General features: G+C 38.2%; 1 protein-coding gene across 4 annotated transcripts; it reads right to left on the reverse strand.

The window, feature by feature from the left end:
- Nucleotides 1–23,944: 23,944 nt before the first annotated feature.
- runx1t1 (RUNX1 partner transcriptional co-repressor 1) lies at nucleotides 23,945–101,291 on the reverse strand. Of its 4 annotated transcripts, none has more exons than XM_073821793.1 (11): nucleotides 100,858–101,291; nucleotides 55,451–55,588; nucleotides 51,647–51,888; nucleotides 48,158–48,247; nucleotides 44,164–44,345; nucleotides 38,501–38,751; nucleotides 36,529–36,617; nucleotides 35,551–35,752; nucleotides 34,476–34,544; nucleotides 28,741–28,931; nucleotides 23,945–27,748 (listed from the first exon to the last, which is right to left on the reverse strand). In XM_073821793.1, exons 1-11 carry the CDS (start codon nucleotides 100,883–100,885, stop codon nucleotides 27,470–27,472), a joined length of 1,761 nt encoding a protein of 586 aa, XP_073677894.1. In that variant the 5' UTR covers nucleotides 100,886–101,291; the 3' UTR covers nucleotides 23,945–27,469. The 4 variants fall into 4 exon arrangements, with proteins under 4 accessions (XP_073677894.1, XP_073677893.1, XP_073677892.1 ...); XM_073821792.1 differs by having other exon boundaries at nucleotides 28,741–28,928; nucleotides 36,520–36,617; XM_073821791.1 differs by having other exon boundaries at nucleotides 36,520–36,617.
- Nucleotides 101,292–144,179: the final 42,888 nt, after the last annotated feature.

The raw sequence follows: 144,179 nt of genomic DNA on the forward strand, positions 1-144,179 counted from the left end.
TGATTATGCAAATTTTCAGTAATTTAGTACGTTTAATGTTTTAGTATGTGGGTTAAAATTCTGTAATGTGATGTGGTTGCGACCAAAACATTTCTGTCACTACCGAAAATGTGCAGTCCCAACCGAAACATGGGATGTTTTGTCAAAAATCAAGAATACTGAATTAGCAACTAAAATGTTATGATAGTGTTTGTTTCAGTGTATATTCAAAATAATGAATACTTAACTTTAAAATCAGTATGATCAACTTTTTGCCTTTTATAAAGAAGAACATGATTCAAAATACAACAAATCTCAAATGACACTCGAAATATTGTTAAAATTGTAATTGTTATTGATTTACCTCTGAAATAAATGTAGTACAATAGAAAAAATATATATTTACAAGGAAGATTAAGCAAAATCTTAATAGGTTAACATAACCCTTCTTATTAAATTATATATTACTGTGTTTCGTAGTGACAAATTTGAGGACAGGACAAATATTCCAAAACTTTCTAAAAATACAATATGAGAAAGTAACTGCACAATTACTAGAAATGTATACCTTGGAATATTATACAACTTGCATACATGCAAAATTTGTGGAAAAAGCTTTTTTTCCCCCCAGAGTTTCAAACTCTGATTTTGAGCCAATTCTATAGAATGGCCCATATACATATAGTATATCCATACATATATTTCATAATATTTGTTGTGTGTTGTCTGCTTAATGACATTGGGCAGTTAAGATGATTGTTAAGAAAATTCCCAAATCTCTATCTCCATTTACAGTACATGTTGTAAGCTTAAAATTCATACAGGCTAGAGGGCTTTTGTTAATTAATTTGTATACATTTACATTTGTGTGTGCATTAGGAAGCACACCAGCCCGAGTATTTCTTTGTGCGTCTAGTGTGAAACTGCCTGCCTTTGTGACCGAGCCCAGTGGCAGCCATTACTCAGTGCACTGGAAACAAATGGCGCACCAGTCTCCTCCATCTCTGTAGCTGGATTTTGAGCGCCCGAGGACAGCTTTGAGGCTACCAGAGCAGAGTTTACTACGTGATCTGTGGCCTTCGCATTACAGGCAGATCACCGCTCCATTTTAGAGAGAGAGGGAGCATCTGAAATGAAACATGCATTATTCCAGAGAGCAGATGTTGGGGTCCTGGAGCAGCAGGACCGCCTCGGGCCCTGTCTGGTGTCAGCGTGTGTGTGTGTGTGTGTGTGTGTGTGTGTGTTTGCGGATGTGTATATGTGCGTGAGCAGCTCTCCTCTGTCAGACCACTTTGTTAAAACAGAGCCCAGCCTTTCCTCTTGTTTTGCTAAACTCGTTTCACACAAACACTCCACTGTTGTTTTCATACATCAACGATGCGGGAATGTCACGACACAAACCCAAGCCTCTGTTTGTGGGCATTTGTGCCGCCTGAATAGAGAGAATGTGTTTGATTGACGTTAATAGCAATGCAGAATATCTGTCAGTGTTGAAAATATCACACAGTGGGAGACGCAGTGGAGAACTGAGAGCATTATTCCTGTACACTCTGAACATGTATGCCATATGTTAATTAGGAAGTCTACACTGATATAATTACTGAAAGCGAATATTGCCTATGGTGAGAATATCTCCTCGCCACCTCATGGGGAACGTAAAGGAAGATAAAGTAGGTGTGCATAAATTTTAATTTACTAGCCTTGAAACGGGAAGAGTAATGTTGGCAAATTCACTCAGGATGATCTATTGGAAAGCCGGAGCTTTATTACATTTCTTCTTTGTCAGACTATTTAAGCTCCTATCAAGCCCTCACACACAAACATGCACACATTAAGAACGCTTCAGTAGCTCCGTTACAGATTAGATCTATTTAATTGGGTTTCATTTGACCCGTTTCATAGATTTCACCGTAATGCATCACGGCATTGCTTATCATAAAACGCAGAATTTTTCCTGCCTGAATATTAGCATAGGTTGCACAATGTATTTGCCTTATTTACCTGCAGTCTATTACTTCACTATATCTATCATATAAGCAATATGAATTGTTTATAAGATAGCACTGACAGGGCTTTATTGTCACCGTGGACTTTGACAGATCAGCCAAACAAGGTTTCATCTCACCATATTGCTGTCATAATCTCTAACACGCATGTAACCGGAATGAGATTGCTTTGATTGTGCTTTGCCCGAGGCATGCCTGCTCATCTCTCCTAGCTGTGCCCAGTCTCCCGGGTCCATCTTTATACCCCTGAATGTCCTTGAGCGCTGGTGAGAGAATTTGACCCTTTTTAATTGTAAGAATATGCACTAAACACTATTATGTATTTGTTCATCTGTTCTTACTCTTTTTTTTTTGTCCAATATGTGCAAGTAATTTATATCCTGCTTTAAATAGTGCAAAAAAAGGTTTTTATGGCACATAGTACAATTATATACTTAATGCGAACTGAATGTAATGTTCTCAAAACTTGCATGTTAATTGCAATTAAATTGAAATGTACTGCAGTATATTTCGCTTTATTTGTTGTGATTATTATTTTAAATTTTTATGATTTTTATGCTATTGTGATTTTAATTCCTTTTTATGTACAGCACTTTGAATTACCATTGTGTATGAAATGTGCTATATAAATAAACTTGCCTTACCTTGCCTTGCCTTTATATTAGGTACAATTATAGCTGAACTTTAGAGTACTTTTTTGACCCATTAAGTAAGACTTAAATACATCTTTATGTGTAATTTCATACATCTGTTGTCTTTGAAATATAGTTAAAGTGTACTACCAAATGGGTCCCACTTTACATTAGGTGGCCTTAACATAGTATGTACTTACATTAAAATCAATCACTCTACTTATATTTTTAAAAATACCAGCATGTAATTACAATTACATTGTATTTGTTTTGCAATTCAATATGAACACAATAAGTACATTGTACTTTTTTGATGTAATATAAAATGACAATATTTGTAATTACACATTTGTAATAATGAAATTGTAATTTTGTACATTAAAAATATATTAACTTATCAAATAGCACACAACAGTTAAAATTGTAAAATATTTAAAGTACTTCAGTAGGCTGTAAACAAGTGTTTTTTAAAGCACATCAAAAGCTTATTAATATAAAATGTAAAGTAAAACTTTTAATTTGATATTAATTCAAAGTGCACCATATACAGTTGAAGTCAAATGTTTGCATACATCTTGCAGAATCTGCAAAATGTTAATTATTTTACTAAAATTAGAGGGATCATGCAAAATGACCATGCATATCTTATTCAGGTACTGATATTTCACATAAAAGACGTTTACAAAGAGTCCACAAGAGAAAAGGATAGTTGAATTTATAAAAATGACCCCGTTCAAAAGTTTACATACACTTGATTCTTAATACTGTATTGTTACCTGAATGATCCACAGCTGGGTTTTTTCTTTTTCTTGTTCTTTTTGTTTAGTGATAGCTGTTTATAAGTCCCTTGCTTTTCCTGAACCGTTAAACTACCCACTGTTCTTTGGAAAAATCCTTCAGGTCCCACAGGTCTTCAGGTCTTTTTTTGTGTATTTGAACCCTTTCTAACAATGACTGTATGGTTTTGAGATTCATCTTTTCACACTGAGGACAACTGAGAGACACATATGCAACTATTACAGAAGGTATAAACGCTCACTGATGTTTCCGAAGAAAAAAACGACACATTAACAGCCGGGGGTGTTTCTTCTGAAGTGCAGTACAAAATGAAAAAATATAATATTTAAGCAAAATAAGAAAAATGTACACATCTTCATTCTGTTCAAAAGTTTACACCCCTGGCTCTTAATGCATCGTTTTTCCTTCTGGAGCATCAGTGAGCGTTTGAACCTTCTGTAATAGTTGCATACGAGTCCCTCGGTTGTGAAAAGGTGGATCTCAAAATCATACAGTCATTGGTGGAAAGGGTTCAAATACATAAAAATGCTGAAAAACCAAAGAATCTGTGGGACCTGAAGGATTTTTCTGAAGAACAGTGGGCAGTTTAACTGTTCAGGACAAACAAGGGACTCATGAACAACTATCACTAAACAAAAAACACAGCTGTGGATCATTCAGGTAACAACACATTATTAAGAATCAAGTGTATGTAAACTTTTGAACGGGGTCATTTTTATAAATTCAACTATTATTTTCTCTATAAATTCAACTAACATTTTGCAGAGACTTCAACTGTAGTGTCTTAAAAACAATATTATTTTATTAATATCTGCAAGTACATTTTTTAAAGCAGTGGCTTTTTAGTGACAGATGCTATTTACACTAAGTGCAAATATTGATATATTCTATTCACACTATGTAAAAATAGTATTTTCTTTGCAATAATATTAGTTAGATGGTATTTATACTACTTAACGCAAGTGGCAGAAATTTGCACCTCAGTATTGTAGTACATTATAAAACAGCATACAATAATAACGTATTGAGTGTACAGCATATTTTTTTGTTAAAATTATTAAACGGATGCCACCTTATTGTAACAATAAAGCCCTTCCTATGCCTACCCGTAATCCTAAGCAGTAAACACCCATGAGCCACTTTATTTTCCACTTTTCGATTATTTCCTTCATTTTATGTGAAACGGGAGAAGAATGACTTGGGCAAAACGCAGATTTTCTGAAAAAGTCACTGCTACACCCTTTACCAGAGTTAATACACTATATATTTAGTGTAAATAGACATTGTGTTTTTTAAATATATATTTAAAGATATATTAAAGATTAGATTTAGATTTAGATTTCAAGTACACTAAAAAGTGCACATTCAGTACAATTAAATGCACTTTCGTTGTCACAAGAGAACCTTGTCTTTGGTTTTGTCTTTACTAAAGCATTGGTCTTGATGTGATGGCTTTTTGTATTTTATTTCTTGGTAAATCTGATTCTTTAACACAACTGCATTCTGATCACACCACTACCTTTATACATCGATGCTTGTCTTTCATTTCTCGGATATGTCAAATCTCTAGGGAGAACAGGCCTACCTCTCTGAATATGACTGGTGTGGGTCGATTTTTAGTCCTACAACCAGACCTGTTATCTTCTGAGTTCAAGTATTAAAATTAGCATCATTGATTGGTGTATTGGCCTGCTTCTGAGAAGGGGAAAAACAGCTACTCAATACCACGCAGTGAACCACTGTCAAGCTAAGAAGAGCACTCTCCAATCAGGGAAATCTATTGTCTGGCATCTTATGCTGAATGAGGGCTCTCCTATTGAGCTGCTGGCATGGCACCAAGGCGTTGTCAACATGACGGTTGCACAATCAATCTGTCACACTCCTTCTAGGCACCGCTAGGGGGCACTGTGTCTCTCTGGTAAACGTCCCGACAGCAAGCAGGATTGAAAAGCACTGAAGCAGAGCCTGTGAAAGCATCTAAGAGGATGAGAATACCATACACTAAACAAAATGGCTGAGGAGGACTGGAGATGTGCCAAACTGTAACCAGAAAAATATGATTAATCAGGAAGAGTGAAAATAGGATTTAAGGCAGTGCTTCAGCCAAAAAAGACTTGAAGGTTTTGACTGAGCATCAAGCGTTGTAGATTGTCATTTTATTTTATATATACATGTGCCCAAAATCAAAGCCAGAGCTCAGTGTTTAAAAAAATGTGGTGTTCATTTGGTATACTGATATATTTTTTTCTATTAAAAAAATGAAAAGGCACTTTCAGAAGCGTCCCAGCCATGTAAGGCTTTTTGTTTTTCTGCCTCGGCTCAGAACAAATGAGAGTAAGTGTTAGACAGAGTGAAGCGCGGAGGCTTTGAGGTGAAGATGAGGCTATACCATCATTGGCCCTCTCCTCATTAGCTGGAGCGCCACAGAAAGGCCCTTTCACAGTGGCAGTTTTGGGTCATTCGCCCCTTTTTTTTCCAAGTGTAAAAACACCTTGTGTTGTTAAGAGCAAGAAAACACAGAAGAAGCAAAAAACTTCAAAGAGCAAATAAGCTTTAATCTTGTTTCGTGCTCTTTGAGAGTTTCAGTAGTCACAATAATGACTGTAGACTATCCATAGGGAATTATAAACCTGGGCCTCTTTCGTACTTTCGAGAGGCTTTGTTTTTCTCGGAAAGTTGGTTTTCAAGTTTTGTAATTTGAAACAAACTACAGCGGATGCGCTGAACCAAACAAATCCTTTGATGCGCCTTGGTTGAAAGAAAAACAAATAGGAAAAAAGGTCAGCAAATTGTGTGCACAGACGCTGGGGATGATATGAGCAGGGCGATGATTCTCTTCTATAAGTCCATCATGCTATTTAAAGTAGACATCAAATTAAAACAGAATTGTTGAGAACATGGTGCCTCATTTATCAGTGCAAATTATTCAAAACTGAACCATTTCTGGATCCGCAAAGGCCTTCACAGTGAACATTTCTTGAAAGAACAATTTGTTTTCTCAGTACTAAAATTCCCATGAAGACATTTTTTGGCTTTCAGTATGAATATGTTAGCCTTAAGGTTATCTTTAAGCTAGTGTGTTCCAATACAATGACAAAATTTGCAGTTAGAAGATATAAGCATTCAAAACTTATAGTCTCTTCCGCCAATCACCATGCACTTCAACTTCTCATCAAACTTTCTGTCCAATCAAATGCTCTCTAAAAATCCAAAGCGACTCGCCCTATCTTTCTGTTACAGTTGAAATTATGTCAATATAGAATAACACTATATTTTCATATCGAAATAACTTATTTTCACTAGAACCTTTTGTAGAATAGAAATGTTCCATGGATGTTAAACCATCGATGCCAACAAGGATCATTTATTTTTCAAGAGTGTAAGCCCAAAACATAATGTTTAACTAATAGCCACATAGCTATTTAGATTTTAGGCTGTTTAGTTAGCTATTTTTCTAGCTATTTTTTTATTACTTTTCTTTACCACTGCTTGCGAATAGTAATGTAATGCTTATTCTTGTTAATGTAATATAATATACAGCGGTAACAGCAAATAATAATAGATAAAAAAAAAAAGTTTTACCACTGGGAACGTCAAGATGTTCTTGAAGGTGAACTTGACCTCCTCAAAGGTGGATGTCAGTGGTGTTTCAAGATGAAGTCCCCCAAGTCCTGTTTTTTTCTCTCTCTCTCTCTCTCCTTGAATATCCTGTTTCACCCAGAAATATGTCATGTTAAAGTCAAAGCCAACAAAAAGTTCCACGGCAATATGGGTATAATTATTGGCTACATTTATCCTCATTACAAATCAGATTGAATTAAAAAAAAGGCATGAAGTCTAAAAAGAGTCACTGACAGGAACATTTTACTGAAGAGTAATATCAAATAAGAAAATACACAACAAAATGGCAAATATGTGAACACATACACACAAAGAACAAAAAGAAAAGAAAATAACAGCGTTTTTAATGAAGTAGTTTGCTTTTCAACATGTTTATTTTATATTATTCTTCATATAAATAATCATTGTCAGTGGACCTTCAAGTCTCATGAAGCTTCAAAGCCTTTTTCTATCAAAAAAAAATAAATACACAAAATAAAGTGGGCTGCAAATGTTGTAGACTTTAACACTTATATAAACGAAATGTCTTTTTTAATGATTATATGTGATTAAAATTGGTGTTTTTAGGGCTGCTACATAACGAATTTGGTTGCTTATTCTGACAATTCATATTTGGTACATTATGCATTATATAACAAATTACTACAGAGGGCACCAATGGATTGACGATTGTTTTTACATTTTACTACACAAATCCTTCTTTAATACTGACTAAACAACATTTAATTCAAATGTCCCCTTAATCTTTAATATTTGGCCATTTCTTTACAACAGAAATGCTACAGCCACTGTAATTTATTGGATATCAAAACGTGTAAACTCGCGTGAGGTTTTCAGCTTTTATTTTGAAATCGTGATGAACAGTTAGCATACTGAGAAACATAATCCTGTATTCTTCTGTGTTTGCGTAAGATTAAAAAAGATTTACCTTACAAATTTGATGAAATGGCATATGTTACGTTTCTAGATGAACGTTATAATAACCCCGAACTCGCAGCAATATGCAGAGATGGAGTTTGAGTATGGGATTATTTTTGTGCCAATATTTTTGATCGTTTCTTGGAAAGTTACGTTCAGTCTTATTGGCACAAAAATAATCCCATATTTGAGACGCTCCACACATGTGAATGATAACTGTTTGTGTTGAGCAGTGTGAACGCAGCTGCAGTGAGACGTTACCAACACGAATTAAAAAAATAAAAGCGGATATATTAAACCCGCGTCGCATATATGTGACCCTGGACCACAAAACCAGTCATAAAGTGTTAAAAACATTTTAAGAGTTACAATCTGAAAGATGAATAAATACGCTTTCCATTGATGTAAGTTTTGTTATTATGATAGGACAACATTTGGCCCAGATCCAAAAATCTGGAATCCGAGAGTCCAAAAAAAAATTTAAATATTGAGAAAATCACCTTTCACCTTAATGGTATCATACTTAATATTTTTATATTAATAAATTCATATAAATATAATAATAATTAATATATTTATATTTTTATATAATAATTAATATTTTTATATGTATTGTTTTTTATTCACTTCATTAAGAGGACCTAAGTATCTTGAATTTAGTCTTTATTGCCCAATTTTAAGATTTTGTAAATATTTTATAAATAATTTCATGCTTAAAATTTGAAAAAAAAAAAAAAAAACTATTTGCCAGTGAGGTGGTAAAATAATTTTCTTAGATGATTTTTCATGCAAGTACATTTGTATTATTATTAATAAAAAATTTTTTGATTCCCTAAAGATTCTCTTTTAGACTCTTCTTCTGAAGACATAATACTACAAAAAATATTTAAATGTGACCCTGGACCACAAAACCAGTCATAAGGATAAACGTTTTGAAAATGGATTTATTGGGATTTTGTTAGGATAGGACAATATTTGGTCAAGAAATTCTGGAATCTGAGGGTGCAAAAAACTATATTGAGAAAATCACCTTTAAAGTTGTCCAAATTAAGTTCTTAGAAATGCATATTACTAATCAAAAATTAAGTTTTGATATATTTATAGGCTAGTCGGAAATTTACAAAACATCTTAATGGAACATGCTCCTTACTTAATACTTAAAATGATTTTTTTAAAAGAAATTAATAATAAATAATTATGCCCCATTCAATGTATTTTTGGCTATTGCTACAAATATACCCGTGCTACTTAAGAGGTTTTGTGGTCACATATTTATTTAATTGGATCGTAGTGTTTGTGAATTCACAATTTATTGTGATTTTTAAAAAAATTTTTATTAAATCAAGCAATCGTGACACCTCTGTTTCTTTCTCCAAAATTCTGTTAAGCAGGATTGGATAAAAAAATAGCGCTACATTTGCCATAAATGTTACTTTGTTTGTGGAAATCAAGTGTTGCATGTCATTTTCGCCAGTTAGCATAATGTCTTGACCATGCCAGTGTAGAAGCATGTGTCTACTGTCTGCATCTCAGTAATACAGGTCTGTTTTTCCCATCATTCCCTGATGGCTCACATGGCCCGAGGATCATGCTCAATGTGAGAGGCAGCTGACACCAGCACGACCCAGGTAGAAGCATCTGTACGCTGGATTTTTCTGGAACATGCCGCGCCTGTGGCATTCTACCTCCACCGGCTCAACATCTGTTTCATATGGAGGGACAGGAGCAACGTCCTTGAGGAATATGTCCGCCGTATTCATTAATCTCTCTCTCCCGCTCTCTATTTCAGTAACGCTCCATCACAGCATCAGTCATTGCCCCGTCATATGTTACATTTACCCTATCACATTGCCATATGTCTGGCTCATATGTGCACACATGATTAGACTTAAGATGAAAACAGGATTTCGACATTATACACGCAGCCCACAATCATAACAGATTTATTAAAGGACACATTATTCACCAGTTTCTCTCACTGTATAGGAGGTCACGCAAGGTCACAGATTTTCAACCACAACAGTTTTTGTTTTCAGTAAATCTGAATATGGAATGTTCATGCTTATGAATCTAGTGCAGCATATGGGAGGCTGAGTTTGCTCCAGCAGGTGTGTTTGTGGAAGGGAAAGCGCTCCGATCGCTGGTGACGGGCGGCACTGCAGCCGTATGTGCTGGAAAACAGCCAGCCTAATTGGAGCACCTGGCTTAAGTCAACCCCCTCAACTCACCCATTAATGCTAGTGCTCTGGTAATGCAAGGAACGTTTCAAAAATTAGATGATCAAGACTGTGACCCATTGAGACTGATATTCAGACTAGTTAGGAACTAGTTGCAAACAGAAACTCTTGTGAGATGAGCTGGCATGCTCAAACATTTTGTTTTAGCTAATTATTTTTGAGGCACTGATATTCAAGAGAGCTGATGATTGCATATCTCTTATGACTACACCACACTAAATTAGAGTGAACTTTTTTTAATACTTTTTGTCACTTTAAATTATTATTTAAAAACATATGCAGAACCAACTGTGTCAAACCCACATTCCTGTCATGGTTATACTCCAACAGTGCATAGACTAATTAAACATTTTGGCTAGAGAAACATTTGTGACCCTGGACCACAAAACCAGTCTGAAGTAGCACAGGTATATTAGTAGCAATTGCCAAAAGTACATTGTATGCGTCAAAATTATGCATAAAATCTTGTTTCATGTTCCATGAAGATATTTTGTACATTTCCATAAATATATCAAAACTTAATTTTTGGTTAGTAATATGCATTGCTAAGAACTTTAAAGGCAATTTTTTTGCACTCTCAGATTTCAGATTTTCTCAACCAAATATTGTCCTATCCTAACAAAATCCCAATTAATCTAATTTTCAAAAAAGTTACCCTATGACTGGTTTTGTGGTCTAGCGTCACATTATTATTATTATTATTATTATTTTTTTTTTTGTAGTATATGTCTTCAGAAATGCAGGGTTGGGGTTTATTTAAGTGGTTTTGTTATTCAATAAACCAGTAAAACCATAATAACCTTAACATAATTGGCATTATAATAAGCTAATAAACATAATACAAATAAATGCATCCTTTTGATGTACAGTAATAGTATACTATATAAGAGTTACATTAGTTATATGAGATTTGATAAATTTGTGTCTTCATGTTTGCTCTATGATTAAAGCAGGTTATTATTTCAGATATTTTAGAGAATCTGATTTTTTTTTAATAATAATACAAATGTATTTGCATGAAAAATCATCTAAAAAATTATTTTATTACCCCACTGGCAAATATATATATATTTTTTTTCAAGCATAAAATTATTAATAAAATATTTACAAAATCTTAAAATTGGGCAATAAAGACTACATTCCAGATACATTAGGTCTCCTAATGGAGAGAAAAAAAAAGATTTAAAAATATAAAAAATATCAGATATTAAGTATAACTGTTTATTAATGCTTATTTTATTTAAATTTTATTTAATTGTATTTTACTTTATTATTATTTTGTTTTATTTTTCACAATGTTTGTACAAACTACTCCACATAAAGACTTGGACTGGCAATAATTAATGGAATATGTCCAAAAACCTGTGCTAAAAGTGTTATTTTAGTATAACTGAGATACTATTACAGTGTGTATCAAAATTCTAATAAATATTTTTTTAAGTAATGTAATTCTCAGATGCTGCAGGGATAATAAAGTCAAGTTGCAGTGTGCAGACACGACTGATTAAAAAAAAACATTGTTATTCTAATCATCTTCAAGTGTCCATATGTTCACAAGAATACCTTCAGATAATCCTCCTTCCTTGTGTATTCACAGGTTTCGCTTAACAGACTGGCTTGGTATGACAGCTCCATACAGCTGTCTAGAAGTGGCAGCTTGATGTGTGTCACACAAATGATCAGCGGAAAGGAAAAATCAGCGCGAGAAAATTCCAGCATGTTCCATCCTTGATGCATTCAAGCCAGTCAAAGAGGCAGAAACCTCCTCGGCACATCTGAATAAATCACTCTCACTGAGACAGACAAAAGACCATCTGTAAATATTTATCTGGAATCTATATAATTAAACGGGCAAATGCGTTATGTCAAACGTGTCAGGTCCTTCGCACAGCTGAATAATACAGTGGAACAGCTTGGTCAAACATTTGTTTTAGATCTGGGCGGCATCAGTCATTGTAGATGGATGGCTGGGACAGAGGGTGAGGAAATCACGCTGCTGAGCCTAGCGACTCACTGCTGGAGGGAAGCGCAGGCTATGAAAAACAAAGATGTATAATACTGAAGAAATTATGGAGGGCAGTAAATCTCTGCATGATTAAAGCGAGCATGACATTGAATGTGAGGGTGTAGCTACGAGCCGCCCGAGGGAAGAGAACGGAACATGGTTTAGTTGGCACATAGAGTCTCATTTACATGGGCTACTGTCACACATTTATCTTGTATCCGCAGGGCAAACGCTGAATACAGCTGCAGACCTGCACTGCCTACAGGTACTGTGTGCTAAGTATGCCACAGTACGCTGTTCTGCATTTGTTTGTGAATGCAGAACAACATAACATATCTCAAACATGCTAATGAGAAATGATTACATTTTTACAATTCCTGACCTCAAATTCGCAATGAAATGAAAGTAGAGAGAGATATTTAATTCCATGTTGGGAAAGGTTACTTTTGAGAGTAATGCATTACAATATTGCGCTGCTCCATGATAAAGTAACTAATTGTGTCTTTTTATGGAAAGTAATGCATTGAGTTACTTTTTGTCATCTGGGCTGGGCTTGCTTATTTGTTTATTAATAGCAAAAAACACCAAAGTTATATTTCTGGCAACTGTAAGAGCCTTTTCACACATAAAGTAAAATTATTTAGGCTCAGACTGAAAGAAGTGCCTCACTTACTCCCAGTTTCTATCAACACAGAACAGAAGGGAAACAAAGGGAAAATAATGTAACTTGCGTTACTTATTTGAAAAGATTTCAAATGTAAATGTAAAAGTAATGCATAACTTGAAAAAAAGAAACTGGTTACGTAACTTGCATTACTTGTAATGCGTTATGATATTTTGATTAAAAATTATGATGCAAAAAAGTCTTCGTTTTTTTTTTTTTTTTTTTTTTTTTTTTTTACTAAAGCCTGGAATACACTGCCTGATTTTTGACCTGATTTTCCACCGATTTACAGTCAGGAGATGTTGAGGCTAGTTGCTGAAAGTCAGAGCGAGTCTGCAGATTTGACAAATTCCATAGAAAATCGCGTAGTGTATGATGGTCACAGACTATTTTCAGCCATAATCCCACAGCAGAGAGGAACGGGGCGAGCAAAGGTCAATTGCATTTAAAAAATTAGCTGATTTTTGAAGAGCTGATTTTGACAAGGTAAAATGGTGTTATTTTATACTACTATTGAGAATTTTTAACCAAAGTATATTATAGACTTTTTATTAAGACCCTAAAGAATCATATGAACTTGTGGAAAATGGGCATCCAATGACCCCTTTAAAGGGATAGTTCATCCAAAAATGAAAATTTGATGTTTATTTGATTACCCCCATGGGCATCCAAGATGTAGATGACTTTGTTTCTTCAGCAGAACACAAACGAAGATTTTTAACGATACAGACGATACATTGATGTCCTAAGACATGAAACAAACGTTTTTTTGCGAAAAACTGAACAAGATTTATATCATTTTTTACCTTTGATACACAGCCATGTCCAACTGTCATGAGCACGAGTTTAGCATCAGGCACATTACATGTGTACACGCTCTGGCGTAGTATACAAAAATAAAAATATATATAAAAAAACGATCGTTTCGTGTCTTTGGACATCAATGAATCGTCACGAGCCGCAGGGTGTAATTTGGATTTGTCTGTGCATGTTTTTTCTTTTTTTTACTTTTAAAGGTCTGGTGCCCATCCATTATTTGGCTGACAGACTGCAGCGGTTTGAGTTAAAAATCTTAGTTTGTGTTCTGCTGAAGAAACAAAGTCATCTACATCTTGGATGCCCTGGGGGTAAGCAGATAAACATCAAACTTTCATTTTTAGGTGAACTATCCCTTTAAGTCCAATTCCGTGCCGGCTGAGCTACCAAGCATGCTTGTTACATTTGGAAAGTGAAACATACTGAGCTGTAATCGTAACTGTGCATGAAAACTATTACAAGTGCTCACTGTTTTATCACCTCTAGTGTTCATTTCTGTTGTAAACTGCAGTGATTGGTATGTAGTTCGCTTTGTTTCCACAGGTACGTTTTTGTCATGAGATAAGGTATACTGTTCCAGTTTTAGGTCTGCACCAGTAATGCTCACATTTCCATTAGAAAATGTAAAAATTTTTGCTCCTCTGAGGGGTTAGAGGATGAGCTCATCCATCAATGCATGTGAAGGTGAAGATGAAAGAGCTGTGGCATGTGAGACAGGATCTGTCTCACGAGGGGTTAGAGGTGTCATCTCTGCCACTGGATTGATCAGAATGAGTGCGAATAGGGTGACACTGTGCCAATCATCTGCTTTCCATGATCTTGCAGCTGGAATTAATTATTTTTTCCCCTCTTTTTTTTAGCAAGCCCAGAGCTCAGATGCATATTTCAGTGTGATTTCAAATCATCTGAGGGTCTTGGGTGGGATTCCCATGTGAAGATAAGGTGCTTTTTAAGTCTCAAAGCTATAAAAAATTTAATTTACTGAAAAATCAATTCCACATTTTGAGGAATCGTCCATCCATACAGATTCCCATTCCAACAGGGGCCACTTTTATCACATCTCATCAAAGTGTGACCGAGGGAGGCGGTTTATTCGCTTCCCGGGGACTCTGTAGGAATCTGAGCTATGACGCTTGTCAGCATGAAATATGATTTGGGGGCCTGATAAGCAGACTTTCAGAGCTTGCTAATTTTAAATGCGGCAGATGCGTGATTGCTGCATTTCGCGTTGAGACCCGAGATCCATTTACCTGCAATGCTGTATGGCTTTGTGTTTTTAATGCTTTCTCTCCATCCCTAACTCCACGGAGCACCTGCTGGGTGCTCACGCTCCCTCACCCCTCCCTCTGTGGCCTGTGAGAGATGGATGGCTCGTCTCTCTCCCGGGCCCTCGTCCAGGTGTGGAACAGCTGGGGAAGACCGTGGTGGGGGGACGGCAGAGATGAGGATGGGGGGAGAGCGCGGCAGGAGCTATAAATTGCGCAGGAACTCTGGGTACTTAACACCGGCGTGTCTCTCTAGCACTATTAATCATGCGCAGGAGCTCAGGTGTGTCCTGTCACTCCTCTGGCCGTCAGCTGCACTTATTCACCTCCAATCCTTCTCTTGCTTTTTCTCTCTTCTACGTTAGCTGAGCTCTCTTTTGCTCTATATTTCTCTCCTCCTGCCGTTCAGGAGGGAGAAGGATGGGGGTGGGAAGGCCAGACGGAGCCCCACTGATTTATGACCTCTCTCTGGTTGTTTATTTGGTGGAATGAAAGGCACATCACCAGCTTTGCCACACTGAATTTCTCGCATCCTTCATTTCCTAAATGATCAGTGCAGCTGAGTGTGTAAGAAGAAAACTTGAGTATAGGATCCAACGAGAATAAAAGTCCAATTCACATTTTGAAGAGTAGTCCTGTGGTTGACTTGCTCTGAAATTCAACCCAACAATCTGTCCACCTAACAATCTGTCCACCTTATTTTTCAAGAGCATTGCAGGGCTTCTGGTGTCAGCTGCTTTTAGTTATTTTAGCTGTACAAAAACAGCCTGTTATGCTGTTTGATGTTGCAAACTGGTATTTATCATATTATTTAAATTATTATTGTAATCATTTACTGCGCTTTGGTATTCTTCCAGCTCTTTCTACCTGAACTCATGACTAAAACGCACCTGTACACCTGTGAACTTTTTTGCAAGACGTTTTTTCCAACAGTTATGATTACAGCTCCATATGTTTCACTTTCCAGATATAACAATCTTGCTCGGTAGCTCAGCCGACACAGAATCGGACTTAGGATGCAGAATCATTCGGTACAAATCCTGTTGAAAACATGACTCACAATATAAGATCTGAAGGGGAGAGATTGAAAAACAAGCGTTTTTCGAAAGCGTAGCGATTGCAGTTTTTCATCACATTCGCTTTTGTTCATACAATGAGGTAAGTTTAGGTGTAGTGCAGATGGTACTTCATCTTAAAAAGTCATGGAGCATTAGAGTTATAGCGCCACTCAACGGACATTTCAAGCCAGAACTGGTGACACGTAAAAAAAAAAAAACGAACACTCTTTAAGCGCCACTCAGTGGACATTTCACATACAAATATGTCACGAAACATACATGGCGGTAAGTATTTCGCATATTGCGAAAAAGTTCCCACAGGAAAAAGTTCACAGTACAAAGAGATTCACATTGAAAATGAGGTGGATAAAGATGCTCTTTTATGTTTTTATCATTCTTTATATACACAACTAATATCACAACTGCAGGTGTATAGTTGCTTTTAAAACAAAAACACTAATAGTGTGTAACTTACATTTCAAATGCAATATTGCCCAATTACTTTGCCTATTTTTTTAGTAGTGCTTCTCAGAGTAACACACAGCAGTGGTGCTTTGTTGCTGAATAAATCTGTGAATGAATCATTCAATGACTCACTAATAAAGAGTGAATGAATCAGTTTTTTTTTTAAGAAACACATAACGGAATGGTTTTAAGACTTACCCACACTCTTAAAAATAAAGGTGCTTTAAAAGGTTCTTCCACAAAGAACCATTCAGTCAAATATTCTTTAAAGAACCATCTCTTTCCTACCTTTTTATAATCTGAAGAACCTTCTTTCGCCACAAAGAATCTTTAGTGCAACAGAAACGTTCTTCAGATGTTAAAGGTTCTTTTTGGAACCATTTAGACAAAAAAAGGTTCTTCTATGGCATCGTGAAGCACTTTTATTTTTAAGAGTGCATAAAGACTATTTTCTTCCTGAATTAATCATTGTTATTAAAATAATTGTTTTGGTTAATGATTCAATGACTTGTTCATAAAGACATGCACTTGTCTTTAATGGCAAAAAAAAAAAAAGACCTTTCCATTCATTAGTAAAATAAGGCCTGTGTTTAATGTAAATTGATGAACTGAAATGTCCCGTATAAAAACTAGTAGGAAAATCTCAAGAGAACCAGCAAATTATTTTTCTGGGTTTTGACGTCAAGGCTGCAGTACTCAATATAGTTACCATTCTTGGTGTGAGAGGGCCTTAAAGGGGTAACTGGATGCAAAATTGATTTTCTGAGCAGTGTGACATCATACTGCTCAGGCCCCGCCCACGACCACAGACTGCCCTGTATTAGCATATTTCAAACCTCAGCCAATTGTACATTGTCCGCCATTTTCTCCACACTCAAACAGCTGTAGCAACAACAATGATTCGTAAGCAATGCAGGTGTTTTGTAGTTGGATGTAAAAGTAAACATATGAGTTTTAATTTTCTCCCAACATCAGTCACTGAGGATGCAGTGGATTAGTTTTGTCTTTGATGGTCACACGCCACCGAATACACACACACACACACACACACACACACACACACACAAAAAAAAAAAAAAAAAAAAACAGAAGAGAGGGGCGGGGTGAGCAGCATCGAAACAGTTCACTGTGAACAGAGTTGTTTCTAGACAAGGTAAAAAGGGTGTTGTTTTACACAACCATTGAGGAATTTTAACCAAAGTATGTTGCAGATATGTTATAAACACCATAAAGAATCATACCAACTTGTGGAAAATGGGCATTCAATGTCCCCTTTAAAGATATATATAAAATATACAATGATTGTATATATAAAAATCCTCAAAAACATAATTCTAATTAATAAGAGGAATAATGAATGTTTACTACACATCACAATAAATACATTTGTCTCTGAAAGAGGAGGACACATATGTTGGGCAGCACCTGACCCAGCTGCTCCGCTACATTGCCTCGTGCTGGCAAACTGAAAGTCACATTTATTTGCAACCATTTATCAACATAATAAGCACTTGGAGAAACACAGTCTATGGCATCTCTGTTTACTCAGAAACTTGCCCGCTGAGATCTCTTTAGCAGTATTTCTCAAAACAGTTTACAAAACAGATTACAAAAAATGTATCAGCTGGCTGCAATATTCCGACGATGGCAGCCTGGATTGCGCTGGTGTGATATCTCACACGAGAAATCCTTGTGGAAGACTGTATTAGCAGAATGATGGATAGCACACAGTCCCACTCCATGAATTCAGATATTTCCAGTGCCAAAACCCTGGTGGGTTCACGGAAATTTCCCGGAACTATGATGATTCAACGGACCCAGTATTGATTGAAACATTACTAGCAAGGCCTTGACCGTGCATTTCACCATATTACGTTGTCATAAGACGAGCCACGTGCCAGTTTCACAGCTGCATTAGATTCAAGCCTAGCCAACTGACAGTATGCAGAGCACATCCAGTGAGGTCTGAAAGTTGTGGGTTCCATATGCCTCCTAAAGTTTTATTGTGCACTAGGCTGGCTCACGTAAACACAAAGTTTGTATTTAAGTCAGCAAGTGCTGCCCTGTGTGTTTAGAGCAAGCTGTTCCTGTGAAGAGGGGGCTCGGGAGCCATGAAAAGCATCAATCATGCTTTAAACACACAGTGGGTAGCAGTCGGCCTGGTCCTCACTTTGCTCTCATTAGCCATCAGTCATCTCAGCTGGGTAAGACCCATAGCTCTGGGCTTCTGGCGATGCGCACGTCGGCACTTTTCTCGCAAGCCAGCTCCAGTTCGGTTTCAGGGGGCCTGCAGGTGATTCTCCTGTGCTGTCTTCATCTCTGCATTTCCAGAGGTGTGTTTCCACCCCTGACCTGTTCTCATTAATGCACAGCATATAGGTCACTTCTCAACTCCTCAAGTCCTCCCAGAATGTTTTAGATGTCTCACTAATTAAAAAACCTGATTGAACTCATCAGCCAGATGAGTTCAATAGAAGATACATCTAAAACATACTGGGAGGTTTGTCCTAAGGACTAGAGTTGAGTGGATGCTTCAGGTGGTGTTTTCATATAAAACTCCCCCTAGACTGATTTACTGTTACTTTTTTATACATTTCTAGAAAATCTCTCAATATACAGTACACACAGTAAATCTAAATTACCATTAAATAAATTAATTAAACATTTTTCAAACAAAATGATTTCTTTTTTATTTGAACATTATTTTTAGTGATTAGTTTGAACCAATTTTACAAAGAGTTTGTCAGAATCGACAATGAGGACTTTTTGGGAGGAGAGTTTGAAAAATAATTTGAATCATGTTGGAATCCTAACCAACAAACTTGACAGGTATGAACCACAAACAGTGATGTGTATTACTAAATATTCTTTTTCATCTTTTCACACTGAGGGACTCATATGCAACTATTACAAAAGGTTCAAATGCTCACTGATGCTTTAAAAGTAAACACGATGCATTAGGAGCCAGGGGTGTAAACTTTTGAACAGATTGAAGATGTGAACGTTTTTATTTTGCAGAAATATCATATTTTTTAGTACTGCCCTTCAGAAGCTACAAACGATACTTACATGTTTCCCAGAAGACAAAATAAATTCAAATTCAAACAGTTTTTACCCCCTCTTAACACGTTATTTTTCTTTCTGAAGCATCAGTGAGCATTTAAACCTTCTGTAATACTTGCATATGATGGATCTCAAAATCATACAGTCATTGTTGGAAAGGGTTCAAATACACAAAAATGCTGAAAAACCACAGAATTTGTGGGACCTGAATGATTTTTCTCCAGTGGATCATTCAGGGAACAAAAGTGTTAAGAATCAAGCGTATGTAAACTTTTGAACAGGGTCATTTTTATAAATGTAGCTATTATTTTCTCTTGTGGACTATGTGTAAATGTCTTTTATGTGAAATATCTTATTCAGGTCAGTAATAAAATAAAAAAAAATAACATGCATTTAACATTTTGCAGATTCTGCAAGGAGTATATAAACGTTTAAGTTAACCTGTATATACATATAATAAGACATTGTTTGATTTTGCTGTACTAACTTGTGCATGTACCTTCCCATAGCCTAGATTTAAAATCATAGATTTACATTTGATTTACTCAACCTGGATTTCAGATTTACACATTTTTGAAACTATAGATTTTATGTCCACCACGAACTATAATGGATTACACATTTTCTCAATGTAGCAGATTTTAAGACAGTGTGAGAAAGAGCAGCGTTGTTTTATTTTTCACGGGATAAATATAGGCTTGAGCTCTTCAGCCCCTGGAGATAAACGGTAGATATATTTCTGCTCTTTTTTTCCTTCCTTTCTCGCCCCGCTCATCAGCAGGGTGCCGTGGAACCATTAGCTGACATTTAAGCAGTGCTTTTGTCACCGCCAGGCAGCCTCTCTCTCTCCTTCGCTCTCCATCTCGGCCCACATCCTCTGTCTAGGATGATGGAGGGTCGGCTACATGCATCATTCAGGCCTGGGTGGAGATGCAGTACTCCACTTCCTTAATAATGTCATTTTGCTTGAATGGTATTAACAGATTATCCAGGCCCGGGGCAGTGAGGCATGTGCTGGAGAAAGATAACCTTGTGTTCTGTAATTTAATCAAAAATGTTTTCTCCATAGAGTCACTTTGCCCCCACCATAACAGGCCTAATATGCTCTCGTACCCCCTAGTTGTATTCCTCTGTGGCTGCGGAGCAAGAAAACCCCCCTTACAAGAGAGTTTTGCGAAGCCTCCTCAACGAGGTGTTTCGAATCACTCAGCGCCTCATCCGTGGACATGGGACTATAAACAGGCTTAGATGAAATCAGATTTAAAACCTCAAATTTAGCTCGGCTGCATATCAAAGAGACACTCTCGCTCGACTCTCAAAGGCAGAGCGTTATTTTCTCCTCCGTCACTGTAGGCCTACAGTAATATTGCTCGCCGCATATCGGGTTCAAAAAAGCACGGTGAAATTCTGCGACACAGTTTGATTTAGAGGCAAAAAATGTAAACCATTTAGAGGCGAACTCTTTATGGAGTTTAATCCTGCGTTCCATCCCTGGAAGCCGAATTTATATCCCGCATTAGCTATCGTCTCGTCGGAGTATTGCTCTTCTCCTCGCGCGAGCGTTTCGGGGGCAGACGGCGGCCCTATCGCTCAAGAGCACATGCACACACGGGCATTACGGGCTTATCTCATCTCGCGCAGCCCGCGCTAGGCCGCGGCTCGGTCCTCCGGGCTACTTTACTAATAACCTTTTTCTTATCAGGCACTCTGCACCTCTGCCTGTGATCAAAGACCCAATTAATGGAGCGGGGAAAGGTGAAGCATTCAAATAATAGAGACAGCTGTTTTTCTCTGTTTGAAAGAATCCATTTGTATTGTTATCGGCCGAGAACAGTTCACCAGACCTTGCTTAATTGAGGGTCTGTCAATTCTCGCCACTTGATAAAAAACGCGGGTTGAAACGCGCAAGGTGGTAAGTGGCAGGAATATCACAGTGTTTCAACTCATCCTTAGCTTTATGATCTCTTAAACGGTAATAACGCAGATAAGAGGCGTGAGAGCTTGACAAAAGCTTAGACCCCTCGGAAGATTCGTGCAATTCTCTGAAGGTTTTGTCACGGCTGAGCGATCGACGAATCCCTGGGTTCATTTTGGCGTGGGGGGTGGACGCATTTATAAAGGCTTTCGGCCGGGACGAAGGTAATTGCCGGACTAAATGTGTTGCCTTGTCAATGTTGCTGTCACATTTCAGGACAAAGTGGGCTGAATACTGGACATATTAACATTTCTACATTAGGTAAAATGTAAAATGGGGGACATGGGAATTAAGTGACACTTTAAATACAGACCTTCCACGCTAATAGCTTCCCTTCAGAAAGCATTTACTATTCAATTCCCAAGGCCACTTATGTTGGGTGTAGAAGGCATTTCAAACAGCTTTTCAAAGCCTAATATCCCCTCAAGCTTTTCTCGATTCATGTATACATATATACTGAAATATAATTTACTCAACCTTTACCAGTACGCCTCTTACTTGCGGTATAGTTTTAGGCTGGGTCACAGTTGTTGTAAAAAGGCTTTTTAAATTGAGTTTAGAAGTAGTTCTGACATTTTGACCAATTCCATGACATTTCTAGTCATCTGTGGTTTATTTAGGAACTGCATTAAAAAACACACACCTGGAAAATCACAATTATAAGCCAAACAATTATGAAAAAAAGTCAAAATTATGAGATAAAAGTTGGAATAGACAAACAATTATAGGATAGAAAGATATAATTATGGAATATTAAGTCAGAATTCTAAAATAAGCCCAAATTATTACATATAAAATCAGAATTATAAGATAAAAAGTATGAATGTATACCCGAATCTGAATACCATGTTTGGAAAGGAAATGACTGTTTTGTATTGTGGAACCCCTAAATGGAATAAATATGAGATGGGAGGAAAAAAAGTATTTGAATGCTTTCTCTCGCAATTATATGTGACCCTGGACCACAAAACCAGTCACAAGGGTCAATTTTTTTTTATTTAGATTTATAAATTGAGATAAATAAGCTTTCCATTGATGTATGGTTTGTTAGGATAGGACAATATTTGGCTGAGATACAACTATTTTACACACTCCTTAAACACTGAGTCTGAATTTTTCACATGCGTTTTTTGACATTCGTCAAAACTTGTCCCCGCACAGAATGGCATGCTTAAAGGAACTCTCAAAATGCTTGCTACAGATTTAAAAAAATGTAGAAAATTGAAACCGATCCGAATTTTTTTTTTTTTATGATGGATGAATTATTAGATTAAAAGTCAAAATTATATATTCTTTTTATGCCATAGTTATGATTCACCAATGTACAAATTGGCTTTCATACAGGGAGAAAATGTAACGTTAAGTACAAAATTAAAATGCTTTAAAATTTTCCAGACCTGGAATATACAATTATAAAATTCCCTTATATTATCCAGGTTTAGAAAACTGTGGGAACCCTGGAAATATATATATATATATATATATATATATTTAACAGCATTTCTCATGTTACTGCTGCTTTTTTTGTATTTTTAATTTGTAAGTTGCTAAATAAATCAATCTGATGTGCAGTTAATTCTCATATTGTATTTTCAGAAAGTTTTGGAATAACTGTCCTCAATTTTCAAATGTGTCACTACTGAAACACAGTAATAATGATTTAATTAGAATGGTTATACTGACCTATAAAGATTTTGCTAGATCTACATTCTAAATATATATCTCTGCTATTTTATAAAAAAATGTAGAGGTAAATCAATAACAATACAATTATTAACAATATTATAAGTGTAATTTATAATATTTATTGCATTTTGAATTTTTGAGTTTTTCTTTGTAACAGGCAAAAAGTTGATCATACTGTTTGTTTTCAATGTTAAGGATTAATTAGTTTGAATATACATTGAACCAAAAATGATCATAACATCTTAGTTGATAATATTTTTGAAAAAAACATCCCATGTTTCGGTCATGACAGCACATTTTCGGTAGTGACATAAACATTTTGGTAGCGACCACATTACATTACAGAATTTGTCTCGTTCCCTATTCTCAGGGAACTGAGGTTACATACCTAACCTTGAGACGTTCCCTTTCGAAGGGAACTCTCACTGCGTCCTCTAGAGGGCGTTCCCCAAAGTGCCCTCTAGAGGACGCAGTGTCTCGTTCCCTATTCTCAGGGAACTGAGGTTACATACCTAACCTTGAGACGTTCCCTTTCGAAGGGAACTCTCACTGCGTCCTCTAGACTGCGTTCCCCAAAGCGCCCTCTAGAGGACGCAGTGTCTCGTTCCCTATTCTCAGGGAACTGAGGTTACATACGTAACCTTGAGACGATATTTTTTATGCCCAAACATACACTCCACACACTGACTAAAATTCAAAAAGTGAAAAAGCATAATAGGACCCCTTTAAAACAAAGCCAAAAAGAAATGCACAGTCTCCAATGCAGGTATGAACATATTTATTACACAGTAAAGAGTACAACAATACCAGAATCATACTGCAAAGATTCACAGACTGACAGACCATTTACTACAGCCCCCAAAAATGAGAGAATAAAATAAAGAAAACAGATTAAACAAGAAACCACAGTTCTGACATAGTAGACTCAAAAAAAACCCTAGAGTACACTGAAACGGTATGACGAGAGTCCACACCATCCCAGCCCACCTGTAACCTGTGGTTCATGTTTACGTTAAGTATTGCACAACGACTTTCATGAGTTTTTTTTTTCACAATAAAGATTTTCGAAGAATCCTTTGACTGCCCGTCCTGAACCCACCCGACCAATTCATTTCGCTTAATGTTTCCACTGTCCCTTTATTAAACTTTAATTCACTTTACAAACTGGAGAAAATAAAAAAAAAACTTAACACCTGGCAAAAAAGGCATGCGCAAATTCACCAGCCGTTACTTTTCGCTCACGTTTTGGTGCGAATCCCCCATAAACACGAACCTAAACGACATTGACGAGCGGCCAAGCGTGTCTCACAACAGAAGACAGAAATGGGGGGGAAAGGGGGTGCAGGAGAAGAGGAGGGCAATAGGAATATATCACATTTCTCATCTTTGACCATGTATTGAATTATAGTGTATATCAAATGGAGTCAACACTCTGAAATTTTTTTTTTTTTTTTTTTTTTTTTTACTTTGTTACTGAGTTGACTCAAAGCGATTTATACGCATGACAAACTTAAAATGAACATAACATTTTTTTTGTGTTTTTTTATTTTATGTATTCTATTCATTTTTATTTTCTCATGAGGTCTGCATTGTTACCAAGTAGTGATATGGTTTGCAGCTATATGAGCTTTTAACTTTGGATTTAAGTCCTGTTCTCATGTGCCCATTTGGTTTGACTAGACCAGTGTCCGCTCAGCGACTGGTGCTCCTAACGTGCTGTCAGAGGTAGAGTGAGACTTTTTGCCACCGAGGAAAAAAGGTTGTAGCAAAACAGACGTTCTAGATTGGGAAGGAGAAGGAGGAGTTACTTAACGCTTCGTCCGTGCTTGTTTTACTCAGGTCACCCTGATCGAACTACACTAACTATATTCAAAAATAGTACACTAGTGTTTCAAGACAGCTTAGCTGGCAGGTTCTCTGGAGATGCGGACAGGTGTTTTACACCTAGTTTTTGTTTTTGGATTATTTAACCGTAGCATGCTGGGAGTGCGTCCAGAACCACTCCTCCTAAGAGGTCAAATGCACAGCGTTTAGCACCATGGTTTGGGGGATGTGAGCCGTGCAGTTAAGTGCCTGTTTAGACCCCTCTTCCTCTAAGCCATTGACGAGGTTGTTTAGTTTTAGATTCTCACATGGCTTTTAATCTTGAGCTGAAACACACTTGAAGGTTTGGTTATGCGCCGTTCATGATTGGGCCGGCTGGCATTCTTATGACAAATCCGTTTCGTTACGGAAAGAAAAGCGACGACAGTGAAACGGTTGTGAAACCTCGCCCCAGCAGGATCTACAAATGGGATCCACCTTTTCAGTTATTGCTCAATCATCCACACGTGAAACCCTCTTTCCTGCTACATGGTTTTGAGTGGCTCCTCCCCCCCACGGGCTGGTCTTGGCTCTGGACAGGGGAGAGTTAAAGGTTTTCGAATGGAATCATTGCTCAATGTGGCTTCCCCTGATAAACACGTGGAGAAAACAAGAATGCATCGGAGTGAGTCTCTTTTGTCATGTTTAAATCTTGGATAAAATCAGGTTTTGGTCCTTCATGTCTGTCTTTGGCTGTCTTCCATGTTAATTCTTTTGTAATACTGTGTATCCTGGTGCTCTGCAGTGTTAAAGCTGTCTGTTTTTCACCTCTGCATTTGGAAAGTTAGTGTCTTTTTGTACATTTTTTTCTTTTTTGTAGAAAACAAAAACAACATATACCATAGCGTTCAGTATGCATATGCATGCACTGTCCATAACTATTCAAAGCAAAATGTTTAGAAAAAAATGTTAACAAAAGCAGATCGTGATACTTCTGTTTTCTTTTTTTCCGTTTTCTTTTTTCTTTTTTTTTTCATAGATTTTTCTCCGTTTTTTAACAAGAAAAGAAAGTCACAGATATGTAACGAAGCTCCCTATGGAAAAAAAAAACTGCCAAAAGAAGCATGCCGAGAAAAACCGTGACAGTGCAAATACATTTATGTACGTCCCATGTACAAAAACATTTATGTTAGCATTCCATGTAACATGCTAGTTCTCAGAAAAAACATCTGAATGAGACTGAAGTAGCAGCTCTGAGAGATAGCGTTTGTCTTTCGAGGACAATGGGAAAAGTGTTTTTTCTTCTTAGAGAACTACAAGGGGACTAGCACAAACACATACGAATAGAAAAGCAGCTTGCGAGAGAGAAGAGAGCGAGAGAGAAAAAAAGAGAAAATATGTTCTTCCTTTTTGCACCTAGAAAGACTAAAAAGTTGTGACCGTGGTTTAAACTATTAATGCGTCGTCACAATTGTCCAGCACATGTACAATAAATAACCATTGGAGACGGCACAGGACACAAGTGTTTAACACAATGAGATCTAGAAGGGCGAAAAGAAGCAGAACGAGGACGGATGGCGGGTTTTGGAGAGGGCTCTGGGCCAGTGATTTATGGGTAATTTCTCAGCCCTTTGTTTCCCAGCGGCTGTCACAGTGAGGTTCTGACAGTCCTGCTCTGGTGGGCCGATGACTTCACTTCCTGTTTTGGGAGCTGATGGAGTGCATTTGGGATCAGGGCTCAGAGCGCATCCTTCATTACGCCGTGTGGTACTCAACATCCAGCACGGGGCCTCCTCGCGCCCCTACATTCCTCGGTGAAACAGCTTTTTATTTCTCAGACCATTGACCTGGATATTATCTCGCAGAAGAGGGACGAACATCTGCGTTCCTTCACAATCTGCTGCACATCTGCAGAGTTCAGCGCTCCCCAGTCCGCCGTCGACTTCGCCGCAGCAGATGCCCTTCATGGCACGTTTTTTTTTTGTTTTCTCGACAACGTCGTGTTGACTTCTTTACAAGGAACGCTGTCTTTTTGTCTTGATAATGTCTTTGCTTACATCAGCTATGGAGTATTTCCTTGGTTTTTGTCATTTAAAGTGTCTTTTAATGAGGTCAAATAGTTTCATATCCCAGCTACTGGATAAAGAGCTTCGAGAACGGAGGAAAAAAAGGACAAAAAACGGAACGAAGGGGAGGTCAAATATTCTCGTCCATTTGTCTTCTTATTTACAAGAATGTAAGAGAGAGCCACAACAACAATAAACGACATTATCAACAGTAATCGATAATAGCTGTAGTAACAATGAGATTTCAAACAAAGAATATCTTTGCGTTCTCTATCATGGCAAGTCAATATGACCCGAAATGGACCTCCTGTGGGTGATCGCCCTAAGTACAGTCTTCTCTCTTTGTTAGTGCGCTAGATTTAGCATTTTGGAGCAAGTGAGGCAGGTGAGTCAGAAACGGGCCGCTCGGGCTCTAGCGCGGCGTGGTCTCTATGGTGGAGGGCGTGCCGGGCGTAGCCGAGCGAGGAGTGGCGGCGGACGGTGTGTCCGCGGGGCTGCCGGCTCCGCTGCTGGGGGTGGCCGAGGAGCTGACGGTGGCGGGGGTCTCGCCTTGCTGCTGAGCCTGGAGAGTCTGGCCACATACGTGGTGGTGCTTTTCCCAGTCCTTGTGCTGGCAGAAGGAGCCGCAGTAACGCGCCGTGTTGCAGCCGCTGCAGGTCTCACTCGCCTTGCGCCCGCAATTCCAGCAGCTCTGCACGGGAAAGAAGGGGAAGGAGGTTTAAGCTGTGATACATTCAAAAAAACGTGCATTTCTTTCCATGGGTATTATCCCAATTAGGAAATAATAGATGCATGGACCTTTGAGAAAAGCGAGCGAAAATCTCGGCTCATTAGCAGCAAACATTTCCCATTTGAGCTGAAGTCTAAATAGAGAATTCTGCTTTATTTTTCTTTGGATCTCCCTGCTTTGAAAACACGGAAATAATGAGCTAGCTGGGGAAAAACGCAGCCGTTTTACCCAGTTCCACATGGCGCTACGTGAGGACACATTTGTAACAGGTTAACTACAAAACGCTCAAAGATCACACAGAAACTCAGGTTACCACTGTGGCCTCTTTGTGTTTGTCTCCGGGCCAAATAAGAGCAATTATCACAAAGACTCGAATGCGTCCCAGAGACAAGAAGCCAGAGTTATAAACGGCTACCGACGCAATCCTCCGGGGGGACGTGCATAAACATGGCTCGTGCAATTAAACTCAGATGCGTGCCGCCTTTCTCTGCTAACTGATTAAACGAGCCGTACCCCCGCTGTGCGCAGACACTCGACGCTCCCTTCCCAATTTCCCTCATCCAAATCAGTACCACCTTAACTGTCCACATGTTTCATTTAGAGGAGGAAAAGCGGCGCTCTGCCTGAGGTGATAAATGCAATGTTATATTCCTCGGCTCTGCGTGACACCGGGCTGCATGAGGAATTATCTGGGACACACTTTCTCTTCCCCCTGTGCTTTTCATATGATCTTCATGTTTTCCTAAAGATTGAGGGGATCGAATGTAAGCCATGGAAATAAAACAGTCTAGGCATGTACACATTACATAAAATAGAAGAAAATCCCCAAGATAATGTGAAATATAATCAATTATGGAATATATTACCATCCCAATGAATCATTGTGCGGTATGTGAATGCTGCAGCTGTTCGCTAATATAATAACAATGTGCAGTAGGCGTACAAGCTGTTACCTCACTAGAGTCCTCCTGCTGGTTGATGACTGACAGCGCGTCCTCTGCCGCTTGTCTCTTGGCCTCGGCCACCGTGCGCTCCATCTTGGCTCGCTCGGTGCTGATCATCTCGTGGGCCTTGCGCTCGGCCTCTGACACGGCCTTCTGCAACTCGGACATGGCCTGCCTCTTCACCTCATTCACAGCCTCTTCTGAAAGAAAGAGTGCAGTGCTTTTATGTGTTCAGGACACAGAAACAGAAACTTTGCAAATGTTATTGTTACATCAAGTCAGTTTTAAGGGTCAGACCAGGTAGAAACAGTACATTAAGGTAACTTCTGCACATGAGCTTGATATCCCACAACAACAGCCAAAGATGTATGTATATATGCATTAAGGCTGGGTAAAAAAATATTGATTTTTCTATTTTATTTTTTTCTTATTTTTACCATACATTGATTCTTAAATCTCGAGAATCAATTAGTCAAACCTGTTTTCAGTCAATGAAAAGAGCATTGTAGCGTATCTCCCATCCAATAAATCGCAATAAGCTTTGTGCTTTGTTACTTTTGATATGAAACAGTCTCAAATTTCAAATTCTTTTTTTTTTTACAGTATTCAGACAAAAAATGCCATTTAGCATTCCTTCGCTGTAGCACCTCAGATCAAGAGCAGTGGCAGCGCGAAACTGATAATTTCCTCTGCTTTAAGAAATATATTAATATTAATAGAAACATAATTATGTAATTGTAACTTTTTTATTATAGGCACTTCACTAAGTTTAATTTAAGCATTTGTATACAAAACAGTTCATTGTAACCTTCAAAATTATAGTAATATAGTACCAACTTGACTCTCATGTATATTTTACAGCATTAGTTGAGTTTTTTTTACCTTGAGAAAATCTGGCATGTACTTTATCTGATATATATCCAAAATAATCATTAATGAATCGAATCAGAAATAAAATTGAATCACAAGCTTGTGAATTAGAATTGAATCGTGAAATTTGTGTCAAAACCCAGCCCTAATGTGGGTTTTATAACGTGTATGGTAGGCCTACAAAAAAAACAACCGAAAACCACATAAATGCACATATTTCAATAAAAGTGAAAGTGCATATGCCAAAAAACCTTTAAGAATCCCTTTTTCTCTATGTATGCACATAAACAATCACCTAACAATAGTATCTGGCATTTTAATTCATTCCAAGTAACTTAACAGCTAATTATTGTGCATGTTGAAAACTATTTTTATGTTGTTTAATTGATCCTATTGGCTTGTTTTGTTCAAAAGCAGCTGAGAGATTAATCTGGGGATTAATTAGAAACATCAATTTCTATTTGAATGGGCTCAGATGACTCTCTGTGTTTGCCGAGTACAAATAAACAAGAAAAAGTGCTTTTGTTTTGCCGCAAACCAAAGACTTAACTGTAATGCACAAGGCAGATTACAGGTAATCCTTGATATTTTTCTCCCTCTGAAGTATAAATGTATTTCCTTGAACTCGTACTTTATCAGTACTTTTACATTGTTATCCCATTAACCGTAAATACTTCTGGCTGGAAAACTCATCTCAAGAGCAGACTAGGTTTTTTTTTTTGTGTGTGTTTGTTTGTTTTCATTGTTCAAGGCTGCAGCCTGACTAATTGCATATGCAAATCGGCCAATTTATATTTAAATTATGCATTTCAATCGCGCCCCCAAAGGCCCATGCAGATCAGGATATGGCACTGTGCGGGAAAAAGGCTTGAATATTCATCACCTACTGTACACAATCTTTCTAAAAAAAAAAAAAAAGGACATTCAACCCCTTATTACACTGTGGCAACTTGTGAAGACAGCTTTAAGGCAGTTCTGACTCTTAAACACTTTTAGCTTGGGTTGTGCAACCATCACTAGAGGCGTACAATGGTTTTGAAAAAGACATGCTGTTCTTGAGAAGCTTTAATAGAGTAAACTGTCATGGTAGTCTCTTGTTCTGCAGAAATGGATGGTTGCGGTTGCACAGACCCTCCTCCTCAGTCTTAAATATGAAGAATTATAGAGCCAGGGACATTTTCATCAAAACTGGACCGAATTGTGAAACCATGGTGGTTTGGTGCACAGAGTCGTCTTCTTGATGGGCTGAGGTCACGGAAAATGCACCACATTCCCTGATATGTTTTACTGGATTTATATTTGACTATTCAGATGGATTTTCAATCTGTTATGATTTGTTTAGGGTGTCACTACCGCCGTTATAATGTGAAGGCATATGAACGAGCAGTCTTAGACTGTCTTTTGTAACGTCACTTTCATGGAAAGGTTTGTTTGCTTTTATAAAGCCTTTGGTAAGACCACACAGCGAAGACAAACTGCTTTAGCAGATGCGTCTGTCGCGTATTAGCGTGCTGAGGCCAAGGTAAACAATCTGCTATTACAGAATCCATCACTTGTCATATTTCACACAGATCAACTGCTCTTTAAACAAAGCCTTTTAATATCTTTATCCGTCTTTTAACCAGCTCCTCTGCTGTGATAAAACAGAGTGCCGAGGAGAGCTGAGAGCCTGTTGCACAGCTAATGGCAGGAGTGCTGAAGTGCTGTAAAGGCTGGGAGCACTTATGTGTCCTGTTCAGCCAGAGCAATAAAAGAGCTTTATGATCTGACATCACTGTTGGAATGTGTAGAGGTGCTTCCAGTGAAGCCAATCACTATGGAAGCAGATTAGTCTCATTAATAATTCATGCAAAAGACACGATGCACACATGCGTGTCCCAATTCACGTGCAAAAAAAAAAAAAAAAAATAAATTCATAAAATACGTTTCACAAATTGCAAAACACAATTCACAGATTTACAACTGTGTACAACAATTTTGAATGTTTAAAAATCACGAGTGTATCCCGGACTGTGAATGTACGAATAGCCTTTTTTGCGTGTGTATTTTTTAGACTTGCGTGTGTGTTTTTGAGACTTTCCTGGCAGCGAACTCCTCCCACGCGGGTCACTCGTACACTTTAGCCAATCAGATTTGAGCCTGTCGATCGACCAATCATAACCCGCTGTGGGCGTGCCTACCTTACGTTACGTCATCAGCGCGAGTCCATAGTTCCAGAATCCAGATACGATTCAGCTGTTGATCGTCCCATTTAAGGTAACTAGCCTAGTAAAGGTGTATTGTTTTATTTTGCATGCTTAAGAACTAAAGGTAAAGTCGGTCGTTTAGACACACTCGTTAACGTGACCAGTGTAAGCCAGCGGCTGCTATGAAAACAGATAGTGTTGCCAAAGATGCTGTCTTGTGTTAGCCACAATGTCCTGTATATTGGCCAAAATGAAGAAAGAATTCTGTTCATTGCCATGTTTTTGTTTAACAACGCTGGGTGGCCTCTGCCCAGTCTAGCTCCCACTTAGCACGGACCCTGCCTTTATTATTATAGCTTTATGTAATGATGAATAGACCTCACGAGAACTCAGTGCATGAATAACGGTGTGTTTGTACTAACCATTTGTGCAACTGGATGCAGTGTTTAATTAAAACACACTAATCATTTTCCTTGCATCTTTCAGGATTTAACACTTTGGAACAACATCTGGATGACAGATACAGACCTCTTCATTCACATTAATCTTTATCTCTTTTATGTACTTTACCTTTATGCATTATTTTTTTTGAATGTAATCAACATTCATTTACTTTATTTAAATATTATATTATTGTGATTAAACATGTTTAATTTTATGTTGAACAGTGATGTAAAAATCTTTGAGATTACAATACACAAGATGATGTTAGGTTATTGTATTTGCTTCAGTATTACCAGTTGTGGAATTTGCTGGTCAGTCAAACAGACTGATCATATAAAGGAATGCACCAAAGATTATTCAGTATACTTCATTCAAGTTCCGACTTGTTTTGAATGTTTTAATTCTAACATAAAACCAGAACATTTACCAATGCATAACAAAGCTTTATGCCTTAACAAATACAAAGTCATAGGGTACCATTGTAAAAGAAATGTAGTTATAATGCATGACTTAAATCAGTTGAAACTGTCAAAATGGATGGGTTGCAGCATGACTGTTTTGAAAGAGTTACAGTTCCAAATGAATCTTCTAGATTCACATCACCTCATAATTTGTGGCAGAGGTTGAATTAGGAGCAGCTACTTGTACATCATAAGCATCAAAATTCTGAAATAAATAATATCTGCAGGCTGCAGCGTAAACCAACTTAAATGAAATGTACATGGTTTACAATGTGTGTATGTTATTACATCGTCATCAGCTGAATGCGTGACAACGTAGGATTTGAGACACAAGACAAGTTTTGCTCTGACAGCTCTTTCCTGTTTTCAATAAAAAACTAAACCACAAGAGACTGCTTGAAAAATATCCAAATAGATCATTTTCATTTTCTATTTATTTACATGTCCCATCTGTAAAAACCTTATTTTATGCTTTACATTGAGTTTATAATTTTATATAATCTTTTATATAATCTTTATGCGGTATGGTATCCACGTGAATGATTCTTTATTAAATAAACATAACAATCGATAAATATTAAAACATAATACACTCTGAGCAGCTGCTGGCTTACACTGGTCACGTTAACGAGTGTGTCTAAATGACCGATTTTTAAGTAAGCATGCAGTATAAAACAAAATGAGACGATCAACAGCTGAATCGAATCTGGATTCTGGAACTATGGACTCGCGCTGATGACGTAACGTAAGGTAGGCACGCCCACAGCGGGTTATGATTGGTCGATCGACAGGCTCAAATCTGATTGGCTAAAGTGTACGAGTGACCCGCGTGGGAGGAGTTCGCTGCCAGGAAAGTCTCAAAAACACACACGCAAGTCTAAAAAATACACACGCAAAAAAGGCTATTCGTACATTCACAGTCCGGGATACACTCGTGATTTTTAAACATTCAAAATTGTTGTACACAGTTGTAAATCTGTGAATTGTGTTTTGCAATTTGTGAAACGTATTTTATGAATTTATATTCTTATTTTTTGCACGGGAATTGGTTTTTGTGAATATATATATATTTTTCGTGCACGTGAATTGGGACACGCATGTGTGCATCGTGTCTTTTGCGTGAATTATTAATGAGACTAATCTGCTTCCATAAATCACTGAACTGCCCAACACACGACTCCGGGAACATTACCGGAGTCAAACAAAATGCCACAAAAACAGACATTTCAGCTTCTGAAGATTTTTCATAATGTTGGCTTTAAAAAATGTTTTTAAAAAATGCATGATGACTAAACCTTCCAAGTGTCAAAATCTTTATATTTCAACAAAACATTTTCTTTCTATTTCTATTGTCATTTAACACAAATATGCATTAAAGGAAAGCATTACAGGAATTACATTTGTGAAATACGATACTAATATTTGTTCTGCATTTTGTGAATTTCTTTTTTTGCCTGGTGTTACAACATTATATGTGCATCATTTCTTCTGCACTTGATTTTAATTTTTCCCCAATTTTTCACAAGAACAGTTGTGATCCCAGGAAAACAACTGTTATTTCGAGATCACACCAGAGTTTGGTGTGACAACGACCAGGTTCCCACCTGACTCTGCAGTTCTGCATGCAAATAACTAACTGACTGACTGATTGAATTTCAGAGAGCTTTTAAATCACAGACAGGCTTTGAAAGAGCTCTGTCTGAATAATTTAGCTTTGATTTTCCACCTGTGCTCATGAGCATGTGTGCATGTTTTAAAAAAATGCAAAAGACGGCATGCTAACCGGCTTTTTTCCAGATTTCTTCAGGTACGTATCCAGACACTGGCCTGTGAAGGAGCTCCCTATGGACGTCTGGAAGAGAGAGAAAAAAAGGACACTTTATTTACAATAAACTCAATACTTGGTACTAACAGTCAAAATACAATTGATTTTCAATCCATTCTTTTTAAGATCAGACAAATCAAGTTTATTCACAAATACACTACCAGTCAAAATTTTTGGACGGCCTCTTTTGCTCACCAAGCCTGCATTTATTTGAGCCAGACATACAGCAAAAACAGTACAATTTAGAAATATGTGATCCTGGACCACAAAACCAGTCATAAGGTTAAATTTTACAAAACTGAGATATATACATCATATAAAAGCTCAATAAATAAGCTTTCTAATGATGTATAGTTTGTTAGGATAGGACAATATTTGGCCGAGATACATCTATTTGAAAATCTGGAATCTAATGGTGCAAAAAAATCAAAATACTGAGAAAATCACCTTTAAAGTTGTCCAAATTAGGTTCTTAACAATGCATATTACTAATCAAAAATTACATTTTGATAGGTTTACAGTAGGAATTTTACAAAAAATCTTGATGTAACATGATCTTTACTTAACTTCCTAATGATTTTTGACATAAAAGAAAAATCAATAACTTTGACCAATGCAATGTATTTATGGCTATTGCTACAAATATACCCCAGCGACTTAAGACTGGTTTTGTGGTCCAGGGTCACATATTTTTACTATTTAAAAAAGCTGTTTTCTATTTAAATATATTTTAAAATGTAATTTATTCCCGTGATTTCAAAACTGAATTTTTAGCATCTTTACTGATCCTTCAGAAATCATTCCAATATTCTGATTTTCGGCTCGAAAAACATTAATTTTATTATTATGTTGAAAACAGCTGAGTAGAACTTTTTATGATTTCTGAAGGATTGTTGAGCAGAAGAGACTTCTTTAAAAAACATTAAAAAAAATCTTGGTCCAAAAACTTTTGACTGGTAGTGTAGATGCACAAAACAGACCATTAAGCTTTTTCAGGTGATGCAGACCCTTTCTTGTGCTGAATATGTGTTACCTAAAGCATTACTTTCTTGACTGGCCGGGCTTTGCTGTCTTGACTGACTGCTGCTTGAGCTGCTGGTCTTTTTAAGATCTTCAGCATCACTGTAGCGACGAATCCAGTAGTTGAGTTCCTCCCGGTCGGCCTCCTGGCACCTCCGCAATACCGTCAATGAGCGACGTGTCTTCTCCACCATATCCATAATGCAGTTCAGGAGCTGCAGGGGAAACGGAGGCAGAGTGTTACCAACACAACATTTGCTCTTAATAGAAATGACAAATTTAGATATAAAAACAGGATGTTAAAAGGCTTGCACTGATTGATGACTCGCACCTCTATATGTTTACAGTCACTAAAGCGCTAATGCTAAACCCTGACAAAAAGTTAACGCTCTGAGGTTGCTCCTTTACAGCTCAGACTTTACATCTTAAATAACATTCTAAAACTGTACACAAGTTAAAGTTGAGGTCAAAAGTTTACATACACTTGATTCTTAACACTGTGTTGTTACCTGAATGATTCACAGCTGTGTTTTTTATTTAGTGATAGGTGTTCATGAGTCCCTTGTTAGTCCTATGCGGTTAAACTGTCCGCCGTTCTTTAGAAAAATCTTTCCGCTCCTACAAATTCTTTGGTTTTAAGCATTTAAACCTTCTGAAAAAACAGTGGGCAGTTTAAGTTATCAACATTTGCAGATTCATCAAGGTGTATGTAAACTTTTGACCTCAACTGTAGATATTTTGGAAAAGTTTGAAAGAAATGTTTGCATTCATGTTAAAATCTTTAATTGTGGTATCCTGCAAAAGAATCTGATAAACAAGAGACTTACAGATATCGTAATAAAATCTTGTTGTCTAGAAGACTGCACAAAAACAAAACAAAAAAACATGCAAACACAGAAACAGCAAACACACTTCTTGTGTCATATTCTCTCTCTCTCTCTCACACACATACATTTTGGATAGTAATAAAAAATGTTATTACTTTTCTTACATGGTCAAGGTGCTTCCACTCTTCTGCCCATTCTCTGTCTGTGAGTCTGTGATCTATGACTTCCTCCTGGCGTGTGCTGCCGTGCATCCCTGACACAGAACGAGAGAAAGAGAGAGAGCGAGTGTTAAACGTGTTACTATTTGGGCCTCGGTTTTCCATTTCTCTTGCTTGCCCTCAGCGGCATGTCGTGCCCGTCTGTTTCACAGCCATAGCTCACCCGCTTCCTGACATCCTCCATCGCTCACACACTCTTCATTCCTCACATGCTCTCATCCCTCACTCCGTTCTCCCGTGCAGCCTGCGGGCACTCTCTCTTTCGCTTTCTCCACGCCGTACCAGAGCTGCCAGGTTTATGCATATCTTGTGCATATATCACTGGCTAACGTGCTTGAGTATTTTTAGCACATTTAAACCGGATATGGAGAGTTGGTTTTATGTAAACCTCAAATAATTTTTAAAGGAGTTTATGTTCCTGATCCAACAAAGCCTCGTCTGGTTTAACTTCTAAGAGTATGAGTGGCATGCAATGGACTTTTGAGGACCTTCATTTATCTTCAGAACACAAATTAAGATATTTTTTAAGAAATGCTAGAGCTTTCTGACCCTGCATAGACAGCAACGCAACTGACAAGGTTCAAGGCACTGAAAGGTAGTAAGGATTGTCAAAATAGTCCATGTGACCATAGTCCATCAGTGGTTCAACTTTAAGTTTATGAAGCTACAAGAATATATTTTGTACAAAAAGAAAAGAAAAATAACTTTTTTCAACATTTTCCACAACCTCGGATCTCAGATTTGATCAAAAATATCTTTTCTCAGAATTTTCAATTTGGGGTGAACTAACCTTGTAAAATTTTTGAACAGTAAGATTTTTTGATGATTTTAAAGGAGTGTCTTCTGCTCACCCAGCCTGTATTTATTTATTTGATCCAAATTACAGAAAAAAACAGTACAATTTTAAAATATTTTTACTATTTAAAATAACTGTTTTCTATTTGAATATATTTTAAAATGTAATTTATTCATATGATTTCAAAGCTGAATTTTAACATAATTACTCCAGTCACATGATGCTTTAGAAATCATTCTAATATCCTGATTTGCTGCTCCAAAAAAAAAAAAAAAAAAAACATTTATTATGATTTTGTTGAAAACAGCTGAGTAGATTTTTTTCAGGTTTCTTTGATGAATAGAAAGTTCAGAAGAACAGCATTTATCGGAAATTCAAATCTTTTGTAATATTATAAATGTATTTATTTTAATATTGATAATAATAATGAAAATATACACCAAAAAAAATTCTCAAGCAACAAATCAGCATATTAGAATGATTTCTAAATCATGGATTCTGGATCATGTGATACTGAAGACTGGAGTAATGATGCTGAAAATTTAGCTTTGATCACAGGAATAAATTACATTTTAAAATATATTTAAACAGAAAACAGTTATTTTAAATAATAAAAATATTTCACAATATTGCTGTATTTTAGATCAAATAAAAGTAAACTTGGTGAGCAGAAGACAATTCTTAAAACATAAAAACATTAAAATCTTTTGACTGGTAGTGTATGTATATATATATTATATTTAATTTGTTTTTGTTATTATCACAACTTTTAATTATTATTAATTTAATTTACATTTATTTACTACTTACCATTATTAATTTACTTAAGTAAAAAATAAACTTTTACCACGACTTTCTCTATTTCTGGGCTCTATTAAAGTCTATGAACTGAATTTGAGCCTTGTTTTATTTGAAACTTGTTTTTACCCTTAAAATTTATTAGGGTTTTGCATCAAATGGAATATGTTATTTCCAAAGTTTGAGGATTGCAGGCAATGGTGACCGCAGCCGTGGAGAAGGCGGCTTATATTGCACGTCTCAGACTCTAACAGTATTTCATAGCACAGTAACGCTTATATTAATGACTGTCCCCAGATGCTGCTGTAATCTGCTCTCTCTTACCCAGAGGCCGAGGGCGGTCGCGGAGCTCGCGGTGGTTGGGGTGGCGGTAGGAATCTCTGTAGTGGTGTGCGATGGCCATGTCGTCCAGGCGGTAATGCTGTGGAGGGGGCGGGGTGGGATGTGGCAGGCCGTTGGGCTGGTAGGAGAGCCCGTTGGAGGGACTGAAGCGCTGGCCAGGACTGATAGTGCAGGGCCTCTTGTTGGGATGTTCGGGATGGAGCGGCTCACGCTCAAAGCCGTTCTCTTTGGTTCTGAAATGAGACAGAAGAATCCAGAGTGAGGAACAAGGAAAGAGCAGAGCACTATTGTTACAATGATGTAAGATAGATAGATAGATAGATAGATAGATAGACTGACACAGCATTGTTTTGTTTATGAATGAACATGCTTTTTTTTAAACGAATCTAGTGAGTCAATGATTCAATTTCCCATTCATAAAGACAGTCTCTTGCTTTATTCTTGAAAGAATCAGCCGTTCGAATGAATCAAATTAATGATATGATTCAGTAATTAATCTAGTGAGTCAATGATTCAATTTCCCATTCATAAAGACAGTCACTTGCTTATTCCTTAGCCATTCGAACGAATCAAATTAATGAAAGATTCAGTAATTAAATCAGTGACTTGCCGCCACCTACTGGCAGATTTAGTTTCATTTAAGTATCTTTTCAGTTGTTTAAATCTTTTAATATTTCTGTATTCAAAATTGTATATTTAAAACATTAATCTCAATATAAATTTATGAATTTGATCGCACTCATGCCACCTCTGAGCCTCATTGAACATGAAAATACACCTACAAGCCACTTGTGTTCTTCTGTGCCACCTCTGTAGTACAAATGAATTTTAATACTGATTTCATTTTTGATTTTATTCGACTTGTTCTTATTCTGTTGTTTCAATTATACATTTTAGAAAGCTTAAACATTTTTTTTTTCAGAAATTTGACATAAAAGACATACTTTTAATAAAGTTGACAAAAACGCCATTACATAGGTAAAAACAAAATTCCCTTGTAAATCACTTTAAGTATCTATCTATCTAAACTTGTCAGGGAGAGTGTAGACTCACTAGAGTCTTTCATTTTTGTGTTTTACCACTTCAACGAGACAGACACTGTCTGACATTGAGATGTCTTCTGAGGACAGCGTGTTCATTGATGTAATGTACTTTCCTCCGCTGTGGGTCGAGGGAGAATGTGAAACTGCTCCTGAGGCAGTAAGAGTCTGTCATCTAATGTGCTAAGTAGAAAAGCAGCTTCTATGCCTCCGTCGAGCACTTTGTTGTCAGTAAAAGGAGGTCTTGACAGAGCACACGAGGACCGTAAGAGATGTGCACTTACAGGACTCACTCAGCGCACCTAAACCCTAGGGCTTTCACATTGCTCTGCCCTTCACTTTCATGTGTCACGGGTCCAGGTGTTCGCAGATGCTGGTACTCGTGTTGAGTCGCTGAGTGTGTGCGTTGCGAGGCGCTCGTCCCTCGGTTACCTCTGAAAGAGACTGAACTTCCTAATGAGCTGCTTTTATGAGCTGCTAATGCGCATCCATCACCGTCCATATGCTCCTCAAAGCCACCTCTCTCCTCCACCCACACCTCCAAAACACAGCTGTCTTTATTTTACCCCAGTCTCATACATTTTAATACCAATTCTAATTCTATCCATTCTTCATGAACTTGTGTCTCTGATTCAGGTACGGTATGTGATTTTCATGAGCTTATCTTTTGTCCATAAAACATTCCATTTACTTTGCAATTTATTAATTTTATTACACAGGTTGAGAAATCAGAATATTACTTACATTTATTTAAACTTGTGTAGCATTTGCTAAACAAACAAACAAACATAAAAATATTATACAAAAAACATATATATATATATATATATATATATATATATATATATATATATAAATAATTAAATAAATATACACTACCAGTCAAAAGTTTTTGAACAGTAAGATTTTTAATTCTCTTCTGCTTACCATGCCTGCATTTATTTGACTCAAAATACAGCAAAAGCAGTAATATTGTGAAATATTTTTACTATTTAAAATACCTGCTTTTTATTTGAACATATTTTAAAGTGTAATTTATTCCTGTGATCAAAGTTAAAATTTCAGCATCATTACTCCAGTCTTCAGTGTCACATGATCCTTCAGAAATCATTATAATAATTATTATTATCAATATTTAAAATGAGTTGAGTAATTTTTTTCAGGATTTTTTGATAAATAAAGAGTATTTATCTGAAATAAAAAGCTTTTGTAACATTATACACCATGCCATTCAAAAGCTTGGAGTCAGTATAATTATTATTATTATTTATTATTATTATTATTTTAAGAAATTCTAGAAATTAATACTTTTATATAGCAAGGATGCTTTAAATTTCAGATAAATGCTGTACTTCTGAACTTTTTATTCATCAAAGAAACCTGGTCTGTTTATGAATCCTGAAAAAAAGTATATTTCCACAAAATATTAAGCAACATTTTTTTAAATTGAAATAATATTTCACAGAATTACTGTTTTACTGTATTGTTGATCAAACAAATGCAGCCTTGGTGAACATGAGAGACTTCTTTCAAAATTATTAAATACAAATCTTACAGTGGTCAAACTTACTGTATTTCTCATTGACAGTCTTTGTGTGTAAGCATTTTAAAATCTCAGGTAACGTCTCAAATTATCTTAGTTTACACGACTAGCGATCTCTGAAAGCTGTAAACAGAATCTGAACCTCATTTAGAATTCTTTTTTTTTAGGTTTTCGAATATATAGGGGTTGTGCAGCACAATGGAATATTTTATTCAAATAAGTCTCAGCACACATTTCTCTTCTAAATGAGGAGAGTCGCACTAAGAATGCATTGTGGGGTGCGCTCCTCTCCGTAGCTGTAGTTTCCCGATTCCTTTGATATTAATCAGACTGAAGTGACCGTACATTGTGCTCTGTGATTAAGGACAGCATTGCTCCCTTTCAAATTCCAATATTGCTTTCTCTCTCTCTCGCACCTCCTCATTCTGAGCGTGGAGAGTCGAGTCGAGCTGAGCCGAGCTAAGCAGAAACAGAAGCGCTTAGCCAGCCGTATCTGAGCTGAGTCTCATCTGTATGTGTTATCAGCCATGTCCCCAGGCTCACCTAGCCATACATTAGAGCTCACGCAAAAAATGCAGGTATTACATAAAAAAAAGACAGATAGAAAGAGAAAAATAGAGAGCTGTATATTCTTCTCTAATAACCATGGGGAACCTGAGCTGATATGTATTTATCTAAGACAACATATTAAAAATTAGATTTCCTCACTGAAATAATTCAGAGCTCCTAAGAGTGAACTGATAATATAAAAGCTTTTATATCTTTTCTCTCAGGCCACAATAGACATGTAGCCTTGCTCTAGTTTTACAGTGAAGCATCTCAACAGGAAGCCTCCAAAGAATCTACCTGCATTCTCCAGATGTGTCTGGTTCCTCCTGGTTCTGCTCCATTAAAGGATGTGAATCCAAATGATGCATGACAATATAGACACTCATAACTGCTGCAACATTTCTACAGCCCTCCAGCTGTTTTACAAGCATGTATTCCTAGTCTATAGTTGGATGTAGGTGCCTAACGTCCACTTGCTAACACTTGCTCAATTAAACATTTATCGACAACTCCCTCAATAAATAAATCACTATGAGCTCTTCTTTCATTATCTGGGCTCAAGGCTGGTGTGATTAGTTTGCTTAGTTTGGCTTTTTTTAAAGAAATCATATTATTAAAATCTGCAAGCAGTGATTCCTAAGGTTCAGGCGCTTTAAGACTTAAGCACATATGAAAAACGACAATATTTAGCAAAATGTTAACCACCTAAATCAATTATTTAAATAAGCATTTTTGGCAAATTCAGGTAATTTACCACAGAAAAATGATGTTTTTTAACGCTTATAACTGTTATAGCGCCAGCTATGGTCCGATCCCCTTAAAACTTTGCATGCTTGTTTATAATCCTTTCGCATGTGCTCACCAGGTTTTGTGAAGTTTTGAGCTTTTCTTTAGGCTTTATAGGTAAATTTAGACAAGCCTCTTTTCTAAACGACCCCGTTATATCTTCCCAAACTGTAAATTTAAATTTTTTTTTGATAAATATTGGCCTAGATAGATTGGCCAGATTTGAGTAAAAAACCTAGGACTAGCTCGCAAAAGTAGGCTTTTTACATCTCAATCATTTAACAAACGATTTGATTGACAGCAGTGGTTCTAGAGGCAAAGTTGTCCAGAATGAGGAGTTCTATCATATGATATGGATATCGGGTGTATGTGCAAAAAACGCGCAATGTACAATCATTTACATCCTTGACTAATGTGTTATCGCACCCCAGTGGCCAATTTCTTTCAAATTTCTCTCAGGCTTTTGGGGCTATGAGTCGAACAGGCACACCTTCGGAGTCTCTCCGTTAACCTTGTCTAACAGGTGCTCAAAATGTATTAGCCAATGGAGGTTTTTGAGATGCGCAGATGTCCTTGTAGACACTTGTGGCACTTTGAACCAAGACTGTACACACCAATTTTCATGTTGATAGGACAAATGGTTGTGCAGTTATAGCCAAGTTTTTTCCCCTCTCATAACGTCACCAAATGGCCAAGCTCTGCCATTTCCCCCCCTGTGACCTGTGACTAATGTGAGATTGAGCTCTTACATTAGTGTTCTGAGTTTGGAGAAGATATCTCATTCCATTCAGGAGTTATAAGCATTTTACTAAAAGTGTAAAATGCATTTTACTAAACCTGCCCCTTTCGAAAGCTTTGGCGCCTCTTTGCGACAGTGAGTCGAAAGTTCAACTTTTTAAAAATAATTATTGATATCCACTCTTCAGAGAATCTTTCTGCACTGGCTTGGTTCCCATCGGGTGGAAAACCTAGGACTAGTAGTAAAACTCCAAAATACCGAAAATTCCCATGACATAAGACACTTGAGCCAACAACCAACAATTTGGGAGTTATTTGCTCACTGTAGTGCCCCCATCAGGCCAATTGGGGCACGTTGTCGGCGGTGTAATTACCACCAGCACTCCAAGTTTCAAGTCTCTACGACTTACAGCTTGGTCTGCACGATCAGCTTTGAGTGGAGAACGCTGATCCGTGACCATTCTAACAGTTACACTACGTACTTGAACCCCTAATAAAAAATAGAAATGTATAAACTAAATGTTATATTTGTGACCCTGAACCACAAAACCAGTCATAATTTGTTTAAATTAAGATTTATACATAATCTGAAAGCTTTCCATTGATGTATGGTTTGTTAGGGATTTGGCTGAGATACAACTATAAAATCTGGAATCTGAGGGTGCAAAAAAAAACTAAATATTGAGAAAATCATCTTTAAAATTTTCCAAATGAAGTTCTTAGCAATGCATATTACTACTCAGTAATTAAGTTTTGATATATTTACGATAAGAAATGTACAAAATATCTTCATGGAACATGATCTTTACTTAATATCCTAATGATTTTTGGCATAAAAAAAATCGATAATTTTGACCCATTCAATGTATTTTTGACTATTGCTACAAATATACGTACTACGGGTGGTCCAAGATCACATTTTTTGTGCATAGTCAAATGAAAATATAGTGTGCTGACTGATAATGATGTTAGTTTACAGCTCGGCTCACCTGTCAGGCGTTCTTCTCTTGCCGTTCTCGTTGACATCCATCAAGAGTTCAGACGAGTCGACGGGTGACGTGGTGCTCGTGTCCAGCAGGAGTTGCTCATGTTGGGCGAGATACTGAGCCGGGTTCTGCTTGGCCAGCCGTGCACAGTGCACCAGCTCTCTCTGCAGTAGTGGCAGGTTGGCCTGTAGGGGGAGATAGCGGTCAGGATGTGCTGAGCAGATGTAGCACTATGAAGCTGTCCACAGCCAGAGGCTCTAAACACCGTTTTTTGTTTACTCATTATTATCATTACAGGTACATTCTTCCAAAATAAAGACACTCTCGCGCCGTTTCGAGCAGCACTCTATTGTGACCTGAAACATGCATTAGTGCCCTGGGCCCTTGATATGAGCAATCATGGTCAACATAGAAAGTGACATCTTCAAAGCAGATGGTTTGGGGGGGGGGGGGGGGGGGCAACATCTCATTTCCTCTGCATCTCCGAAAGCACTTGGAGGCCTCGCCACTTCAAAGACACACTGAGGAGCATTTTCACGGCAGATGAAAGGTTTTTGTGAATCCCCATCCAGCAACAGTCGGACTATTGCAGCATCTAAACAGCACAAGGTGTTAGTTGGAGGATGATGTCTATTTTCTCTCTTTCTGTGCTTTCTTCATCTGTGTTTTCTTTCTTTTCTTTCTCTATGGCCTGTGACTCTGATCTAAGACTATAATCAAACATCTTTTCAGCTCTGGAATATTCTTCAGCGCGCTCCCACTGTGTGCCTTTTCAGTGATGTAATGGCTAAAATTAGGAGCGGTGCGTTGATTGAATATTGAACGAAGCACAATGAAAGCATGGACTTTAAAAAAAGTGTGGCCAAAATTTAGCCGCTGGTCATGATGCAGATAAGGAATATAAGGAAGTAAATAAATATTTACTTATTCTGATCAATTTTAATGATGTTAATGATGACTATTGTTTAGAAAGGACTGTCTGGTCGCCAGCTGTATGAGGTAATGGTCTGTTAGTAGTTTATGATGATAATTACCAGAGGCCAGTGAAATTGCTTTGACCCTCAATGGCCTCAGACTTTCATTAAATGGAGGTCCTCATAGTTAGTGACAGTTCACAAACAATGTGTACATGGCGAAAATGATTTTCTTAATCAGTATTTTTGTCTTTCTTCCCAGTATGACTATCTAAACAGTCTTGAGTTACTTGAGAAACAAAATGACATAAGATTTAAAGTTTTCTGGAAGTGTAGCCATACTAAGTGACTTAATACTAAAAAAAGAAAAACAATGTCTGCCAATGGGGTAAAAAAAAATAAAACTTCTTTTAGAACTAAGTTTTGTTTTTACTCTATTGGCAGATGTGTTTCTTGTTTAAAGGATTAGTTCACTTTAAGAATTAAAATTTCCTGATAATTCACTTTACATCAAATATGTTCATGTCTTTCTTTCTTCGGTTGAAAAGAAATTACGATTTTTGAGAAAAAATATTCCAGGATTTTCTCCATGTAGTGGATTTCTTTGGGAGCCAATGGGTCGAAGGTCCAAATTACAGTTTCAATGCAGCTGAGGAATAAGGGTCTTGCGAAACGATTGGTCGTTTTCTGAAAAAATACAAAATTATATACTTTTTAACCATAAATGCTCCTCTTGCACTAGCTAGTGACTTTGTGGTTAGTTCTTCATCGGTGTACTTTGGTTTAAAAAGGTAGGGTAGGGCGAAAAACTCCATCTCATTTTCTCCTCCAACTTCAAAATCATCTTGTTTTACCTTTTTTTGTAAAGGGCATTTGACTTTCTTTGCACGTTCGCTTTGTAAACACTGGGTCGGTACTTCTACCTATGTTACGCATGACCTTTCCTAGTGCAAGACGAACATTTGCTTTTAAACAGTACATAAATTATTAATTTTTCTTAGAAAATCGCTAGATAAGACCCTTATTCTTCGGCTGGGAATCGTGTAGAGCCCTTTGAAGCTACATTGAAACTGCAATTTGGACCTTCAACCGATTGAACATCTTGGATGACATAGGGGTGAGTAAATCACCCTTAATCTTTTAAACTCACCTAATTTTGATACATTCTAATGAAAACAAGACTTGATATCATAGGTAATTTTGCTTTTAATCTTAATTCATCTCATTTTAACAATGTTTAATGAGAGATAATAAATGACAGCAAAAGTTAGAACAGTCTAATTAGCGATTTTATTGTTTATCATCATCGATTATTTTTTCAATGCAATCCTTTAAGTTTATAAACATGCATTGATTTGACATTTGCCTTGATTATGTCTGAGTGTGTTCTCCAGCTCCTGTGTGGTCCATTAGCACACAGCTAGCTGGAAACCAGCATATCAAACACAAGCCGCAAAGCAGTTTGCCACGTATATGTAATCCTCACTTCCTCTGCACCGCTAGCATGTGGTGAAGCGCCGACTATGTCACGCTGAGTACGTCTCTGAGCAATGAGGCACAGAGCCGCAGAGGAACACATGTGCTTACAGGCTTTATGGAGCCTGCTGAACGAAACGCCGGCTAAATATTACAAATTTATCAGACGAGGAACCCATTTAGAGAAATCATAAACAAAAGCCATCAGCACAAAGGCCGTCAGCTGGCGTCGAATTTGGATTACATCATTAGCGTGATGCACGCTGCCCTTCCTGTAAACACTTCCCCGCAAAACCCAACTCTGACGGGAGGGTCGCTAGACAACATTAGCCTAATGAAAAAACGCTGCTAATGCACATTGTTGCAGCTGCGCTTCTGCACACTTATAAAAGCCCCTGTTCCCACAGCCATATGGTATTTGTCATTAAAGGCTCCTTTGAGGAAAACCACTAAAATTAGACGAGAGGGAGAGAGGGAGTGAGAAAAAAAAACAAAAAACACAAGTTGCATCTTTGATACCACCCCTCCTGACTGGATGATACAGTAACCATATGGTGTGGAGCTGCGCGAGTGCGAGCGAGTCAGAGAAGTGTCTCTGTATGCTTCTCTGCATCCGTCAGCGACCGGCACAACCCCTAATGGGACCAATTTCTGTACGAGCAGTGGACAAGATGAAATGCCTTGGAACGGCGTGCCGCGAGACCACATCAAACGGACGGACCTCTTTCCATCATCGTCTAATGGAGTGAACAACACAGATTTGATCCATCTCCACCGGTCGCTTATTTCATTATTATGGAAAGGAAGACGGAAGAAAGCAAAGCGTGAGAGAAAGATGGGAAAGATGGGGAAGGGGGTGAAGGTTAGACAAAGAGGGAGGGGAACGGGTAGGTTTGAACGCCGTACGTAATAGCTGTCACTTACAAGCAGATGAAAACGAATGGCTAACGATCGAGGGGTGGATGGATACAGCAGTCACCATATGCTCATGAGAATTTAATCTCTATCAAGCGCTGATGTCTATTTGCTACATATGTCATAAATTAACAAATTATACATTCGCTCTCCAGGCCACAATCTTTTTAATCTCGAACATGATGCGAAAGTATGCCATGTGTAACTCAAATACTTCCCTTGGTCGAAAGAATAATACGCAGAGTGTTTATTTGAATGGTTCGTGTTAAGTGCTCCAACATAAACAGGCCCAGACACACATTTAACTGTAATGAAATAAGGGCCGCAGTGACAAATGGGCGGCAGAGAGGGCAAAGGTTGATATTCTCCCAGACAACAGATCGTCTTACTTTGGTAATGGTTTCAGATGTGCCCTGCCCTCCGAAAATCGGCGTGTGAGAACAAGGGTGTCCGTGAATAAACAGAAACCCTGTGTAGTGGGACGGCCCCATGTGTCAATGTAGGTTCACATCATTAGAAATTAAAAAATAGGTCCCAGTGATCAAGAAACCTGATGTCTCTTTGCTCACGAGGAAATCATGTATCCATTTAGGCATTTAAAAGCGAAAGATGAAAAAAATTTGAAATCTGGGAGAAATATGTACATCTGTGCCTCAGTTGTTTAAATGTTTTCCAGATTGCTTGTGCAATACCTTCAGAAAGGGGATGACAAAAGGTCGGAGCGGGAAGTTGGTCGCTTCTTGCAGTTTGGAGTGGAATTCCTCAATGGTTAGAGTGGAGTTCTGCAGGGAGAGAGGAAAAAAGATGGTGCACGCATGAATACATGTGGAAAGCATTATGTGATAATATTACTTATTGGAGGCAAAACTATATCCTGCTGAAGATTGAATGATTTGAAGACTGTAATGGGAGGCATATGGATGGCTGTGGTGAAAGGCCTCGTAAGGGGAAGTTTGATCTGGAGGCTTTTACATGTGCACGCGTCGACCGCATCGTCATTGCGTCAACAAACACAAAACTACAGATGCAGTATCACACTGCCCAGAGATAAAACATGGCATAATGCACACAGAAGATATTTGGCTTTAAAAAAAAAAAAACGTGTCTTATTCCCTACCGAACTGACATATATCTCCCCCCTGTGTAAAAAGAAAAGAAAAAGAAAAGAAATGACTAATTTCAATCTTTCCTGCTCTCTGCTCTATCATCTTTTAACAGACTGATAGGACACTATTTTCAATTTGCTACATGTTATTTCCAAGAGAGCTAGTAGAAGGAAAGATGGGAAAGAGAGCAGGGAGTCGTACGTTTGAGAAAAATGCACAGGCTTTTTTTTCTCCCCTCATTTCCCAGACCTGAATTTTGTTACATTAGGCTTACATCTGTTCGGCCAGATTGCAGCGGCCTGTTTTGACAGCCAGAAAGCCTCCTGAGCTTTTCTCCAGCATCGGCGGCGCTAATTAAGTGTGTCACTCTTTTCAATAAGGCAGAGTAGGGAGCGAATTAAAAAGAGCCACGGAAGCCAAGGGGACACAAGGAAGCCTCTGCGTGTAGACACAGCAAAAAATAAACAAATGCCCGCTGAAAAAAGAGCTTTCCTTTGGAATGGCTAATTAAAGCAGCCCTCCTCTAGTACAGGCTGCTATTTCACCATTGTTTATTCCATAACTACATATTAACGGAAATAACGCTGTGGTACAGCTTATGGTGCACATCTTGTCAAGTGGATTTTTTTCTTCAGTAATGCTGCTATACTTAGCTACAGATGTGTTCTGTTCGATTTATTGTCATTGGACAAGCCTTTATTTTCTATGATCAATGCTAAACAAGATTTGGTGGCCAAACCTTTTTGTGTGATAAGAACGCAAACACAATTTCTATTGTCTGTGAACTTTTTTTGAGACACAATAATAGTATCCTAGCAGAGACATTCTGAATCAGAATACACTTTACGCTATAGCCAATTTATGCCGATTTAGAGTAGACGTCACAGTTATGTCACTTGCAGCTGCGAATGCATAGTGGTTGCAGAAAAACAATGGTAACAAGTAGAGATAAATGGGTAAAATCTATGGAATAAGAGAAAATAATATTTTTGTGCCTTTCAATGTCAAAATCGGAATGCAATAATTTTTATAGTAAAGTCTTTAAAGACACCATTTGAAGCTAAACGCAGACGTTTAAACGGACATACTATGGATGAAAACTGCTATGATTACTCTACTTTTAAAGCATAAATTTGATTTAAACAACAGGTCTACATAATATTCACATATGCTGTTCATAGGGGACATATTGTATTAGCTATACAGGTACAGCATGAAATATTATTTAAACCTATTACTATTAACATTTTCACATAGCATTTATTTATTTTATCTCACAAATGCAAGTTTATTCTAATTTGGACTTTATAACTTGATTTAACGCAAAAATAGTGAGTTTTCTGCCACCAGATAGGATCTGTTTCGGATCTGTAAGACTATCCCACTATCTAATGTCAATATTGATGAATAACAGTGCTTATTGCTGGGTGACAAGCATCTAATCAATATAATCTATAATCTTTTTTAAATCTAACTATTTTGTACTGTGTCCATGTAATTCTCTAGCCATAAGGACTATCTCTGCCGGGTTTTGCAACCATAATTGGTCTATATTAGGAAATCCTTCTCCTATCCTAATAAAGTCGTTAAAATTATTGTTTGCTGATTGGATTTTTAGATTTTAGAGGGGGTTAAGCCACCTAAATGATTGGAGAAGTCCTGCATATGTCACCAGAAAGAAGCCAGTCATTTTAGGCAAAGTTTGAATTTGGGTTTTTTCGACATTCCCTAAAAACAGTTAAGGCAGAGCAACACAAGACAAGCCTTAAAAAGTATATAAATTAGGGGTGGGACGATACAGGTAACTCACGATTCAATTCTGTGACGATATGTGGCCCACGATATCGATAATATCACGATTCGCGATATCTACGATATTCAATATATTGGAAGAAATTTCATCAACGATATATCACGATATATGTGACTGAAAAAGAAAAAAATACCCATAATAAGGAAATCTTAAGCATTTATTAATGCCAACATTTTCAACACTGTGCAAAGAAATATGCATTTGCATAATAACTCACTGCCTCCTGGTCTTAAATGTAAACGCTGTACAGCTAGACAGATAAAAGTGCCTGAACATTAAAAAAACAACATGAACATTAACTAACATGTGTAAACCGTGATACTGAAACGTCAGTAGTAAGTTACTGTAAAGTGCTTTATGTTAACCTGGACAGTGGTCACATCAAGGCATAAGCAGCACGGACTCGTTTTGCTTTCACACAGAACACGTTTTATAAACAACGTATTATTCAATGCACTTGAATGCACTTGCACACCGCTTCTGGGACGTACTGCCGGACAGCAACCGCGTGCAGTGTGAACGCTCTAATCCGTTAACATGGGTGCGGAAAAAAATACTCAACGCATACGCACTGCAGACGGAGTATGTGTGAAACAGGCGTAACTGATCAGCATGCTCAACTAGCGGGTGCGTCTTTGTTTGGTTTTCGTTATTTTCCGCCATTTTTCTCACTTCTCTTTTTCTGCGCTTCTTCTCTGTTGTTGTTAGAGAACTTGTGTTCTTCACTGGCCACTGCTTCTGCCACTTTACCCCTATTTACTCGAACAGCGCCCCCCGCAAACAGAATGGTAGATATTGGGTAGTGACAGTGACACTGACGACGGGTAAATTAATAATTTTGTCTTGTAATAAAATATCGATATTGGCCGTTAGTGTATCGATTATTTATTGCGACAGAGAGCACAACAATATATTGCAATATCGATTTTTTTCCCCACCCCTAATATAAATTGTAATTAAAAAAAATTTTGGAAGTTCAAACTCGGGGCACCAAAGAAGTCCACTATATGGAGAAAAATCCTGAAATGTTTCCTCAATAAACATAACTGGTTTACGACTGAAGAAAAAAGACATGAACATCTCGGATGACAAGGGGGTGAGTACATTGTCTGTACATTTTTGTTCTGGAAATGAACTTCTCCTTTGAGAATTGATATTGTTTCCTAAAAATGACAATTGATATTGATAATTTCTACCCAGCCCTACAATAGATGGTGAATTTTAGTCAGTAGGTGCCACACAGTTTGTGACTTTAAACTTACCACAAGCCCCAACACCAGGGTCCGCACTCTTTCTCCTATTTCAGGTGAGATGTCATTTCCAAACTGCTGTAGTGTTGTGAGAAAACGTTTGAGCTTGCTGAGCTGCCTTGCGCCACAAGCCGGTGGCAGCTGTTGATTGGCCAGCGAGGATGAAGATGATGATGAAGGCCCATTGCTGAAACCATTGGGTGGAGATGGAGCTCCGTTCAGTGCAGTGGGGGAGTGACTGGTGCCATTCGTTACTGGAAAACAGAAACGTAATTATTTCTACACGCCACGAAGAGAACTTTGGCATTATTGTTAACCCAAGCATACAGAATTATCTAAACCAAAAAGATTCAAATTAAACATTGCCAGGAACATTCCATAAAAAGAAGCTGCAAGCGATCCTTCAAAAATGACACTAGCGTGTGAAAGCCTGTGACTGACGGTGCCTGAACGAGGCTCTTGTGACAGCAGAACATTTGTTTTGAATCAGCCATGGCAGCTTTGAGAAGGAAGCTGTGTGTTCTTGCTTCCATACATCAGACATATTAAGTCCAGAGGAGGAGAATACATGTGGTCGAGTGCCCCCCGTGTCATGATGAGAAACATACGCGGCGGAGGGATGCAGCTTGGAATCAACGTCTCTCTAATGAGATTAGGCTGCGTGATAGCCTCGTTTGCCTGGCCTCCCTCCAACAGAACAGAAACGAGATACTTGAGCTGCATCTGGTAACAATTACATGGAGGGGAAATCAAAGCGCTTGCTTTGTTAAACCTTCAGAATGTATAATTAGAGTCTGCCTTTAAAAAGGCTCCGGATTGCTTCAGACCCGGCTTGCTTTTTGTCTCTTTTTTCATAAGCGCTAATTGCAGAGTCCAACTGATCTGTTTTTAGGGATGTAACATCAGAGAGAGGAATGTGTTACTGCTGTTGACAGCACACCACTGCTCAATTACACTGACATGGTGCTGGGAGGCTGTGGCACCGACGGCTTTGATAGTGAGCCGCTCCAACGATCCCCTGAGCTGGCATGTGTGATGCTCTTTGTGGCATCAGCCAGCGGGCAGACGCTAAAATCTGCAGGTCAGAAGACAAGGGGAAATCCTGTTGACTGTAATGAGGGGAGCACAGAACTACATACTTTTTCAAATCGACAAATCTGATGGATTATCTGAATGACTAGTCATTAGAGCCATGTATAATTTTACCACTTTACTCTTATTTGTTTGCATTTTAATTTACTGATCTGTTATGTCATTCTTTGTCTTTGTAAAGTAACTTTGAGCATTAGGAAGGAGCTATTAAAATAAAACACATTATTACTAGGGATGCACGATATGAAAAATTCTAACCGATACCGATAGCCGATAATTAAGTCCTTCTTTTGGCCGATGCCGATGCCGATGCCGATACCGATACCGATAACCAATACATTCATATTTTTATATGATAATTTTGTGCACACAGGAGAATACAAAATCTAAGATAAACTAATGAAATTTATATTATATATCTGGGTCTAACAATCATAGCAAACAGTCCTGACTCTTCAAATATGTTTTTATTTTTTTGTGTAAGGCACCACAATTCTAAATAAAATAAAATGCTTTGACATTTTGTCAACCTGGAAAAAATGAAAAGTGCATCATGGAGTAAAGTCAGATGTCCAAATGTCTGTGGTAACGCTTACATGTAGTCCATTCTTATTGATCATATTATGAATGTGTGCAGCAGCCAAATCGTACAAGGCGGGGAATAAAACATCAGAATCGAGATAAAAACATCTCAACTCTTCAGAATGCCGCAAGCGCAACGCAGGTCATGTGACATGAACCAACCAATCAGCTTCATCCTTTCCCTTAATAACACTGAAAGCACTGGCAAGGTGGAGAAACAGCTTATCAAAGCTGTACAGGAATAAACATTTTAAAATAAATTTGATAACAGAGCTACTGCAAGCGATTTTTAATGCTGAAAATCTATTTATTCTTTGCTGAAACTACCGCGTCTTTATGGAGAGCGCATGTCATGGCTGCTTAGCAACGGCAGACGCCACTGGAGCTCAAACTACAGAGCGGTTTGGCAAAGACTTTGGGTTTGGAAAGAAAGAGAAGGCGGCGCTTCAGCGTTTTCCATGCGTTTTTAGGCGCGACATGTGAACGGCCCCTAAAACAGATTCACCGCGATGACGAGCTCTGAAGTGAGATATAAGATTGTTAAAACTTAACGGCTTTTTACCTCCTCTCAGAATCCTTGCTAAACATGTGTTGCAAATAGCAGTAGCATTGTCCTCCTCTGTCACCGTGAAAAACTTCCAGACCTGCGAAGGCGATGATGACGACACAGATGATGACGTATTAAACGCGACAAAGGCCGAGAGTCACTGCAGTTTACAGCTGCAGTCACTTGCACTCGGAAAGCAGATGAATCTCAGATAAACCAGACTGATTGATTGATTTACCAGCAAGAGTACTTTATCGGATCGGGTTTCATTTATTTATCGGAGCAATAAAAATGACATCATTTTTACCCATATCGGTCGATAATTTATCTGTCTGATAAATATCGTGCACCCCTAATTATTACTAGTACTTGCAGTATTTATTAGGATGATTAATGATGCCATCTCTGATAGTGTTAAGTGTTAAGTAAGATAGTTGTATTTTACCTCCCTACAGTCATGAAGCAACCGTTAACCTCCACCATACTAAAATGAAAAAATAATGACTGTATGATATTCACACAAAACAAAAGAAAGCAAAACATGGTAGGTTTTCTAGAGCTAAAAAAAAACATAATTTTGACATAATTCACAATCAACCATTTGTGCTCAGTTTCGATTACAACACATCATTTCCAGTTTAGCTGTCGCACACAGTCAAGCCATGAAAATTTAAATGTTTAATGCAATTTTAGATAAAATTCGATCTGAAAATCTGATATACGCAATCAATCAGAACTCCACGCAGCTTTTGTACTATTTTCCATTAGACGCAAACACAACTGATTTAATATTTGAAGCACATTTCCCATTTCCTTTAAAAGGACTAGTTAACAATACTGACACATCACAAAATGTAAAAAGCTGGAAGATGGATTGGAATTGCAAATTTCAACTTGAAAGTGCAAATTTTCAGCACAATACAAAAGTGCAGCTCTACAAAACTCCCTTTCTTTGAACCAAATGTAACAATCTTAGGGCACTGAAATATGTGTTATTTTTTCCTAAATTCTGTTTTTTCCTTTTAAAATTTTTCTAGACTCTGTTTTGATGGTTAATTTAACCAATTATTAATAGAAATGCACGTCTAATTAATTAACAAAAATCACATTTTTCAGGCCCTATGATATATGTGACCCTGGACCACAAAACCAGTCTTAAGTTGCTGGGGTATATTTGTAGCAATAGCCAAAAATACATGGTATGGGTCAAAATGATAGATTTTTCTTTTATGCCAAAAATTATTAGGAAATTAAGAAAAGATCATGTTCCATGAAGATTTTTTGTAAAATTCCTACTATAAATATATCAAAATGTAATTTTTGATTAGTAATATGCATTGTTAAGAACTTAATTTGGAGAAGTTTAAAGGTGATTTTCTCAGTATTTTGATTTTTTTGTCCGCATTTTCCACATTGAGGAAATCATAGGGCCCTACAATCTGTACTGCAGTGATCTGGCTAGACTGACTTGGTTAAAATAGTTTAGATGCTGGAAATTTTCTTTAAATATCCACACTTTTCAAAAAAGAATAAAAACAGAACCGGACTCTTCTGTTGAGCTGTCCAGGTAGAGTACAGTGTGTGCTAGTACTCACATGCAGTGGGGGTGAAGGAGCTGGTCCTGGGAGCTCCCTGTGTGGTGGGGGGAGGAGGCATGGTGGGCGGAGTTAACCTGGACTGTGTTTTCACATCAGCAGGTGAGTCGGGCATGGTGGAGCGCTTCTCAGTGCGATCTGCGGGAGAAAAAGTGGAACAGTTCTTGTGAGACCTCAATGATATCCCAGCAGCTGCCTCTCCACAGCACCTGAGCTCCTTTAGGATATACACACATAGTAGCTACATACACAGTACACGCCTTTGGAGAGTTCAGAGATAGTAACACCAGTCAAATTCCAGCTGTCATCCCCATTTCCCTAATGATCAAAGACACCGGCAATACTCTCATTAAAATGTTTCAGAAATCTGGAGGAGCCCCACAGAGGTCTTCAGCATCTAAAACAGACATGTAATGTCTAAAGTAACCCGTTTCTCCAGATTAAGAAGTCAGTCGACCCATTTTACACTTGATTATGGTTAAGAATAATATAAATATGCTTACTTTTATTGTACATTTTTTTGCATGTGTGAGAATTGTTTTCCCAGTGCTTGTGATTTACCATGTGGTACATTGCTTGCTGGTTGGTCTATGACAATCTGGTACCCTAATATGGCCTGGGTCCATTTCAGTGTAATTTCATTGTTTGTCATCCCAAAAAAGGCACATTAAAATCTGATTATTTAGAAAAATAATAGCACACCTCAAAAAAAAAAAAAAAAAAAAAAAAAAAAATAGCATGATTTGTGGTGTCATTCATGTCCTTAGCATGATGAGCTATGGATTAAGGATTTGAAACCTATAGCTCAGAGTATGTTCATATCTCCTTAAAATGTGAAGTTTCTATTTATTACAGGTTTTTAAAAAGCAAAACATTTAGCAAATAGAAAGCTGATTGTGGGCAATATCTAACACAGGACCAATCAGCCTCTTTATTTTGACAAAGTGACCATTGGTAGAGATGGAGAGGTCTGTAAGAGGTTACTGATCTGCAGTGATGGGAATAACGGTGTTATAAATTAACGGCATTACTAGCGGCATTACTTTTTTCAGTAATGAGTAATCAAACAAATTACTGTTTCCCATGTTACACGGAATACTATTACTGACAATAAAATGCGGCATTACTATAATTTTCGCTTTGCGTTCTTTTTCTGAGGTAAATTTTGGCTTATTCATCTCAGCGCGTCTTCTTCCAGAAACGAAAAGTAGCCGTTTTTTTTTTACGGATGTGATTGGATACGAATGCGTTTACCTACATGTCTGTGTGTCTCACGTGGATGGACGGCTGTGCAAAATTTGAAAGCGGAGGTGCTACATTAGAGCTTACATTAGAGATTAGTTTAGACGGGAAAAACTGGAGCTCGCATGGGAAACATACGCACCCCTATAACGTGATATTTAGGCCCTGGAAGGTGTCTCTCACATTGTCCCACAGCAACATTAAAATAGTGTAGATTAGTGTACAATGTTTTATTCATTTACCATATTATTATTAGGGGCGTGCAATTTATTTGACTTTTTTTTTTAAAGTAAGCCAAGTTTTTTAAAGTAAAACCAACTTTCCCTGGTAAATATTTACTTTCATAACAATGTAACTCAGTTACTATTTGTGGGAAGTAACTAGTAACTAAAACTAATTACTTTTTTTAAGTAACATGCCCAACACTGCTGATCTGTAAGTCTAAATTTTTCTAACACGGTGTTCTGGCTTTTGTTAATAACGCTTAATTAAAATAAAATATAAATATTAAACTTAAAAACTATTGAGAAAATATGAAATTAGAAATGTTGCCTCTGCAGCTAAATGACAAATTTTTTTTTGAAGTAAATTAGTAAAATTACTAAAACCCACACTACATAAACTACGTAAACTACATAGAAAAGTAAGAAATATAATATAAATGTCAAAAGTGCATAACAAAATGACTAAAACCTAAGCTGAAATTAAAATGAATGCTGATTTTATACAAATTAAAGCTACTTAAAATAAACAGTACACAGATAATACTAAAATAGCACTGGACAGTAGTGCTGGGCGATATGGAAAAATCATATATCACGATATGGATTATTTTATATCACGATATACCACAATAAAGTACGTTTTCAGTTATTCTCTGAAAAGTTTGACAAAAATATCATTGCATACTTTTTTTTGCAACTTTATTTTGAAGTGACATTTAACTGAACTGTCTCAAATGAGAAAAATACATTTTAGTGCAGCAATATAAATGTATCAAATGACAACAGATGTGGTGGAGGCAGAGCTACAGTAGCCTTTACATTTTTTTTTATCCACATCATAGTTATTTAAATTGTATTATCAAAATAAACTCTTTTTTTTTTTTAATAAAAATTTAAAGTGCACAACCATTTCAAGTTTCTGAGCAGAAAAGCACTCAATTATAAAAAATAAACAAAACATTTTTCTTGTAGTGCAAAGTTTGCAAACCAAAATAAAGTATCAAAAGTAAATATCAGAGTTGAACATAACACTGTTTAAGGCATTAGCCATGAATAAAAGTGCAAACATAAAAGGCTACTTTGTAAAAGTAGAAAAAATGTCTCTGTCAAATTTATAGCGTTATTAACTGTTGAATAAATGCTGACGCGGGTCAAAATGCCCGATTTCCCAACACGTTAAACTGAGCAATGCCATTGTACCATTTTAATAGGCTACTTTTAAACGCATATAGCTCAGTAATGTCAGCTTTATGTATTTTCTCTTTGTTGGGAAAGTCGGGGGAGAGACGCACACTTACGATTAGACTGGATAAACACATGCAGCATCTTAATTGTTAAGAAAATGGTATTCCTAATAAATGTCTCGGATATTTTGATTATGTCCAATGCTTCTCTTTCTTTTTGGAATTATTAGACACATTTCACTGTCTTTTCAAATGCCTAGGTCTGTTTAATTTCCTTAACTATAAAATTTAGCACTATTTTTAAACGTTTATTCAAGCAATAATATATAAATTATCTCATGTATGTGCTTGTTTAAAACCAGGGATTAAAAACGAATTCCAAGTAAAAACAGTATTTTTTCTTTACATTTCCAGACAGCGAAACAAACTAAATTAAACATTACTTAATAAATTCAAGCCACTATAATTTCTTTATTCATTTGATACAACTATTATAGCTATACAATTAATATATATAAAATAATATTATTTTGTCATATTCGTGACTCCTGAATTTACAGTATATATGAAAACTTCGTTTTGAAGTGCATTCATTATGTTTGTATAAGAAAATTCGTTAACCTAGCCTATTAAGTTGATTTAATATTCTTGATAATTTTTTAGAAGAAGTTAAAAGTTAAGAAAAAAGGAATTAGCTTGTATTCTATATATATTTAAGGCTATAGGCTAATCTTTTTCTTAACTTTTATTACACTGATCGAAATAAAATAATTCTTGATCATATTTAACATCGGAGAATCACTGAAAACGAAACTATTTAAATCTGTATAAAGGAAAGACAAAATAAATTACAAGAACAATCTGTATTTTTCTTGTAATCAAGAACATCTCTTTTGATAAAATGACCTAATTAATGCCGAAAGATCTCCACCGCATAGCCGCATACTGTATAATCACTGGTGTCAGTCGCAAATATTAAACATGCGGGTCAGGAAGCGGATCGGGTACAATATTTTCTCTCTCTTTAGTGTTCCAAACTCTCCTGTTATTTTATTTTAGTATTTTTAAAATTTTAATATGTGTTATGAACAGGACCGTTATATTTCAAATATTATTTCTAAATTTTTTGACGCGGAGGGAAGGTGGAGCGGTGTTTCTGATATCAGTGAGCGAGGAGTGGAGCGGGAGCGGGAAATTGTGAACCCGGAGCGGAGCGGAGCTGGAGCTGGAGTGGAGCGATTATTAAATGCAACTAACACGGAGGGGAAATTGTTGCCGCTCCACTCCGCTCACATACTCTGTAGAGTATGCACTGCATAGCGACAAGACATTATCATACATTTGTCATAGCCTATTTAATGCAATATTTTCTTTAGTAATTTATAAAGTTAGGTTAGAAACGATAGAAACGATAGAAGAGAAATAGGACGATAGACACTTTTCTATCGTCCCTACAATATATATCGTCATATCGCCCAGCACTACTGGACAGAGTTGGTTTGGATAAGGTTTAAAGCGTTAAATCAAGAAATACTTTTTGTTGTTGTTTGTTTGGCAAAGAACCAACAGTGACAGTTTTTAAGGTATGCAGGTCATACCAGCAGGTCATAGGGTCTCATTTTAGTTGTTTTACAATATCAGCATCTGTACCAACCCATCAGCAACCTCATTCTCTCTATTTCTTACATAGAAAGAGACAAGTTCGCGGTGCACCAGCTGTGGGAACATTGTGTGTCAGCGCGAGCAGCCGCCCTGCATCTCTGATGTGTAGTTTGACTTTCCAGATTACAACTGTCCTGGGTGTCCCCTTGTCTCTGATAACAGCAGGGGCTCTTCGTTTTTTACTCTCATTCTTTTTTCAGCATGTTTTACTCCACAGAAGAATATTAAACACAGACAGTTGATAATGGCCGCCTTCACAGCTAAAGATACCATTGTCTTGTTGGGCATGTACACATTGTAGTATGATCTAAAAAGAAAGGCGGGTGCTTTTAGACATCCACAGTCTGACCAGGAAAGCACAAGAGATAAAAAAGGTGGGAATTTCAGCTCCGTATGGCTCCCATTCCCAAGGCACCTCAGTGGCTGTATGTGTGCACCAGATCCTAAACATATGTGTCTGTGTAGGCTTAATCTGCCCCATACTTGCTCCCCATGCACTTTCAATCCATTCCCCAATTGAGAACAGAGTCATCTACGCTAAAAACAAAGCTTTAAGCTTTATATATTACACAGGCATAGATCCATCTATCCTTGCCGAAGCTAACCGTTTATTTTCTCTGATAAAGAAATGACAGAATAATCAGCAGGGGTCTTTATTCTTACACCTACACATGTGCTGATTAACCGTTTGTATCGGTATTGTCAAAAAAAAGAGGATATGATGGACAGGCTACTGTGCTGGTAATGTCAAAGTGACATATAATTATTTCTAATAGGGCAACTCTGCATTTAGTCCATGATATTCATTCAAAAACACAATGATAGAAATGAAAGATTCTTGAGTCAGTGAAAGGGATGAGGCAATGTAAAGTGGCTCGATTCAACATTAAAATCTCAGTATGGGGCCAGTTATTACATTGAAATGTTAACAACGTGACAAGTCCAGGCACTATAATTCACAAGAGCCACAGCACAAGTCTGAAATGAATAAAATAGCCCAAGCACTAGTGTGAAAGCTATTCTCAACCAATATGCCTGTCAGATCGCTATAATTGGAAAATATCACATGAAATTGTGAAAAATTATATTAATTGTCCACGACAGATAAGGTCTACGGGAAAGACTTTTATTCAGCCTTGCTCTCAGAAGGAGCCCAGGGCGACATAAAAAGCAGCTTGTGGATCTACATGTGTAATTGAGGATTAACATCTGGGTCAAAGTTGGGATTGGATTGGGAATCGGGAAAAGAGAAACAACCTAGAGGCGTCTAAACCTTATCCTCTCTCTTTACCTGTCGGACAGAAACGGATGATACGAGGTAAAAAATAGGTTGTAATCTGCGAGCAAGACATACACACTGAGATTGTGACTCTTTGAAGACATAGGAAGGTATAAAAAAGTCGAATGTCTTTCATAAGGATCTGTCAGCACAACATATCTATTATGTTTCATATTTCCTTCACCACTTTCTACTGAAATATTACACATCCGACAACTTAAAAGCATTGCACTTCCATAGTGTGCGTCATCCTATGTTCGAGTGAAATAATAATCACCATAATACATCTCACTTTTATACTGGAAAGATGGATGAATTCCGCACAAAGAACAATCAATGACTGTACAAACCCATCTGAAAAATGTTCAGATAAAGTGCTCTCTACTATTTATATTATAATCTCACTATTTCCATTAGACTAAGAGTTTCTGAAAAACTTGGTACTGTATTACATACATGGAGTGCAGGGTACATATGCACACTTTTTATATATTTTATCTCTCATTAGTCAAAGTAAAAAGGACTGCCAATAAAACTGGGTTGTACAACAGCAGCATTAAACCCATCTAAAAGTGGCAGGCTGCGCAAATATGTTATGGGGGAAAAAAAAAACGATGCATAACTCAATTCAAATGAGTTCCCACTTGGAGTGGAAAAGAAGCAATTTTGCATTTTAAACAGGCTCAAAAACATACCAGAGTGCACATCCATCCTGCCCTGATTTCATAAAGTTAATCTGCGCAGAGTTAACGCACAGAGTGCATTTGTTTGCCAGTTACCTTGCCTTTCAAAACGGGAAATTGGCGGACGAGCGGCACAGATGAATATTAGGCGGGCCACCGCGGATATTGATGCAGCAAGAGATTTAATGTGGCTCCCAGGAAGGACGATGAAGTGCTTTCCATTTTCCTGTTCGGCAAGGTCTTTTATTGCTTTTCAAAAGAGCTCTCGAGTAATATGGATCGCCATTAAACGGCACGCCAAACTGAGCATTAGAAAGCACCGACTCGCTCATCTCCACTCCATGCCTGGTCATTTTTCATGACCCGACAGTGGCAGTGAATATCTTGCTAAGACGTGACTGGCTCTTTTAGCTGCTTCCCTGATTATCTTTGTGCTTATATGCATGCAAAAACACAGACAGAAGACAAAGTGGAATAACAAACTTTCACACTATTTTATGAGACCACTACTAAACTCCAGCATGATTTGGTGCAAAACTGAGTCACATCCTTCAGGGTCAGTTAGTCAGTTTGCTTCTAGGATGTAAACAGTCAGCTTTGCATGCTGTCTATTTCTACAGTCCTCATGAAGTTGAATAAAAAAAACAACTCTTTGTGATTTGATGGTGCCTACGTAGCATTTATACTAAAAAAATAATATCCATCATCCCTAAACAGAGACACTATAGTCTCTTCTGTAAGTCTCTGTCTCGATATCAGCGTGATCACGATATGAAACGATAGGTCTTCCAGGCAAAAAAGGCCTTTTTTTATTCTAACTTAAAGGTCTTTAAAGTTGTGTTTTGGGCCATTATGCTTTGCCACAGTATCTGTCAAACAAACTAAAACCGAAAGCCCAATATGGCTTAATCCCTTTATCAAGTCTGTTTTCGTTGAGCATTTAAAAGCGAAGCGCGCACTTCGTTCAGGCGATCAGCTTGTGATCCGGTGTTTTCCACGTCTCAGAACGGCTAAGTTCACAGTGAATGCAGTAAACTCATTTATTGCATGTGCTGTGAGTTTACCTCGGGTTTGGGAACGCAACATTCACCAGTTATGCTTTATTTTCATGGCAGATGATTATAGCACTTCACTAGATTTGTAGTGTGATGCATTTTTGTAAGCCTGTTTTCACTGAAGCTGGAGTTTTCTGTCAAAATAAAAGCTTAAAAGTGCAGTATGAATTGCTGACAGCTAGCAGTTTAAATGGGTAACATTACTGCAGTCCAAATTCAAAATATCAAAGAAGTATTCTAATTTGTTTGGTTTTCTAAAACACCGGTGTGATTGTAAATTAGACTGAGACAGTATAACGCAAACAAAAAGAGGGTTGAGTCCCCTTTTGTTACGTTCATGTCTGTTCATTTGGTTTCTCCCATTGTCTCCCCCTGTCATTCTGTGATCATTTGGTATATTCCCTCGTTTGTCCAGATCCCCGTCACCTGTGTCTAATTATTAGTTCCCCTTTATAAGTCTGTTTGTTTACTGAGTTCTTTGTCGGTCTTTAACGTTTTTAGTTTTGAACTTTCAAAGTGCATTAGATTGAAGAATTTAATTTTAAAAAGGACAAAATGCACATTTTTTCCAAAGTCTGCATTTCGTATTATCGTATTGTGTGATTCGTTACATCCCATTATGTTTAACATTTTTAACTTGTTTTTATTTAATTAAAAAACAACTGTTTCATTGAGACGATTAGACAAAATAGTATATAATCTACACAGAATATTACAAAGAATCCAAATCAAACCAAACAAACAGCTAATTGACTAACTATGGTCTGGTCAATCTGTCGGAATGAATAATGGACCGTTTTTTTGGTTTAAGATAACAGTCTGCACCTTTAAATCTTAGATATCAACATCACTCTTTAAAATAAAAAATATTATATTTATCTATTTGTCTGCTCAGCTTCTTTCATACATCCACCCTGTGTTAGATCTTTTCTCCAGATAACGTAACCAGAAAAAAAAACATGAGACTCATATGTTTGACGCACACAGCTCGACTTACATGTCTCTTACATCACTCACTGCACAAGTAGTAATGTTCAGCTCATTCCACAGTGGATAAAACAGACATCTGTGTACACATGCAGTATGTGAGAAAAAAGAAGGTCACAAATCATCTCACTCATTTTCTTGTTATGTATTAAAAACCCTATAGGATGTTTCTGAAGCAGCTCTCCCCATGTGCACACATTATGAATTTAAGAATCACACCAATGCATCTCAGCTTTTGTGTCATTGTGAAAAACGGAAAAGCTGCGACTACATTCATCCTCCCACATGCCAGCTAAAGTTGCTTATTCACTTATGGATCCTAATAAGCTGTGATGATTCAGCCTTATATTTCTGTAGTGCCTGCAGCAATGCAGAAATCCACAGAGTTGTGTGTTCGCAGTAAGTTCAAGGGAGGGTTTCTCCCCATAGGAGCATTGTTTTTGCTCCTCAGAGAAAAGCTGTGCCTACTAACGTGAAGCATGACGTACCAAAGCCAATGGAAGCAAATCAGCTGCATACTAATGCCGACAAGATGGCTGCTTATACCGGACTTGCGCTCATCAGATCAGGGTCACGAGGTGCGGGAAGCAAAGACAGAGAACACCTTTCACAAGAGACATCTCGCGGGACAGATAGCACTGTGAAAGTAGATGATGAAGGTGGCGTTACAACCAGCTGCTGTGCATCAGAGCCGCCGTACATTAAAGATGAAGAAGTGGTGAGAACGAAAGAGAGAGGGAGAGAAAACATCGACTCTTCGGATAATTGGAATTCAGATGGCGTCTCAGGTATCCGAGGCCGAGGGTGAACTGGGAGAGCGTGTTGCGTTGGTATGAATACATTATGAACTTGTGCACGCCGATGCACCATGCAATCATCTCCGCCAGATGGAACGGCACACGGAGCGTGGCCCATCAAACCCTGCCGGCTTGTCAGGGAAGATGTATGGATGCCCCCACCCTCCTGGAACTCATTCCCAACACTTATTCCGCTCATTCTCCCTGCAACAAAGCCTGTCCCTTTGGATCTCCATCTTCCTCACCGTCTCGTTCCCTCTCTCCCAGAGCCCTCACTTTTCAAGGCTTCTCCCCAGGCGCAATTGTTTTCCCGAGCCCCACTTGGCCGGCGCCAGGTGGTGTGCCAACGTTCCATTCCATCCCATCAAATGACGCACGCGCTGAAGGGACCTGCATCAGTCTGTGCTCACTCAAGAGTTACCAACCAACCCAACCACCAACCGCAGCGCACAGCAACCTGTGCACTCCGATATTTAAAGAGATTGCACTCTTCCGTCGGGCTCTTTCCGCAGCACACCCAACCGAGATGTTATTTCTGGATTACAACAGACGAATGAATCATTTCGCCTCTTAAACGCACCGTAAATGCCATCATCGGTTACCGATGGCAGTAACCTTTAAAAGAAAGTGATTTCACACTATAGCTACCCACTTTGATGCCAGCCGTGCCGACTTAAGTGGACACTGACGAGTGGGCACTGTTAGTTTTACAGTGCGGCTATAATGTGAGATAATGCGTTCCTGGAGCATTTCTGCAGTAAACAGAAAAGGCCGGGAGCCATCTGCTGATCCATTTCAAAATATGGTCTTGCGTCAAAGGAAAGAAAAAAAAGAAGACTGACCAATAAAACAGATGCAGCGTTTATAGTGGAAGTCACTCTTTTTTCCTTCGTCCTCTTCTTCAAAATGGATTTATCTTAACGTCTGTTTTAACCATCTGTTGAAATAAGGCCCCGTTGGCATGAAGCGCAGAGGAAGAAAACAAGTGTAGAGGAACAATAAAAGTGATTCACGGTTGCCGTTACGCATCCGTCGAAATCGCAGAGATTTGTGCAGTATCTTGTTGCCAGACTTTAAAAAAAGAGGAAAAGGATAAATCCTTAAAGGCTTCAAGAGTGCAAGACCTCACAGGGGAAGTCGCATAGAAAACGCTTGTAATCTTCTCTCGTGCCTCATCTACAAACAGACAATCATAATTGAAATGGGAACAATGACGGTTTTGCAATTACACCACGAGCACAACTGCAATTTCCAGCATCTTTTGAACGAACAGTAAATAATTATTTACTGACTTCTTATCTAGAGAGGCAGAATTAGAGCATTTTTCAATAAAAGGCCTTTCATACTGAGATTAGTGCTCTCAAACGCTAGTATGAAGCTCGTCCAACTCTCAAGTCAATGACTCACTCAGCTTCTTGGCATGAGCAGATGCCAGCTGAAAAGTGGGGAGAAAGAGAGAGAGAAACAGAGAAAGTCGGCACATGCAATATGGCTCAGCACCTAGACACATGGCTTTAACTGGCTATCCACCAACACTGCTGTGTTTTTCACTGTGTCCCTCATTAGCAGCGTGTAGGTTAAAGTCACACACGTCCTCGTGGGATTCGCGCTCGGTCCACGAGCAACGCTCTGTCATTGAAAAAAGTTTGTTTGCTGAAAACATCACATAAACAAAATGTCACATGGCCAGAAAAAGTAGACGTTCACAACTTGTGATAGACTGATATATTTTGAGCAATCCTTGGCCATTTTGAGATTACAACTGTGCTGCTTGGCAGATTAATACAAGTGGTACTTTCCCCTTGTGTCCGTTCCAGAACCTACAATCAGCCTTATCAACATTACAAGCTTTTGACAGCTCATAAGACTTCATGGAGTTTACTTCGTCTCAGACTTTCCCATAAAAAGCCTCAACATAAAAATAGCCATGAAAATATCTCTTGAATATCTAATTTCTTTCTAGGTCTCATCCATGCACTTTTTAGTCTGAGATAAGCCTTATAATCCTTTAGAGATTCAGAAGCAACTCCAAAACTTTGCTACAATTTGCCAAGATACCAAAGACTGAGGAAAAAAGGAAAATATTAATATGACCTCAAACATTTGTCATTAGATTTTCCCAAGACTATTTACATCAGATTTCTTATCACAGACTTTGGTATCCTGGCAAATCACAGTTTGAGATATTGTTGAGATCTCTTCTGAATCTATAAAGGATTGTTAGAGTTTTTGTTTTCTGAGGTTAGTAAGACACACACGTCTACTTTTGCTTTCCATTTAATCTCATCTGCTGTCTTTAGTATACACCACCAATCAAATATTTGGATATATCTACTCCTTCATTATTATCACTAATATTATTTATCAAAACTTGACACTTTTGATGAAAAAATTACACTTTGTATTAGGGATGGCTCGATACCACAATTTTGACTTCGGTACGATACTAGGATCTAATACCTTGGTATCGATACCATAGGTAAAAAAAAAAGAAAAAAAAAGAAAGAAAGGAAACAGGCAAATATAGGTGAATTGAAAACAGTTTTATTAAACACAGTGCTTGAAACTCTATGAACAACTGTGCAAAGAAATTGTTACAAAAAAAATTATAAAAACTACAATTTTGATTTTAGAAGAAACAAAACTGAAGAGATCTAATTAAAATAAAGTAATCTCTTAATATGTTTTTAGTCTTTATCACAAAGAAAATGTGAATGCAACCAGAATGCAACAACAACAACAACAACAAAAAACCCTACAGGGTAGAGGATACAGGTTGGATTGTGATTTTGGGACTGAATAAAATGGGTTCACATCTATATATCTTTGCAGTCTTTATTTTTTTTTTGCTAGCTCCTTTGATAGCTGCAGATTTTTGGACAGGAAAACTAATGTGTCGCAGCGCTTGCAGACTGGTGCATTGAGGTCTGTGGGTTCACCCTTTTCATCAGTTTTGTAGGCAAAGTGATGCCATATTTCACTTCTACCACTCTCGTTATTTATTAATTTCGGACGTGTAGAGCGCGTTTCATCTGTGTGATCAATCGCCGTTTGTCTGTTATCACGCTTGCTGGTTTTACGCCAGTTTGCGCAACACTGCAGCATAGTGGTGAAAATCGGAACAGCGGATGAAATACCGAACTGAGCAAACTTTTGATATTGTACCGTTTGAAAAATAATAAATACCAGTATTTTCACAGTACCGGTATACCGCACATCCCTACTTTGTATAGAACTATGAAATAAAATTTTAGTGTTGTAAAGTGCTGTAATATGTAAGCACAATTTGTATGCATCTACAAAACGTATGTCGAACATTTATGCATCAGTATTTGAATAAAAAAAGTTTTTTTTAATTAAAGGATTAGTTCACTCCAGAATTAAAAATCCCTGATCATTTTTCTCTATCCCGTTCAATGTGGATCAGCGGGTTGAAGGTCCAAATTTCAGTTTCAATACAGCTTCAAAGGGCTACACGTTGTAGACATGCACCGCCGAGCTTGTGCAAGATGAGCATTTGTGGATAAAAAAAATAGAAAATTTGAAAAATAAGCTAAATAAGACCCTTATTCCTCGACTGGGATCGTGTAGAGCCCTTTGAAGCTGCACTGAAACTGCAATTTCCACCCGTTGATCCCCATTGAAGTCCACTATATGGAAAAAACCCTGGAATGTTTTGCTCAAAAACCCTAATTTTTTTTTGACTGAAGAAAGAAAGACATGAACATCTTGGATGACATGAGGGTGAGTAAATTATCAGAAATTGTTTCATTTATTTTGGAAGTGAACTTTATATTCTTTAAAGAGAAACATCAAATCTGTCTAGAGCTTAGACTTGTGGTCGTATATCATTGTATCAATTGTAAGTATACTTGTGTACGCTGTCATTAAATCATATTATGACTATATCAGCAACATATTAGCCACTGCATAACCCATATCGATTTACAACATGCAACTGCAGACAGCCTGAACTAAAAGAAGCCAGAGAACTTCATGAGGTTCCCACAGAGGAGAACACACGTCAGATGTTTCCTCCATATCCATATACAGCTCCTGTCCTCTCTTGCAGCTCATGCAGTGTGCAATTACCTCTGCACTCTGCTCATTGCCCTCAGCACCACTCAAACCTGCAAATTGCAGGCCTTTATCCACTTATTCACTTTATTCATTTCAGCCACTTATTCTCACTGGCCATGGCAGCTATGAACGGACGTCTCTCCATGCTTGGCAACAAAAGCGTGGCAAAGTCTCTGATGCTAGGACGAGTCGAGCCCACGGCGGTGGATGCCAAATCAATTTTCGACAGATAATAAAGAGGCTCATGTTTTACATTAACAAAACGCTATTTTACTACACTCAAAAATGTGAGCTAATAATATATTGCTCTTGCTAACTGAAAACACAGCCACGTGATAAAAGAATAACTGACAGGCGCAGAGGAGGAGGAGGGAAGGCGATCGCGAGAAAAAAGAAAGACCCCGGCGGCAGAATGACGGTTTATTTCTGCTGGGACCTCTGTCTGCAAGTGTTTTGAAAATATCACATGACAGAAGCCATGTGTTCAAAATTAGAGTGAGTTAAGTCCGCTGCGCAGAAAAATATGTCGACAATTTATGAAACGCAGTCCTGGATGGAGATTTACTAAGTAGAACCAGATTCAGAAAACAACTAACCCCCCCGCCCAATTACCGTGTGCACACACACAAACTGTCTCTTTCTCTGTCTCTCCCTCCCTCCTTCTCTTCCCCTCCACGAGACCTTAAAAATGGTTCGAGTCACATCTGGCAGGCAGGAGACGCAGGAGATGGTGGAGTATGACCTAACGTCAGGGCACTTCCACCCTGAGCGCTTTTCTGTGTGTGTGCGCATGATAGTGGCACTGGCCACAGTTTGCTAATGGCTTTCAGTACAAGGAACTGAGGCGTAGCTCCAGGCAATGACTGCCCCTCAACCGATTGGCTGCCATCACTGAGTGGCTTCTTAATGACTAAATACACTCTAGAGAGGCTGTCTTTAATGCTTAAACTTGGGTCAAAAACCTTGTTGCAATACTTGGCAAAAAAAATACAAGAAACTGCATGGGGAAATATCTTGTACGACAGTGTCTCTAACAAAACAGTTACAAAAAAAGAAGTAGAGATACTTGTTTTCATATTACCCAAGAGAACAACCTTTATCTCGATACAGCAGCATTACACGCAAGTATAATATTGCAAACTGACAAAGTGCATCAGAAAACATACAAAAAACACCAAGGCTACAAGAGGAGAGCTTGTTTTCATATTTTTTTCTTGTTATAATGTGAGATGCACCATTAATACATTAAAAAGTGAGAAAGTGTAATAAAAATGTATCTTCTGGCTAACAAAAATGATGTAGAAAATACAAGCACTTGTTGTTTTCATATAAAAAGACAGAATTTCAAGTTCAACAGAACAGTCCACAAGCAAAATATTGCGAACTAAGAAACTATGTTAGCCAATATATATAAAAATGTTTTTTTCTGAAAATAAAGTCAAAATTAAGAACAAGCTAAATAATCTTCGTAATAATTTTCTGGATATTAATGGTTTAATGGTTAATAATCAAAAGCATCTCTAATTAGTTTATTTTAAATAAAATAATAACTATATATAAAGATAGATAGATAGATAGATAGATAGATAGATAGATAGATAGATAGATAACTATATATATATATATATATATATTATTATTATTATTAGTTTTTCCCTGTGTTGTGTAGGCCTAACATTTCTTCAGGTAAATAAATTCTGGTAAATCATTTTCTGGTAAATATTCCTTAAAATTAATGTTGTAATAACAATTTTAATTTTATTAGTAGTAGTAGTAATACTATCATTACATTAAGTAAAAAAAAAAAATTCTGTCACGGTTTATTCCAGTTCAACCAAACTTTTATTTTAGTTTCTGTGAAGACCTTTAAGTTTCTGTTTGTATGATATGATGATAGTTTTTTCTCAAAAGAAATTCATGAAGTGACTCTTAGAGAAGTTCTAGAGATTATCTTTATGTGTTGATGTACCCATATTTAAACACTGCAAGCGTCACGCACGTCTGCGCAATTCATTCACGTAGAGACACATAATTCATATTTAAATAATATTTTTGTGGCTTAATATTCACAGACACTAGTCCATATGTTTTGATTTAAGGGTACTGACCTATTTTTGATTTATTATCCAAAATGTAGCAAATTCTGTGACATTCATTGTTATACAGTAAATTAAATTTTTATGACAGGATTCCATCTGCGTTCTCCACATCGCGAAAATCATAGGGCACTAAACAAAGAACGACTCTTAATTGCAACCGAATATGGCAAGCTACAAAACTGTGTTAAACATATACTATATGAAAACAAGGTTGCTAAACAAAAATGCTACAAAACTATGGAAGCTTCGCCACTGTTTCCATTTTACCAAAAAGGTTGACCTTTATCTCATTACAGTAGCATATTATTGCAAACTGAGAACATGCGTTAAAAACACGCTGTACGAAAACACACTTGCTAAGAAAAAATGCTATAAAACTACAGGCAGAGAGGAAGGAGCCAAGCTCTGCTCAGCACTGAGAGCTTCAGTCCCTGCCACAGATGGACGGCACTGTGTTTGGCACTCTGCCAGCGAGTGAACAGATTGTCCGTGGCGGCGGCCTGGAGGAACGGTAGCTCCAGTGCAGATGGGTGTCCGAAATAACCCAGTGTCAGTTCTGCTCAAGTGTCCCTGACCTGGCACACGCGCCTGCTTACAGCTGCTTCCTCCAGAGCTTCCCAGAACAATTCTACACATGCACACACAATTCATAAACACACACTTCACACAAAGGCCAATGTTAACAAACATGCTTCAAGTGGCCATTTAAAAAGAACAAATCGCAAACCCATTTAGCGAGAAAAAAATAAGAGAATCAAGAGATCAAGACATATACTGTTTCTAAAAAAGCACTCCAGAAAAAAAAAACTTTTGAAAGATTTGAACATGATATTATCTCAACCACAGAAATTCATCATTCAAACTCCAGTTTGAAAAGCCACCGAGCCAAATACACAGCCAACAATGTTACACTTGCAAGTTTAGAAAGAGAAACAAACAGAAAGAGAAGTCGATGGAGAGGGGGAGTCGGAGAGGTGGGCACCAGACGGGTTTGCTGGCAGAGAGGTAGTGGCCATGGCACACAGGAGAGCAGCAGTGCCAACAGAGCTTGTCTCACAACACCATCTGTGAAGAGCAGCACTGAGATCTCCCTGCAGCCTGCACACACACAGCACGCCAGCTGCCCTCTGCAACTCTCCTCTCTCATTTTCTTTCTTTCAGTCTGCTTTCTTTACTTTCATGCTCCTGTACAGTCATTTTACTCTTTCTAGAATAGATCTCTGATCTTCAAGGGCTCAACAATGAGAATGTAAGAGAGATTTGAAGGACCACCAGGCCATTGCTGCATTGTTACTACATTTTACAATTCTTGGTCTTGTATTTGAGCTGTTATGTACTGCTAACATAAATGTTTGGATTTCTGTGAAGAATGAAATAGTCTTGGAAGGCTTAATGAAAAGGGCTCATTTTCAAGAAATACTGTGTGCATGGATTTAGCTCATGGAGTTACATTATAGCTGAAGACTTTATAGATATTTTTGCAAAAAATTACATTTTATGTTAAATGTGACCAAGCCAGCAGAACAAAAACATATTATTGAACTATGATTCTATTCTATAAAGAAATATTTGTAGAAATACAGGTAGAAATACCATTCAGAAAAGACATCCACTGCATATATATATATATGTGTGTGTGTGTGTGTAAGATTTGCACTTTTTTATCTCCAAGAGCAGTCAATAAAGCCAAAAAAGCTGAACAAATTGCCTTACACAGTCCACTTCTGTTTTTTAAGATATTAACATTCAAAAACCACATGCACAATTTCCCACAACACAGTCACACACATTAAAATATCTTGCCAATCTCACCTGGCATCATCGATGACGGAGACAAGCTGGATATCAAAGAATCCAGGGTATTTTCTCTATTTCTGCCAGCTTTCCTGTAATCTTAATCTCTTTGCGTCTTTCTGCGCTCTCTGCGAGGGGCAGGGGGGTGGCACGGGACCCCAAGGCCGGTACGCCAGGTCTGAGCGAGAGAGTGGAGCAGCCTGTCCTCCTGCTTTCAGAGCCTGAGAGGGACAGATGGAGACCTGCCTCTCGTTCTGCTCTGCTTCCAGGGATGCCCTGCACTAACGAGGGCACGTGTGGCCGCTGGGGCCTCGCGTTATCCTGCACACGCTTGCTCCCTGAGCCCGCAGACTGAGACAATGACAGCTAGAGCGCACGCAAATGCGCGCACACACACGCACGCTCTCCGCCTCCTCCGCTGACCCCTCCCAGCTGATGCGCGGCAGCCACACAAAACAGAGCACGCGAATGAGAGAGTGAGAGAGAGAGACGATGGATATATAGATAGATAGATTTGTGCTGTTCGAATATGTCCTCTCATATGCTTTGAATTAAGAGCACTCTTGCAAAAACAACCTTCTTTTGGTCAACCGTCCAATATGAATTTAGTCACATCTGCTTCTGCTTAACCCGTTTCACTTCATACTTCCCTACTCCATTCATATCAGATGAAAAAAATATAGATGTGAGGTGAACAGCGTGTTTGCTCATGTTTGTAATGTCGAGATTATCAGATTCAGTTGATTCATCCGTCTACAAATTCGCTGTGTGGATGCCTGAATGCTTCGGATCCATCCCAAATAACGGCATGCCTGCATCAATAAGCCCCCTGCACCATTTTTTTGCGAGCAGCGGCAGGAACAACCTCATTAAAACCAAGAGAAATCAATTTGGAGAGTCCAAACAAAGGCATGCATCTGCCTCCACTGCTGTGTTTTAAGTCTCTAGAGTGGCGCTCTTCCTCCTCTCTCTCCCCCCACCCCCTGCGCTCATTCTTTTTCTGCTCTCTTTCTCAGATTTGCCGTTTCTCTCTCTCCCCTCCCAGACTGCCATCACTGCATGTGATTAACATATGTCTGGGCTTTCAGCCCCTGTCAGCTTGAAGGCATTTCTCCCAGCCGCCTTAAACAGCAGATGAGCTCCATGTGGAGGAAACACTCAGGAGAGAGAGAGAGGAAAGGATGAGGGGTGGAGAAACGGATCTTTCCTTCTTGCACATTTAGTGGTGTATTTCTCTCTTCATCAGCCTCCAACCTGACTCTCCACACTGGGGGTTGAACAGAGTGATGTCTTTGAGATAAACAGCAGTTTCTGAGATTCACCATCCTAACCATTTCACAGAGATGGGTAATAATATAATACTCAGGATAACTATCTTAAATGTTCAATCACTGGTAAAAAAAAAGAGACTTTTCTGGAAGTTCCTACTGGCGCTGTGTCAAACAAAAAAGTTGATTTGTTTTAATTGGCAGTGGTTGTATTCACTTGTAAATTACGAACATTACCAACAATGCTAGATTTCCTCATTTGCCTATTTCCTACAGCTTTAAATACTCAAGTCATAAAAGGCAAAGTGTTCTACAAGGTAGAAGAAAAAGAGAGAAATGCTTGTCATTGACACCCGCTGCAGCTCTTTCTGAAAATGTAAACATAATTGAACAATTCAAGGATGAACACTTACCATGAGGTAAAAAAACAAACCCTTGCTGCATTTATATCCTGCAATGAGGTGTGTGAGAAAATGTCCTTTCAACTTCCTTTCGTCAGCACTTACACACCTTCACGTCCAGTCAGCACAAAGCCAAATCTGTCAATTCCCCTCGCCTCTAAACTAGTAAATTTCTCAAAAGCCGCTACGTCCAGGATTTTATTGAGAGGCAACGTAGCAAACTAAATATTCAGGCTTTTCTGTGGCTCCCTTCCGTCCCCTCCCTCCCCTTAAACCAATCTGACAACCCTTTCAGAGTTGGTGGGAAGAGAATATATTTCCAGGCTGGCTTGATAAAGGCCTGCTTTAAGAATTGGCTGCATTAACAGACTGAAAGAGCAGGAACGAAACAATGCGAGATGAGGAAACTGTGAGCTGAAGGGATTCCACGTCTTTCGTGTTCCAAGGACCAATAGCGCCAGGTTTTTCGTGACGGCTTAAGAGCTTGATGAAAAGCCAGAGAGCATACGGATACCTCTTCTGCAAGGTCTTCTTGCTTCTTGCAAAGTGAAGGTTCTAACTAGAAAAGCAGGACCTTAGACCTCTGACCTGTGCTGCACACTGATATTGTGTCTTTTGTGAACTGTTGGCACTGCAAAAAAGGGTCTAAATTAGTTTAGTTTTTCTTGTGCATTGTCTGCTTCTCGACCCAACCCAAAGGGCTTGATTTTCCACACAGCTGGAAGCCATTAAAGCTCTCTGATGATCTGCTTGTATGACGGCTTAGCTGCAGAGGCTGCAATGAGACAGAAAAAGAGAAGCAGAGGAGGAACTGTGGAAGTAGAGACGGTCATTAGATCAGCCGGTATGTTGCTGTCTCACAGAAGAAAACCCAAGGGGCAAGACTGTCCAATAAGAGGGTATGAATCACAGCGTAAATATTTCTCAGCCAAAACAGACAGCAGAAACCTTGTGAAGATGCTCTTTGTAAGAGCAAACATTGGAAACAAGCAGCGAAAACACAGAAGTGCTTATGTTGCATCTTATTTGGAACTGCTACAAATATGAACAAGTGGGTATCTGTGAAAACAAGGGTTGTGGGGTTTTCACAACAAAACCCAACCAATTGCTACTAGCCCAAAACTAGCCATATTGCATTTTTTGGCGGGGTTCCTCTGGTAAAATTTGCATTTCAGGAGCTAAACATTACGTTATTGGAGTCACTTCAACTTGCAGACATAAACAACCTGAACATCAGTGTTAAAGTAGCCCAATTCTGTGGGAGAACCACAAACTAGTAGGAAACTCAAACAGGTTGGAAATGACTGTTCTGTTATAAAGTGAAATAGTCTGTATAGTACTGGAAATATAAATGTGACTCTGGACCACAAAACCAGTCATAAATGGCATATATTGTTGGGTATATATTTGTTCCATGAAGATATTTTGTAAATTTCCTACTGTAAATATATCAACACTTATTTTTTGATTAGTAATATGCATGGCTAAGAAATGAAGCTAGCGCAAGTTCTGGCAGGAAGACTCAATCGTTCGCGTCACTAATTACCTCCTCATCTTCCAATCATATCATTACTGTAGCTTTAAGGGGTAGCGCTTACCATGTCTGAGTTCGCAGATGCTGTTGCTCCAGCACACAGCCGTGAAACTGGATTCCAGCCGCAGTTGCAAGGAGCGGAGCTGTTAACTCTCTCAAACTGACAGGATTTATCACGGACACCATGGTTACTTCATTAAAAACGACTGTCGGCATAGTTTAACGCGAACCGTGCGGTTCTCCTCCTCTGCGGATGTGTTTGCGGTGCAGGAGTCGTAACAATGTACCGTCGTCTCGCTGGCGGCGGTAGACAGAAGCAGCGGCTAGAGCCCAGTCTGGCGAATCTGTGAGCTCGAGCTGCTCAAGCGGCGGCATGAGGCTCTAATCGCCAGCGCGCTCGCGCTACACGCGCCAATCCGAGCCGGAGAGAGCCGAGCGGCCGAGCGCCGACACGAACCCGCGGTGCTCACCGATGCTATCGCTCCCGTACCTCCATCCTCGAAGCCCAGCAAGCTCTCCAGCCTCGATCTAGGTAAATCCTATTTTTTTCTACTGGTGGTGGTGTTTTGCCAAAGCGGTTGGCACTTTCACGAATTGCATGGCTAGCTACTAAAGCAAGATGGCCTGCGGGTTATACGTCTGTCAAACAGCTGTACACGCTATAGGTCCAAGTGGCTGCAGCTTATGCTGCCTTCATGCGCTATCGTAATTATAAATACCAAAGCTATCAAGACGGCCCGTGGCCCATGCGTTCTATCAGAAGACGGCTGTGTATTCAATCATGCGTTCTATCCATAGATGGCCTGTGCATTTATTCATGCGTTCTACCAAAAGATGGCCTGTGTATTCAATCATGCGTTCTATCCAAAGATGGCCTGTGTATTTATTCATGCGTTCTACCAAAAGACGGCCTGCGTATTCAATCATGCGTTCTATCCAAAGATGGCCTGTGTATTCAATCATGCGTTCTATCCAAAGATGGCCTGTGTATTTATTCATGCGTTCTACCAAAAGATGGCCTGTGTATTCAATCATGCGTTCTATCCAAAGATGGCCTGTGTATTTATTCATGCGTTCTACCAAAAGACGGCCTGCGTATTCAATCATGCGTTCTATCCAAAGACGGCCTGCGTATTCAATCATGCGTTCTACCAAAAGAGGGCTGTGTATTCAATCATGCGTTCTATCAAAAGAGGGCTGTGTATTCAATCATGCGTTCTATCAAAAGATGGCCTGTGGCCCACGTGTTCTATCAAAAGATGGCCCGTGGCCCATGTGTTCTATCAAAAGATGGCCTGTGGCCCATGTGTTCTATCAAAAGATGGCCTGTGGCCCATGTGTTCTATCAAAAGATGGCCTGTGGCCCATGTGTTCTATCAAAAGATGGCCTGTGGCCCAAGCGTTCTATCAAAAGATGGCCTGTGGCCCATGTGTTCTATCAAAAGATGGCCTGTGGCCCATGTGTTCTATCAAAAGATGGCCTGTGGCCCATGTGTTCTATCAAAAGATGGCCTGTGGCCCATGTGTTCTATCAAAAGATGGCCTGTGGCCCATGTGTTCTATCAAAAGATGGCCTGTGGCCCATGCGTTCTATCAAAAGATGGCCTGTGGCCCAAGCGTTCTATCAAAAGATGGCCTGTGGCCCATGTGTTCTATCAAAAGATGGCCTGTGGCCCATGTGTTCTATCAAAAGATGGCCTGTGGCCCAAGCGTTCTATCAAAAGATGGCCTGTGGCCCATGTGTTCTATCAAAAGATGCCCGGGCGGGGTCCATGCGTTCTATCAAAGGATGGCCCTGTTTCACGTCGCAATCAAGGATACCAGGAGCATATGTTCATTTTCAAAAAAAAAATAAAATAAATAAAAAACAGCTAGTGGTTCATTTAAGTTAACCATGAATGGCACTCATCTAAATCTAATTTGTTTCTCTTTCTTTCTCCATCTAAGCCAGGAACCCCAGGATTCACGACCGTAAGGTAATTTTAAAACCGTCCTTTGGGGGTGGGCCCCGTTCTGGTGGATCCTTAAGTCCACCTATTTTTGGGGGTTAGCGGCGCCCCCGCCTTCGTCTTCAGGCGGGACTCGCTGTTTCCGTACCCTCGGAATGCGAGTTACGAACGGGGCCTACGCCAAAGAACCGGATTGCTTGCTGAGCTTCTACATAAATGTAATCGGTATAGTATAAATTCTCCCGAGTCTTTCTGGTAGAAATGAAGCTAGCGCAAGTTCTGGCAGGAAGACTCAATCGTTCGCGTCACTAATTACCTCCTCATCTTCCAATCATATCATTACTGTAGCTTTAAGGGGTAGCGCTTACCATGTCTGAGTTCGCAGATGCTGTTGCTCCAGCACCTCCATCCTCCCCACCTCCACCAAGATGGAATCTCTCCTCCAACTCCTCTATTCTACCAAGCTGGGTCATCCCTCTATTACCACATCCATCAATCAGGCTATCACCTTCTTCACGAAGACCTCAGATTGTCTTCCTCAATCCTCACCATCACCAGTTGGCCCCTTTCCTGACTCCGCAGGGGGGTTAGCGGCGCCCCCGCCTTCGTCTTCAGGCGGGACTCGCTGTTTCCGTACCCTCGGAATGCGAGTTACGAACGGGGCCTACGCCAAAGAACCGGATTGCTTGCTGAGCTTCTACATAAATGTAATCGGTATAGTATAAATTCTCCCGAGTCTTTCTGGTAGAACTTAATTTGGACAACTTTAAAGGTGATTTTCTCAATATTTAGATTTTTTTCACTCTCAGATTCCAGATGTTCAAACAGTTGTATCACAGCCAAATATTGTCTTATCCTATCCTATCTAAAATAAAATGGACTCTTAGGACTGGTCTTGTGGTCCAGGGTCTCAAATATGAATGGATGCCCTATGGCATCCCCTGATCCCAATAACCCCTTTAATGCACACAACATAGTAAAGCTAAAATAGGTAAACATGTCAGCAATATGGACGCAGTTCACAACAAAAATCATGCTAGAGTAGAAATATGCAAACTTTGTTTGGCTAAAATAGCAGATGCAGCTTGAAGAACTTCACTATGACTGGTTTCAATTATCACTTGAGGGCAGGACATCGTGAACAGCATGAAAAGTTCAATTACCAAAACTTTATATATGTATCTTGTGTGAATTTAGGCACAACAGCTTTCTTAGCCACCTTAGTGTTGAAAGAAAGAAAAATCAGAAGTAAGTGTGTGTTTGTGTTTGTGTGTGTGTGTGTACCTGGTATTCATCACATTATGGGGACCAAATGTCCCCACAAGGATAGTAATACCAGTAGATTTTGACCTTGTGGGGACATTTCTTAGGTCCCCATGAGGAAACAGGCTTATAAATCATGCACAATGAGTTTTTTGAGGAAGTAAAAGTGTGCACAATCTCCTGTGAGGGCTAGGTTTAGGTGTAGGGCGATAGAAAATACGGTTTGTACAGTATGAAAAGTCCCCATAAAACATGTAAACCCAACATGTGTGTGTGTGTGTGTGTGTGTGTGTGTGTCCAGTCCCGAGCCATCTGTCCGTTCTGCTGTCCCCGAGTCCCAGAGCAAGCTGTGGCTGAGGGCCGGGGCCAGATCTGTGTTCCGCAGCTATTCATGACTTTCCCACTCCACCTTTTCAGTGTGACTGCAGTACACAGTGCACGCCAATCAAGCTCAACAACGGTTGCCAGGTCCAAAGAGGCCCCCCTCCTCGCTCCCTGTGACGGTCTGTATAATGTGTGCGAGTATCATCTGAATGTGTGGCTCACACTAGCAAATGACACAGGCAGTTGTGCTGATTCATGAAAAGCATGTCGTCAGTAACAAATCAGCCCCCTCATTTGGACCCGAGCCAGACTCTGCTCTCAGCTCGGTCCAGCCACCGTCTGACAGCTGAGCCTCTCTTCCTTGCTGCGGAAAACAGAGCATGTTTCATTAGGCGGTGGAGTTTGAAGTTATTCTGGAGTCTGTTTAATCTCATAGCTTGGAAAGGTAAGAGATGCCTTCATGGCTCATCTCTTTAATGTTTGCACACTAGGTGGTGCTAGCAATACATACTTCAGATATTTAATCTTCACACATGCACGCACACACCGACACGTACAGAGTGACAGATTCATTGTGTCTGGTTCCGCATTTAGGTAATGAACAAAAACACCTACGTCTCATTTCTAAATCCTGATCATGAGCCGTTCGGTTTTCAGAGTCCAGATGCGCACTGACAGATTCACCAGCAAATACTGAAGAGAGAGGGAAAAAAAAAGATGTTTGTGCTTTAGAACGTTTTTGTCAACTTTTTGCGAAAGTGAGGATGCCAGCTGTCCCAGCTTATGTTTAGATTATGTAATGCAAACATATTGTGGAAAGAGGACAGAAACAGCACAACACTGCCTCTTCTCAGTCCTGTTATTACTTTCGGTATTCTCATGAGTGACTAACACAAAAAGAGAGAGAGCAAAACAAAACAGGAGGAATCTGTCAGTGGGACCGGAGCTGGCTGAGCGAGAGATCGAGCCCAACAGGAACCAGTCATTCCTGGTCCAGCCCTTCTCCACACAATGGCCTTTAGAATGGAAGGAACCACGGGCCCGGCAGAGATAGCCCACTGTCAGGAACCAGGACGGACAGGGCCCGGCCTCCCCGGGCAGGATGTTGCTGCTGCGGGACTGCGCGGCCCCGATATCCCACGTTCACACACTCTTCCCCCACCGGCAGGCCGGGATGTTTTGCTCCTCAGGTAATTAAAGTCGGAAGCCCTGAGGGCGGGCAAGCTCACAGACTGACCTCCACTGTCCTGGTCGAGAGGTCGGTCCCACTATCAGGCTTCCGCAAGCAATGACTGGGGCATCAACAAGCTGTGTTTATCCGCCCACTCTTGCCCTTCTTGAGGAACACCCAGCAGGCAAATAAATGGCAGAAAGTTGAACAGATTTCCAGAGAAATCCAATGCCTGTCATTAAAAAATTTGCATACACTCTTGCCCCTTGTATAACCATAAGTGGTAGCTCGCCCAAAAATTAGGGCTGCCCCCTAATAGCTGAAGAGAAGAGGCTTGGTTGACCAAAATTTTAAAGGAAGTGGCGAAGTCACGCACTCCGTGACAGACAGATCAACGACTGGTCTATGTGGTAATATAGTACATCAGGCAAGATATCTAAACGCTTGCCTATCATTCATCGACCTCAAATATGGCTTTTTATCTGAAAGATGTATGTAGTAGCAACTTTGATGTTAACCTAGAAAAATGTGCACTATTGAAGTGTTGAAGCTGAAGCTGTATAGTAGCGTGCTCACTGCATGACAGATGGAGGCACCAGTGCGGTCACTTGCACTTAAAATACTCCGTCATTTTTGGTCACACAGATAAAAGTAATACATATTTTGACTCTGTAAGACTGTAGGTTTATTTGTGTGCACTGAGAATAAGAGTGAAACATTGTGCTTTTGTAAAATAATAAAAGCAAACATGATGCTCTTTCTGCTGTCACAGTCTCTGTGAAACTTCAAAACTCTGTGTGTACTTGCCTTACAGACATGAAAAGTATATCTATAGAGAGTAGGGATGCACCAAATATTCAGCCACCGAAAAGAAAGACTTTTATCACCGAAACAACACGGCCGAAACAGTATGTTGACACAAACAGAAACCGCAGCCTGCACGTGCTTGTCTAAAGCAACACGTCTGCGGTGTGGACGTATTTCAGTATATCTGAGAAAGACCCATGGATAGCGATTTGCAAAACTTGAATGCCGAAAGTTTAAGAGGGGGTGTGTCTGCAGTCGTGCATGCAGCCATTGATGAGAGCAGAGAAAGACAGATGTAGCTTTCAGTGAGTGAAAAACAATGGCTTTACGTTGGTGTTACATCTCAATATTTTAAAGATATGTCTTTTCTATATACTGTATTTTTATAAATATTTATGTTTTAAACCATGGAGGTGAGCTAATGGATATCACACAAGCAACGCGAAAACTGCGCAATCTGTTAAAGTGAAAGTAAAACTGACAGTGATTTCAGCATCTGACGTGCATTCTCTCAGAGACAATGAGAGACGATTATACTTCATATGCTGATATTAATTTGGTTCCCTAATATTTTTCTTTTGCCCTGAACATGGTGGGAAAAAAAGAAACGTATTTTGTGTAAGGTTTGTTTTTGAAAGTCGGTTCTTGAAATAAAGCTCTTAATTTTCATTGATGACTGCAGTGTTATTAGGGGGTTATGAAAGTCATAATTATGATTTCAGGTGGTCTTAAATGTGGGGACTGAAAGACAAGAATTGCGATGAAACTTCAAAAGGCTATCCATTGAATAAATATGAGCGCTGCAAGTTTCAAAGTCATTTGCTGCGCTGCTTTGTATATACTACCAGTCTGACAGCGCCTCCTGCTGGAAGAGAAACACGTAGAGTTGTATATGTGAACTCATGGATCCACAAGATAATGTGTTGTAAAAATTTAAACTATTAAACAATTTAAACAAAGGCAGTAAAATATATGTATATGTTATTTAAGTAATGTAATACTTGATTGATAATAATTGTTTAAATTAATATAATTGATTTATTCTTTGAAACTTTAATATTAATTTATGCAATTGCAATGCCTTGATTTTAGTAAGATTAGTACACAGTCATAGCCATAAATGCAATGGTACTAATAATTGGCATAATTCTTTCGGTGTTTCGGTTTTCGGCCTTGGTTTCCTCTTTTTCGGTTTTGGCCAAGAATTTTCATTTCGGTGCATCCCTAATAGAGAGTAAAATGTCTACTTTTAAATGAACCAATTCAAATAGAAAACAAATATTCTAAGATTATATAATCCATATGAAACATGCTGCAGAGATGACGAGTGTCGCCAACTTCATCTCTTAAGCCGAAAACAAAGAAAGCACTAATAGTCAACAAAATAATAAAACGTTAATGCAGTCTCCTTGCTGTTTTTCCCTGACACATTTATAATTATTATATCTGCCAGTACGCTGTGCCAAGCGTTTTTTTTTGTATGCTCTTGAGCACTTATTAGATTATGCAGGCAATTAAAGGCTCATTATTATGATTTATATGATCGACTAATAGTCGACTAATGCTTAAAATGAACGACTACTAGTCGACCAGAAAAATCATCATTTTTTACACCCTCATGTTGTTTCAAACCTATATGTCTTTCTTTATTCTGAATGGCACAAAAGAAGATACATAGAAAAACATTTTAACTGTTTCTTCCCATACAGTGAAAGTAAATGGGCATTAGCTTCTATTGACTTTCAATTTTATTATTTTAAAAATGTTCCTTTTAGATATTTTGGCTTATTGGAAAATGCTTTCAGTTACCAATAATAGTGTATTACTCCATTTGAGCATACAAAATGTGGCACACACCTTCATTCAAAGGCGTTAGGATACAGGAAATCCACTTACTTCTTCATTCCAAAGAATACACAGTCCCCACGAGGAGGAGCCTGGGGCATGGATGTCCACACTCTATAGGATAAAACACTTCCAGCATCCTCATGAAATATTCACTAGCCCCGGTGAGGTGAGAACGGACAGAGCTGCGATTCTGTGGCACGCTGACCCCGGGTGTCCCGGCAGACCCCGAGCATCCCTCTGGTCAGCACTGCTCTACTTCAGCACACCTCCGACCACAAAGTACCGCCGGCAGCCCGCTGCAGTTGCCATGACGACGGACACTGCAGATATGTTGTGAGGTGAGCAGCCTGTCAACCTGCAGAGGCGCTTTTGTGTGTGTACTACATGCTAAATAAAGTTACCACCACTACTAGAAAGAGAGAAAAAAAAGACAGAGGAAATAAAAAGAGAAACTCATTGGTGTTAATAAAATATACGGCGAGCGGCACAGCGGTGGATGAGTTATGCTCGGTCTCGCTTGAATCAAAACAGTCTCATGTCAGAGCCATAAAACTAAAACAGTCTTCTGGCATATGTATGCCATTAACATCACTTGTCCATTGCTCAGAAAGCCTCTTAGCCACTAACTCAAACCCACAGATGGCATGAAGACGGAGATGGGAAAGGAGAGGGGTAGAAGAAGAGAGGGGGCTAAACAAACACTGCACTCAATTCAGGGTTTACATTTGTCCATTAGCTGAGGAAAGCCAGGGACACAATAGCTTCACTAGCTGAGAATGGAAATGCAAATATAAAATGGAAAGTAGTTTTCTCACTTTTCCAACTTTACAAATACCATTACTAATGTAAAAAATGTATGTAAAAATAATTGCAAATTTTGTGTCTTATGCACTGATTAAATTATATTTATCATGATAATAAAAACATCAACTTGTTCTTGTTTTGTTTTTGATTTTCTAGCAGGTTTAGAGTTTAACATGTTTTGTAAAATATATATTTTATATTAAAAAAAAAAAAAAAATTAAAATAAAAAAAAATAATAATTTAGACTTTTTATATGTTCATAAACCTAAACTTCTGTAACTCATTTGTAATATCATTTTTATAACTTTTTGACTTCTACAATAATCTGCCAAGTGTTTTCTTTAAGAAGAGACCAAATTATAACAATTTATAACAATTCAAGTTGGAAATGCCATTTTCAGGTCTATGCTCAAAAAGTAGAACCGACACTTAACAGGTTAAAGCATTGTCTTAAGCATTGTCATTATTGAATTTATGCTGTAGTTAAATGATGATATTTTTAAAAAAAAATTATATTTTTATTATTATTATTTTTTAATCAACTTTATTTATATGTGACCCTGGACAACAAAGCCAGTTGTAAATATCCAACAATATATGTGACCCTGGACCACAAAACCAGTCTTAAGTCGCTGGGGTATATTTGTAGCAATAGCCAAAAATACATTGCATGGGTCAAAATTTTTGATTTTTCTTTTATGCCAAAAATCATTAAGAAATTAAGTAAAGTTCATGTTCCATGAAGATTTTTTTGTAAAATTCCTACTGTAAACATATCAAAATGTAATTTTTGATTTGTAATATGCATTGTTAAGAACCTAATTTGGACAACTTTAAAGGTGATTTTCTCAGTCTTTTAGATTTTTTTGCATCCTCAGATTTCTGATTTCAAATAGATGTATCTCAGGCAAATATTGTCCTATCCTAATAAACCATACATCAATAGAAAGCTTATTTATTGAGCTTTCATGTGATGTATAAATCTCAGTTTTGTCAAATTTAACCTTATGACTGGTTTTGTGGTCCAGGGTCACATATTGTATGGGTCAAAATGATCAGTTTTTCTTTTATGTCAAAAATCATTAGGATATTAAGTAAATGTTCCATGAAGACATTTAGTAAATTTCCTACCGTAAATATATCAAAACTTACTTTCTGATTAGTAATATGCATTGCTAAGAACTTCATTTGGACAATTTTAAGGGTGATTTTTTGCACCCTCAGATTCCAGATTTTCAAATAGTTGTATCTCAGTCAAATATTGCCCTATCCTAATAAACATACATCAATGGAAAGCTTATTTATTCGGCTTTGATGTATAAATATAGACCCTTATGACTGGTTTTGTGGTCCAGGGTCACATATTTATTTAAAACGTAATTACCATTGGCAACAGCCAGACTTTAGGTTTTATCAGAGTGATTCCTATGATTCTGTGATTTAGAAATAATAAAATAAATAAAGAGGCAAAGTATTTCGTGACTCCAAATCATTTTTCAGTCTGGAGTCCAGCACAGCCAAAAATCCATAGCAGTAGGTCGGCGGTAAACACATAAGCGTGCAATGTGAATTGTGGGTAACAAATGTGATTCCACATCAACACAGCGCACTGGGCTATTAAAAGTGTTTTTAGAAAACAACAACAACAACAAAACAACCCAAACAATCCTTTTGCACATACTCTGCTGAAACTCAAGAGATCAAGATGCAGACAGCAGATCAATGACACTGTCAGGCACTCCAAAGGCAGTCTGAAATGAATGGCATGAACAGAGTGAGATCTGCGAGAATGAGGACAGCGGGAGTTAATTGAACACTCTATAGCCTCCAGCTACACACTTCTACTACAAATGCAACATTTCTTCCACAAACGCTCAGTTCTACTGAAATATTTCGCGTTGGTTTGCACCACCACCCTAATAAAAAAGACATGAATCTGCAAAGTTATGTTGCCCTGTACGCCGTATAACAGCCTGCGTTTTCCATAAACGAGGCAATCTGATTATAACATTATTCCAGGGCCCATCATAAATAAAGCCAGTGATTATGGGCGAACAAGCACAGCTTGCAAGAGTGAATCAAATCTGCACATTAAAACTTGATACTGTATGATGCTTCTGAATGTGCCGCTGTTCAGACCATCTCCTCCTGTTTCATTCATTCCTCGCTTCTATATTTTGTGGCATCTGGCACAGCGACTATACGTCTGTTCAATCGTTCTGTGCTCCGCTCTCAATCTTCCTTGTCTCTAACAGGGCTTCCTGATCTTCTCCTCCCTCTGGTTTCCTCTGACTAGTTCTGCTCGGTGCTGATACAGTCCTGACCTGCAGCCCTGCCCATCAATCTCCAGTCCGTGGCATTGGTGAGCACAGGAAGGCCCCACCCTGTCAAATGTCAGTGAAAACTTAATTCCATCCAGTCCTATCTTTGTCGTTCCTTGTGTCCTGTGAACATCTCACCCTGAGGCCAGTTGTGGCTTTGCCTTTCCCATCCGTTCTTGCTCGATCAATGCCTCAGGGAGAGACGGCAAGCACGAGCCGAGGTTTATCCAATAATCACACTGATCTGGAATTCTAGTCCGCTCTCATTCCATTTCACTGTCCGCTCGTCATCGACCCTCTGCGTTACCCATAATCCACTCTTTGGCTTAACTCCATTTTCATCTCATCATGCCTGATAGCAAATTCCCAGAGGCCCTCTGGTTGTGTTAGAGGGAAAAAAAATCACTTTTCTTTTCATGGTTCTGGATTACCCGCCACCCTCCCTCCGCGAATCGACACCCACCTCCGCCACCCCCCTCCCAGAATGTGGATAAATAATTGAAAACAAGTGCAGGGATTTGCCAGACTGTAAGCTTCCTTTCATATGTTAATTACTCACAAACAGTTGTTTTGAATAAAGGCATTCTCTTCTCTCTCCTCCTCTTCGGGCTCCAAATCCTGCGCAGAGAAAAACGTGGTGCCAATCGCAGATAAATCCAACTCTCTGTTTATAGCATTAATCCATCTTGTGCACACACACATACAGGAGCCTCCAGCGCTCAGCTGATGCAAGGGGCCTTTTAAGAGAGTCGTGTTTGGCGCGGAGTGACAGGGAGCACCAGACGGGAGCCAAAAGTGAGATCTAAATAAGCATGCTGTGCGTGCACACTCTCTAATCAGCCGCCGACTTTTCCGTTTACGCTGTCATTAAAAGCAATAGCCTGAGGCCGTGCATGACAAATCATCGCTTTGGCAATAAGTGCTCGGGGAGGCCGCGTCCAGAAAGACCCCCTTGTCAGTGACGAGCGCTGTCTTTCATGCTTCCATGCTGCACGTGATGATGGTGGCGAATCACCTTAGGATCTTTCTGGACACCGTGTTAAAAATAGGATGGATCACAATGGTTGATTAGTTGTCTAACAGCTGACTAGTCAAATATTGAGGGTCTATTGTTTTTCTATTTGTTATTTTAGCAGTGGCAATTTCATTAACATGCTTTGCCTAGGTGTTAGATAGTTAGATCAGGTCAGGGGAAGCTAAAACTAGTCTAACTGTACAGATGTGCAGGGCTTCTTTAAAAGGATAGTTCAGGTAAAAGTAAAAATTCTGTAATATTTATTTACACTCATGTCCTTTGTAACCTGTTTGATTTTCTTGAAGAAGGTTTCAACTTTTTTATCCATGAAAGTCAATGGGGTTCATAGCATCATTGGACCACTGTTGACATTGGTAACTGAAACTAAATCAATGGAATAAAGCTGAAATAAAATACTTTGTTACATATATACTCAGCTTACATATACACTGTCATTCAAAAGTTTGGGAACAGTAATATTTTTTATGTTTTTATAAAGAAGTCTCTTATGCTCATTAAAGTTGCATTTATTTGAGCAAAAATACAGAAAGAAGTAATTTTATAAAATATTACTGCAATTTAAAAATGAACAGTTTCTATTTTAATATACTAATATTTATTTCTGTGAAAATATTTTCATCAGCCATTACTCTAGTCTTCAGTGTCACATGATTCTTCAGAAATCATTCTAATATGCTAATTTATGATCAATGTTGGAAACAATTGTGCTGCTTAATATTTTGTTTGGAACCTGTGATACTTTTTTCAGGATTCTTTGATGAATAAAAAGAACAGCTAGGGGTGGGCGATATGACCTAAAATTAATATCACGGTATTTTTCATCTTTTGAACGGTGCCGGTATAATATCACGGTATTACTTTTTTTGGTACATTTTCGGAGGAGTAGCCTGTCCTGTCCATTTAGTATGTGAATAAAGTTAATATTTTCATAATATAATAAGTATATGGTAGGTATCCTTATCAAAAAGAGACATGGGAGAGTATTATGCATTCTCAACATATTTATTTTGCAAAAAACCTAAAGATCTTACTTAACAGTGTACAACAAAACAAAAAAATATTTTTTATTGAAATTTAATTTCTGCAATATTTACAACCTTTAAATAACTGGGGGAAATCAACCCATGGCAACAGTTTAAAAGTAGACCAATTCTGTGGGGAAAAACGCAGACTTGGCAACCCTGCATCCAACAAGAGCTGCTGGAGTTAATGTCTTTGCACACATGAGTACGAAATTTTCGTCCGACATTTTTGCACGTTAAAAAAAATACAGGTTATGTTAATAGAGTTTACACACTGCCTCTGAAACTTTCGTCCGTCATAAAAAAAATTTGGATCGTGTTTGATTTTCTGCATTTTCACATCCATAATAAGCATTTTGATAAGGATGGCGAATATGAGAAAACTAAAAAAAAAAAAAACGCATACGAAAATCGGACTCAGTGTACAATGACCTTTAGATTTGAATGATCACGGGTCGAAAGTAAAGAGAGATTACAAAAATAGACTGGAGGATTTGTTGCAATCTTGTACTCACTGACAAATATCTATTATAAGACGTGCTGCTCCCTTTACAAAATCGAAAGTAAAAGTTAACAGGCCGGTCGCGTTCGCCTCGCGCCTGCTCAATTTGTGATCCGCTGTGTAAATCCTTTTGCCGGCCGACCGGGAAAAGTCCCGGTCGTCCCGATTGCCACTCCGCCCCTGGTATAGGCTACAGGGCCGACCTTTCACGATGTTTCATCAGTCGTTTAATGGCCACTCCCCTTTTACCACCTGCAAAGCTGATACGAATATGTTTTACTTTTTTATTTACAACAAGATATATATAAGGACAGGTATTCAGACCACAACTGAACGTTTGAAGAAAATTTAATGTTTTAAATATACCGGTATTGACGGTATTAGAAAATCCATGTCGTGGCGCAATCTCACACCGGTGATGACTATGACACCGGTGTACCGCCCACCCCTAAGAACAGCATTTATTCAAAATATAAAAAATCTTTTCTAACAATATAAGTCTTTACTATCAGTTTTATCATTTTAACACATCCTTGCAGAATGAAAGCATTCATTTCTTGCAAAGAAAGAAAAATAATTCACTGATCCCAAATTTTTAACAGCAGTGTATATTGTTACAAAAGATTTCTATTTTAAATAAATGCTGTTCTTTTTAAATATTTTATTCATCAAAAAATACTGAGAAAAATATCACAGGCTCCAAAATATATTGAAAGCATTGATAATAAATCAGCATATTAGAATGATTACTGAAAGATCATGTGACACTGATGAATGGAGTAATGATGCAGAAAATTTTGCTTTGCATTACAGGAATAAATTATATTTTAAAGTATAATAAAATAGAAAACAACAATTTTAAATGGCAATAATATTTAAAATTTATTTAATACAGAAAATACTAATAAAATAATAATAAAAAATCATACTGATCCCAAACTTTTAAACGACAATGTATATAATGTCAAAAAAATATTATTACATGAAAAACTAAATAATAAGTTTAAGCTGATGTCCTAAAATTACTAAAACTTAAAATAAAAATAAATGTAAAATAAAAATGTAATATAAAAATAAATAAAATAAATAATAAATAAATAAAAATACTGTAATAATAATAGTCTATAACATTAAAAAAACATAATAGGGTCAGATGAAAGGTTTGAAATATGGGTTAGTAAATGATGACTGAATTTTTATTTTTGTGTGGACTACCCCTTATAAACTGATACCTCTTAATCTTTCAGATAGCTCCCTGACTTGTCAATTTAAAAATATATAGGTTTGCACATCGCAGAATAAAAATACTGCTGTAGGTAGCTATAAAAGGGTGAGCATTCAGACCGTGACCTGGCCAACGCAAATTCTCTATGCAATTAGGTCTCTGCACAATCTAACCATCAAGGTGGCTTCAACGGCACATGACTCTGCACCATATCCAAAGCACAAACCCCCTTCATTGGACTGTAGCAGCATCTCCCATATGGTGCCGGGAGGAGGCGGGGCTGGAGGGAGACGGTGAGACAGAAAGTAAGAACAGTTGAAATTCGCAAACGTAAAATTGCAGCTGCACCATTATATTTGATCCCAGTGCAGCTGTGAATTATTATGTGGACAATTGAATACTGCCAAAGAGGAAATAGCAGATTAAGATCATATCTTTGCATTTCTGCCAAAGTGTGCGCACGTTACTCAGCTCAGAGTAGAGGATGGGTTCGTTACAGATCTCCTTTCATGTGCCAAACGAGACGGCTTTCTGTGTTGGTAAGGTACGCGGGGAGGTGCGGACAGGGCTGCGCTTAGAGGGATGAGCCATTCACGTTTCACTCATGCAGCCCTGAACGTCCTGCGAGCCAGTAATTTGTCCAGTCACCGGGGGAACATTAAAACCAGACCAAAATAATTCTTTACAGTTATGGAAAAAGTGAAGAGAAGAAGAAAAACAGGCACATGCACACATCTTTCCCCTGAAAAGTTATTACATTTTGTGAATGGTATGGAGTAATGGCAAGCATATGTGGCGCTGCACTCAAAGCAGTAGTCAAGGCTAGGCTAATCGTGCTAGCAGGACTGGGAACCCTTGACATATAACGGATACTTGTTACTGAAGTATAGCTTACAAAACCAGATGTTGATAAAGACACATTAAGACAGATGGGAGAACAATTACTGGCACACACAACTGTCCTGAAACAACTTAAAACATTTCTGACCTTATAAGGCAAGATGGATTTATACGCTCTGCCATTTTATTGCTCCACGAGACCCCTTCCTATTTGGACAGGGGTCTCAATTTTGCCATAGCTGTGCTGCTCGCCGCAACGTGCAGCTATTTAAAACACTGGCGCTGAAGTGTATTTTGAAAGGAATAAATCAGAGAGACCACAACGCAATGAAATACCACATAATGCCATTCCAATCCATACGTAGCCCTGTATATGCTTGGATACATTGTTCAAAAACTTTTCTGTCAAACTGAAAAATGCCGAAGATCACTGCTTCACTGGGACTCATGCAATTACAAGACTTAAAGTCAACATAAAATGACATGTGGCATATAATTTCCAACCAAAAAATTATTTTTCCAATGACAAAACTCCTAATGCCTAAATACCGCTTTGTTTACTGGTTGAAGTTATGCAATAGTCAACACGGCATTGGCAATGTCAGCAGAAAATGTGCACTGATGAGTCACATTAATAAGGTCCTATGAAATCCATATAATTTTTTCCCAAATTCCATTTTTTCCATTTTAATTTTGATGGATTATGTTTTTGTTCCATTGTTTTTTAACAGTTAAAAGAAGAAATGTTAATCAAATAGTATGTCTAATTAATTAAAATCATGAAACTTACACAATTTAACAGTAATTTATTAAAACTGTAACAAACAATTAATTTTTAAGGCCCTATGAAATGTTTTTTTTTTCTTCTGAAATTCTGTTTTATTTTTTTATTTATTTATTTTTTACCAAATTTTGTGTTTTCCATAAACTTTCTGGATTCCATCTTAATGGTTTCATAAAATTTTATTAATCAAAAGCATGTCTAATTAAATGATTTTTTATAAATAATTCATTTATTATTTCATTTATTTTTCAGAAATAAATGTTTTTCTGGTAAATAAATTGCTGGTAAATATTCCTTAAAAAAGTAATATTTTATTAGCAGCAGTAGTATTATTATTATTATATTAAGTAATATATTTCTGTCACAGTTTCTTCAAGTTAAAACCAACTTTTATTTTGATGGGTTGCTGTGAAGACCTTCAAGTTCCTGTTTGTATTATGATATGATGATTGTTCTTCTCAAATGAAACAGTAAAATGACTCTCAGAGCAGTTCATGAGAGCATTTATGTGTTCGTGTACTCATATATTGAGGCGGCATAGGCTGAAAACATGCGAGCACCATGCACACTTTTATTAATGTGTAGTAAATGAAACCGCGCTTCACATAGAAACATGCAGAACATGTTATGCATGATATATCAGTACCATATCAGCTAATGGCTGATATTACACATTTTAAGTTAATCAGTAAAAAGTAATAATTTAATTACTGTTGAGGTGAATCTTAAAAGAAATATTATTTTTTCTTGTATTAAACAATGTTGTGATGCAGCGTTTAAAATAATTGTTTTTAGTTTTTAGTGCATTTCTTTCAATGAAGCAATTCTCAACTCAGACCCTATTGATCCATAAAGATCCACTCCACAAATACCACACACAAGTCGCGTAATAACCAAGAGCGCTGTATCACTTTGCTGGACTTGATCTGCTTTGATGATCTTCTTCAGTATCGTCTTTCGAAGCAGTCTAAAAACATGACTGACATGTCGGAGGTCTGTGGCAGCCAAGGCCAGTGCCCATCTGTGAGTTCATTCTGTGGTCATGTGCGTGCAGTGGAGCCGTGCTGCTAATGGCGGAAGTCCTGAGTGACCAGGAATGGCTCCTGGCAGGGTGAATTCCTTCCCAGCTGTTTAAAAAAAACACGCTCACATCCATACGGCCATAAACAGGATCTGAGACAAGGTTCATTCTCATTTCAGGGCTTCTATGAAGCAAGAAGAGCCTCATTTGTCAGGAAAACTCCACTCCGTCTTAGCTGTCGTAATTCAAAACATTATGTTTAAAAAAGCGATTGAGTAATCAATGCATTATCAGTGTTTCATATATTGGTATATTTTGACTTTTGTGTTAAAAAGGCTCCTTTAGTCTTTCCAATAGCGATGATGGTAACATGCGGAGATAATGTCAAGTAATTCAGTGCAATTCTCCATTCGTTCTGCAGCTACAAACACTTTTAATGCGCCAGGGGTGCCCCCTCCATTCAGAGCTAACAAAAGCTACGAATGCAACGGACGTTTAACAAAATGACTCTTTTATGCGAAGCCGTATTGAAAACGAAGAGGTTCATCCACCCGGGCGCATGCTCCTCTTTACCTGCTCCCCCACGCTCTGTCTTCCTCTACTTGTACACTTCAGCCCTGTCTTATGAATCACCTCTTCTAGAAATAATTGACACGGAGCGTTTATCTCGAAGGCACCTGCTGATCGTTCAACTACAACACAATCTTCTAGTGTGCTACACCACAGAGCTATTGTCCCACCACAGTGTCTGTGACACTAACTGCCAACAACAGGAAGCCCAAACTATAGCCTCAATAGAATTTGGACTAATCCAGAGACAAGAAAACACATACACACAAATGCTTTTTGAAATAGACTCAGTTTATGGAGAAGCGTTTGAATACCAGGTGTTATTTTCTCTAGCGGTGTAAGAATCTATAGACACTATAATGAATGCACACCATATGGCATTGTGTGCTTTGGAAAATCACTGCGTTACACAATTGCATACTACCTTATTTTTCATTTATTCAGAGCGAGTACGAGCGTTGAGTACAATTCTACCGATCCATCTTGTTCTCGCCGTCTTTCTGCTCGCTTGCTCTCTGCTTTTCTCGGGAGCTCTAATTGACTGAGCGTGTCAATATGTGTAGTGAACACACAGGGGTCTACTGTCTCTGCCTATTGATCCATAGCTCTTGAAGGAGTCGAGCCTCTAGGCTCAAAACAAATCTTAATTACACTCCTCTTTACTGGGCCACAGAGGCTGCACTCGAGTGGGTGCCCTTTTCATAAATACATATCAGAATCCATAAATCAAAATTAATGGGCGTGAGCGGCCCATGAATCAAACATTAGAGACTGAACAGATACGGCTGACAGATTCCCACTCTGATGCCATAAATTACAGAAAAAGGTAGTCCTTAATGCATCTGTGCTCCTTGTAAACTGAGAATGCAGTAATAGCTGCAAGTAGGGCTGGTTATTGATACAGATTTCCTAATTCAATTAGATTTGATTTGATTCAAACTTCCATTTGATTCTGATTCATTCGGGTGCACTTCAGGTTTAATGCATTTTGCTTCAGAACTGTCCAGAACGTGTGCTTATCTGATTTATAACATCAGTATTTCTGTTTTGAGTCCTTGTGAATCTATTTCCACACTGATCCTATAATTATTTATTTTTTATGAGAATAAATAAATAGAAGTTCTACGATAAGCTAAAATAGGTAAAGTCAACAATGTGGACGCACTTTACCATGACCAAAAATTACGGTAGCTATATGTAAATTTGCTTGTCTGAAATATTGACATTGCTCCTTGACAAATAACTGGTTTAATTTATAAAGAAAATTTTGTAATTTTTCGGTTTGTGTTTTAGTAAGAAAATATTTTGGTGTATTACTATTATGAATCACATCTTTCAGTTATGTTCAGGAACAATAATCAAATAAGATCCAAAGATCACTCATGGCTGCAAGTAGGGCTGGTTATTGATACAGATTTTCCAATTCAATTGATTCTATCAAATTTCGGTTTGATTTCGATTCATTTGGGTGCATTTCAGGTATAATGCATTTTGCTATATAACAATCCAGAATGTATTCTCATCTGATTTATAACATCAGTATTTCTGTTTTGCTTATCTAAGGTGTTGTGTAATGTGAATCTATTTCGGCACTGATCTTAAAATTATTCATTTTTTTATACAGGGGGAAAATTATTGACCAAAACAACTTAATTAGCAATTCTACAATAAGCTAAAATAGATAAACAAGTCAACAAAGTGGAAACACTTCACCATGTCCACAAATTATGGTGGCAATATGTAAAATTTGCTTGTCTGAAACATTGACATGGCTCCTTGCCAAATTATTTTCTTACAACTGGTCTAATTTATCATACAAAAACACAAATAATTCACTTAGCCAAATGTATTTTTTAAAATGGTTCATTTTCAGGTTTGGTTTTTGGCCAAAAGACAACTTTTATTTTTTCGGTTTCTGTGTTTTAGTAAGAAAATATTTTGGTGAATTACTATTATGAATCACATCTTTCAGTTATTCAGTTATTAATCAAATAAGATCAAAAGATCACTTGTAGCTGCAAGAAGGGCTGGTTATTGATACAGATTTCCCATTTCAATTAATTTGATTCCAACTTTAGCTCTGGTTTTTTGCCAAAAGAAAACTTACATCTTTTGTTTTTTGTATTTTAGTAAGAAAATATTTTGGTGCGTTACTACTACAAATCATATCTTTCAGTTTACATTAAGAAACATAATCAAATAAGATGAAGTGAAGTACTTAAAGGTACACTGGAATCAATCAAATTAAAACTTTTTTTTGTTATTATATTCATTATTACATAGTTATCTAATATATAAAGGATTTTCTGTTAGCAAAAAAAAAAAGCAAAAAAAAAAAAAAAACTATTTCATGTCAACATGAAATGGCCAAATACAAGCTAGCTATAAGCTACTGTAAAGGTAGCAAAAGGATAAACGTCACTGAAAGGATGTTTCTGACATCTCTTTTGCAGTTTGTCACCCCTTTTTTATGGAGGGGCTTTATAGACTTCCTGCAAGAGCTGAGTCCATCCCTCAGCAATTGTTACCTCATAAAAGGAAGTAAACCCTAATGAAGCCATTACACAGTCCATATTCTCCATCAATCATGCCTTTACACTGATATGCCAAAGCGTAATGTTGGTCATGTGCCATTCTCACCTTCTCCTTGGCAAAAGCAGCCCCTGAATCCACAGACAAAACCCAATTACAGATAACAATGTGCTAATCTCTGTTCCCAGGGAGCAGAGAGTCGGTCTGGAGAGAGATAGCAATGCCGCGAGGCTGAAACGCAGGCCAGATACAGCCTATATGACAGAGCCTGTGTTTTTTTTGTGTCTCCTTCACTCCTTCCTGCTAAAGTCACGCTCCCTTGGTCCACCCCATCCCCCCTCAACACAAACACACATACACATACACATACACATACACACTCATCCTGACACCTTCACCACCCTGAATCTTTTACCCTTTTACAGCTAATCTTTAAATGTAAATTCTGTGACGGGAAAATAGAGGAGGCGCAAGATAACAGGTTACATCTTCACTCCTGCGCCGCTATCGTCTTCTGCATCGCCGAAAAGCACCTATTCAATAAGATTACCTTCTGGCAGAGTGCACGGCGACACACCGCGGCTTTGTATTCATTAAACACACATCCCCGGCTTATCTGAAATATAAAGGGGCTTGTCAGGATGGCACATTGTGTGTGTGTCTAAGGGGAAGGCAATGTGCATTAGGGCGATTACAATATCAGCCTGGTCCAGATGGAGGCAGGAAAATAAACAGAGGGGGAGAGAGAGTGAGCGAGCGAGAGACAGAGACAGAAGACAGAGAGGTAGTTTAGCGTGCGCGCGACTGCGTGTGTGTGAGCGAGCGCGGCTGATGGATGTGAGCGAATAAGAGGACGTGTTGGAATAAGAGAGGAAGGTAGAGAAAGAGAAGTTAATTGGCAAGTGAATCTTGGATTATCAGAGAGAGACAGTGAAAGAGAAAGAGGGAGAGGAAGACAGATAGCGAGCAAGGCTTGGCTGCCTGGACACCTGTCAGCTGGAGCAGCGGTTTGTTTTGTTAACCCTGGTCTGGACCACAATGACGGCTCAAGTTCAGATACACCCCTGTGCAAGTTCAAATACAACTTTATAGAACATCCGAAAATGAGTATTTTGTTTACTGTATATAAATCAATTTTAAGGATCTGAAGTTATCTAATATGTATATGTATACATTTTATATTCATGGGTCAAAGACGAAAAAGGATTTAAGCATAAAAACAGTAAGTGTAATACTGTTAAATTGTTTTTGTTGTTCCAAAAAAATATTAAAAAGCTTTTTCTGAGCAAAAAATAAATATCATACATTTTCCCATAATTTACAGAAGACACCCACTAAAATGTCATTTAGTGTAACCATCTTGTCAGGCATATTTACAACAAAAATCTAAATCGAAATACTTTCACTCCAAATATTAATTAGTTGTATTTCCACACTTTTAAAATCTGCCACTATCCTAGGTTTTGCCCATTTGCCAGTAAGATTTTTTTACTCATTTAAAACACAATAAAATTTAATATGCTCCCTTTACATATTTATATATTTTAATATGTAGAAGTCAGAATAAACATGTTGTTTGAATTTTTACATAAATACTGTGTAACACTGAATGACAATGTAACATTATTTCAACCCAATTCTTTAAAAAACAATTTGAAACCTTAAAAGTAGACTCTTTACTTACATTTAATGTGCTTTTGTAAATTTCTTTTGACGTGGACATCTTAACGTCTTTGACCCTCATATAAATACCTCTATTATTAAATGTATGAACTAACATATAAAAATGAATACCTAGGACAAATTTGTTTTGTAAAAGCTGTATCGGCTAAAAAAGCCCCATGTAAATTCTTACACATCCCCCTTTGACTTTATATTGCCTCATTATATTGTACTCTCCAGGCCCACGATACAATAAAAACCACTCATCCTCCCCTCTCACATTATACTTTCATGCTTTATGAAATCCAATAACCACACGCTAAATTCCCCTCGTTGAAAAATTTGTAGCCATTATGCCCCCTATCGATCCGAAGCACGGATTCTGGGAGATGACGGCCGCCTCAATCATTCATGGCCTGCCCTCCACGGAGACTCACGTCGAGTCAAATCTACAGCCCTCGCAAATAAGGGCCCTTTCTCCCCTCTGACAAAGCCCAACATCTCACGTCGCTTATTTACAGCCCAAGATTGAGTGTGTCAGCAAGTCCAACAGTAGCCCTCAATGAATATAAAGAGCCTCATACATGATATAGCTCAATGGAAAGAGATGCGAGTCAAATAGCGCTAATGCATTTTGGAAACGCTTCCCTTAAGAGCTGAAACATTAAGAGCGCATATAATGCACTTGGCTGATGTCGCGTAACTGAACTCGCTCGTTTTTCTTCCCTTTTGTTATTACAATTTTTATTCATCCAGAGAAATTATATGGTCTGTCAGCTTAGACCTTTTTTGCACACATACGGTGGCCCGCTGCAAAATTTACAGCGTGCGTTTCTGAATCCTCACGCACAAAGAGCGTGTTTTGGATTTAAACATGCATGAAAGAGAAATTGTGAAGCAACGAGACATGCTGCGTATTTGTGCAAGTGTCTGGTGAGAATATCTGCCGGTTTATGTATGGGGTTAATGACATCACTAATGAAATGAGTTACTGCAATGATAACACGCTTGGCTTTCGGCCAGAACGTCTGCTGTTCATCATTTAAAATACACTGTAAGCACTTAACTACAATTCTTTTTACACCGCTCGGCGTTTAAGGTAAATGAGAAGCACATTTATCACTAGTGGAACACGCAATGCTTGTCTTTCACAAAATTATTATTTTTCACACTGCGTGGTTAATTAATTTCTAGTGATGCATAATGCATATTTATGGATCGTCCTTACAGGAAATATGCATCTTCTGGACATAATGGATGAAAATAATGTATTTCCATATCTCTCTCTCACACAGCTGTGTGTGTGCTGGTGTAGGCAGCCGAGTCATCTCTTCATTATGCTGTGGCAGTGTTTGGTTTCATGCGTTTGACCCGCGTGAGGCCAGTGGGAGTGGAGGAGAGGGGAACAGGTGTGAGGCAGGCAGGCTGGTGGCTGTGCAGATGGCCTCAGCCAGAGGATGTTGCTGCCTGCTAATGCTGGCTTCAACACACACACACACACACACACACACACACACACACACATACACGCACAGTGCTTATCGCTCACTGGACCCTCACCTCTGGCTACCATACACTATGTTTGCCTTTAATCAAGGTACGCTCACTACCTGCGCCGTCCATTGGTCTCCAGTTCGAATCTCATGTTGACGGAGTCGTGAGCAAAGACCTTAATGAAGCGATGACCAATTCACAGCGGAGAGTGTCATAGTTACAGCAGGTCATAGCCTCAGTTTTCTGAATCACACAAATATGAGAAAATCTACTTTATATTCAAAATTACAAAAACAACTCTGCCTGGTTGTTAAAAACAAAAATAAAAAGCATAAATTTGACAGGAGCAACACAAGCTGTGAGAACATGCATATTTTGTCAAGAACAGAAGTTCTTCAAAATCCCTTCAGGATTTTTTTTTTCGCTTTAAATACACACGGGCTACCACTGTGAGCAAGGGAAATAAAATTCCACCCTTTAATTTTCTTCTTTTACCCATCCAGGCTTAAAAAAAATCTAATTTTGAAACTTTAAAGGCTTGACTTTTCAGTCAAGAGAGAACTTAAGCGTTGAGAGTGGACTATTCACAACATGATGGATTGAGAAGATGAGCTTGACAATTGTGACAGGAGCAGCTTTTTTAAAAAGCTGGCTCAGTCACAATTGATAAGCACATCTTCTCGACCCATTGAGAACTCGCAGTTGTCAATACGGCTCCTCAATCAACTGTGATATCACAATTGGCAGACTCATCTTGTCAATTCACCGTGACGTCACAATTGTCAACCACAGTGTTCAACTAATTTGATACTGCAATTGTTAAACACACCTATGTGATAATCACACTTCTCAGAATATATATCATTATTTTTTAGACATCTTCTCAGCTGATTCTTTCACAGCTTTTTAATCCAATGTCACATTCCAGTTGTCAAGCGCATCGTCTTTATAAAAGCATGTCACAATTTTCTTCCTGTCTCACACCAGATGTTTACCTGTGCTTGCAATCAAACATTTGATTTGATCAAATTTTTTGATCTGAAAAGCTTGCAGACTGGCCAGCAACAATTTAAGCTTATTAGAGACCGTTAATGTGTTTATAGACGGAGGTGATATTACAGTCGGCCAACAGATGACATGCTGATCGCCAGTTAATGTTTGACTGGTTGACTTTATATTGTTATGAAGAATTACTGTAGACGTAAGTTCAATGTCTGTTATATTATTCTTATTATAAATTACGAATTCTAAACACATCTAGAAGCTGCGTTGAAATTCGTACATACAGATCTGCATTGTGTTGATTTTGCAAAGCTATAGGATATTAATATAAAGAGATACAGAATATGTGAGATAAGAGACAGAACACATTAACCAGATTCACAGAAAAAAATATAACGTTAGTTGTATAGTATTACAATCTACAACGACAATACTGTCATAATTTATCTTACACAATATTTCCCTTTGATTTAATCTGATAAAATATGTTTCAAAGCGATGAAGATAACATAAAATACGCGATAAAATAAAGAGTAGACATGACAGAAACGCTTTGTATGAGCGATGTTTTTCATTGTTTACAAATAGAGGTAAATGCGTTTATATCCTTACCAACGTTCATTTTGTTAAGACAGCAGCGAGCCATTACAAATTTAAGTGGCCATTTAACTTACTATGGTTAATATGACAACTTTATGTATTATTATTTGCTGTATGTGATATCCGCTTTAGGTTATAAATAATATTGAATTGAGCAATATGTGCAAAACAAAACTCAGTATTCTGCGAGAGAAAAATAATATGAAATGTTTGTCATTTACCCGAATGTAAAACGCACCATCCTAATAAAATTATTAAACGTGGCTGAAGTGTTCAAACTGTTAAGTATTCATACTGAGATCACGGGAAATAGAGATAAAGACAGCAACTGAGCGACTTACACTGAAAAGAGGTAGAAATTCCCACCATGCGTAACGGCGTTGTGAGCGAAAAATTAATTTCCTGTCCTCGAATCCGGTCGATATATTAGTGATGTTTCTCAGTCTTAAACGTGTACTTCCAAGACGAAGGAGAAAATGTGTCCGTCAAACTCCAGTGCACAGTTCTTGAAACGCTCCAGTGCAGTGTGCTGAAGGGCAGTGAGCTCCGAGGCTCGGATGAAGCTCAACCTGACAAGAGGATGATGCTGTGTGTGTGTCGAGCTCAACTCATTTAATGCGGCGTTTTCCTTCAACTGTCCGAATACATAAACACGAAACAGACAAAAAACGTTTGATCCTAGTGTGCGACAAGAGTCAGGAATATTTCGAGAACAGCGAAGTAGTGAGGAAAACGTTCTCTTCCGAAGAGCTTCTAACGCCCGCCCGGCTGCTTGGAGAAGCTGTGGTACTTTGCCTCTAGTCGGCGAGCTTCGGCGGGAAACCCAGGTGCAGAGTAGGCGGGGCTTTCTCTAGCGGTGGGCGGAGCCTGATACAACAGGCATCTGGATATACATGTGTACAGGTTTATAGGATAAACTCCATATAGAGCGGAATAAATGAGATTGTATGAGAAAAGAACGGAGTGATAACAGATACGATTACTCTGCTTCTCTCTCTGTCACACAGCTTGCTTTAACTTGAGACAAACATTGGCCCATAGGCCCTGTTTACACCTGGTATAAACATCTGTTTGGACAGCGCTACATCTATTACTGAAGCCGTTTCCACTTAAAAGTAAACAATGAAAAGATAATTGTGACAACATTTAAAATAAAAAAATATAGTCACATTGTGAGATATTCCTTTTAAAGGGTTAGTTTACTTAAAAATTAAAATTACCCTATGATTTACTCACCCTCATGGCATCCTAGGTGTATATAGGTGCTTTCACACCTGGCTATATCACAGTGTATAATGGGTAATTACAGTTCCGGGAAAAGCAGTAGCTTTGTTGTTTAGCTAATACCTCTTAAAACGAACCTGTGAATGTTTATGCGTGGGCACGTCTTTACTATTCAAAATCAAAGTGCACCTTTTCATTTTATAATGCCGTCTTATTGCTCTCTTTGTAGTAGGTGCATTTTAAAAATGTTTTCCCTACGAATCCTGGACTCCTGCTCAAAATTATAAATTAATTTAATGACAGCTACAAAAAATGCAACAATAAACCCGCAAAGCTGTTGTTGTTCCATTCTGACAGATGACAGCTGAGCGGAATCCCGGAAAATAACCCATGAAACTTTGACTAATGTTAGGACAGTTTACTTGCACGTGACTTGTATTAACACAGTTTGATCCGTTTAGAAACTTTGCCGTTTGAAAGCGAACCACACCAAGAATAAAATGCAACATTGTAATAATTTTAATCCCTGTTTTGGAACAGAGAAATTGATCTACAGTTGTGAAAGCACCCTAAGACTTCCTTCTTTTAGACGAATGCAATCGGAGTTGTATTAAAAATAGTTGTGGCTCCTCCAAGCTTTATAATGGCAATGGGCGGGTGTTTCTCTTCAACAGAACAAAACAAGTCCAATAAAGTGCATCCATCCACAATAAAAAGTGCTTCACATGGCTCCGTGGGGTGAATAAAGGCCTCCTGTAGTGAACTGATGCGTTTGTGTAAAAAATATTCATATTTAAAAAGTAATAATAATTTTAATCTAGTTTTGCACCAACTGGTTGTACACCGAAGCCTTTCCAGGTGGATGGCGTAGAATGTATGCGTTGCGCATGCGGCGGTGAGTCTCGCAAAAACCAATGTTTGTTTACAGGAGCAAAGGAAACAACAACACGTCACATATTGACGCTTGGTCAAGACCCCCTGGCGTCACTTTTTGATGCTCAGGGTACCCCTTTAGCATCACTTTTTGACTTTTCTATTTTGCATCGATTTTAATGGTTTGCATGCATTTGCAAAAATCATTTTATAAAGGTTATACTTTCATAGATATTTTAGAGCACCTAACCCCACCCCTACCCTAAATTTAAATTCTGGATGTAGATTTATTGCTGTCATATCCTGTATTTTATATATATTATACACTGAAAAAAAACACACCCCAATATATATGCAATAATGGCAAAATTATTAACCAATATGTAATTTAATCAAGACGATAAAATTCCCAATGCCTTTTGTGTCAGCATATTGACGTCAAAGTTCTTATTTAAAGCATGGAAGACCTTGCATGTCTAAAAATGATGCTAAAGAGGTACCCTATGCATCAAAAAGTGACGCCAAGGTGTCCTGACCAAGTGTCAATATGTGACTAATTTGGAGTGAGAATGTGTTGGAAGCAAAGTTTCCTTACTTTAGGAAAACCAATCTCCTCTTGGTTTATATCAAAATTCTCAGACATTTTTCTTTACAAATCCTCGTTTTGTACTTCTAATTCCTGACTGTTGTTTTGTTTTCGTCTCTCCACTACGCCCGGTGCGGCTCCCGTGTGCGACCAGTTAGGCGCAAGCTAGATTAAAGCGATATTTTATTATGGATGGATGCGCTTTATTGGACTTGTTTTGGACTGTTGAAGAGAAACACCTGCCTATGCTATTATAAAGCTTGGAAGTGCTAGGATAATTTTTCATTTAACTCCGATTACATTCATTTGAAAGAAGGAAAGTCATATACACCTAGGATGCCTGGAGGGTAGGTAAATAATAGGCTCATTTTTTTACTCTGATGGAAACTAGCTTCTGAAAAACAGCTATAAATGCAGTCGTACATGATACATTAACTCAAATATACTGTAAGGTATACTTTTGCATACGTAAAGTATGTTGCGCATTCGTTACATGCAAGGGCAACGTAACGCATAGGGTACGAACAAAGTGCTCCTGATTTTAAAGCCTGATTTTTCTGACAGTGCATATTTTGTGTTTTGAATTTCTTTGTTTCATTTTTTCGTTTCTTTCTGCAATAATCAACCCTGGTCAGATTTATGGGTCTGGCTTCCAGTCTCATCCGCATCCAACTATTTTTATCTGTACAAAAAAGCTTGTTTTGCTGTTTGATATTGCAATTTGGTGTGTCTTACCATATTGTTTAAATGTATCTTAATGATGAACACACTGGTTTGTAGTGCAAACAGTTTTACCGTTTACTGCATGTTGTTATTCTTTTAATCATTTCCCTATAGTGGCTGATAAACCAGAAGTCTTACCCATAAGCTTACACTATTAAAAATAAAGGTGCTTTAAAAGGTTCTTCACAGCAATGCCATAGAAGAACCATTTTTGGTTCCACAAAAAAAAAAAAAAAAAACATTCAGTCAAAGGTTTTTTCTTACCTTTTTATAATCTGAAGAACCTTCTTTCACCACAAAACCTTTTGTGAAACAGAAAGGTTCTTTAGATGTTAAAGGTTCTTTATGGAACCATTTAGACAGAAAAGGTTCTTCTATGGCTTCGCTTTGAAGAATAAGGTGGATGGTTTAAAAAAACAAAGTAAACTTAAGGGTTAAATAATAAATGTTTTTCAGTTAGTGGACAAAGAAGTGTACAAAGAAGACATAGAAACACGTTAGTACCAGTTGTAAAGTTGTGGATGATTCTCAACTGACCACTTATGATCACCCGAGACCTTAATGCCAGGTGTAAACAGGGCCATGGATATCCCCAACACCTCCCATGCCAATAAAACAGATTTGTAGTCAATCAATATGAGTTTTTCAATGACCCCTTCTTCAACTTTTACATTTGGTCCCCCCCCTCAATCTGGAATATTTGGTTACATCCTTGGGCAAACACTTCCCCGACCATCTGGACTTCATCTCGGCCCGCCGAGCCAGGAAAAGCAGAAGCGTCGTTTACAGCCCGATGATAACAGCCTCTTTCACACAGACGCCGTTCATGAAGTTAATGCGTCGCAGACTCCCTCTCCCAAATCTCGCTTTTAACCCCAACTCGACCCATACGTTGTATGCTTCAAGTGAGATATGTATATTCTAGAGGGCTTTCTTTTACAATAAGGGTCTGCAACAAGATTATGAAATCATTCTGGCAACTACTGTTAACTTGGCCAGAGCTCAAAACCCATGATGTCTTGTATTCATGTTAACAATGTTTTTCTTTTGTTTCAGCTGCTTGAATGGGGCTTTATTCATGTAATTCATGCAAAGACTGAGCTTAATTCTTAGTATTTGTTTTCTCAATTGACAAGTTATGCTTTCTCAGAGATCATAAAATGTCTGGAACTCTGACAAAACTTCTCTCGCTAGAGTTCATGACGTGCAGCTTTGACGCTTTGTTCCTCTCAGACAAAGACATCTCGGTGAGATGCCTCTCAATTTGGGAGCCTTCGAGCCACCAGCTGAATGAAACACGCTCACGTCAGATCAGCACAAACAGACCCTACCCTCTGTTATCACAAGGACTCAATCCGATCTCTTTTGTGCACAGCGTGCGTTAGAGAAAAGCTTCTTGTGGCAATCACAGGGCAACATCTTGACACCGGAGGCAAAAAGGATGGTGGTTTAGGAAACCTGCAGGGGCACAATCGGGTGTCGTGTCCACTGATAACAGCACAAGAGACCAGGAAACACACAGTGCTGTTTTTGTCGCTGGGGTTCCTGAAAGTTAGCCGCCCTGGGCGACGGGCCGCACACATACAGGATACCTCGCCTCTGCTGAGGGAAAAACATGCTGGGCCTGACACACACAAACGGCCACACAGACTTCCTGCATTTCCCCACCTACCGGTCAGCCACCTGTGGCATGCATGCAAACACGCTGAATCAAGCCACTGTCTGGGAGCTCTAAAACAACAGTAAAAAAAGACGCTAATGTGACAGCAATTGACTAATTTAGCAGGCGCTTTTATCTTAGTGAGGAACACGACAAAGCAATTTATCTTAAGAAGAAAGCAACTCATATCATCCTTTTGACCCATTATGGTTGCAACACACATTTAAAAAGCAAAGTCAATTAAAGCTGCAAGCAGTGATGAACGGGCCCTCGCACCCGGGCTCACCGCCAACCGGTGGCTTTAAGAAAACAGCAATCGGTGGGCAGTTTGTTTTAACACAGTAAATATAGGAGAAATGTGTCATAAGTCATTTAAATGTGCCAAACTTGCCACTGCCAGCTGGTGGCGCTATGCCTGTAACTGATTATTGGCATGTAGATGTGTTCAGGCCAGCACTTTCATCAAACATATGAAGTTTGGTGCAAATTGGCCTTGGTATGTTTGAGTTAGTGCAAGATATGATATATCCTGCTGCCAACAGGTGGCGCTATTATAATATCTGAATATTGGCCTTTAGGTGTCTTCAGGCCAGGACTCTTACCAAACCTGTGAAGTTTGAGGCAGATCGGACATTTTATGGCTGAGTTATAACAACTTCTATGTCCATGGCGAAACAACAAACTTTGTCTGGCCGCCACGGACGCCCTTTAACGAAAACTCAAGATCTTCGCAATTTAACATCTCTAAGGCCTCTAGATCAGACTGACCAAATATAATGTTGATTTCATTAAATCTCTAGGAGGAGTTTGCTATGAACCTAACCCCCTGCAAGGACTTCAGATAATGCCAACTGTGAACCAATATGCTACATTTTCCCTATACTCTGATGATGATGATAAGAACATGTAATTCATGATGATAACAAAATGTTATTATTGCTTGCATTACGTCCACCATTTCTGCTTAAATGTCATCGTTACCTATCTGTACAATTTGTGTGTGGATATTGCTTCGCTGGTGACTCCTGTTATAAGACATCACTCTTAAACGCTACATAACTAAGAATTAATCAGGAAAATGGTGTCCAGTTGGCACATGCATTCATAGTAACCCTCTGCCAGTTTGGATTTAAAGTTTACAGAATTGAAAGGGTTACACTTGAAAATCAACACACAGACACATACACACAATATATAAAATGTTGCCATCCAGTTTAATTTGTTAATATTAACTATATTAGTTAACATGAACAATAATTAAATAGCATTTATTAATGTTAATTAATATTAACCTAAAAAAAGTATTCATATATTGTTTAAAGGTAAATTAGTATCTTTTAACAGTAGTTTATGTACTGTGATTTAACATGAACATGAACACAGTTCATGTGGGTGTACAGCAATACACAATAAAGTGCTCTACAAACGCTTCATTCTTTTAAAATATCTTTAAAAATCAAGTTGAGTATTGTAATGGGGCGATATATATATATAACTCATCTTAAAATGGTATAATTTTCAGATGTTTTGAACAGACAACAGCAGAGTTTGTTTTGTTGTCAAAGTTTGTCTTGAAATTGTTAATTAAAATTTTATATTCAATAAATAACACTATGAAAATAAATGTTCATCAATGAAGATAAATCGCTCATGCTAAAATGTTGTATTTTTCTTAATCTTATGCTAGTTCATGGTACAGTTCAGTAAAAAATAAATTAAAAAAACTAAAACGGCAAAATACAAACAATGAAAGACTTAGTGACCCTTTATATTTTCTCAAAATATCAGACTCTCAAAGATTAGACATATTTATGAAGAATACACTACATATATGTGCATTTCTTCCTCAAAGATGGTCTGCAGCATGTGTCACTGCTCTGTCACCCTCTCTCCCTTTCACCCCTCCCCCCTGCACTCTTCACTCACTCTGACAGTCAACAGACACTCAGGCAGAGTGGGAGCAGGTTTCTGATTTCTTTTTTTTTCTTTTTTTAATTCATAGAAGCTTGTACAGCATTTGCTCAGAAGGATTAGATCTCTGTGTGAAAAAAGTTTTAAAGAGTTTGGATGCTGCACTTTAAAGATATGAAAAAAATACAGTTATCCTTTTTTACTATCACTTTAAAAAATCACCACGCCAACACCGTTCAAGATATCCCAAATCCGCTCGCCAATTTAGCATCTTCAGAATCTTCTCTTCATGTTAAAAAAGTTTGGGGTTAACACCATGTTACGCTTATAAGGAGTATGAATTTGTTTACAGCCTGATTTTTCCAAAAATCCACATTCAAATCAAAATAGCTGGCTTCCTGTTGGTCTTAGCTAATGAGTTTAATTTAGAAAGTTGTCCAGATTGATGAGAACAATATATGTACAGAGTTTGGTGACTGTAGGAAAAACTAACCCCCCAACATTTGTCAAAAGATGGCACTATAGAGTGCCTGCTCCACACCCATTTATGACCTTTCGCCAGTGTCTAACTATCATTAATATTGATGTGTGTGTTGAGTTTCATGAAATTCTAAGCATGTTATCTGCCTAGAAAAGACAGGAACCTAATTTTAAAGTTTGACACGTTGCCATGGCAACAGCATTAGATTCCGACGTGTGTGCAAATTTTCAAGAGTTTTTGAGCATGTTAAGACCCCCTTAAGTGCCCGGAAGCTTAACAAAAAAAATAAAATAATAATACTAATAAGAATCCTTAGGAAAACAAGAGGGCCTTCGCCCATTCTGGGCTCGGGCCATAAATATTAGATGTTTAGAAGATAAACCAAACAGTTGCTGGTCCCCACTGACTTCCATAGTACCTTTTAAATTGCGCAAATTGAAATTGTGAATTGAAAATACGCCTAATGAAAATGTGTCAATTGTGCAAAAACTCCCTTATATTGAAAAAAGTTTTTTTTTTTTTTTCACATTTACAGGTCACATTTAATTAAAGACAGCCAAAATCCCACAAAAATCTGTTGCCATGACTTATCACGAGTGGGAAAAAAATATGTTTCAGTCGCATAACATCGGTTAATGGAAACGATGTCATTTCGCAAGTAAGAAATAACTGACAACGGGCCGTTGAATTCTTGAATTGCCTCAGGGGTGCATTATTTTTGTAGAATTCAATGGACCGAAGTCAATTATTCCGCTTATACTACGGTTACCACACCTAAAGACATCGATCAGATGATATATTTGTTGACATTCGTCTGGTCTTTGTCCTTAAACCGCTATTGTGAGTAGGACTAATTTCTTATGCAGCTCATTCAACCCCTTGGTTTAATAATGAAGTTTAGAGAGACCGACAGACAGGCAGACAGACAGAAAGAGAGAGGGAAAGAGAGATTAAGCTGGTGAATTGCCTCTCTCAAATCTGTGCGTCTCTCAAAAGTGATTGGCAGCATCGTCTCTACTAATAGTGAAACTTTAAGTTCATTTTCTTCAAGACCACGCTGTTGTTACCTTGCTTGTGAGAAATGTCATGTAGTTTTTAAGTTGTTAATCGTAAGAGTAGTGCTAACAACATTAGGGCGTATGCTAACGTGTGTGCAAACTGTATGTGTGTCTGTAAGGGAGAGAGAGTGGGAGAAATAGAGTATGTGCTTTCCGTACATAATAAAACGTAATATTGTGGCAAAAACAGAGAAATAATCTGTTGTTTATATCCTATTGTTTACTGTATTTATTTGTTTGGCCAGTTTGTTGTGGGTTTTGGTTATTTTGCTGTTTTGGGCTGTAAGGACCTTTGAAATAACTGAAAATGTGTGGCGAAGTGGTATAGACATGTAATGCGGTCAAGAGCTGCCTGGAACTACGTTCGCTGTTCATGTCCCTGAAAATAATGCACACCATTAGAACGTTCGTCAGCCAATCAGATTTAAGCATTCAACGGCCCCGTAGTATAATACTTTTTAATCGACATTTATAAAATAGTTATTATATAAAATAGTTTTTGGTTTGGAACAACTTGAGGTGTGTGAATTATGACAATTTTCACTTTTGGGTGAATTTACAATCTAATAAATGAATTTCAGAGAAACTGCAACACCTGACATTTAAAATTATTTTCTCTAGGTGGTGTTTCTGTTGTGAACCCTTGGAAAAAACATTTTAAAAATATAGACATCTTCTTAGTCAATAAAGAGCACAAAACTAAATAACAGAGAATAAAAGTGGAGTAAACTCAATGAAATATTGGATTTTTAAAACCTTTAAAACTCCAGATTGCCTCATGCAGTTTAATCCTCCATCAGAGTTGCTATATTATCCTTAATGGAAAATAACGTCATTATCAACTGAAAGTGCATGCTTTACTGTTGTGTCCTGTTTTTGCTCATTTAAAGTTCTGATTTGCACTGTCCAATGTTTTGCGAAGCAAATGAAATGGATTTATTGTTGACAAGGATGCACAAGTTAACTCTACAGCTACAGAATAGTTTCTAGACTACAGACTTACTGTATAAGAGATTGTTCTTTCCTGTACGGCAGGCTCGTGGTTCACTTGGCATATTATTGAATTCAAATTCTGTCTGGCAGCTCCCACTTCCTGAGAATGAAGGGGAGAATCTAAGTGGGAAAAAATTGACAAGCACTTCTACCTATGTGATAATGTCATTAGCGTGCCGTTCCCCAGAGCTTTGCTTAATTCTCCAACCATGTTCTTGTCAGAAGGCCATATATTACTGGATGATTTTTCACACCTTCCATTTCTCCTTAAATTAACAAATCACACTTGCCTTTACATTTCCTTCTGTTTTTTTTCCTTCGGACAATTCCTCAGATAAATCAACCTACAGACCTCTCTTTGTGTAAATGAAAATATGGAGGGAAGCAATACCGCACAGTCCTGCCCTTGGGTATCTCGTAAGGCAGATCAGGCTAAAGTGGCAGATATATAAGTCTCTCAGTGCTGAAGTTTGGGGATCTGGGGGCGTCCTCTGGGTGCTGGGATCTGTACAGTTCTTTTTGAAGTGCACACATGTGAAAAACACATCTCAGTGCCTTCAACCAGCCCAGCTCCCATCGGCAATAAAAGTTGACAGACAAGATATATGAAGTGTAACGTTGCCCTGCCTGTCAATCACAGATGTACAAACACACATACACACACACACACACACACACACACACAGTCTTTCTGAAGCGCGCTCCTTGAAATATGTCCCTGTCGCCCGTGCCATGAGAATGAAAGACAGTGTATTGATTTGCCCGGACTTGCCTTGTTTCAACAACTGGAAGTGCTCTCAGTCAAATGGATTCCCCACACATCAGGAGAAGCCTACTGTCTGTGAAGCAGACAAATTAAGAAGCCAGAAAGAGGAAGAATAAACACACTCTGGCATACAGTACATATGAGGACACCCGCTACGCACACACAAACGCATTAGACAAATATGATTTAAGGTAGCCAAGGCCCACTGTTGGCACAGAAGTGTTTGTTTGCACCAGGAGAAGACATCAACATAAATGAATTACCATAGTGGAAAGCGATATCAACAAATACGCTTTTAACAAGGGAGTATTTTAAGCTTGTGTTTACAGGCTTGGCCTACCTCAATTCACATAAACTAAATGAAGCAAAATGTTATGAGGTTCTCAACAGACACAAAAATTTAGAGTCAACATAAACAGTAGCAACCTTAATTCTATAATCTGATATATACGAATGAAATTAGACATTTAAAGAGAAAAAACATAAGGACTTGATTTTATCCAACAAATGACTGGAACGTGAAAAGTGGGTGTTATATACAAAAATGTCAGTTAGGAATTGGCGTGGTGGGGTTTGATAAATAAGAGAGATTGGTGATAGTACAGTCAATCAAGTTATTATATTTTGAGTTCTCGTGATATAGTGGCTTGTCATTGTCCTATAATTAGCACTGTCTTGCTGTTAGATCATTAGAGTGCAAAATGCACCTTTCTCCTTTGACAGTCATTTAAAAGTAGGCATGTATTTTGCGTGAATACTTGTGATCAGAATATTATCAATAAATAAGCAGAACATTTTTTATATAAATTTTTTTTACCAATTTTTACCACGCTCTGAAGAAATTTAACCTAGCCTATTGTAATTAGCACTTTCCATTACAGATTTGCAAAAAACGTTTGCAATATTTTATAAATATTGATAAAAAAAATATTGACCGCGTTTCCATTACCAATGTTATGTGACTATAATTTAAAGTCATAGCTATAAGTCATTTCGCAATAGGTTTACGTATAACAGCCACTACTAGCCATTATTTTTTAAATGAAGGAGATGCAGGTGTATATCTTTAACGAAGCAGCATGGAAAAAACATCTTTGATTTGTTGAAATCAAAACAGGGATGATAATAGGTGAGCGCCAGCCAATGAGATTTCCGTTTGCGCATTTGTTCCGCCTACTACCGGAGAAACTGAGGAATTACACAGGTTTATTTGACAGGAAAATACAGCAAAGAATATCATTTACATGTAGCGTGTCAGTTCTGCATGGTATATAAGACTCTCTCTCTCTGTAACATTATCTTTCTTTGTTTGTAAGACAAAGCGACGCTGATTATTTATAATGCCGTTATTGCCATCACTGGTTATAGTACAATAAAGAATTATCATGTGACTTTAATTTATGCCAGGTGACCTGCAAATGTGAAAAAACTGTTTCCACTGCAGACTTGCTAAATATTTCTTTTTCAAATGCCCTGAAAAACCACCTCATGCGAGAATAAAAACTTTTTTTGCGATATATGGGAATTTTTGTGAAATTGGTGTGCTTCTATTCAGCGTATTTTCAATTCGCAATTTAAATTTGCACAATTTAAAGGGAAAAAGAAACGCAGCCATCCATGCTTACTCACATCCACAGCTCAGATTTGATTGGTTTACATCCATGTGCTCATAACAAAATGTGTAAAAATGTATGTTTTGCTTTGGCATGCATGGTAATAGCTAACTAACAGATAGCTTTCTTCAAGTATTAAAGACCACCATGGTTCTGAAGGCTCCATGAGTCTGATCCCGAGTTTAAGTCCCTTTGCGAAGAAAATGTCTGCTAAGAACATAAATGGTAATTTAATACAAGTTTTTAGGCAGACCTAGACTTGGCTGACTCTAGTGTGATGGTGGCTACACAGTAGCCATTGGAACCAAATGAGCTCTGCAGACAATTCATGTGCAAAGCACATCTGACTCTTAAGCTGACTGCTCGAGTCTAGAGACTTCCCACACTCTACAATTAATGGAATAGTTCACCCAAAACTGAAAACACTATTATTATTTATTCACCCTTATGTCGTTCCAAAGCCATAGAACTTTCCTTTCTTCCATGGAACACGAGGTGAATTTTTGAAGAATAGCCGCTCCTGGCCACTCAGTATAATGAAAGTAAACGAGGACTGGGACTGTCAAACTTCAAAAGGCACCATAAAAAGTAGCCTAAATGAATTGTGTACTATATTCCAAGTTTTCTGAAGTCATATGATAGCTTTGTGTGAGGAACAGACTAAAAATCATTATTCTGAGATAATTATTCACTTCAGTAGGCTGTTAACTGTTGCTTCTGAACCATTGAGAGAGCGAACAATCATTCAGACAGGTTTTGTGAACTGGATCAACCAATTATAATTTTTGGGTGTTTTTTCCAATTCCAGGATATTCCTCAAAATTTGTTCCATGGTTATTCAAGTTTTGGGTAAACATGAGGGTCAGAAAATTACAGAATTTTCATTTTGGGGTGAACTATCCCAAACTCACTAGGGTACTTTTTCCACTAGTAGACAGGAGAAACAGAAAGAGAGAAGTGAAGAAAACAGAGACTTCGTAAGGGAGGAGAGAGCTGTCTCTGGCTGAGGAAAAGAGAAGAAAGAAGGAAAGGAGAGACAGACAGCGGAGGAGTGACACTGCCAAAGGTAGGCCTGATTGGCAGCATCACTTCTCACCATTCATCACACGGGAACTCCAGACTTCCCAAATCCTTCAGCAGATGGAGCGGCCACTCGGTTTAAACACCTGATATGAAGCCATCCGTCATGCTGTAATGCGGCAGTTGGGTCCGCAGCTGGGCCCCCGATACGGTGCGGCACGGCTCTGGCAGGCTTGGAAAGTAGCCTGAGTGCACCCGTGATGGACTAGAGCCAGGAAGGCTGCACCACACCACGCTCTCCCCTGATAGCATTCACAGCCCTCCACTGGACCATGGAACAGGTGGATGCAAGAGAGAGAGGGAGAGAAAGACGGAGTGACTTCATGCGTAGTGGAGTAGGGGCAAGGTTGAAGCAGAGAGGAGGATAGAAAAATGCACACAGCTTCCTGTGTTGAATACCAATGATTTGAGAACCCCAAGGGCCATACAGCAACCCCACACAAATAAATAATCATTACTGTCCTTTTGACAAGCACAGAAAAGGTGCAGTTTATTTCAGCAAAATAAACCAGGCACAGATGCTCTGTTCGAAAACCTAGTTAGCTGCCTATGGAGGCAACATATGTAAAAGCTGCTCCAAAAGGTAGGAAACTTGATTATGCTGCCTACTAAGATACCTTGTTTTTCACAAGCAACATCAAAAACACACTACTATTCATAAACTCACCAAGACTGTATTTATTTGATCGAACCTACATATCATAACATTTCAAAATGTAATTTATCCCTGTGATGTAAAGCTGAATTATTATTATCATTATCATTACTCTAGTCTTTAGTGTCACATAATCCTTCAGAAAGCATTCTCATATGCTGATTTTCTGCTTAAGAAACATCTCACTATTATCATAAAAGTACTTTTTTTTTAGAAACAGTTTTTTCCATTTCATCTTTAATGAATAGAAAAATTCAATAGACCAGCAGTTATTTGAATAGAAAGCTTTTGTAAAATTGTATTGACTGAACTTTTTTTACTTGAATAATTGTGTATTTTTCACAAAGCAGGCAATCAATGAACAAACTGTGACATACTCAACAACACACTGGCATGCAATGCAAGAGAAATGTTATAAATCACTTACAGTTGAAGTCAAAAATGTACATACACCTTTCAGAATCTACAAAATGTTAATTACTATACCGAAATAAGAGGGATTATACAAAATGCATGTTATTTTTTTATTTAGTCCTGACCTGAATAAGATATTTCACATAAGACATTTACATATATAGAGAAAATAATAGTTCAATTTATAAAAATGACCCCGTTTAAAAGTTTACATACACTTGATTCTTAATACTGTGTTGTTACCCGAATGATCCACAGCTGGGTTTTTTTTGTTTTTGTTTAGCAATGGTTGTTCACGAGTCCCTTGTTTGTCATGAACCGCTAAACTGCCAGCTTTTCTTCAGAAAAATCCTTCAGGTTTTTGTATTTGAACCCTTTCCAACGACTGTATGATTTTGAGATCCATCTTTTCACACTGAGGTCAACTGAGGGACTCATATGCTTCAAAAGGAAATACGATGCATTAAGAGCTGGGGGGTGAAAACTTTTTGAATTTAAATATCAGGGTAAATTTAAATTTATTTTGTCTTCAGGGAAACATGAAAGTATCTTCTGTAGCTTCTGAAGGGCAGCATTAAATTAAAAAATGAGAAAAAATGTACACATCTTCATTCTGTTCAAAAGTTTTCACCCCTCCCCCACTCTCAATGCATTGCGTTTTCTTCTAAAGCCTCCGTGAGCGTTTGAACATTCTGTAATAGTTGCATATGAGTCCCTCAGTTGTCCTTAGTGTGAAATTATGAAAAACTGAGAAAAAGAATTTGTGGGACCTGAAAGATTTTTTGAAGAACAGCGGGCAGTTTACAAGGGACTCATGAACAACTATCACTAACAAAAAACACATCTGTGGATCATTCATGTAACAACACAGTATTAAGAATTAAGTGTATGTAAACTTTTGAACAGGGTTATTACTTTCTGTTGTGGACTATACCCTGCTGAAAAAAAACAGCTAATACCAGCCTAGGCTGGTTGGCTGGTCTTAGCTGGTTTGAGCTGGAAGTAGCTGGTTTTAGCTGGTTTCCCAGCCTGACCAGCTAAGACCAGCCTGACCAGACTGGAAAAGTGGCCAAAACCCCTCTAAAACCAGCCTGCCTTCCAGCTATGACCAGCTAAAACCAGGCTGGTTGACCAGCTAAGACCAGCCAATCAGCCTAGGCTGGTTTTAGCTGATTTTTTCAGCAGGGGCGTGTTCATAATTAAGATAATGCATTACAATAATATGCTAAGACACACCAATTTGCAATACCAAGCAGCAAAACAAGCTGTTCTGTACAGCTAAAAATAGCTGGAAGCGGATGAGACCGGAAGCCACATCCAAAAAATTTACAAATGGCCACGCTCACTCTTACGGGAAGAAAAAGGTGAATAGAACCCATTATAATCAGTGATGCTGTCTATACTGGATGCGGCACGACACGACAAATCCCCAATGGTAAACTAATACCTAGTTCTATTTTTACACAAAGTTCAAATGATTTGCAACAATCGCTTTGTCACGTTCTAGCTGTTGCAGCGCGACTGTCGTGTCCGATGTAGACAAGGTGTTACAAGGCAGCTGACTTTAAAGGTAGTGAGTCAGCTTTCTAGGTTTTGGAACAGAGCTATAGAGTCTTTTTTTTCTGTATCTCTCTTTTTCACACACAGACAGTCTGCAGTGTATCCTCACAAAGTGGATCTCTCATTAGCCAGAGCTCTGCTGCAGGCTCTGTGGAAGCCTTGAGTCTGAGGACTAATTTGTCAACAAAAACAATTAGGGGGAATGATCCGTTACACTGGTTTTAATGAGTACAGTCAGGTCACAACACTAAAAGTGACAACGGAAAGGTCATCATGGCACCACTCAAATACCCAGCCACCCACACCCATACACCCACCCACCCATATCAAACAGCGCAGAGTGAGCTGCTTATGAAAAACTGTAATTGTTCAATACTTAAACACAGCATGAACACACGTCTAAGTGTTCATAAAGACACTATTTCACCGATGGATTCCGCTAATAAAAAGAGTCTACTCTGCTATCTGCAGTTTTTCATCACTGAGTAATCACAAACATTTTATGTGAGCGCTTTGTTTATTTCCATGACCTTGGCGGGGCCTTAGTGGATATCTAATAGAGACAGTGGTTGCTGTAGCTATGGTAACCATGACTACCATTTGTGGAGAATTCTAACTTTTGTTTGATTTGAATGAGAATGTCTTTACCCAGTTAAGCTTGGCATTGCTTCAAGTATTCTAAGAGCAGTAACATCTACAAAACAAATGAGTGTCTTAACTATTAACAGTTAGTAACTACAGTTAATTAAATACTCCAATTAAAAGCATGCGTATGCCTACATGCACAGCAACCTTTTTAGTAAATGCGAATTGCTTCGAATAATAGCATATTTGATCAGCTTTGGTCTGCTTCTTTGAACACAATATCATTAGCGTTTTAATCTATTACTGAGGCGTACAAGCTAACAAACTCGACTAACATCAAAGTGCCAATTGAAGCTGATCAATAGTGCATTAATTAGAGTGGTGGGCAAATTGGGTTCAGCCTGTGTAATTGTACAGACACCCTGTTTTTATTATTTTTTTTATTTCGTTTTAACATTAAAAGCTAATTTTGCTCTCAAAAACGAGGACACTTCCCACAGCTGCATGTTCCTCTCTGTCCTTGTCCCTCCATTATCCGATGTCAAGCTTTAACTATGTAGAAAAAAGCTTTTTTGTCACGGATCATTGCTTAACCTTTACAAATGCTTCATCTCCACCTCATCACAGACCTTCGTCGACTGTCTGCTGTCTGATGGAGGAAATGGCTCACAATTGTGGACTCTCTACCTTCCCCCAACTTGTAGGAAATGCATTTGAAAGCAGGTGCAAAAGAGCGCAGATGGCCTGCAGGTAAGATACTGTACGCTGCAAACAGCTGTAGTAGTTATATTATGACCTCTAGGTGTAGTTTATAGTATGATGGTCAACCAAATGCTTCTAAAAAGCACATGATGGCTATGTTCAGAGAAGCATTGTACTTCCTTGCTACTGTGAAAGTATATAGTGTATGAAAATTGTATGTTTTTCATGGAATACAGTATCAAACAATTCAATGCATGAACCTGACAGTCCATTTCCAATGTGATGGATGAAACAGAAATAATATCAGTTGTGAATTGTAGCATCTTTTTTTTTTTTGACTTATCCTAAGAAAGACTGCTAAACGTTAGGATATTTTAATACAATTGGAATCAGGGTTATTATAGTTCAAAGGAAAGTTCACCAAAAAATGAAAATTCTGTCAATAATTACTTACCCTCATGCTGTTCCAAACCTGTAACATTAAGATATTTTTGATTAAATCCGAGAGCTTTCTGACCCTGCATAGACAGTAATGCAACTACCACATTCAATGCCCATAAAGGTTGTTAGGACATCAGTAAAATAGTCCATGTGACATCAGTGGTTCAACCGTAATTTTATGAAGCTACTAGAATATTTTTTGTCTGCAAAGAAAATGAAAATAATAACTTTATTCAATAATTTCTTCTTCTCCGTGTCTGTTCCTAACTATCCCTAACTAAAAATGTTACTTGACATAAACATTAAATGAAAATAAATAAAACAAAATAAAAATAATGTTGCCTAATTTTATTTAGTTTAACACAACAAAATGACTAAAATTTTGAATAAAATGAAAATGAAAATGGGAAATAAAAAAACTAAATAAAAACCAATTCAAACTATAATAGTATCTCAATAAAACTGAAATAACACTTAATTAAATGCTACATACTGAATTAACCAAATATTATATACTATAAAAAGTAGCAATCTGGAACTGTTACCTTAAAGATTATTATACCCATAAAAATGAATTTTGTTAGTATAATATAATGTAATTTAAAGGGATAGTTCACCCCCCCCCCCCCAAAAAAAAAAAAAAAAAATCTGTCATTAATTTCTCACCCTTCACCAGACCTTCATACAGCTTCAAAACACAAATTAAGATATTTTTGATGAAATCTGATAGCTTTCTCTTAAAAACAACTGTGAACTGACACAAAAGAGAAGAAATTGTTGCATAAAGTGATTATTTTTGTTACAGATAACCCAAGCAATGTACTTTTTTAACAATGTTTTCACTACCTTTCTTGGCCTTGAACGTGGTAGTTGTGTTGCTGCAGGGTCAGAAAGCTCATCTTTATTTCTGTTTCAAAGATGAACGAAGGTCTTACAGGTTTGAAGCAACATAAGGGTGAGTAATTCATTTTTGAGTGAACTATCTCTGTAATGTTATTGTGCAGCATACAGTGTACAATGCACTGTATTCAGTAAGTATTAAGCTAGTATTTCAATCCCAACATATGGCATTGTACTGAAAAGACCTGCCTTGGTATCACAGCATATTATAAATATACCATCATTTAAAAGCGTGGCATTGTTTATGTAGCTGGACTGTGACTGTGAATTTATAAAGCTCAAGATTGCTTTAAAAATCAAGCTGCATTCGTCCAAATAAAAAGACAACAGCCAGACATGGAGCGATAATGCTACGAAAAAAGGTGAGTAACTGGTAGTGCGGTGTGCTCAGGTTGTGTCAGTACGATGGTGTTGCAATTAAGGCATGGCTGATTTGTCTGATCAGGCATGTGAGCAGAGAGACTGGAGCTGTCAAAGACAGCCTGAGCAATTTCTGGAGGTGCAGCCGCCTATGAAAGGAAATGTCATCAGAATCGGTGAAAAGCCATTACGTTAGAAGGGTGGAAAATGCTTTGAAGGTAATAATGCACTCGGTAATTAAATGAATATGAATGCCAAGTGTCTGTGCCACTTTGAAAGAGTCATTTTCACAAAGAGATCATTCTCTTATTGTCCAATCAATGGGGGTAGGGCGGAAAAGACTGAAAAAGCGAACTCTTCACACCATCAAGTGCGTCTCGTCAAACGAGGCCTTTCGGGTTTGTCGAGGGCCAAGGTCAAGACGCTGCTGCTAACACAACTCACATCTGACCATACGCATGCAGCCACATGTGGAGTGTGTGAAACAATGAAGGCAAACATTGCTGCGAAGGATGAATGAATTGATAGAGAAGCATTGGGCGTCTTATCAGATAGCTTTTATTCTCTGGTCTGGTGGATCAGGCTGTTTCATGCAGTGAGAGCTGTGCAGTAGGGAGATAAGGAGAGAGCTTCTACAAAGAGCTCAATTTATGAATGCGGTCAATATCCGAGGCATGCAACACTTAGTCACATCATCATGCTTCTCCAGCTGGATGTTATCAGAGTCTGACTAGGACAAAACACGAGAAAGAAAGAGGGAGCGTAGAGCGAGGAGAGAGAGATTGTATTAATGTGAACAGTACTCACAGTTGGACAATGCCACCCCCCCAGTGAGATAATTTTCTCTCAAAATTGCAATCAAAGCTGCCGAAACACTTCAGCAACAATATTAACTCAACGGCTCCTAGGGGGGAACGTTTTATCCCTCTGGTTTTTGCCAACCCATCCTTTCTTTTATTCTGTCGTGCAAAATGCCCTGTCAATATCCTCAACATTAACGTTTAATCATAAATTTGAAGGATGCTGAACAGAGGGCGATTTTCATTTTGGGAACAATAAACGTCCTTCAAAGCCTCTTAGCACAAAAAAATAACAGCGTGCATCAAAAGTGCTCAGGCGGAAGTATTGAGCAGACCCTTGAATCCTTATTCTGATTACAGAAAAGCAGTAAATTTATGACAACAGAAATTTTACATTTTGTATCAGTTATTATAAAAAAAACTGAACCTTTGTCTAGACTTTTTTTAATGTAGGATTCGTGAGGTTTATAACAAAAAGTGTTTTCAAACTCAGCAAAGGAATGTATTGCTCAGATGTCACTTTTTCATAACTCAAGAGACTTACTGGAGATTTTAGTTAGGCTTTCAGTTAAAATCTGACGACGTATTTTATTCATATACAATACCCCCCCCCCCCACCCCACATGTTGTTTGAACATTACTGTGTGTTGGCAGTTTGTGTACACAACCACTAGCCTAGAAATCTAGACGCACCCTAGCGGCAGCAAAAATTATTTTGCAGCCAGGTGGGTCTAGACACTCTCAATAGACCTTCTAGCTGCAAAAACCCAAATTGGGTCAGGCCAATCACAACGCGTATAGAGTAGGCGGGGCGGGCTTAACATATGACGACAGAGTTGCGACGGCTGGCACTTGAAAAACAAAGAATGGCGGCTGCAGCTGTCGAACAGCGGTCTTTCGAATCGGCTTTGGCCGCGACTCTGGAGGACTTGGAGTTAAGTTTTTCTTTAAGAAACGAGCAAAGAACGGCACTTAAGTCTTTTTTAAAAAAGGAAGATGTGTTTGGAGTTTTGCCGACTGGATACGGAAAAAGTGACTACGTCACCTTCTTCGTTGCTCTGATTGGTTGAAGCGCTATCCTATTGCGTGCATAGGGATTTTGAGAGACAACCGTTTATCCCGCCCCTCGGAGTAAGCCGCGTCTATGGAGAGTTTCCAGACTAAACATCTTGATGTAAGTCTGGCTCGCCAGGCTACACAACCACCATAAAATGATAAAAATCCACCCAGTAGTATATTTTTAATCTTTAAAAGTAGAGGCCGCTCCCACAATAGTAGATTGACATAAATGCCTTACCTTAGACCCGCCCTCACCGAGCTGAAACAGTTCGACTCCGACCGCTATTGTGTGACTCAGGTGCAGACAAGAATGTCTCCGATTGAGAGATTGAGGTGTTCTGTTGTTGGATGTAATAATGAACACAGCAGTCGTCATTTACTCCTGACATCTGAGCCGCTGAAGACACAGAGGAAAACGTTACTTTCGTTTTTAAAAGGAAAGATCGACATATGCCTCTATGTTTGTGCGAATTGTTCCTGATACAGCTTCACCCACAGCAGAAGTGAGTATAAAGGTTTTATGCATCTTTGTGAATGGCCTTTCTTAATAATGTGCTTGTTGGCAAATTTTGCCGCTAAACGTGGCTAAAGTAAACATTATGTCTCATAATCCCAGAGAGGGGCGGGGCGAGCAGAGCTCATTTGCATTTAAAGGGACCATGTCTTAAAATGAGTTTTTGCAGAGCTGATTTTGACAAGGTAAAAGGCTGTTTATTACACTACTATTGAGAATTTTTAACCAAAATATATTCTAGACTTTTCATTAAGACCCTAAAGAATCATATGAACTTGTGGAAAATGGGCATCAGATGACCCCTTTAAAGAGCTTACTGGTTGCGATGGATAGAAGACAAATACCAAATTTCCCCACAAAGAGACTGCGATGCCGCAGCCTCTGAAGGAGTTTCTCAGCGTGGATCTCACTCGATATTCGGGTGCGTTTACACTCTTTGTTGGGAAAATCGATTTGGTATTTGGTTTAATTGGTATTTGGCTTCTACCCATTGCCACCAGTAAGCTCTTTCAGTAGCTGTGGTCATCGTATTGGTGTTTTATTTTCCAAGTTGTGCTGTGTAGAAATAGTGTTGCTCAGTGCCAGCAGCTCACTGAATACATACCGTTCTATGCAGTCAAAATAATGGCGCCCTCCATAGTCCAAAATATGTATATAACGATGTGGATTTTTTAAATAATATAAATCTTTCATGGGGATTCTACTACAGATTTCAGTAAGATACATAATTTATGTTATACTAAGCCACAAAAGTCTTAATACCCAGGGTTCCCTTTAAAAATCCACATTGTTTCATACATACTTTGGACTATTGGGGGGGGGGGGGCACTCTGTGAGCTATTGGTACTACCTGTTGCTATTTTTACCACAACACACCTTGGAATACACCACTTGGAAAATAAAATACTGATACAATGACCACAGCTACTGAGAGAGCTTACAGGTGGCGATGAATATAAGCGTAGGCTTAAACCACATGCCATACCATAGTTTTTTCCCTACAAGGAGTATAAATGCCCACAATATCGAGTGAAATCCATGTTGAGAAACCTTCAGTGGCTGCGGCATCATGACAAGCATTGGCATGTTTATATCCTGCCAGAATGCCATCTAGCGTTTCTTGTCTCTGTCGTTTGTAAGCTCTTTCAGTAGCTGTGGTCTATTAAAAGCCTCAAAGGCATCAGGACTAAAGTGCAGAGAACAAAGACGTGGGTCTTTAGGAAGTTTTATTCGTCCACAGGCATCTTCCCATTTTTTTCTTCTTATCTTATCGCTAGGAAAGCAGTGAAGACTTACATTGTTTCTTTTGTTGCCCTTCAACTGAAAATTACAACCTAAAGCCACACAATGTGGCATTGTATCAGTATTTTATTTTCCGAGTTGTGTTGCGGTTAAAATAGCAACAGCTTGTGAGTGCAACCATTTCAAATCATAGAAATAATGGTGGCCCCATAGTCCAAAATATGCATAAAACGATGTGGATTTTTTAAATAACGTAAATCTTTCAAGGGTTTTCTACTACAAATTTCAATAGGATTATTATTTGCGCCAAATTAAGCCATACAAGTCCTAATACCTGGGGTTCCCTTCAAAAAAGCTCAGTTAATATCGTTGTGAAACAGTCAGAAACGCCTAATTAGCATATGTTTACATTTAGCGCATGTTTACAAAGACAAACAATAAAAACACAGCACATTAAAATGCATGCATTCTGTGTGAACCTTTAGACCTGCAGTGAAGCTGGTGCTTTTTTCTCTCCTACACAGAGCGGCTGCAAGATTTCCATAATGTGACGTGCTTGTCTGACTTTCTCTTCTGCAGTGGCACAAGTTGACACCAGGACTATTCAATTACTAGAAAAGAAGTCCTCAGACCCATAGTTTGTATCAACTCCTCTATTTGTCATAATTACTTGATTGTGGGGGACGTCTAGGAAAGGTCTAATCAATCTGATTTAATTAAGTGCAGTCAGACAGTTGAAATGAGCAGAATGGAAGTAATAAGCACATTTAAATCTGCATATCTGAGCTCGACTAACAACGCCAATTCAAGGCACTTACGCATTTACCATTCTTTTGTCTCCAGACGAAAAAGAAAAGAAAAAAGAAAGCTAAAAAAGTGTCCCTCACTTGGAATAAAGTGAAATTAGGGCATTTTGTTCTCAAGATATATTACAAAAATAACATTACAATAAAGTTTTCAGTTTGATTTTGTTTGAAGGATATAAAGAAACTCTTGTTTCAAATGTAATGTGCTATTATCTACTACTGAACTGAACTGCCCTGTTTTTCAAGGGCACAGGGAGGGCAGGCGAATTTGCAGCTGGAAATGGTGCAGGGAAAGCTTTGGTTTCTGGTGGAGCTAGGGAGGGGTGTAGACAACATGACAAACCAGAAGAGACAGAGGATCATTAGGTTTCCCTCAGGCCAAGCACAGGCACTCATGGAGAAAGGAAATGCTCACTAGCTCCTGAAAGAAAAGACAAGGTGACTGGTACAAAACTGTCCAGTGCATGACAGCCCCTCATACCAGAGACCAACCCTCTGTCATGGGCTTCAGCAAAAGGTGACATTCAAGGGGCAGCGGAGCTGATACACAGGCCTGTCTGTGCTTCTGACAACACCGGCTGGATAACAACTTCAATATTTTCACGTGTTACCATTTGATCAGTAATACTATATAAAGCTACATTTGATGCTAACCAAAACAGCATGCAGCCTATTAAGAATGAAGGTAGGAACAGTGAAATTCAAAGAATAGTTAACCCTCAGGTCATCCAAAATATTATATATATAAAAGTTTATTTATTAATTGGAACAAATTTGGAGAAATCTAGCATTACATCACTTAATCACCAATGGTCCTCTGCAGTAAATGGGTGCCATCAGAATGAGAATCCAAACGTCTGATAAAAATATTACGATAATCCACAAATAATCCACAAGACTCTAGTCCATGCATTAAAATCTTGTGAAACTAAAAGCTGCATGTTTCCATCGTTAAGAAATGTAACATTTCTGGCCAAAATACCACTACATAATCCATGATAACGCTTCCTCCAGAGGACTCATACTTCATCCAGAAGCAATGGTTTGAAGTTATAAATGGTGGTCTTAAAAGTGGATTAGTTTCTTACGTACATCTTTTTTCTTCACAACATTAATTTATAGACTGGATTCATGTGGATTACTTACATTATTGTTATGTTTTTATCAGATGTTTGGACTCGCATTCTGATGGCACCCATTCACTGCAGAGGATCCATTGGTGAGCAAGTGATGTAATGCTAAATTTTCCAAATCTGTCCTCATAAAGCAACAAACTCATCTACATATTGGATGGCCTGAGGGTATATGAGTGTAAAATAAGATAAAATGGATCTCTTGCAAACTCTGAAGCAGAACCAAAGGTTTTGAGACAACATTAGAACGATTAGTGTCTTAAAACATTTCTTCAAAGAAATCCTTTTGTAACACAATGAAATCTTGCTCATTAATGCCATTACTGGGTTTTGCATCTGATAATCAGAGTCTTCATGATGTATATTGGAGTTTCGTAATGTGTTTTAGCAGATAGCAGGTGTTTCTTAACATTAGCACCCTGTCAGGATTAGAAGAGACATTTAATAAGGCTGCATATGCCTTTTGTCTTGTCTCAGCCACGTGTTTACACACGTGTTAGCCAGCATCTCATAAGCCAGATTTAGTTTTGTATTTGAGTTCATATCTAAAATGCATAATGCTAAGCATCGACAAACCTGAGATGATCAATGCAGATGATTTGTTTTTAATGCCTTTGTGTGGTAAAGGGCTTAATAAATACTAAGCTAATGATTGGACAGTATGGTTTTTTCAAGTCTATGCCAAAGTGGTCAATATAATACTATAATACTGATGTGTATGCCTTGATTATAGCAAATAAAATAAATGGAAATAAAGATTTACACTATATTAGCTAAAAATCCATTTTTTTTATCAGGAGATGTTCTATTGTTAACACTGTGGGTAGCAGTTGTGCACTATTCAGAAGATGATGCTGTGATTTTTTTCCATGATACCACAGTGATACAATTTGAACATTTGTTGTGTGCTCGTTATTTTACTGAAGACTGCTTCTCTAATCTTGGCTTTTATCTTCTTTGGCTTCTAACCTTCTTTATTTGGACTAACAAGCATCTCTGAACCACAACTTGTAAGTACGATTGATGCATTATGTGTACATTTTCAAGTGGGTGCTCAAAATATCTTTTGCCCCCCCATCCAATTGCTACTCAAAACTAGCCCAATTGTGTTTTTTAAGGAGGTCCTCCGTTAAAAATCGCATTCCGGGGTGTAAAATAAACACTTTTGCCAGGGTTTCTCTGGTAAATTTGCATTCCAGGAGCTAAATATGATGTTATCGTTACAGCAAAAACAACCGCGCACTTGTCTACACAAATGGTAGCACTCACTAACTTGCTCAAGTACTCCTCTCTATGCCAATCACAACAGGCTTGGCCAGCTGACCAATCAGAGCAGAGTAGGCTTACTGAAGGGAGGGATTTACAGACATTACACTCAAAGCTGGTTCAAACTAACCGTTTCAAACTCATTGACAAATGACTCTATGTATAAGTGTATATTTTGAGAAAATTACAATGTTTTCTAAGCTTAGATGCATTTAAACCTGTTGTAGGGGACTCCAACACAATATTAGGGCACTTTAAAAAAAACATATGACTGGCTCCTTAATCAATTTTAAAGGAATAGTTCACCCAACAGTGACAATTCTGTACTTAATTACTTACCATCATGTCGTTCCAAACCCATAAGACCTTCGTTCATCTTCAGAACACAAATTAAGATATTTTTGCTGAATGTTCAAGGCCCAGAAAGGTAGTAAGGAGTCGGACATGGTCAAAATAGTCCATGTGACATCAGTGCTTCAACCATAATGTTATGAATCTATGAAAGAACACTTAATTTCCCAGAATGCCACTAGGCAGAATGACTACCTTAGTTAACCAGGCAATGATATCATTCCATCACTATATAAAACTAGACCTGTTTCTTTTCAGTTGTTCCCATCTGTATGCTATTTATTTGAGATTGCTTGAGATTGAGTAGTCTGATGAGGTTTATAGTGTGCTCATTAAATGGAGGAAACATGAGATAATGTAAAAAATCATGCCAAATATGTATCTCGCGGCCTGTAGGAAAACTGCAGTGTTACACTTGGACAATGCAGACAGTATGAAGTGTTCGTATCTCAACACATTGCTTCAGCCAGCCCACCTGCTCTGCACACACATTTACAAAAGCACACACTACATATATAAAAGCATTTTCCCATAAAAACATTGTATCAATGATAGGATACATGTTAAACTGAAAAGCATTTAGATTTAAGAGAAATCACATCTTGTTTTTGGTCGAAAAGGAGTGGCATGGAAAGACTGGGGTCATATTAAGAATAACAAGTGCAGAGTTGTTGTGTAAGAGTGATGTATTGATAGAGTCTGACAGTTTTCGTTGTAAGAACTCCGAGTCATATGTTCCCTTCCATGAATCCTATCCGTAAGGATACAACAAATTCCAGATCCATAAAACAATTCCATAAAAGCCAAACACAATTTTCAACAGCAACAATCTTTAAATGACGTGTTCACTTATTTCCAAGAGACTTGGAAATGGATGGAGAACCTGATTAATCACATTTCCATAATTGACCATAAATTACCTTCCTCTACCAAAATCATAAAATATCCAATAACCTAAAGAGCTTGTTTCCTCCACCACAGGAGCTCTCATTGGCTGTCTCCTCCCTTCCCAAACCAGCCTAAGATGGATATGAGGTGATTACCCCCAAAGTCCTGCTGGGGAGGCCCATCTCTGTGTGCTGCTTATTAAACATAAGTACCATGTAACCTCCCTGCACTAAATCAAGGGACGTGTTATTGGTCCCCAGTGAAAACGCAGGGGTCAAAGGGTCCTGGAGATGGTTGTGCTGTGTTGAGCTCATCCTGGGGAGACACCAGCTGACAGCTGCCACAAATCTGACACACACACAAACATTCACGCACCAACACACTGATACACACACACACACACACACACACACACACACACACACACACACACACACACACACACACACACACACACACACACACACACACACACACACACACCAGGCAGTCTGTTAGCATAAGGTGCACACTCCATGGCAAATGTGGTTCAATCAATACTCGTTGGAAGTGAGAGGATGAATAGAACAGTAATGAGGGAGAAGAATTGGGTGGAAGGCTCATTTCTCTCTCTCTCTCTCTCTCTCTCTCTCTCTCTCTCTCTCTGAAGGTTTTCTAGAGATTTCAAGCCTGTTTATGGTGGATAAATAAATCAAAACATCCCCCTCCATTTAAATATTCTTTCCAGTATAAATTTGAGCTAATAGAGTTCATATATTAGGGTTTGTGAGCAATCCTAAATTTACAAAAGGGTGCATTTTTCGATAATATAAAAGCTTAAAATCAGCTTCTTCTGAAGCCCTGGACTATATTTTATCACTTAGCATCTTTTACATGGCATATCAAAGCCCTTAAGCATTGCCATTGTCATTAAAATCCATAAATGTCTTAGGGATCAACTTGCAAGCAATTTAAAAAATAATAATAATAATAAAATAAAATATTCATTACTGGTTTCATTACTAAAAAATTAAACCACAAAATAGCACATTTTAAATTATTACATTTTTAGGGAACCGTAATGAATATGTAAACAAATAAGCTAACTTTATTCATATGTACTCTTTAGGTACTAATATGCACTTTTAAAGTAATAAGTAACTTTAAGCTACTAATATGTACAACAAAAGTTTACTTACACTTTGCAGAATCTACAAAATGTTAATTATGTTACCAAAATAAGAGGGATCATACAAAATGCATGTTATTTTTTATTTAGTACTGACCTGAATAAGATATTTTACATAAAAGACGTTTACAAATAGTCCACAAGAGTTGAATTAAATATTATATAAAAATGACAAGTGTTTCTTGTTTAGTAATAGCTGTTCACGAGTTCCTTGTTTGACCTGAACAGTTAAACTGCCTGCTGTTCTCAGAAAAATCCTTCAGGTCCCACAAATTCTTTTTTTTTTTTTTTTGCATTTTTGTGTATTTGAACCCTTTCCAACAATGACTGTATGATTTTGAGATCCATCATTTCTCACTGAGGGACTATTAGTCAAGTCAAGTCACCTTTATTTATATAGCGCTTTTAACAATACAGATTGTGTCAAAGCAACTGCACAGTATTTAAACAGAACAATAGTGTGTAAGTAACGCATTATTGTAAATAATCAATTTTCAGTTAAAGGCAGTTCATCAATGAATTCAGTGATATCATCGTCAGTTCAGTTCAAATAGTATACGATATCGCTGGAAAGTGTCCCCAACTAAGCAAGCCAGAGGCGACAGCGGCAAGGAACCAAAACTCCACAGGTGACAGAAATGGAGAAAAAAAACCTTGGGAGAAACCAGGCTCAGTTGGGGGACCAGTTCTCCTCTGGCCAGACGAAACCAGCAGTTTGTACCAATGTCCAATTGTAGAGAACTCATCAGGTTCCTGTGGTGTAGTACCGATGGCTATCTAGGTTGGCGAGGTCTTTAGTGATGATCCGTCTCTGGAGCTCATCTGGTTGACATCCATGGCTACTGAAGTCATCTCCAGGTAGTGATCCATGATCTATGCTGGGTGCGGACTGGATCCGGGGGATTGCAGTGACCATCTGATCCGGATACAGGCTGGGTCTGGTGGCTACGGTGACCTCGGAATAAGAATGAAACAGACCAATATTAGCGTAGATGCCATTCTTTTTATGATGCAACGAGTGCATCAGATGTTATGGGAGGTGTTTTTGGTTCCGGCTGACCTAATTAATGCAGCCTAACAATCCTTTAATGGATTTGAATTATAGGAATGTGTTAATGTTTTATGTGTAAGCCAGGTTAAAGAGATGTGTCTTTAATCTAGATTTAAACTGACAGAGTGTGTCTGCTTCCCGAGCAGTGTTAGGTAGATTGTTCCAGAGTTTAGGCGCTAGATAAGAAAATGATCTGCCACCGTCAGTTGATTTTGATATTCTAGGTATTATCAAATTGCCAGAATTTTGAGAACGCAGCGGACGTGAGGGACTATAATGCGATAGAAGCTCGCTCAAATACTGAGGAGCTAAACCATTAAGGGCTTTATAAGTAATTAGCAAGATTTTAAAATCTATACAATGTTTTATAGGGAGCCAATGCAGTGCTGACAGAACCGGGCTAATATGGTCATACTTTCTAGTTCTAGTAAGAACTCTAGCTGCTGCATTTTGGACCAGCTGGAGTTTGTTTATTGAGCGTGCAGTAAATAAAGCATTACAATAATCTACCCTTGAGGTCATGAACGCATGAATTAATGTTTCAGCATTTGACATTGATAGCATAGGTCGTAATTTCGATATATTTTTAAGATGGAAAAATGCGGTTTTGCAAATGCTAGAAATGTGGCTTTCAAAGGAGAGATTGCTATCGAATAGCACACCTAGGTTCCTAACTGATGACGACGAATTTACAGAGCAGCCATCTAGTATTAGACTGTGTTTTAGGTCATTACTTGTGGAGGTTTTAGGTCCAATAATTAACACCTCTGTTTTTTCAGGATTTAACAGTAAGAAGTTATTCGCCATCCAGTTTTTAATATCAGCTATGCATTCTGTTAGTTTTTCGAATTGATATGTTTTACCGGGCTGCGAAGAAATATAGAGCTGAGTATCATCAGCGTAACAATGAAAGCTAACACCATGTTTCCTGATGATATCTCCCAAGGGTAACATGTAAAGCGTAAAAAGTAATGGCCCTAGTACTGAGCCTTGATACCTCTTCATTTATTGCCACAAACTGATGACGGTCTGATAAGTATGATTCGAACCAAGCCAGTGCACTACCATTAATGCCTACATAATTTTCAAGTCTATTTAAAAGAATGTTGTGGTCAATAGTATCAAACGCAGCACTAAGATCCAGTAGCACTAATAGGGAGATGCAACCACGATCGGTTGACAAGAGCAGGTCATTTGTAACTCTAATAAGAGCAGTCTCAGTACTATGATATGGTCTAAAACCTGACTGGAAATCCTCACAGATACCATTTTTCTCTAAGAAGGAGCATAATTGTGAGGATACTACCTTTTCTAGTATCTTTGACAGAAAAGGGAGATTCAAAATTGGTCTGTAGTTAATTAATTCAGTGGGGTCAAGTTGTGGTTTTTTAATGAGTGGCTTAATAACAGCCAGTTTGAAGGTTTTGGGGACATATCCTAATGATAGTGACGAATTAATAATATTCAGAAGAGGATCTATGACTTCTGGAAGTACCTCCTTTCGTAGCTTAGATGGAATAGGGTCTAACATGCATGTTGTAGGTTTAGATGATTTAACAATTTTATACAATTCTTCCTCTCCTATAATAGAGAATGAGTGGAATTGTTCCTCAGGAGATCTACCACACATTATCTGATGCGATACTGTAGCAGGCGGCTGTATGGTTACAATTTTATCTCTAATAGTGTCTATCTTGGAGGTAAAGTACTTCATAAAGTCATTACTGCTGTGCTGTTGGGAAATGTCTGCACCTGTTTCTGCTATATTTTTTGTTAATTTAACCACAGTATTGAACAAATACCTAGGGTTATGTTTGTTTTCTTCTAAGAGAGACGAAAAGTAATCCGATCTGGCAGTTTTTCATGCTTTTCTATAAGATAAGTTACATTCACGCCAAACAGTACGAAAAACCTCTAGTTTTGTTTTCCTCCAGCTGCGTTCCATTTTTCGTGCTTTTCTCTTTAGGGCGCGAGTGTGATCGTTATACCATGGTGTTACACTTTTTTTCTTAATCTTTTTTAAGCGCACTGGAGCAACCGTATCTAAAGTGCTAGAAAAATATATTATATATATTTTTTTATTTGTTGAACATCAATTAAATTGTTAGTCTTGATTTGATTCAGGCGTTTTTTGTATTTTCTTGCTCGGGGAACAGACACAGTCTCTATAGTGTGATATCTAGGTGAAAGGGTCTCTATGTGCTGAGAATTAACTGATTTCTGTGACGTGAGGCGGCTAGCAGACGGTCGGTTTAGCCAGTCTGTCTGCTTCCTGACCAGGGCCCCAGTTAGTCAAGTGCAAACGCTAAGACTATGTGCCATATTTCTAGATAGGAGAGATGCTCCACATCCGGAGGGATGAAGACCATCTCTTTTCAACAGGTCAGGTCTGCCCCAGAAACTCGTCCAATTGTCTATGAAACCTATGTTATTTCGTGGGCACCACTTTGACATCCAGCCGTTTAATGATGACAATCTACTGTGAATCTCGTCACCACGGTAAGCAGGGAGGGGACCAGAGCATATTACAGTGTCTAACATCGTACTTGCAAGTTCACACACCTCTTTAACATTATTTTTAGTGATCTCCGACTGGCGAAGTCGAACATCATTAGTGCCGACGTGAATAACAATCTTACTGAATTTACGTTTAGCATTAGCCAGCACTTTTAAATTTGCCAAGATGTCAGGTGCTCTGGCTCCCGGTAAACACTGGACTATGGTGGCTGGAGTCTCTATTTTCACGTTCCGTACAATAGAATCGCCAATTACTAGAGCACTTTCATCAGGTTTCACAGTGGGTGTTTCACTGAGTGGGGAGAACCTGTTTGATGTTCTGATCGGAACGGAAGAGAGGTGTTTTGACCCGCGACTATGCCGTCTCACAGTCACCCAGTTGCCCTGCTGCACGGGCGTTGTTCCCGGAACCGAACAATGTACAGGGCTTTCTGAGCTAGTCACATCCAAAACCGTATCTAAGGCCCTCACATTCTTACTATCCTCTATTAAAGTTTGGATGCGTGACTCTAGTTCTGAAATCTTCTCTGTCAGCCTGACTATATTCCTGCATTTATCACATGTATAAGGCTCACTGCTGACAGAGGTAGATAAGCTATACATGTGGCAAGCAGTGCAGACAATAATTGTAGGAGAAGAAGCCATTACTCACCGTGATTGTGGAATGTTTCCAACTTACCACTGTTGTTGTTTGAATTCCTGAAAAAACGGAACGGAACTGGCTAAAGGAGTACTAACGATATTAAACACGAGAGAAAAAAAAAACGTGAATGGAACGCAGATGACAAGCTAACCGGCTAACGCAATGCTAAAGATAGTAAACAAGAGTTAAAAGCGTGAATGGAGTGCGAGTGGCAAGTTAACTGGCTAATGGAATGCTAACGTGCTGCACTCGTGATTATAGAATAAGGCGAACAATCAAATTAGTCAGATTAGTTTGATGGATCAAGGTTCAAACGCATTAAGAGCCAGGGGTTGAAAACTTTTGGAATTTGAAGATCAGGGTAAATGTAACTTATTTTGTCTTCTGGGAAACATGCGAGTATCTTCTGAAGGGCAGTACTTAAAAAAAATAATAAATAAAAAAAATTACACATTTTCATTCTGTTCAAAAGTTTTCATCCCCTGGCTCTTAATGCATCGTCTTTCCTTCTGGAACATCAGTGAGCGTTTGAACCTTCTGTAATAGTTGCATATGAGTCCCTCAGTTGTTCTCAGTGTGAAAAGATGGATCTCAAAATCATACAGTCATTGTTAGAAAGGGTTCAAATACACAAAAATGCTAAAAAACCAAAGAATTTGTGGGACCTAAAGGATTTTTCTGAAGAACAGCAGGCAGTTTAACTGTTCAGGACAAACAAGGGACTCATGAACAACTATCACTAAAAAAAAAAAAAAAAACACAGCTGTGGATCATTCAGGTAACAACACAGTATTAAGAATCAAACATGTAAACTTTTGAACAGGTCATTTTTATTAATTCAACTATTATTTTCTCTTGTGGACTATATGTAAACGTCTTTCATGTAAAATATCTTATTCAGGTCAGTACTAAATAAATGTATGTAAACTTTTGACTTCAACTGATTCAATTAGGAGTAAATAAGGTATAAAGATGTACATTTTAGCTTTTCTTATAGTACTGCCTCAGTGAAAGCTTTGTACCTTTTTTCTGAGAGTCTAGCTACAGTCATGTGAAAATGCCAGGGCTCTACACCCATCATAACTTTACCGTTCACACTCATTTTATTAACATTAAGTTCTCTGTCTGCATCGTCCCAGTCCGCCAGGCCACTGCTTGTTATAATAATGGGCTTGGCTTGTAGCGTCTGAAGGACAGACATTAATATTTGAGAGCATTTAAACCCATTAGGCTGTTTGCGGGAGAGAGGAGAGCATGTTTTTAACTCTGTTGAGAGAGTGTGTGGTAAGAGGTTATCATCTGCTAAGTAAATAAAGGAGCACACAGTATCTCTCATTCCTGTGATTCCTGGAAGCGGCTAAAATGTGGCGAGCAGGATCTGGTTTTAAAGAGAGACTGACGCTCTTTATTAGACAGCAGTGCAGCGCTATTATCATTTCCTAAATGAATTATTCAAAATGAAGTATTGCCTCGGAGATGCTCCTTGCCTCGGCGTCTGTGTTCGTGAGGGTTTTGTGAGTGTGTGCTTCTGAGGTCCTGAGATTAGCTTTTTCTTGGCCTCTAAGCGAGCACATCTGCAGTCAAGGCTTCACATCTGGTTCTCACATTTTCCCCTTGCGCTGCTGAGAGGAGCCAAAGAGAAAAGAGTAAAAGAGAGAGACGGATATAAGCACTGAAGCAGCGAGAAACCAATCATTACACTTGAACAGAGGGGCGAATTCAGTTTTGTCACTTTCACGCACAGTCGTGTTCACAAAGAAACCACAAGTTTAACCCTCAGTTTGCCATTCTAATTGTTTTTTTTTTTGTAAAGTTACTAACCGCCATGTTTAACAATGTTAACTTTCTCAGCACTATGGAAGCCCGTTTTCACCACTGAATAAAAAATTCTCACAATTGTGAGTTATAAAGTCAGAATTGAGAGATATAAACTTAGAATTGAGAGTTAAGTCAGAATTGTGAGATATAAATTCGAATTGCGAGATACAAACTCACAATTGCGAGTTCTAAAGACAGAATTGTGAGTTTGAATCTCGGAATTCTGACTTTATTTCTCGCAATTTCAAGTTTATATCTTGCAATTCTGGCTTATAACTCAAAATTGTGAATTTATACCTCACAATTCTGACTTTTTTCTCACAATTGCGACTTTATATCACACAATTGTGTAACTTTATAAGTAAAGTAAGTTTATATCTCAAAATTCTGTATTTCTCACAATTTTCAGTTTATAGCTCACAATTCGGGATTTATAACTCGCAATTGTGAGTTTATATCTTGAAATTCTGACTTTTCTCAGAAATGAGATTTTTTAACCATGCAATTCTGACCTTATTTCTCACAATTGTGAGTTTATATCTTGCAATTTCTTGAAATTACGTGTTTATATAACGCAATTCTGATTTTATTTCTCACAATTATCTCGCTATTCTTACTTTCTTCTCTAACTTTTTTCTTTGCAATTGCTAGTTCATATCACGCAGTCCCGAGAAAAAAAAGTCAAAATTCCTTTTTCTTTTTGTCAAATTGTACGCTAACAATTAACAAGTCACTGTGATTCTTTTCAGCACAAACATGTCTAATTTCTATGTAAATTAGGCACTATTTGCCTGCCGCTATAAATGTTGCACAATTATTGCTCACAGAATACAGGCTGTGAACAGAATTTCTTATTTTCTACAGATCATATTAATTATTCTGTCTGTTCAGTGTAAGCAAGAATACATTTTGCAATTCAAGTACTAGAAGACTTGGAATTGTGCCATGCAAATTGCATTTTTGAGGCATGTTTGCACCTGCTTTGCACAATTTGTATTAGTAAACCAACTGCTTAAACAACGCAAACAGCACTATTAGAGTATTTCTTTCCCTGTTCCCACACTTCCCCCTTTTCCTTCACTCTCCTCATCTTTTTCCTTCTTTGTGTCCCCTCCCCATCTCACCTGGAATCAAAATCAGTCCATTTTGTCATTACTTTGGCAAATCTTCGTCCTCTATGATTTATCAGTTAAGAAGTAAAGCATCTTCATGTGGGTTGGCTGTTCAGCCAGGGAAAGCGTCCAGCTCCTATTCCACTCCTTACCCTCACAGCAGATGTTTTGAACTCCTCTATGCGCGGCCCAGCCTGGATTCCGTGCTCCCTTCCAAGCTGCGCTGACCCTGGCGACCCTGTAATTGGTGGAATAATTTGCCCTGGTTTACATAAACACTCCCTGAAAGGCCGATTCTGTGGAGCTCTCCCGGAGAATGAGCTGCATCATGGATATGCGCAGTGGGAGAGTGAGCGAGACTTCAGGCCTCCAGTGACACACCGATACTCAGACTGATGCAATAACAACTCTGTCCATCAGCACACATGGTGTAATGGTCTTCAAGGAACACTAGAGATTAAGTAAAAAGAGCTGGTAAGAATTAAGTTTCAATTGTTATGAATCTGGATGGTTCTGGATGCACTGATCAACTGGAGACACAATAGGCACTCGAGAGACTTGTGTTTGATGGCTAACTCGGTTAAATTATGTAAGTAATGTAAACCTGAAGCACAGTTAGCATGTGCAAAATCTATTTCTTCTCATAAAGATCCCACGATGAATACATTTTTTTTTATTTCTGTTGTTGATATATTTCCTACTGAGACATTGTACGTGCCTTTTTTAAACAGGCTTTCTAACAGGCTTTCATTTGGGCCAAAGATGTGAACCAGAATGATTGGTGTTCACTATTCCTAGCCATAAGCAGCAGATTAAATTAATATTTTTAGTCCCTACATTTTTTAGGTCAAGCGTAAGTTTTTAATGTGTACATTTCAACATTTTAAGGAGTATGCTAGCATATAGACAGCCTCAGACAACAGACAAAGCTGCAAAACTTCTACACAAGTGCGTCTTTCTTCCATTTATAACCTAGAGGATGATACTTGTGTGGTTCAAAATGTCACGCGGCTTTCATCCTTCAATGTCAAGAACGAACAACTCCAAAGTGTGCTCTGCTGTCCCGTCTACAATTACTAGCCACCGTTTGCACGTGAATGAGCCGCGTTGAATCTTTAGAACATGTGTTAACGTTTTAATCAATCTGATTCCATATTAGTTTTGACAAATTTCAGCAAATGGACGTAAGCGTTTGTGAAGCGTACAGGCACGGCTGTACAGGGATAGAATGGGTTCCATATGTAGACACGGGTCCTCGCCAGCACCTTGTTTGCTCTTTCCCTAATTGCAGCAGTTACATGTACAAAAAAAAGCCTGGCAGGCTAAATGTAATGACAGAAACATGGAAATTATTAGACTCTGGAAAAATAGAAACGGTCTCATATCGTGGTTCAGACATTTTTATTCCCTGTGATAACTATGCAACACACACTATTATACATACACGCATACATACAAGCATCTGTGCATGTATTTCTACATATAGCTGTGAGTTATTTACTTCTCTCCCCTGTCAGGATTAAAAATGGATGACAAGGCCACTCTCACTTCTCTATTACCTTTTTCTTGATTACCCTTTTCTTCTCGCCGTTAGACGGTCCAACCAGCCAGTTCATCAAATATTAAAGAACAGCAGTGTCTATTAATGCTGCCAGGGCAATTGAAATATGTGTGATGGATTTTTACTGTTGTAGTGCAGAATGTCTCTCTCAGTGGCCCCCTGGGATCCCCCTCCAGCTGTTTAATCCATAGCTCCATCACAAGCGTGCGAGGATGGGGTCGACCTCCGCCAAATGTCTTCATTTCTCCCCATACCTTCCACCCCCCTCGGGATAATGGCTAACGAGGCCCTTTCGGTAATAACGTTGAAAGACTCAGAAACTCTCATAGGAAGGTCAGGGCCGATGTTGCCATGTTAGGAAGATGAGTGATTGATAGAGGTGCGAGTTCGCTTTCCATCCACGTGTGCTCTGTAAAATCACATATGAATATTCTGTGCCGTTAGCGAGCTGGGCTAATGAGATGAGAGGTTTTATGAGCGCTATAATGTCTCAAGGAGCATTTCCTTTGATTGCGCTCTGACGTAAGAGGATGCGCCAAACGAATGAATCACGGTCACCTATGTGATGTTTATCAAACTGCAGAGAGATTCAAAGAGTCACGTTCAATAGGTTCCATCAATTTTCGCTGATGATTCACACAGCAAGGTATGGCATGATCATCTGTTCACATTTTCATACTTCCTGTTGTGTTTCATTTTGAAACATAAATGTTGTTGATGGAAGCTGGAGAAATCACAGGTAATGTATTCAAGGAAATCAGTTTCAGGCACCGGTAGGTAAGATTTCTTTACTGAATGTTAACTGTGGTGTCAACACTATGGGTTTCTCACCTGGGCTTTGTTGATGACAAGTATTAGAGTATTCGGTGACTGTCTGCTTAAAGGGATAGTTTATTCAAAAATAAAAATTACTCCTCATGTCGTTCCGAATCTGTAAGACCTTCGTCTTCACATTACAAATTAAGAGATTAATTCCTGACCCTGCATAGACAGCAACACAACTAGCATGTTGGTAGTTTGATGGAAAATAAGAACAATTCAGACTTGCAATTCAATAGCTTGCAATTCAGTAAGTTATCTGTTATCATTGATTTAAGGTTTAAAGGTCCACTGAAGTGCTTTGAAACATATCATTATTCTATCTGTTGACATAATTTAAACTGAAATAGGACATATTAAGCAGCAAAGCTTCATTTGACAGACACAATCTCATGAATACCGCCATATAATATAGCATTCTCTGTAGAATTCAAATGGGTCCAATACCTTTTGTGGTCTGCTCTAATTCACATATATGATCTGCTCCATGCTATTGTGCAATAGAAAGCATATTTACATTGTCTGAATTGTTCCCTATCCCCTATATAGTGCACTATATGTGCCATTCAGAGTACAGAAAACTAGGGCTGCTCGATTTTGGCAAAAATCATAATCACGATTATTTTGGTCAATACTGTAATCATGATTATTTAACATGATTATGACTTTATATTAGTGATTAATTTAAAGATACCAATACAGCAAAAAAAAAAAAAAATATATATATATTTTTATATATATAAAAACATAAAAATACTTTTTAATTTATTTTTTTAAATACTGAATACTTTGATGCAAGTCTAGAGTAGTCTAACAATACTACAGAAATATAATATATATATATATATATATATATATATATATATATATATATATAATTACTACTACTGCCTATTACGCCTACTGGCGTGTAGGGCAGCAAAAAAGTTCATCCACTTCTGCCTGTCTTTGGCCAGCTTTTCAATGATGCCCCAGGTGTGGTTCAGGGTTTTCAGCTCTGCCTCTACTGTTCGCCGCCATGTGTTCTTTGGTCTTCCCCTTTTTCTTTTCCCCTCAGGGGTCCAGTGCAGGGCTGTCTTGGAGATGGAGGTGCAGTCCCTTCGCATAACATGGCCAATCCATCTCCATCATCTTCTTGTGATGATGGTGTCCTCTTGCTTAATGTAATTTATTTGAATGTAAAATAAAACTGCTTCTTCACTGTAATAATTAAACATGTTTTGTTTCTTATTAAAACTACAAAAGTTCTTCATTCAAGAGCAGTGAGTGATTTTTCACTTTGTATTTTTACGTTTTATTAATGTTAAGCACAGAGACGGCAAAAGGAATGTTATTTGTTGCAGCTTTAACAGCCACACGCATCCAATATATTGTTACACACATATTTTCATTCTCAACTGTTTATGATAGACAGAACTGACAAGGGTTGACATGAATAATCATCAAGCGTCTCATTTTGAAATATTTTTGAAAAAAATTATTTATACGAATATTTTTTTTATAAAAACATCAAAGAAAAATTAATAAATCAAGCACGTTACATGATTTTACTGCTTTGCAAGTGAAATTAGGCTTTTATGGAGGAGCGAAAGTGCAAAACTGGTAAGGGGACGCAATAATTGTTTCATCTCGATTACAGCATTTTCATACTGAATTTCAATTAATTGCACAGCCCCACAGAAAACACTAATTCTGTAAACAAGTGAACAATTTCAGTTGCGGATTCAGCATCTATTTATAGTGTAGGGGGCGGGACTCTTCAGATTCTAGAGGGAATTTGATTGGACAGAGTGTTTGATGAGAAGCTGAAGTGCAGGGTGATGTCATTAAAATCAAATCACTGATCCATATTAGCCGAAGTGAGAGACTGTAAGTTTTGAATGCTTATATGTTGTAAATGTGAATTTTGTCATTGCTTTGGAGCACACTAGCTTCCAGATAACCTTAGGAGAAGTTCACTTCCAGAACAAAGTAATCACACTGTTGTCATCCAAAATGTTCATGTCTTTCTTTCTTCAGTCGTAAAGAAATTCTGTTTTTTGAGGAAAACTTTTTAGGATTTTTTTCCATATAGTGGACTTCTATGGTGCGCCAAGTTTGAACTTTCAAAAAGCAGTTTAAATGCGACTTCAAATGATCCCAAATGCTGTTGTAAATTATCCCAGCCGAGGAAGAAGGGTCTTATCTAGTGAAATGATCGGTTATTAAATTTTTTTTATACAATTACAAATTTATATACTTTTTAACCTCAAATGCTTGTCTTGATCTGCCTGAACTCTGTTTTTTTTTCCGGTTCAAGACAGAAATTTCTGTTTACAGTTTTTCTCAATTGCTAAAACACTATAACCAGTCTTTTGAACTAAAATTTCAAAACTATAACGCCATTTTTGAAAAAGCACACCCATTTCCCTAAACTATAAACACTATTCCCTGCTTTGACACATGAGTTATATTTGGTGAACTGTTACTTCAAAACTCTACACACAAATCCCTACATTTCTCAGTGCTTACACCATGAGGTCATTTAGAAAGCACAAGCATTCAATATTGTTCACTCAAGTCTGCGAAGTTTGAGCTCAATTAGCACACAATTACCCAACTGGAAACACTAGGAGTCAAAATTTAGCACACACCAATCAGAACCTTCGATGGAGATAAAAGGATAAAAGTTTTTCTCAGTCACTTTGGTGCATTTCTCAGATCAGAAATGAAATATACATTTGTCTGCAGTTTCCTACATTATCAGTTGCTATTGTCATGTTGCTCAAAATGTATTATATACTGTAGTTCTCTGTGCAATAGTCTTACCCCTCAAAACATCAAGTCATTAGCTCATCGTATAAATCATTACCTAAGTGCAAAATTTTTGATCTAGTTGTCCTAAACTGTCAATCATATATTCTACACATTTCTATTAGACTTTTTGTAAATTTGCCATGAATTATTCAAGTGAATCTTGACTTTCACTAATGAAGATAATATAGATCAACCAATGATAAAGCAGTTCTCTGAAATAGATCAAAGGTACATCTCATGAACCTTCCATTGGAAAGCATATAGACAGAGGACAACACAGGAGTTACAAATTCTGACAGTGGACTTTCTTATTTTTATTTTCACCTTTGTGCCCATATTTCTTTTTTTTCTGTTTCACAATGACGTTGTGTGTTTTTTTTTTCTTTTTTTTTTTTGTCAGACCACTAGTACAAGTGTAACTGTGAATCCTATCCAGTCTTTTTCAATCAATATCCCACATACAGTAATGTGTAATTTTGAAGAGGAAGAGTAGGAGGTGAAAGAGGAAGAGGAGGAGGAGAAGGAGGACAATGACGACAAAAACATGGAAGAGACAGAGGAAGAGCAAGGGCAAGAAGACAAGCAGTCTCATATATTTTAGTTGATGAGTGCCAGGGTTGGATCAGGCATGCAAGAGGATTTTACCCCTGCTGCCTGGCCAGGGCTAATTTAGCCTGTGATGCTGAAGAGGTTCTTTGGCCTGTCCCAGACCAAAGACAGGATGCTGGGCAGAATAATTATTTTGTTGTTTTTTGCTGTTTTGTACTGTACTCTACAGTACATTAAATTAAGGAATAAAACACTTGAAAAGGAACAGATTTGTTGTGTTCATCATGTGAAAAGTTTTTTATTTGTATTGTTTTTGTAGTATTGTTTTGAATTTATCTCATCAGTGTGTAAAACTGTGTTGTAGTGTGTGTGTTTTTGAGGATTTGTGTGTCATGTCTGAAAGCAAAGTTTGGTTTTTCAGAAAGATTGAATTGTTTTGAGTGGAGAGTTTCATTTTGACCTCAATATAGGAAGTTTGGGGAAATGAGTTAGGAGTTGTGGATTTGTGTTTAGAGTTTCGCAAATAAGAGGCATAATTTCAAGAAATGTGTTTAAGCAATTGAGAAAAACTGTAAACATCAGTGAAATTAGTTAGTGCACATCCCTAAAGTCAACTTATTCTACAAATCCTAACCTTAACAGTTTACCTATAGTTCACATCTGTGACACTGGCCAATAGCAGCACAGAAGCACCTTTCTACATGCTTTCAAACATGCTCAAATGAAAGAGAGACAATTGTAATGGTCCTGCTAGGAGGAATTTTACAATGGAGGAAATGTTCGTGAAGCTACGGCAACAATAGTCCTGCATTTATGATGTTTACTTGAGGGATGACTAGGACACATGTATGTCACCAAACACACCTTCTTGCACAGGAAAAAAATCCATTGCATTTGGCGCTGCTTGTATCAGAACGCAGCCATAGCCTCTCACATGATAGCAGGGAAAGGCACAGCCAATCAAAATGTTCATAAGTGTTTTGGGGGCGGGAGGACTCAAGGAGAGAACGTGATTTATCCCTTTCTGCGTGTCTAGGTTAATGTTGACAGCACGATTTTTTTTTTTTTTTTTTAAGTGGATTAAATTATTGGTGGGGACATTTCAATGGTTGGTCCACCCTAAATCTACGCCCCTGATCCACTTTAATTCAGACAATGCGAGAAGGGGAAATACGGCCCACTGACCGTGGAAGCTAGTGGCTCAGGCCGTCGCAGCGGAGCGCAGAAGGGCACTGCAATTAGCGCAGATTGATTTAGCGCTGCCGCTGTGCCACCCACTCTTGGAGCAGAGGTGGCCAGCTGTGCGTAGCATCAGGTTAATTATGGCCGCGTGCACGCGCTAATAGAATTCCACTTTCGCAGTGCGCCGCAGATGTGCGCACTAAATCACACACGGTATTAATTCCGCTCCTTCGTCCTCTCAGCCCAGCCGAGGCCGCATGGAGCTCAGCGTCTCCCCCCTGGGTCATCCGTCCTATATGTGTGGAGGAGGGCAGACACAAACGCACCTCACGCTCTCTAATCACAGGTGTGCGGATAGGAACATCACTCCTCTCCTTCACCTCACACTTTTCCCCAACAATTAAGACCCCATTTTAAATGTCATTAATCAGCGGGTTGCATGGCAAGATCCAATTCATATCTGTCAGATGCACTGGGCAGAAACTAATAGGGGAGCAATTACCTGAAAGGAACCCTACATGGCAGAGATGTCTATGACAGTGTGTTTTAATACAATGAGCTTACTGTATTGTAAGAGCCTGTACCAGAATCACTTATTTGCGTCTCTCTCTCCCTCAAGAAAACACAATAGAAGTGAGCAAGAAACATCCACGGATACCAGAAGACTAAAATGGATCAAGATGTTTTCCGAAACGGCGAGGGAAAACAGCTGCGCTTCAGAGATTTGAATCTCAGCGTAAGTAGATAACACTCTTTCTTTGCCGTTCCCTGCTAAAGTAACACAAACCAGATCTGTGAAAGAACAACAGTCGCTATGAAAACGCAGTAGCTATTGATCATTTCTTTAGTATTGTGACGTAGAATGGTTTATTCGTAGAAGAAAACATTTAGGACAGGTCTGGTTCTATTCATCAGTTGTTGATTAGATAAAAGTTGAGGCAGTTTATATGGACTAAATGATTGGAGAAACCTGCATACATCACCAGAGCGAAGTCTTAAGCATTACAAGGTCAAAACTGTTTTAAAAAATGAAGCATATGCACAGATGAATTGTTCACTATAAGATCTATGCCTTTAGAAGATAGATAGACTGAATCACTCTAAAGACAGCTTTGCTGCATATGGTTAGTGATGTTCTCTGATGAGGCAACTCTTCAGATGAGCTGTGCGCAGAGAGAGATGAAATATAATACAGTGTTGAGAAAGGATCCCATTACAAATAAACAGGCAGCATGACTCAGGCCTCACACTGGTGAGTGCTGGTTTCCTTTGGAAAACAAATAAATAATCCCAAAGTTTCTCTCTTTCTTGGCGAGTACATGGATAGAAGTGTGTGGTTTTTATTAGTGTCACTGGAGAAACAGCAGAAAATGTTTCTCTTTCTTTGTATATGTGCCTGAAAAGAAAGGCTGGTTTAAAGGACACCATATGTATTAACAGATTTACAAACTGATTTTTTTTTTAGTTGTTTTGTTTTTACTATCTATCATTAGTTTTCAATGTTCCATTTAGTGATTAAAGTACATTAAAACTCAGCTTATTTAACTTTCTTAATTAAAACACGTATTTAAATGTTTTACAGCTTATCTACCTGGAATGGATTTTATTCACCTGAAAGATACTTTTGAAAATTTCAAGGCTGTTACATTTTTTATTTTTACTTCACACGGGGTTAAATGTGCTGTGATATTTGGCCTTCAGCTGGGTTTGCAAATACTTAGTTTGGCAGAACTCTGTCACTTTGCTTTTGTGCCGGTGATGTTAAATGATTTCAAAGCTTCATACTTCACATTTTCCTCCTCC

Source organism: Garra rufa, chromosome 17, assembly GCF_049309525.1.
Source record: "Garra rufa chromosome 17, GarRuf1.0, whole genome shotgun sequence".
NCBI lineage: Eukaryota > Metazoa > Chordata > Actinopteri > Cypriniformes > Cyprinidae > Garra > Garra rufa.

Bases quoted from the DNA above. Each gene is read 5' to 3' on its own strand.
- runx1t1 (XM_073821791.1), bottom strand. From the start codon at position 100,885: ATGGTGGGAATTTCTACCTCTTTTCAGT. The intron at 48,248-51,646 runs GTAAGTTTAAAG...CTCTCCCTGCAG, and splicing joins CCCTGGTGTTGGGGCTTGTG to AACTCCACTCTAACCATTGA. The intron at 28,932-34,475 runs GTTAGCATGCCG...TCTTTCTTTCAG, and splicing joins AGAAATCTGGAAAAAAGCCG to AAGAGGCTGTGAATGAGGTG.